This window comes from Electrona antarctica (genome assembly GCF_951216825.1).
Source record: "Electrona antarctica genome assembly, chromosome: 1".
Lineage (NCBI taxonomy): Eukaryota > Metazoa > Chordata > Actinopteri > Myctophiformes > Myctophidae > Electrona > Electrona antarctica.
The window spans coordinates 51,219,932-51,322,731 of NC_136806.1; the positions used below are offsets into that span (position 1 = coordinate 51,219,932).

Consider the following 102,800-nt stretch of genomic DNA (forward strand, 5'->3'; position numbering starts at 1 on the left):
CAGGGAGTGTACTTGTTAGGCTCCTGCCCTATGGGCCACATGGCTTGGCTTGAGCTATAGAGCTATTTGAATTGTGAGTCTTCAGTGAAACAGTGGTGGGAGCAGATGACAAACTAATTTCTAAATCTAAAGTTGACCTGGCTCGTCTTCCTCCATGCTACTCTGCTCTGAAGAGAACCATCGTGTCTTATACAAGCGAGCTGATGAAGCTTTTTTGGAAAAAACAAAACCCTATGATGAAGGGCAGGGGGGGTTGAAACTAAAGAGTTTTTTAATCCAGTGTGTCCTGCGGTGCAGTCCTACCAACCTCACTGGTTGATCTCCTTGACACTGTCTGGAGAGCATGGACAAGAAGCCGACGAGATAGAGGAATTGATTTAATCGGCATTGATTTGTACACCAGCATGCCACGGGCACATGTGGTCACTTTAGGAATAGTTTCACTGAGATCCTCGACCCTCAAAACATAGGTCTAGACACCTTATTTGTTCATTTAAGTGCAATATTGGCTGAGATATAGTGAAAATCGATTAATTTGATAATGGAGGCACTCATTTGCATAAAAATGGTAGATGGGACACTTTGCAAACTTTTTAACATAGCTTATTCAAGTAAGAAATATTCCATGATGTGGAGTGAGTTAAAACTCAGTCATTCATTCATTTATTCCAAATGTATAGCTGATACTGACTGAATATACAATTTTCACCGATTTGAGGTATAGTTCATAATTTTGGCGACAGAAAGAGTAATTTACAAGATAGAAAGGTTATCTTGGGCTCAAATTGAAGCTTAGGGATATGAGAAGTTTTCTATATACAAGTGAGGCAGTGATACTCACCATAATGTGTTGGAAAATAACCATCTTTGTTGTTATTAGTCAAGCGGACACCATATTTTTGTGTGTTTCTGAGGATGATGTGGGTCATTTTGACAACTTTTTATCATAGCTCATCATTTTCAGCACATTTTTTCCAATAAGAAAACACTGATTAGAAGTATAATTCCGGGGGGTGCATGATACCCCCTTCCAGTGACTGTACTAAATACCTTTACTTCAGAGTCAAAAAGTACAAATTGCAAGTACTTTTCAGCCACTGCAAATTAGTTATGAATTGTAATGTCTGTTGTCAACAAACAATAGTGCTTGCTTTCTCACTGTTCTCAAAGGAAGACGGAATGGAAGATAGTCTATATATTTAATAAAAATAAGAATCAGAAACATGATGAGAAATGAGCTAAGTCAAATTATATGGAAATACAATTAATAATGAATAATATTTACTTATATTGAATGCTTAAATACAGAAATAGACTAAATATACATGTATTATTGATCAACATGTATTAATAGGCCAAGCAGAGATGGACATGAAAACATAGGTAGCCTATACATAAACATGTTGTTTTTTGCCTACTTTGGCTACTTATACCAAAAATATGCATATTATCATGGGTGTTGTATTGCATATTTCTGTATTCTTGGTTTGTCTCATGCTAAAATATGCTGATGTATATTATTAATTTTGTCGAACTAAGCTCTGGAAATATGATTTTGTTTTGTTTTGTCTTCAAATAGGGTGGCATAAATAAAGCCTCTGCTTCAGCGGCAGCCTACACCTTTTCGGTGTTGCCTACTGTGAAAAAGGACAGTACGTTTTTAAAAGTAAGAGTTTTAAAAGTGATTTAAGTGTCATGAATGACGGATTAATCTTCAAAGTACTGTCCCATTCCTTTCATTGGAGCCCTTGCAGCCTCTCACCCTCAAGCACTTACAGCTGAGGGCAGCAATTGGAATTGGGCCAATCTGTATATCTGGATATTAATAAAACCTGGGAATACATTTCTTACCGAGAATTTTCTTCACCAATGTGTTTGTAAAGGTGTCTACTAACACATCCCACATTGGTTTAAATATTCAACCACCCTAGGGGAATTTTTGACAGCTGCTGAAAGTTGGGGTACAACCATTATAAGGCAAAATGTTCTAAATTTCATTATGCTTTAAGTAGCATGTGACTTCTCGAACTAGGGGGTTTTCATCATTCTGAATCCATTCCAAACATTAGTTTTGCACGAAAAACACTCCTTGGGCTAAAAATGGCCATAGCCGTCATCACAAATGTGATGAAGTCAGCACATTTGGGCATATTTGGTCAAGTGGCTATGGCCAAACTAGGGGGTCTATGGCCAAACTAAGGGTCAAACTAGCGGGTTTTCATGATTCTGAATCCATTCCAAACATTGGTTTTGCACGAAAAACACTCCTTGGGCTTAAAAAGGTCATAGACGTCATCACAAATGTGATGAGGTCAGCACATTTGGGCACATTATTTTGGGCAAGTGTCTATGGCCGTTTTTAGCCCAAGGAGTGTTTTTCGTGCAAAACAAATGCTTGGAATGGATTCAGAATGATGAAAACCCCCTAGTTTGACACGTCACATGCTATTTTAAGCATAATGAAATTTAGAACATTTTGCCATATTGGCTGCTGATGGTACCCCAACATTCAGCAACTGTCAAAAATTCCCCTATGGGTGGTTGAATTTAAACCAATGTGGGATATGTTAGTAGACACCTTTACAAACACATTGGTGAAGAAACTTCTTGGTAAGAAATGTATTCCCAGATTTGTCTGGTAATACTGATAATATTCCCTGACTACTGGGACGTAAATCGGGATTTGATCAACCCCGGCTGGGTCGCCTGAGTGAGGGGTATGATGTTGGTTGACCTCAGGATACATCACTGAGGATACGTCCCAGGTGCATCCATGCGATGTATTTTAGTTATAGATATTCTAGTTACTCATAGGAATAGACTATGTGACAACCGGGTATAGTCTTGTGACCACCGGAGAGACGGGTGACAGCCGGAATGTAGACGGCACCCGGGTGAGCAGTATGGGTTAGCGCCCCAGCCTGTGTCCTCCGTGAGGAGGAAGCCCAACAAACCTCAGTGAGGCCTTTAGGAGGGCCATTATAATCCACCACTCCTGAATGAAGTGCCTGGTGCTGGGAGTCTGGTGCAACGCACAGGTCCTGGGCCTGGTGAGAGCAGGAGTGGACCTGGTGAGACGTAGGAAGGGCCCGGACAGGAGTCAACCCACAGAGCCTAGTCCTTCCACGCGCCAAGAAGAATTTGGTTCTCCCAGTCCCGGCAGAGTAGTTCTGGGGCAACAGATTGTGTGGCCTTGCTCATTCCCTGATGGACTGATCAAGGGTAGCTACTGGGACGTAAATCGGGATTTGATCAACCCCGGCTGGGTCGCCTGAGTGAGGGGTATGATGTTGGTAGACCCGAAACCCCGTTGACCTCAGGATACATCACTGAGGATACGTCCCAGGTGCATCCATGCTATGTATTTTTGAGTGGTGTAAACCACTCCTACAACTGGCTTTTTTGTGCAGAAAAAATGAGCATGGTTGCTATGTTCACCCTGTTGTAATGACGTAATGAAATCACACCCGGGTGAACAGGGTGAACATAGCAACCATGCTAATTTTTTCTGCACAAACAAAGCCAGGTAATGAAATCACACCCGGGTGTGATTTCATTACGTCAGACATGATTTCATTACACCACTCAGTTCACACAGGTGTGATTTTTTTTAGTTATACATAGATTGTGCATTAAATTGAGTCATTCACATACATATTAAAGCTGCTATAAGCAATAATGTTTTAGTTTTTTTTTGGTATTCAGACAGCCAGCAATGGGTAGAACGCTCCCAAAAAAATGGTGTCTCTGTGACACATCTAGGGGCCGTTATTAGTGCAGCTGCGTCCGGCAGCCGGCGAAAACTAGAGTTCTCAACAGGGCCGAAAATTAAGTGCCGGCCCTACCTAGGCACTCATCAAATCCTGTACACTCAAGACAATGCCCCCACTGCCACCATACCCTTATCTCTATATGGAGCTGACCTCTGACCTGTTCTAACATTCCATATGTTGATCTGACCTCATCAAACCAATCAAGTTTAAGCTTAGGCATTGTTTTACTGAGGTTAAGTTTAGGAATAGGTTTAGGCACCTTTTCATAGAGGCTAGGTTAGGATTACAGTTGAGGTTACGTTTAGGAATACCAGGTAGAGACCATTGTGAGGCAAGCGATCTGGTATTCCTAATTTCCTATTAAGTTGTGTGTAATAAAAAAAAATAAAAACTGTTCAGGTATTTAATAACCATTATTTTAAAGTGCAAATATAAATACAGTTCATTATTTGTAAATGTTAAATTGGAGATGTGGATGCTTTATTAAGTGCCTAAAACCACCTGTTAAACATGTTAAACCGTGTAGACTGTAATTGATATGATCCTATGAAAGATGCAAAGAGCATTGTTAATTTCAGTGTTTCTCTCCCGACATGGATACATTTGTATGAATGTATATGAACTGCATGTTGTATGGCGTTGTTTTTGAAATGTTGCCATCGTCCCACAGTAGCCATTAACTACCTCGTTTGAATAATTAAAGTCAAGTTGATCGTTTCACCGATAAAATATATTGCAATATTTCTTGGGTGGAATCAGGAAGTTGATCTAAAAAAAATATATATATAGAAGATGGTAAAAATGGATTAAGTGGTTAAGATGAATGTGATAGAGACACAAGGGGACTACAAATTTCACGCCCCCAAATGAGACAGCGGCCCCACTTCTGGTCCGTTTCAACTGTGTACTGCAGCTGCCAATGCAATCCCTATGAGAGGCATCATGAAATACCCTAATTTCACTGGTTCATTACTGAGGCTATAGCGATTATTTTTGTGTTCTAATAAAGTGTCCCATATGTTTGATTTGTCCTTTTCAATGTCACATACCTGCCATCTCAATATACATCCTACAATGTACTATAATATACTCGTTTGTGAAAAGTGCTAGCATTGTAAATCTCAAGTCAAAGTGGTCGCATGGTATATACGTCACGGTTGCATCCCTTGAGGTTTTCAATACCCAGATATATTTGTTGTATTTCGTTTTATATGATATGTATTTGTTGAAAATGATCTAAACAGCTTCTTGCAAGACTATTATTAATACTCATCTGGAGAATTCACTAGGTAGTTGAAAATGTCAGGATGTCACTCCTCCATTTAGCTGGGTTATTTTCCCATGCAACTATTCAGCAAAGTTAATTATACAACGTATAAGTTGACACACTGTCGGAGCTCCGTGGTAGGTAGAACATATATAGTAAGCCCGTGACATGTTCAAAATATAGACATGAATAACAAAGTCAGTCGGGATGTATATTGAGAATTCCACTCTTCAAAGTCGGTGCTCGTAGCCTCGTAAAGGCAGTGACATCAGGTTCTCTGTCTGCCGTCTCCCCTTTGCTCCGTTAACATTATGGGTAACTCATTTAAGTGGTAAATTAAATGTGAAATACATCCTATTGAAAAAACAATATATGTTGACAAAGACACTTCATACATTTGGAAACATATTTTTATTAAAATCAATATAGTCTTCAGTTCATTTTATTTTAAAAGTAGGCTAACTACAGTTGAATTTCAATGGACTTCTATGGGCTGGCCTGCAGTATCCATGCCAACGGACCAGAAGTGGGGACGCCGTCTCATTTGGGGGGCGTGAAATTTGTAGTCCCCGTGTGTCTCTATACTACTTGTCGCTGGGGGCTGGGCCCCCCTGGAAACTGGTAGACAAAACATTTTCTAGTCCCCATTTGCAGCATCACTGACTGCCATAGTGCATGTTTAAATCTTATGTAGCTACTTGTACACGTTAACAAATGAAACATACAATGGATGCCCTCTGCTGGAATGTGTCACAATGACCACACTATAAGGTAAATAAGACAACCTGGTAAGATGTAGTGGTTTCAATAAGGACAAATATCCATGTTTCTTCAAATAAAAGCTTTATTAAAACAAATTCAAAATTAAGACTTTAAAACTCAATAGAAACCTTTTTAAAAGTATTAACACATATATAAACACAACAGAGCTTTGATAGCTACAATAACATTAAAACTCACAGTACACAAGGTCATACTTGACAGTCCACATTTTGGTGGAAATGCCTTTGGTGGTATTGACTGGAGTTAATTTGGGAGACTTTGAGAAGTGATGGTGAGCGGCTCGAGATCAGATGGAGAGCGATCAGATCGAGTGCACAGGTATGGATGCAGTACTCTACCATTAAATGTCAGGCCAGAGAACACGTAGATCAGATCTTTTGCAGCCACGTTGTGAAAAGAGACCTGTCCCGCATCATGGTCTACAAAGACCCCCACTGCCTGTGGTTTCTCCTTCACAAACAGATTGAACCCAGAAGACACTGAGCCATATGCACGATACTGGCCAGCATCCAGCACAATGACCCAGCATTCATTCCTAACAGACATGCTGATAGGATACTTTCTGTTAAGAGATGCACTCGCCACTCCTACAGCCCAACTAGTCTTCCCCTTTACCTGGACCTCAAAGTAAAACTTCCCTGATCTGAAACCTTCCTTTGACAACACTGCGTGATGTTTAAATCGCTTTCTAGCATCAGGGACATCTTGAGGTGTTGCTCCAAGCATCACTGCTTTCCCATCGGGGGACACGATGAGGTCACGGTGTGCAGTGTCTGGGTCAAGGGTCACATCCACAGCACAAGCCTTCAGCTGCTGCAGAGTGACTTCCTGATCCAGAAGAGCTGCACATCTCCTAACGCAGTTGGTATCAGGGAGTTTGAAGTCAACCACGGTGTTCTTCAGGTCCTTGTTCAGCAGAGCAGGCAGGCTTGACAGCAACAGGACAAGGCGATCGTGATCGACAAGGCGATGGTGTTCATCAAGGCAATGGTGATGCTCCAGGTCATCACGTTTCTTGTCGAGCTCAGCGATATCCATGTTCAGTTCTATAATGAAACCTTCCGCTTGCTGCTCTGCCGCTCTACACCGGTCCCCAATCACCGCAACTAGATCTGGCCGGGAGCGGATCAGCTGCTGATTGAAGACTCGTGCCCTCTTAGTGAAGAGTTTGAGCTCACCGAGCCTCTGTGACCGTGCATTTATCGCACTCTGGACTTCTACACGCTTGGAGTCGTATTCCGTCTCAAGTAGTACAACGTGGTGATTGTTGTGGTCCGTTGTCATGCAACCGCCACAAATAAATGCCTGGTCAGTCTTACAATAGAGGTTAATGAGCCTGTGATGGTTCTTGCACAACCCGTCTTCAAGACCTGATAGAGGCGCAGATAAAGTGTGGCCCCTGAGGCCTGCAACTCTCAGGTGAGGCTCCAGGTGCGTCTCACAGAAAGAAGCTAGGCATACTAGACAAGACGCAACAGCCATGTCCTTCCTCGCAGAACAGATGTCACAAAGAATGTCATGAGCAGATTGGTTTTCTAGAACCTGAGCCCACTTCTTATGTCCTATAGCCAACTCGGACATGACAGTATTGACTTGCATTTGAGGTCTGGTTGGAAACGTTGCATTACACAGAGGACACTGGTAAATGACCCTGGTGTTCCAGTAGTGTTGAATACACGCCTTGCAGAAGTTGTGGCCACATGGTGTGGTGACTGGTTTGGTGACCACATCCAGACAGATCGCACAGACCAAGTGCTCACCGGAAAGAAGTAACCTGGCAGCTGCCATATCTGGATAGAAAAAAGAAAAAAAGACAAACTATATGAATCTTAAAGCCATTTCAGTTCAAGATACATTTAGCATCCCCATTCCAGGGCTAAGGGTAAGTGAAAATCTACAAACAAGAGTTACAACAGCAACAACATTTAGTGTATAGCAAAAGCAGAAAGCCAACTCAATACTGTACTTAAGTGTAAAGTTATTTTTCCCTCTTCTTAACTTTACTGGGCATTTCCAAATTTCAGTACCAACAGTTTACTTCTACTCCACTACACCTCAGAGGCAAATATTGTAGTTTTACTCTACTACAAATTGAAAACATAAATTAAACAACCAGGTGCTCAGAGATGTACAAGTCAATAAAGATAATAGTAAAAAAAAAAAAAAAAAAGTGCTCCTTGATCAAAGGGGATGAAACTGATACAAATCGATGGACCGTTAGATCAAATCATGTTGGTTTAATAGTATTTTCCCTTTTTTAACTCCAGAGTGCCCGGAGACCCCTTTTTCTCTGGCATAACCAATTCAGCCCTATACATTTTGACCATTTGAAAATGGCAGATAGCTCACTGTGAGCTTGTAGATTTGCCATTTTCAAAAGATTGTTATACATTTGAAAACTTGTGAAATGGGAGTTTCTGCATAAGTAGTTAAAGTGCATTTTGATATCATACCAATAGGCCTACTTTAATTTTTAACCAGTTTGTTCTTGAAATATTTCTACATTGCAGTATTGATATTTTTAAGTACTTCCCCCCCCCCCCCCTCCCCCGGCATGGAAAGCTGGGTGATGATGTGCACTAAACAAACATCTTTGTTGAAAATGGCAGTTGTGATCTTGCCCCCAGAAGAGACTATAAGCTTAAGTGGTAAATCTAAATGAGTGTTTTCCCATATAGCACAGTTTGAAAATACTTATATATTGGGTTAACAAGAATCTGACATTTGATTGAATTAATATAAGTTTTCTTCTTACCTTGACTATGGTGCAATTAAGTTTAAAAATAAAGAAATCAGTCGTGTGGTGGCTGTTGACACGTACCAAACCTGTGCAAAGCTAGCGTTTTTGACTAGTGAACGCAGCTGAAAGGAATCAAGTTAATTGCGGGTGTGTTTCATTTAGGTTTCATCATCATCAGTGGTGGAAAGTAACTAAGTACATAATACTCAAGTAGGCTACTGTAGTTAAATACAATTTTAGGCATTTGTAGTTTACTTGAGTATTTCCAATACCTTTACTTCAGAGTCAAAAAGTACAAATTGCAAGTACTTTTCAGCCACTGCAAATTAGTTATGAATTGTAATGTCTGTTGTCAACAAACAATAGTGCTTGCTTTCTCACTGTTCTCAAAGGAAGACGGAATGGAAGATAGTCTATATATTTAATAAAAATAAGAATCAGAAACATGATGAGAAATGAGCTAAGTCAAATTATATGGAAATACAATTAATAATGAATAATATTTACTTATATTGAATGCTTAAATACAAAAATAGACTAAATATACATGTATTATTGATCAACATGTATTAATAGGCCAAGCAGAGATGGACATGAAAACATAGGTAGCCTATACATAAACATGTTGTTTTTTGCCTACTTTGGCTACTTATACCAAAAATATGCATATTATCGTGGGTGTTGTATTGCATATTTCTGTATTCTTGGTTTGTCTCATGCTAAAATATGCTGATGTATATTATTAATTTTGTCGAACTAAGCTCTGGAAATATGATTTTGTTTTGTTTTGTCTTCAAATAGGGTGGCATAAATAAAGCCTCTGCTTCAGTGGCAGCCTACACCTTTTCGGTGTTGCCTACTGTGAAAAAGGACAGTACGTTTTTAAAAGTAAGAGTTTTAAAAGTGATTTAAGTGTCATGAATGACGGATTAATCTTCAAAGTACTGTCCCATTCCTTTCATTGGAGCCCTTGCAGCCTCTCACCCTCAAGCACTTACAGCTGAGGGCAGCAATTGGAATTGGGCCAATCTGTATATCTGGATATTAATAAAACCTGGGAATACATTTCTTACCGAGAATTTTCTTCACCAATGTGTTTGTAAAGGTGTCTACTAACACATCCCACATTGGTTTAAATATTCAACCACCCTAGGGGAATTTTTGACAGCTGCTGAAAGTTGGGGTACAACCATTATAAGGCAAAATGTTCTAAATTTCATTATGCTTTAAGTAGCATGTGACTTCTCGAACTAGGGGGTTTTCATCATTCTGAATCCATTCCAAACATTAGTTTTGCACGAAAAACACTCCTTGGGCTAAAAATGGCCATAGCCGTCATCACAAATGTGATGAAGTCAGCACATTTGGGCATATTTGGTCAAGTGGCTATGGCCAAACTAGGGGGTCTATGGCCAAACTAAGGGTCAAACTAGCGGGTTTTCATGATTCTGAATCCATTCCAAACATTGGTTTTGCACGAAAAACACTCCTTGGGCTTAAAAAGGTCATAGACGTCATCACAAATGTGATGGGGTCAGCACATTTGGGCACATTATTTTGGGCAAGTGTCTATGGGCGTTTTTAGCCCAAGGAGTGTTTTTCGTGCAAAACAAATGCTTGGAATGGATTCAGAATGATGAAAACCCCCTAGTTTGACACGTCACATGCTATTTAAAGCATAATGAAATTTAGAACATTTTGCCATATTGGCTGCTGATGGTACCCCAACATTCAGCAACTGTCAAAAATTCCCCTATGGGTGGTTGAATATAAACCAATGTGGGATATGTTAGTAGACACCTTTACAAACACATTGGTGAAGAAACTTCTTGGTAAGAAATGTATTCCCAGATTTGTCTGGTAATACTGATAATATTACCTGACTACTGGGACGTAAATCAGGATTTGATCAACCCCGGCTGGGTCGCCTGAGTGAGGGGTATGATGTTGGTTGACCTCAGGATACATCACTGAGGATACGTCCCAGGTGCATCCATGCGATGTATTTTAGTTATAGATATTCTAGTGACTCATAGGAATAGACTATGTGACAACCGGGTATAGTCTGGTGACCACCAGAGAGACGGGTGACAGCCGGAATGTAGACGGCACCCGGGTGAGCAGTATGGGTTAGCGCCCCAGCCTGTGTCCTCCGTGAGGAGGAAGCCCAACAAACCTCAGTGAGGCCTTTAGGAGGGCCATTATAATCCACCACTCCTGAATGAAGTGCCTGGTGCTGGGAGTCTGGTGCAACGCACAGGTCCTGGGCCTGGTGAGAGCAGGAGTGGACCTGGTGAGACGTAGGAGGGGCCCGGACAGGAGTCAACCCACAGAGCCTAGTCCTTCCACACGCCAAGAAGAATTTGGTTCTCCCAGTCCCGGCAGAGTAGTTCTGGGGCAACGGATTGTGTGGCCTTGCTCATTCCCTGATGGACTGATCAAGGGTAGCTACTGCGACGTAAATCGGGATTTGATCAACCCCGGCTGGGTCGCCTGAGGGGTATGATGTTGGTAGACCCGAAACCCCGTTGACCTCAGGATACATCACTGAGGATACGTCCCAGGTGCATCCATGCTATGTATTTTTTTTAGTTATACATAGATTGTGCATTAAATTGAGTCATTCACATACATATTAAAGCTGCTATAAGCAATAATGTTTTAGTTCTTTTTTGGTATTCAGACAGCCAGCAATGGGTAGAACGCTCCCAAAAAAATGGTGTCTCTGTGACACATCTAGGGGCCGTTATTAGTGCAGCTGCGTCCGGCAGCCGGCGAAAACTAGAGTTCTCAACAGGGCCGAAAATTAAGTGCCGGCCCTACCTAGGCACTCATCAAATCCTGTACACTCAAGACAATGCCCCCACTGCCACCATACCCTTATTGTCTCCACCAGGCCGAAGGCATGGGGAGAGAGTATGTTTTGCACTCCGTCCGTCCGTCCGTCCGTCCGTGTGTGTGTGTGTGTGTCCGTCCGTCCGTCCTTCTGTCTGTGAACAGCTAATCTCCGGCACCGTTAACCCGGTCGATGCCAAATTTTGCACACACACTCCCTGGATGCCAACGATGAACCTCTGCCCCTAAATTTCCAGAACGGCCTGTTATAGCACCACCAGGAGGCTGCTTTGTGCAAAACAAGTTTTTGGACAGTACACCTACAGATTTTGTCCAAACATCACACAAATTGGTACACAGTCTCTCTAGAGCCATTCAACGAAACAGGTCTTTCAGATTTCTCAGACTCCCTCCTGATTGGCTAAGATTGGCTTCCAAAGTCCGCAGGAGTGCTCAGTTTCAAACAAAATGCTGCAAATCATGAACACATCGTGTGATTTCCGTGAAATTGTGCACGCACATTCCCACTAGGCCGAGGAAGAAATGCCACATGAACATTTTCAACTCAGCCTCATGGTGGCGCTATAACTGGCCGAAAAGTGTTTTTACCTCTAACTGCACGGATCTGTGGATAACTTTGTATGCCAACTCCCTAGAGGCCAAGGAAAAACCTTTGCCTGGAATCTTTCACATCTGCTCTTTATAGCGCCACCAGGAGGCCGACATATGTAAAACACATTTGTGACCAGGTCTAGCAAAATGGTCCTCATCTCGCCTATAATGAAAAGGCAGAAAATCTAAAATAAACTTGATTTTTTTTTTTGGACTTTGGTGGTTTCTTCCAGACAGCAGAGATATTTGCAGAGATGTTCGGTTTGGACATACAGCGGTTACACCACAACAGACATTATTATTAGGTTCTATACAAGAAGAAGAAGAAGTACTTGCTGGTAAACGTCATTCAGGACAGAGTAGCAGCAGCACTGTACTATCTCCATAATTAGAATCAGCTGTGTGTGGAGGAACAAACTGCTTGCTTGTCTAATCATGCACAACATTTTTGTTTGACGGGAAGTGATTGGTATTGGACCTTTTGGGACAAAAACCACCAAAAAGAGTTACTGTTATCTTCATGTGACCATACTGATATGTAGATATGTGCTAGGAGCTTGAAAAACATGTTTTCTTCCATTTCATGCTCAAAAGAAGTTTTTTCCTACATCAACTCATCCCTATTATTGCTGTTCTGCTTGTTTAGGTAGGATCTGGCGGCAACCACATCGAGAGAGGACGAAGTTAACCATGCACAGGTGAGCATTCAAATTAAATACGTTTTTAGGTTTGCCCTATAGCTCATCTTATATAGTTGTCTCCACCAGGCCGAAGGCATGGGGAGAGAGTATGTTTTGCACTCCGTCCGTGTGTCCGTCCTTCCGTCCTTCCGTCCTTCCGTCCTTCCGTCCGTCTGTGAACAGCTAATCTCCGGCACCGTTAACCCGGTCGATGCCAAACTTTGCACACACACTCCCTGGATGCCAACGATGAACCTCTGCCCCGCATTTTCCAGAACGGCCTGTTATAGCGCCACCATGAGGCAGCTTTTCACATTTGTTACCTAAAACTGCACCGATCTGCGTGAAACGTTGCATGCACACTCCCCAGAGGCCGAGGACAAACCTTTGACCTGCATTTTCCGCATCTGCCTTTTATAGCGCCACCAGGAGGCCGACTCTTGTAAAACACATTTTTTGATATTACTCCTCCAGATTCTGTTCAAAAATCTCACAAATCGTTACACAGTATCTCTATGGTCATGTGCTCAAGTTGGATCTGTCCCATATTTCATATTCCATCCTAATTGGTTATAATTGGCTTTCACAGTTTGCAAGATTGCCCCGTTTTGAACAAAAGCCTCAAATCATGAACGCAGCATGCAATTTACGTGAAATCTTTCACACATTTTCTTACTAGGCTGAGGAATATATCCCACCCTTTTCACATTGGCCTGTTATAGCGCCACCAACAGGTTGATTTTTGCAAAACACATTTTTGGAACAAAATGCCTCAAATCATCCAATTGCCATCAAAGGCGTATGAAGAAATGGCAAACGGTACACATGATCTCTGTAGTCATGTGATCAAGACGAGTCTGTTGGATTTCTCAGATTGTACACTGATTGGCTAAGATTGCCTTCCAAAGTTTTCAGGAGTGGCCCGTTTTGTACAAAATGCTGCACATGTCCTGCTCATCCAGAATTCTATCCTTAGAGATGCTATGAGTGATCTGGCTCTGCATTTCCTCAACAAAATTAAGAAAATTGTTGCAAAAACAAATAAAAAAAAACATCCTCCTAAACATTTTGCCAAACATCACACACACTCCTATCCTCCTGGTGGAGACCTGTGCCCGGAAGGGCACTTTTTCTAGTCTCTATATGGAGCTGACCTCTGACCTGTTCTAACATTCCATATGTTGATCTGACCTCATCAAACCAATCAAGTTTAAGCTTAGGCATTGTTTTACTGAGGTTAAGTTTAGGAATAGGTTTAGGCACCTTTTCATAGAGGCTAGGTTAGGATTACAGTTGAGGTTACGTTTAGGAATACCAGGTAGAGACCATTGTGAGGCAAGCGATCTGGTATTCCTAATTTCCTATTAAGTTGTGTGTAATAAAAAAAATAAAACACTGTTCAGGTATTTAATAACCATTATTTTAAAGTGCAAATATAAATACAGTTCATTATTTGTAAATGTTAAATTGGAGATGTGGATGCTTTATTAAGTGCCTAAAACCACCTGTTAAACATGTTAAACCGTGTAGACTGTAATTGATATGATCCTATGAAAGATGCAAAGAGCATTGTTAATTTCAGTGTTTCTCTCCCGACATGGATACATTTGTATGAATGTATATGAACTGCATGTTGTATGGCGTTGTTTTTGAAATGTTGCCATCGTCCCACAGTAGCCATTAACTACCTCGTTTGAATAATTAAAGTCAAGTTGATCGTTTCACCGATTAAATATATTGCAATATTTCTTGGGTGGAATCAGGAAGTTGATCTAAAAGAAATATATATATATAGAAGATGGTAAAAATGGATTAAGTGGTTAAGATGAATGTGATAGACACACGGGGACTACAAATTTCACGCCCCCAAATGAGACAGCGGCCCCACTTCTGGTCCGTTTCAACTGTGTACTGCAGCTGCCAATGCAATCCCTATGAGAGGCATCATGAAATACCCTAATTTCACTGGTTCATTACTGAGGCTATAGCGATTATTTTTGTGTTCTAATAAAGTGTCCCATATGTTTGATTTGTCCTTTTCAATGTCACATACCTGCCATCTCAATATACATCCTACAATGTACTATAATATACTCCAGTTTGTGAAAAGTGCTAGCATTGTAAATCTCAAGTCAAAGTGGTCGCATGGTATATACGTCACGGTTGCATCCCTTGAGGTTTTCAATACCCAGATATATTTGTTGTATTTCGTTTTATATGATATGTAATTGTTGAAAATGATCTAAACAGCTTCTTGCAAGACTATTATTAATACTCATCTGGAGAATTCACTAGGTAGTTGAAAATGTCAGGATGTCACTCCTCCATTTAGCTGGGTTATTTTCCCATGCAACTATTCAGCAAAGTTAATTATACAACAAGTTGACAGCGGTAAAACACACCGTCGGAGCTCCGTGGTAGGTAGAACATATATAGTAAGCCCGTGACAAAATATAGACATGAATAACAGTCAGTCGGGATCGGGATGTATATTGAGAATTCCACTCTTCAAAGTCGGTGCTCGTAGCCTCGTAAAGGCAGTGACATCCCTTAAAAGCGACAGGTTCTCTGTCTGCCGTCTCCCCTTTGCTCCGTTAACATTATGGGTATTGGGTAACTCATTCAAGTGGTAAATTAAATGTGAAATACATCCTCTATTGAGAAAACAATATATGTTGACAAAGACACTTCATACATTTGGAAACATATTTTTATTAAAATCAATATAGTCTTCAGTTAATTTTATAAGTAGGCTAACTACAGTTGAATTTCAATGGACTTCTATGGGCTGGCCTGCAGTATCCGTGCCAACGGACCAGAAGTGGGGACGCCGTCTCATTTGGGGGCGTGAAATTTGTAGTCCCCGTGTGTCTCTATACTACTTGTCGCTGGGGGCTGGGCCCCCCTGGAAACTGGTAGACAAAACATTTTCTAGGCCCCATTTGCAGCATCACTGACTGCCATAGTGCATGTTTGTAGTGTGAGGTTTAAATCTTATGTAGCTACTTGTACACGTTAACAAATGAAACATACAATGGATGCCCTCTGCTGGAATGTGTCACAATGACCACACTATAAGGTAAATAAGACAACCTGGTAAGATGTAGTGGTTTCAATAAGGACAAATATCCATGTTTCTTCAAATAAAAGCTTTATTAAAACAAATTCAAAATTAAGACTTTAAAACTCAATAGAAACCTTTTTAAAAGTATTAACACGTATATAAACACAACAGAGCTTTGATAGCTACAATAACATTAAAACTAACAGTACACAAGGTCATACTTGACAGTCCGCATTTTGGTGGAAATACCTTTGGCGGTATTGACTGGAGTTAATTTGGGAGACTTTGAGAAGTGATGGTGAGCGGCTCGAGATCAGATGGAGAGCGATCAGATCGAGTGCACAGGTATGGATGCAGTACTCTACCATTAAATGTCAGGCCAGAGAACACGTAGATCAGATCTTTTGCAGCCACGTTGTGAAAAGAGACCTGTCCCGCATCATGGTCTACAAAGACCCCCACTGCCTGTGGTTTCTCCTTCACAAACAGATTTAACCCAGAAGACACTGAGCCATATGCACGATACTGGCCAGCATCCAGCACAATGACCCAGCATTCATTCCTAACAGACATGCTGATAGGATACTTTCTGTTAAGAGATGCACTCGCCACTCCTACAGCCCAACTAGTCTTCCCCTTTACCTGGACCTCAAAGTAAAACTTCCCTGATCTGAAACCTTCCTTTGACAACACTGCGTGATGTTTAAATCGCTTTCTAGCATCAGGGACATCTTGAGGTGTTGCTCCAAGCATCACTGCTTTCCCCATCGGGGGACACGATGAGGTCACGGTGTGCAGTGTCTGGGTCAAGGGTCACATCCACAGCACAAGCCTTCAGCTGCTGCAGAGTGACTTCCTGATCCAGAAGAGCTGCACATCTCCTAACGCAGTTGGTATCAGGGAGTTTGAAGTCAACCACGGTGTTCTTCAGGTCCTTGTACAGCAGAGCAGGCAGGCTTGACAGCAACAGGACAAGGCGATCGTGATCGACAAGGCGATGGTGTTCATCAAGGCAATGGTGATGCTCCAGGTCATCACGTTTCTTGTCGAGCTCAGTGATATCCATGTTCAGTTCTATAATGAAACCTTCCGCTTGCTGCTCTGCCGCTCTACACCGGTCCCCAATCACCGCAACTAGATCTGGCCGGGAGCGGATCAGCTGCTGATTGAAGACTCGTGCCCTCTTAGTGAAGAGTTTGAGCTCACCGAGCCTCTGTGACCGTGCATTTATCGCACTCTGGACTTCTACACGCTTGGAGTCGTATTCCGTCTCAAGTAGTACAACGTGGTGATTTTTGTGATCCGTTGTCATGCAACCGCCACAAATAAATGCCTGGTCAGTCTTACAATAGAGGTCAATGAGCATGTGATGGTTCTTGCACAACCCGTCTTCAAGACCTGATAGAGGCGCAGATAAAGTGTGGCCCCTGAGGCCTGCAACTCTCAGGTGAGGCTCCAGGTGCGTCTCACAGAAAGAAGCTAGGCATACTAGACAAGACGCAACAGCCATGTCCTTCCTCGCAGAACAGATGTCACAAAGAATGTCATGAGCAGATTGGTTTTCTAGAACTTGAGCCCACTTCTTATGTCCTATAGCCAACTCGGACATGACAGTATTGACTTGCATTTGAGGTCTGGTTGGAAACGTTGCATTACACAGAGGACACTGGTAAATGACCCTGGTGTTCCAGTAGTGTTGAATACACGCCTTGCAGAAGTTGTGGCCACATGGTGTGGTGACTGGTTCGGTGACCACATCCAGACAGATCGCACAGACCAAGTGCTCACCGGAAAGAAGTAACCTGGCAGCTGCCATATCTGGATAGAAAAAAAAACGATATGAATCTTAAAGCCATTTCAGTTCAAGATACATTTAGCATCCCCAGTCCAGGGCTAATGGTAAGTGAAAATCAACAAACCGAGTTACAACAGCAACAACATTTAGTGTATAGCAAAAGCAGGCAGCCAACTCAATACTGTACTTAAGTACAAAGTTATTTCCCCCCCCCCCCCCCCCCCCCCCCCCCCCCCTCTTCTTTTTTTAACTTTACTGGGCATTTCCAATACCAACAGTTTACTTCTACTCCACTACACCTCAGAGGCAAATAGTGTAGTTTTACTCTACTACAAATTGAAAACATTAAACATAAAAGAAACAACCTTTGATCAAAGGGGATGAAACTGATACAAATCGATGGACCGTTATAGAGCAAATCATGTTGGTTTAATAGTATTTTCCCCTTTTTTAACTCCAGAGTGCTCTGACATAACCACTTCAGCCCTATAGGCCTACATTTTGGCCATTTGAAAATGGCAGATAGCTCACGATGAGCTTGTAGATTTGCCATTTTCAAAAGATTGTTATACTATTTTGAAAACTTGTGAAATGGGGGTTTCTGCATAAGTACTTCAAGTGCATTTTGATACCAATATGCCTACTTTAATGTAACTTTAATGTAGTTTTCCTCAAGTAAATTTTTAACCAGTTTGTTCTTGAAATATTTCTACATTGCAATATTGATATTTTTACTTAAGTACTTTATCCACCACACCCCCCTGGCCTGGAAAGCCTGGTGATGCGAGGTTAGGCCTATAGTTAGTATTTTCATACTCCTATTTTACCGCTGTAGTGCCGAAATGATTATTTCGGCATACAGGCCTATCTTATGTAGTTATGTGCACTAACAAACATCTTTGTTGAAAATGGCAGCTAGTTGTGATCTTGCCCCCAGAAGAGACTATAAGTAAGTGGTAAATCTAAACGAGTGTTTTCCTTTCCCATGATAGCACACTGCAGTTTGAAGATACAAGTTATATATGGGGTTAACAAGAATCTGACATTTGATTGAATTAATACGTTTTCTTCTTACCTCGACTATGGTGCAATTAAGTTTCAAAATAAAGAAATCAGTCGTGTGGGTTCATGCAGGGTGGCTGTTGACACGTACCAAACCTGTGCAAAGCTAGCGTTTTTGACTAGTGAACGCAGCTGAAAGGAATCACGTTAATTGCGGGTTTGTTTCATTTAGGTTTCATCATCATCAGTGGTGGAAAGTAACTAAGTACATAATACTCAAGTAGGCTACTGTACTTAAATACAAATTTTAGGTATTTGTAGTTTACTTGAGTATTTCCAATACCTTTACTTCAGAGTCAAATATTGTACTTTTAACAATTTAATAATAATAATAAAACCTTAAATGGGACATTTTGCATAATGAGTACTTTTTTAATTCTGGACTTTTACTTGTGAGTATAGTTCTATATTGCAGTATTGATACTTTTTCTTAAGTACAAATTGCAAGTACTTTTCAGCCACTGCAAATTAGTTATGAATTGTAATGTCTGTTGTCAACAAACAATAGTGCTTGCTTTCTCACATGATGAGAAATTAGCTAAGTCAAATTATATGGAAATACAATCTGCTTAAATACTAAAATAGACTAAATAGACATTTATTATTAATCAACAATGAATGTATTAATAGGCCAAGCAGAGATGGACATGAAAACATAGGTAGCCTATACATAAACATTGTTGTTTGTTTTGCCTACTTTGGCTATACCAAAAATATGCATATCATGGGTGTTGTAATGCATATTTCTGTATTCTTGGTTTGTCCCATGCTAAAATCTGCTGATGTATATTATTAATTTTGTCGAACTAAGCTATGGAAATATGATTTTGTTTTGTTTTGTCTTCAAATAGGGTGGCATAAATAAAGCCTCTGCTTCAGTGGCAGCCTATACACCTTTTCGGTGTTGCCTACTGTGAATAAGGACTGGATTGCGTGGCCTTGCTCATTCCCTGATGGACTGATCGAGGGTAGCTACTGGGACGTAAGTCGGGATTTGATCAACCCTGGCTGGGTGGCCTGAGTGAGGGGTATGATGTTGGTTGACCTCAGGATACATCACTGAGAATACGTCCCAGGTGCATCCATGCGATGTATTTTTTTTCCCCTAGTGACTCATAGGAATATAGACTATGTGACAACCGGGTATAGTCTGGTGACCACCGGAGAGACGGGTGACAGCCGGAATGTAGACGGCACCCGGGTGAGCAGTATGGGTTAGCCCCCCAGCCTGTGCCCTCCGTGAGGAGGAAGCCCAACAAACCTCGGTGAGGCATTTAGGAGGGCCATTATAATCCACCACTCCTGAATGAAGTGCCTGGTGCTGGGAGTCTGGTGCAACGCACGGGTCCTGGGCCTGGTGAGAGCAGGAGTGGACCTGGTGAGACGTAGGAGGGGCCCGGACAGGAGACAACCCACAGAGCCTAGTCCTTCCCCCGGCTGGGTCGCCTGAGTGAGGGGTATGATGTTGGTAGACCCGAAACCCCGTTGACCTCAGGATACATCACTGAGGATACGTCCCAGGTGCATCCATGCAATGTATTTTTTTTGTTATACATAGATTGTGCATTACATTGAGTCATTCACATACATATTAAAGCTGCTATAAGCAATAATGTTTTTATATTTGGTATTCAGACAGCCAGCAATGGGTAGAACGCTCCCCAAAAAAATGGTGTCTCTGTGACACATCTAGGGGCCGCAATCTGTATTCAAAGATGTTCCTAGAAGCTTTGTCATTGGTCGAAAAAATAACCCAGTCGCAATGACTAACCAATCAGGAAGTAGACAGGCAAATCGAAGCTTCTAGGAAAATCTTTGAATGCAGATTGCGGCCCCTAGATCATTTGTGCAATTACATGAAGTATGTTGGTTACGTGTGTGTTCTTGTTGTATTAGTTTCTATAGTTTTTATATTCTTAGTTTTATGATGCACTGATCGGTTGACACTTTTAATTTCGTTGTACTTGTTCGAATGGCAATAAAGATCCTGCATTTCCTGTCATTTTGCTGGTCGGTCATGCCTCCATATGGTCACACCTCGTGACATCACGCCTCCATATATGGTCACCCCTCGTGACATCGCGCCTCGTAGATTTGCATATATGGAGCCCGGCTAGCAACTCTACAGCTGACCTCACACCCTTAGATCTCCATATATGGAGCTGACCTGTTCTAACATTCCATATTAAGGTTGCCAAATCTTCAAAAATGGACAGACTTCCATGTTATTGCAATACATTTCCTAGCCACCCCGAGTGCAACCTCTATATAATTTAAAATATATAAGTTTGCACTGATTGCAGGCAAGTTTCCTAAGAGGCAAAGTTCAGGGTCCAACGGGAAGGGAGCATCTATAATTTTAGCCAGTGTATCACAGATATCATGCCAGAATGTTTTAACTTTTGTTCATTGCCATGTATGTACAGTTATTAGTGCAGCCGCGTCCGGCAGCCGGCGAAAACTAGAGTTCTCGACAGGGCCGAAAATCAAGTGCCGGCCCTACCTAGACACTCATCAAATCCTGTACACTAAAGACACTGCCCCCACTGTCCTGTACACTCAAGACAATGCCCCCACTGCCACCATACCCTTAGATATCTATATGGAGCTGACCTCAGTGACCTGTTCTAACATTCCATATGTTGATCTGACCTCATCAAACCAATCAAGACACGCTCCATATATGGCCAGTAGGGGTGTAAAAAAAATCGATTCGAATTAGAATCGCGATTCCCGTTGTGAACGATTCAAAATCGATTCATAATTTCCAAAAATCGTTAGTGTGGCTGTGTCTCTATAGTCTCTGTGCCTAACACAAGTGATTATCAACCTGTGCGTTTCTGCATACTTTGCATGTGCTAGCCGAAGCCTACCAATTATATTCATAATTGGGAAAAAAAGCTTTTGAATTTGAATAAAATCGTTTTTCGATTGAGAATCGAGTTGAATCGAATTGTGACCCCAAGAATCGGAATCGAATCGAATCGTGGGACACCCAAAGATTCACAGCCCTAATGGCCAGTGTGGACTAGCCAACACCAACTCGGGATTAGTGGATCGCTGCCCTCCACAATTTCCTATCCAACATCAGGTTCTTGAGCTCTGCAGTGTTGTCAGTCAAGCTGTCGTGCCGCAGCACGTCTACATAGGCTTCTTTCCCCTCCTGGCTGTGCCCTGGGTTGGCTCCCATAGGGTCAATTTACTTGCCTTTATATGGCCAGTACATAATTCATTCCATATGGACCATGCCAAAGCGCCAGCGCTCGTCCAGCAGCAATTTCAAACTCTATTTTAACCATGTTAGATTAATCGAAAACACCCGTGCTTGGTTCTGGTGACTGATATTGTCCTGACCTAATACGTGAGGGAGCAGTGCTTTTTCAATTGCTTTTTTCATTTATTTTTCATATTTTTGGGGGAGAAATGGAAAAGAGAAAAAAAAAGTTCCAATCACACTAAGATTTGGAGACCCCCCCTGTGTTAACTCTGAGGACTCCTTGTTGAAGACTCCTTGCAGTAGTAAGAATGCAAATGGAATTGGAATGGATGTAAACTAGACATCTTGACAAGCAATACCAGCTTTATTTATACCTTCGTCTTCAACCCCCCCCTCCCGTACAGAAAATACAGCAGTGTGTTAATTAATTAACAAAATTGATCAAATGTCTATGTCTATTAAGGGTAACCAACTACCGTAAGGCTCACCTTACAACACGCTCGCCCTAATTATTTTTATTCTTTTCCGCCGGCTGCCCAGTGGGGCGTTTCTTGTATTAGTTTTACATAAGTTTAAGGTTAGACATATAGTTTTACTGATGTTAAGTTTAGGAATATCGATCTGGTATATATTTTAAAGTGCAAATATAAATACAGAGTTCATTACATCTATATAGGTTGCTCAGTCACATTGTCAAACAAAACTTCCAGCTCCCCAAACAACAACCGGACAGAACTTATTTATAACACAAAATTACATTAGCTTTTAGCACTCACAAAGTGAACTTCCACTTCTATTCTAATGATATTCAGCTACCGGTATAATCTTTCTGTAGCACCTGATGACCCCTGTGCCCTTGTTGTTGACTTGTCTGTCCAGCATTAAAGGCTGAATGAGTGAGAACTTTCTTAAGTTAAATGAGGATAAATAATGAGTAGACTCGGAAACCTGACTGTAGAAAGTAACACTACAGTAAAGAACCTAGCTGGGGTTATTGTCACCACCAGGCCGAAGGCATGGGGAGAGAGTATGTCTGTCTGTCCGTCCGTCCGTCTGCGTATAGCTAATGTCCAGCACCGTTGGCCCGTTCTGCATGTGTACCGAAAATCGGTACCCCCATTTTGAACAAAATCCCTTAAATCATGAACGTAGCATGCAAGTACATGACATTTTTCCACGCACTTTCCTACTAGGCAGAGGAATAATCCCACGTTGATCCACACTTTTGTTTTCTCTCGACTTGATTTCTGTAATGCAGTTTTTGGCATGCCAAAGAAAACGACTGACAGACTACAACTTGTTCAAAATGCGGCAGCCAGAGTTTAAACTAAAACTAAGATGAGAGAACATATTACTCCAGTTTTAGCATCACTACATTGGCTCCCGGTTGTTTTTAGGATTGATAAAAAAATATATATATACTTGTTTTTTATATACTTGTTTATAAAGCTCTCAATGGTCTTGCACCTTCCTACCTCTGACTGCCTGACTAGATAATATGTCCCGAACCTCCCCCTCAGGTCCTCCACTGCTGTCCTGCTCGATGTGCCTAAGATGGCATATAATAAACAGTGAAGCTTTCTGCTTCTACAGGCCGACCGCATGGAATAAACTCCCACTACACCTTAGAGGCTCCCTAGCCTCCGTAGACATCTTTAAAGCACAAAACAAGACCTATTAATTCACTCTTGCTTTTTGTTGAGTTTTATTTTATTTTATACATCTTTGTGTTGTTATTCATGTACTCACTGTTTTTGCCTGATTCGTTGCCTTTTCTTTTATTAAATGAGTGTTGTTTTATATTCATTGCTATTATGTTAATGCTATGTTGTGTCTTTGTTTTGCCTTTTTATTGACCTGTAAAACACATTACGCTGCATTTACAGTATGTCATGAAAGGTGCTATATAAATAAAATGTATTATTATTAATAAAAACTCTTTCTTAAAAAGTAAATGTATAAAGCTGTACAATATATTAAAATAGCCTTGGATCAAGACGGTCATGAATCTTGATGACAAGGCCAGGATTAAAACAAATTCTGATATACCGCCACCCAGTGGCATAATGTGGATATGTGATTTAACATCATCTTGTGCTTCGAAATTCATTGGGGTACAGCAGCTGTAATCAACTTCTTTTCTTCATGGTCCATGGTTAAACCATTTTTTGGATTGGTTTTAAGAAGAGGGATGTTGCTGTCTCTCGGAGACGGGCCTGTCTCCTCCTGCATGTCTTCTCCATTCCTATTGGGAGAGCAACAACAGAACATGAACGCAAGTTGTGTTTCACCCGCAACACTGGTCAAATATTTCAACAATACGGGTGAATGAGGTGGTAACCGTCACTTTTTATCTTCTTTTCTTTCTGTAGTTGCTACTTGCTATATCAAAATTGGAATGTCTCCTATATTTACTACCAATTGTCCCAAATGTTTTGCCGAAGATCATGGGTGAATGGCAGTTATGCCTGTTTTTGTAACACATTTCACTATCGCAATAATGTAATTCGCAACCTTATTTTCCCATCTTAATTCAAAATAAGTTCTCTCTCTTATGTTGCTGCTACGTGGCAGATGTTCTAATGTAATGTGAGTGAGGAAGTATTTGATTGTTAAAAAATGTAAGAATTATAGTGTGAAACTCATATAGCCTCAAACAGACAAATACATTGAGAGCGTTTACATGCACAACATGGATGGTAATACGAATATGATGTAATATATTTATGTTAGACTTCTGATTGCCATATAAAGATGCATTGAACAGTGCATCCTGAAATCAAATAGGTTATGAAATCTTATTAAATACTTAAAGAAGTGGATGAATCATTGCCTATTCACAGGTCGGGTCATATAACAAAACAATGAAAAGAGTTACAATGAACCATCTAACAAACCACTGTTCAGCTCACCTCAGGAAGATGAAGAGTGCAAACATTATGAGGAATGACACTATGTCCACTGAAATCCATATCATCCTGTATTTTGCAGGTGCCTGAATCATATAGCAGAGATACAGTCAAAGCATGTCACACCCCCCCTAACCCTAACCCTAAATACAAATACAAAATAAAAAAATAAAACTTTATATTTGCCCTATCTGAGTTGAGTGCTAAAAAGGACAAAGGACAAAGCGATGAGCTTGTACTGATTGGGCTACAACATGCATGTAGGCCTACTATTTGCTACAGCTTCAAAACAATTACTAGCATTACAGACACAGATGGTTTTCTCCAATCTTTCTCAATGAATAGACATCTTCATTAGAAGATTAAATATAATTCAATTTAAAGCTAAATACGTTCAATTATCACAGTATGAACGCGTCGCTCAGTGGAAATAACTGAAAAATGTGACATCACATTTTTATTTGAAAATCAGTTATTCCCGTCAAGCGATGTCTGGCCACTCAGTGCTCACAGTGCACACATACAAGTATAGTGTCCCTCACCAGAGTCCAGTGAGGATGGCTCATATCTTTTAGGAGGTGGCAGGAGTTGGTGGTCACAGAGCTGGCGCCTGAGCACCACAACAGAGAGAAGAGCCAGGGCTCATTCACCACCCAAAGGTTCACGGTCACATTCCTGTGTCGAAGACTCCTGGGGGCGAACATAAATGTACATGTGTTAGTGCATGCACTCGGAACAACCCACTCCTATATAATGCAGCATATATTTACGTTCAGATGAAACCCTGTGCATGTCACTGCAGGTGGAAATGTTGTCTCTTGCTAATTTCTCTCCCCCGACATGGTCGAGGCAGATGGCCACCCAACCTAGAGCTTTTTTGTTACTACTGTCGCAAAATTGCTTGCTCAGGGTGGGATTTCTGTCGGTCCTTTTCTCTACATGTAAAGTGTCTTGAGACAACTTGTCGTGATTTGACACTTTAATCAAATTTAATTGAACTGAATTGAAGTGAAGACCAGCGTAGCGCTAACAGTGTGTGTGAGATTCATGCAGCGGTACAATGAATCACCTTAATCTCTTAATCTCTTAACTTTGTAATTGCAGGATGACAGTTCCCATTCACACATCATTAAATTGTTTGTTACAACAGATCAGCAATGTCTTAAGGAGGCTTCATTCTTTAAGGTGCCCCCGCGGGTGAGAACATTATTTGAGTCTCGATCATGTGTCTCTATATTCGTTGCCAACGCTGTGTCTCAGCACGCCACAAACGCCCTTAACACTGTGCGTGCCCCGGTTACACACCGGCAGTCTGAAGCCCCCTATTCCGACCAGCGGCGTCAACTTTGGGAGTGCCTGAGGGCTTGGGCACCCACTGAAAAAATAAGGGAGGCCAGGGAGGCGGGGCGGGGGGCACCCACTGCCGTTATAGGAACCTGCCGCCCCTGATTCCGACGCATCGCCATTCCAACTCGCCGCATTACTAACCCTGTCCCTAAGCACGCGTGGAAGCCGCGTAGTCGGAATGGCGGTGTGTCGGAATGCCACTCTGTCCGCGCCGCCGCGCCTGCCCCGTGATGATGCAACCATGTTATTCCAGATGTATCTTGGATGCCGTTTCTGCTTCACCTGATTTCTTCGGCACTCAAATTGCTGTATTTCAGATTCAGGTGGTTTCCGCCACTTTCGTCCATTTTGGACACTTTGTCATAGACCTGAATGAACTCCGGAGCAGCCTCCCTGACGTACTCTCTGTCAGCGTTGGGAAGCCAGAGAACCTGCCCAAAAAGAAAAAGACATTACCTTTATGTGTATGATGCAACGCATTGTGAGCTTGTAGAGCTGATATTTTCAAATGATTTTGATAACATGAAATGGAAGATTTCAGCATAAAACTTAAAGTACATTTTGACACCAAGTCAGTCAATTCTGAATACCAGACTTGCACTTCTACATTGCAGTATTGATACTTTTACTTAACCCATTTTGGGCGGGAACCCCTTTTGGTGTTAGCATTATGTTATGCTTTAGCTATTGAAAAATAGCAGATCTACAAGCTCATGGCGCGCCACCGAGTGGCGCACTACAAGCTTGTAGATCTGCTATTTTTTGAAAAATCGAAGAACGACTGACATAGAAACATAGCTTTTTCAGAAAACTGTCAGGATGTTTTTTAGAATCTGATCTCAGGTCAAAATGGGTAAAACATTTGGCTACTTCTTTCCACCACTGACAGTACAGTATGTAAGTTAGTGTTGCTCTCACCAGTTGTGGAGGAATGCCAGACTCCAGGATGACTCTGACTACATCGGCAGTATCGTTGTTGTCATGGCGGTAGCCATAGAGGTCAAAAAGCACTTTGACGTTGTGCTGCTTGGCCAGCTCAAGGAGCTGAAGTAACGATGGAATAGTCTGATTCTTGGACATCTCTTTCTCCTCCACAGAGAGCTCTGAGGCCGAGCGGAATGGATCTCTCTGGAGGGCACAGATTTAGGATTCAATTATGGTTGTGGTTTGGTCATAATTAATACAAAAAAATTGAAATGACATACGATGATATTCTGAGAAATAATAATAAATATGAAGACAAATAAATAACATGCAGTGGTCAGTGCTTGCAACTCTTTTGCACACAATTATATATTGGAAAAAGTGCTTTTTGTTGTCGTTTTGGCCAATTCATTGTTCAAATTTGTCCAAGTTATTACCGGTATGCCAATTCCAAATTTCCAGTGTAGTCTAGTCGCTGATTGCCACTGTTACCTCCTACAGTTGGTCCTATAGGGAGAGCACAGACAATCATGTGTCTCCTCCGATATGCATGACACGAAGGCATGAAAGAGATGTCTTTTCACCTGAAAGCCATGGATTCTCATCAGGAGGACGTGATGCATGCGAAGCAACATGCTGCTACTCCTCCTACTTACACAAACCACTAAGCAGGCCAATCTCGCTAATGCAACCTCGCCCTCCTTGCCTGGCTTCCCTCTTTAGATTGGCCTTCTCCGTCCTCCCTTTAGCACTTTATAGAAGGTTCCCCAGTACCGTGCTTATTCCCTCAAATGTCTTAAAGTAATACATGTTATTTTCATCTTTTTAACTCTATGCCTGACCTTTTATTCCCCTTTATGTTCATGAATCTATGCATACTCTGTGTATTGTGTCTGATATGTTATGACCTGTGTTGTGTCTGATATGTTATGACCTGTGTTGTGTCTGATATGTTATGACCCAACTGTAAAGTACCTGTTTTCTGTCCTGCCTGTGAAGCACTTTGAACTGCAACTCTGTATGAAAGGTGCTATATAAATAAAGTTTATTATTATTATTATTCCCTCCCACATACACCACGCCAATAGCGTTTGTATGAACCCCCGGCCAAGCTGGAGGCATCACATTATCACAACCCCAATAGTCTCTGCAGTATTGGGCAGGATATTGTTGGTGTTGTGATTAGTTAGATACACAGTCCTCACCTTTGTGAACCAGTCCCCGGCATTGAGGCTTTGTAACTCTTCCCAGGTGAGGTCAGTGCTGTGGTTGAAGTGCTCCTCGTGAAATTTCTTCTTTACATCCGTTGTTCTCCGTAGGAATTCGGAGCCGTTGTCATGCATCAGGAAAGGAACTCTGTCTTTGCTATAGAAACGCCAAATGAAATATCTTTTGTAATTAAATATAGCCACTTCATTCTGGGCATGTCATAATAGAAGAATATTCGACGGAAATAGGCAAACATTCAGTGAAAACAGTAACACACAGCACAAGCTCACAGTGTGTCACAACGCGATGTAAGCTTGTAGATCTGCCCAGGTACGATGCGTAAATTACGTCAGACTTCAGTCATCTATTGTGAATCCATATTGAAAGTTATTTTAACGAAAACTAACAAAATAACGAAAACTAATAAAAAACTATAATAGAAAAACAGAAACGATAACTAATTGAAACTGTATTTGTGTTTTCAAAAGTTTTAGTTTTTCACATTAACAATAACTGAATATATATATTTTTAAATGGTATCCTTTGTTGAGTTTTAATTACACAATAGGCCTACTTACTCTGACCTTTTTGAATCCTGCACCTGACAAATAACGAACTAAAACTAACACTAAAACCAAATTAAAACGAAACTAAAACTAATCAAATCTAGCAAACCCGCTCTAAAAACGAATTGAATCAAACTGAATTCGATTTTTTTTAAATGTCAAAACTAACTAAAACTAAACTATAATGAAAAATCCCAAACTATTATATCCTTGGGTATACCTGATCTGCACGTCAGTCTCGAAGGCCGTCACGTTGCACGTCACACTTCTCCTGAATGACATCATGGTGTTCTCCGGGGCCAGCTGAGCACAGTGACGAGGACAGATGGGTTAGACCAGTGGCCCGGGGACCCCTAGGGGTCTCCCCAGCTAAATGATAGTTACAGTAGGAACCAAATGGGCCCTTATGGGTCTGTAACTCAGAGAGTACACTCTCAGAGTTAAATTAACATTGATTTTACGATATAAATTGGGGTCTCAAGAGATAGAAATGCCATTAAATGGGGGTCCGTAGACTAATGCATGTCAAACTGGGGGTCCTCGAAATTAAAATGGTTGAGAATCACTGCTAGAGCTGTGAAAATCTTCTCTTATGGGGGTCCCTGGCATATATTTTCTAATGGGGGTCCGCGGGATACTTAGTGTCAATTTTGGGGTCCTTGATATGAAAAAGTTTGGGAACCACTGGGTTAGACACCAGTGGAGTAAAAGTGGAGTAAAAGTACCAATATTGCAGTGTAAATGTACTGTGTTACAATTACAAGTCTAGAATAAAAAATTACTTGAGTAAAAGTACAAAGGTATTGGATTCAAAATGTTCTTAAAGTACCGTATAAAGTATAAAGTACTCATTGTGCAGAATGTCCCATTTCACATGTTCTCAAAATGTGTAAAATGTATGTATGTACATAGGGCTGAAGTGGTTCATGTATGTTTTGTAATAATGTAAAAAAAAAATGAAAAAGATATTTGGATCCGAGATGTGGTGGAGTAGAAGTAAAAGTATTGGAAATTGGAAATTCTCAAGTAAAGTACAAATACTTCAAAGTTGTATACTTAAGCACAATACTTAAGTAAATGTACTTAGTTACTTTACACCACTGAGAATCACTCATGCGTAAAACACACACATCCTAAAGGCATGTGAGCACGCAGACAACTCCATACATGTGTGACAGATGGCACATGGGACCCTACTCACATGGCTGGACATAATTTCGTTCACACCTGAGCCAGGGATGGCAAATTATCAGTGCATGTTAAATTGGTCTACTTACTCAAAATAATTATGACCATGGGTGCTTTTTTTTCTCTCCTGTAGACCCTTTTTTCTTTTTTGTCGGATGCCAAACCAACCAACCAAACAAACAAACAATGTTATCACTGCTCATCTACAACCTTCATTTCTAAATGGTGTGTTCCTGCCTTGGTAGATTTTTCAAGATGTTCTACCAATGACATAATACAGTAAATGCACACATAAGTCCTTGGAGGAACAGGACATTCACCATTGGTGCTCCTCTGTGGCCAATGAGGTCGGGCTTCTTAGGGAGCTGATGCCTTTCAATCAGACACGGCGAGTCGAAGAAGAGGGGACACAGGAAGAGCACTATCGACAACACAGCAAACACGCCCAGGATGAGGACCTTGGAGCCTGTACGGAATGCAAATCAAAGCATCTGTTGCTCCTATTGTCATTGTGGTTAAGCTTGTTTAGTTAGTAGAGCCACTCCTAAAATTGATGTTGCTTCCGTCGACTAAATCTATAAAGAAAAATGTTCGCCGACTACCTTTTTTCACTGACGAAAACGGGAAAAATAAAAACAAAGCTATACGATGACGAAAACTAAGACTCATATTGGCAATTTCGGTCAACAGATAAAAACGAGATAAAACAATATTAGGTATAGGGACTAATGGAGAAGAGATCCAGTAGAACTAAAAGACAAGTCATTAACATAAAACATAAATTTTTTATGTTTGGTTGCGCTCTGAAAATACGATCACAGATATTCTAGGGCTATTAACCCATTTAGGCCTGACCTCAAAATTAAAAAAAAATCTTCGAAATCTTTTTCTGAAATAAATATTTTCACGATTTTTCAAAAATAGCAGACCTACAAGCTCGTAGCGCGCCACTCGGTGGCGCGCTATGAGCTTGTAGATCTGCTATTTTTCAATAGCTAAATTACAACATAATGTTTAAAACACCAAAAGGGGTTCCCGCCCAAAATGGGTTTTTAACTTGTAAACTGAGAATATTCATCTAATATTCACCAAAACCAATTTACAGTTATTTGTGAAAAGTAAATCGGAACAAGTGTCAAATCTGCCATTAGGATGCCATCAAGGACCGCCAAAACACATTTTAGTCGACTTAACTAAATCAACTGTAGATTTGAGTCGACTAAAACTATACTAACACTAAAACATTCCGAATGACTAAAATATGACTCAAACTAACTGAAGTTTTACTCAAAAGACTACGACTAAACTGAATGAAAATTCAAATCAACACTAGTTAGTAAAGTCACTCCTAAAAGTGATGCCATGCAAGAAACGCAGCATAGCAGAATTCGCCTTTTCAGGCAGTATAAGCTTGAATAAAACAATTCAACCTCACGTTACACAAACCTGCTCTGCGGGCCTTGTGGAAGCTCTTGATCACAAGCCAGCTAAACAGGGTTAACGCTCCAACGCCACCCATCTGTAAGAAAGGTGCCGTTGCCTGCCAAGAAAAGACACATAAAACATTGATGCCCACAGACAGCTAACACATCCAGTGCCAACTACCAAAACCAAGGCAAACATCATTCATACTCTAATATTCTCATTATACTTGTTTTGTGTTAAAAGAAAGTGACATGTTCATATACTGTACTGACGCCGGCTGACAAACATCACTTGAGCAGATATTAATTCCATACAAAATCTCAGCAACAGACAAGCATCTAAAGTATTCTGTAAATAAGACACTAAACCAAGGCAATCATTCATACTATACAATATTCTCACCAACATCCGACATTTTCACACACACACAACCTCTGTCACGTTTGAGATTATTTTGGCCCTAACGCACCTGGAATGAGAGAAGAACAGTCTTCCATTCATTTCCCCACTGATGGCTTATTCCAACGACTCCCAGCATGACGAACAGGACACCCAAAAACAAGAGGATCTAGACGAAGCATTGTGTAAACATGACATCTGGGTAAGCGGGCCCAACACGCACTCTGAGTAACCTGAGGCCAAACCAGTGGGAATGAATGTTGATTAACCAAAACAAAAATCTGAATTGCACAATATGAAAACAATAAAGATACCTTGTGTAAGCAATGTAGGTCGATGGGTTCCTTCAAGGCAACTTGGAACAGTGCAAAGAACTGTAAGGAATATTAACATATAATATGTTAATATAATCTAAATCGGAATCGCTTTAATTCAATTCAAATTCAAAAAGTACTATTACCAAGTACCATCAAAAAGGCAATTGTGACATTTTACAAGACAGTGCAAGTTATATTACAACCCAAACACTGAGCACAGTGAGTAAATGGCTATTTTTATAATGAATAACAAGGGTTTATTTTATATCATGACAAAATACTAAATACATAATTTTGCCTGACGAACGCCTATAAGCTCAAAAGGTTGCCCCATTAAATAAAATACGCTTTAAACCAGTCGCTTAACCAACTTAACCCTGGTGCACTGGTCTAAAGTAACTAAGTGTATTTATACTTAACCAACTTAACCCTGGTGCACTGGTCTAAAGTAACTAAGTGTATTTATACTTTACCAACTTAACCCTGGTGCACTGGTCTAAAGTAACTAAGTGTATTTATACTTAACCAACTTAACCCTGGTGCACTGGTCTAAAGTAACTAAGTGTATTTATACTTTACTTTACTAACTTAACCCTGGTGCACTGGTCTAAAAGTAAGTATTATTTATACTCAAGTACTGTACTTAAGTACAGTATCTTGAGGTATGTTTTACTTTACTGGAATATTTCCAAATTTCTGTACTTTTACTTCTAGTCCACTACATCTCAGAGGCAAATGTTGGACTTTTACTCTGCTACAATGATTTGAAAATACTAGTTACTTTATAGATTTTGATACTTTATAGATTTTGATTAATATTACAAAACATACATTCTCACTTGATATCGTTTTATAGACAATACAATCAGGACTGATACACCAAATGAAAGTAGACACAAATAGACACAGATTATTAACAATTTTAAATTATAACAATTGCTTCAGAATTGACAGAGTATGGCAGAGTCAAACCGCCTGTGTTGTATAATTTTTAAGTGGTGCAACCACTTCATTAAGGAGCTATGTGTGTCTGTCCCTGTCTGGGTCCCTGGCTGGGTCTGTCCGAGCACGAAAATAGCGTTTGGTTTGTTTTCACAACCAAGTGTCACTGTTGCGCAGCCTAACACACACACACACACACACACACACACACACACAAACTAGGGCATTAAGCAACTAGTCGACTAGTTTACTAGTCGACTAGTAAATCCACTAGTCGACCTTGTTGGTACTAGTTGACGATTTTGTAGGCCTCAAGATCAGGTAGATTATAGTTATAGTCACCAATGTACACCGTTTTTAAATGTACAAATATTTATTTAAAATATTTTTCTTTTTTTACATTAGGTAGTTAAACAACTAGTCGACTAGTAAACTAGGCAACTAGTCAACTAGTGAAAATGACTAGAAGTGAATGCCATAACACACACACACACACACACACACACACACACACACACACACACACACACACACACACACACACACACACACACACACACACACACACACACACACACACACACACACACACTATATGATGATTTCGGGTGTGACAGTACAGTACAGTACAGTACAGTACAGTACAGTACAGTACAGTACAGTACAGTACAGTACAGTACAGGGACCCCCCCGGGGACCCCCACACGGTAACTCTGTCATTTCTCGACCGTTTCGGACGTGGGGCGGCTTGCCGGACCCGGGCCGGCACCCTGGGCGCCTGTGGGCCTGGAAGTTCCGGGGACCCCCCGGGGACCGCCACACGGAGTTGCACCACTTACTTCACACGGGTGCCGCGCTACGAGCGTGTAGATCTGCTATTTCGAACATTTTTTACTTAAATCTTTGCTTCTGGGGGGTTCCCTGGAGCAACATATTTTGAGATGGGGGTCGGAGGCCAATTACATATAATTTTTGGCGGTCCTTGACATGAAAATGTTTGAAAACGAAACATGGGTTAAAAAAAAACTGTCTTAGAAGGCATTTGTAGAATCGTCCTCAGGTCTAAATGGGTTAAATACTAAATCTGAATTTGCTGTCAAAATGTCCACTTCTCACCAGCAGCAGAATGCAGTAGCTGGTCACCACGGCAGAGGTGATGGTGACCACCATGAACCAGTTCACCCACTGTCTCCATAGAGTGAAGCACTTCCTGATGATAACAGAAAAAAAGAGTAGAGATTCACAAGCAAACAACAATGAATTCTGGGCTTTTGTACTAGACACAAATTGTGTGTGTGTGTGTGCGTGTGTGCGTGCGTGCGTGTAGTGGTGGAAAAATAACTTAAGTAAAAGTATCAATACTCCAATGTAGAAATACTCAAGTGAAGTCCAAAATTTGAAATGGACAAAAGTACTGGCATCAAAATGTAACTAAAGTAAAGGAGTAATAAGTGACATTTGACTCTGAGATGTAGTGAAGTAAAAGTAAAAGTATTTAAAAAAAAAAAAAAATACCCCAGTGAAGAAAAAGTACCTAACAATTACAGTAGTTAAGTATGTATTTAGTTACTTTCCACCACTGTGTGCGTAGCGTAGCGTTGCGTTGCGTGCGTGCGTACGTGCGTGCGTGCGTGCGTGCGTGCGTGATAATCATAGGGGTCCTTTTCGGGGGCTGGCTGTTCTTTTGATTACAGCTTAGAGGAAGCCTTTCTAACCAAAGTGCTAAACTATCAAAAGCTGTTCCTCTTTACTTGCCAGACGCCTGATACTATTTAGTTGGAAAAAGGCAGCGCCGCCATCTCACAAACGCTGGGTGGAGGATGTTATGTCACATCTCAAACTCGAAGAACTTAAATATACAATCAGGGGCTCCACTCAGAAATATATCAGTTTGGCAACCATTTCTAACCTACTTTGGCCATCTCCCCCCAATGTCAGTTAGTTGATTTCATTAATGTACAATTTGTGTTTTTTTACATTGTATTTCAGACTTTTTTATTTCATACATGAATGTTGAGTACTGGTGTTTTGTTTTGTTTTGTCCTGTATCTGTTTTGTAATTGTTATGTATCTGTTGTTTGTCCTGTCTCAAACTTCAATAAAAATACTTGAATAACTATCAACAGCTGGAGCAGACTATCTCGCAGCTAGGCTACACATTTGGTAGCACGTGGGGCACGTGCACGCCACACGTTGGTTGTGAGGGGCTTTCAAATGGCTGGCCTCTCCAAAAGGAGAACCAAACCATTAGCAAATTTGGTACTCAGTGCTCAGGTATCAGGGTGCTCAGTATCAGCTGAGCTGATATATTGAGCTACTATAAGTACTATTATGATATATTGAGCTATATTGAGCTATTGGGCTAATAGCTGAGCTATTGAGCTAATAGCTGAACTATTGTAGGAAGCCGCTCAATTTTGAGGATGCATTGTTTCCTTTACCCATAAATGATGGCAAATATGTCACACAATAGAGGGTATGCACATGCATACACTGAGTGGTAAAGTGAGCTTAACGTTGTTTAATGCAATCAGATAGGACTTTTCTGTTTGGATGTATGGACTGTCATGGTAAGAAAGTAATTTTTTGCCACTCAGTATAGTTAAAGAAAATGCTTACCACTAGCTTTCTTCACAAATGTGTATACTATCATCTCTCAATTTGTTCCAACTAGACCAGGGGTGCCCACACATTTATGACGTGAGATCTACTTTCAAAATGACCAGCTCAACAAGATCTACCCACTGAAAAAATAAGTGTACCATTGCTGAAAATAGTTTAAATATATAATGTACCTGGGGGGGCTTTGGAAATTATGATTTTATGAATCAAAATATGTCCCCCCCGCATTTAACTTAAACGCCCAATGCATTCTCAATGGCAATAGCACAAACTTTGGCATGCTACTAGTCCTACATACTTACACCTAGAAACCCCATTCAAACCTATTTAGGTTCATCTTACGGTGGAAATGTTTAATAGTTTTGGAAATATAGTGCTTTAAAATTTGAGAAATTCACAATGGGGCTCAATGGCAGATATTGGCACGTCAAAAAAGACACATGCTGGAATTTTTTACTTTGAAATGATTTGTAGTTTCGGAGTTATTTAACTTAAACGCCCAATGCATTCTCAATGGCAGGGGTGCCCACACTTTTTTGACTATGATGCAACAAGATCTACCCACCAAAGAAATTATCAGATCGCATTGCTGAAATTTGTTTACACATGCATACCTCGACGCACCCAAGGTTTCCTGTCTTGCTGTTTCCTTACTCCACAGTATATAACTTTGTAATGCTACTGACGTTTGTGCACAACAATCTTGAAAACAAAGTAATACATTGTGGGTTTGAGCTGACAGGCCCTTCTAAATGTCAATCAAGTCACCTTAATTCAAGTGGCAAAATTTAAATTAAATATATATTTTTAGGGGCATGTAATGTGATCTACCTGCACAGCCCTTGTGATCTACTGGTAGATCGCGATCTACCTTTTGGGCACCCCTGAACTAGACTAACTCCTTTTATGTAGCATGTGACATGTCAAACTAGGGCGTTTTCATGCTTCTGAATAATATAATAATGTTTATTTTTACAGATTTGCCTTATACAGTATAGGCTGTTAATGGTATGGTCCACCATTTTCAATTCATCAGAACATTTAGAGACGTACAAATATACACTTCTATATAAGAAAAACGTCCGGCCTGGGATGTCACTCGCATATCCTGTATACAAATACACCACAATTGTGTTCTGCCATCTAGTCAATTTGTAACTGGCTGTTTCCTTATTGTATGACTGCAACTGGCCGTCAGTGTTAATTTCCTTTGTACGAGGTGCTCATGAATACATATTTAAAGTGTGTGCGAGTGAGTGTGGTGTACGTGTCATCGTTTACCAGTTGACTTCCTCTCGGTCGTTGAAAGTAATCAGACAGATATACATCCAGCAGAGCGTAACGAGGGACACCACCGCAACGACTGACGACCAGCAGCATGTGCTCTGAAATGAAAAGATCAGGGTTTCTGTGTGGTTAGTGTTATATTATGAGTTGCCCATGTACATCTTAGTCTGTGTACTTGAACTTGAGAGTTGAGATACAGTGTACTTGATGTGTATTGTGTACTGCCTGTACTGTAGCATACTTTATGGATAGGCTACGAGAGACATCTCAGCACCAGCAAGGTCAGCCTTGCTGCATTTGTCATTATCATGTCACGTTTCTATGTCTCATATCTTATTGTCACGTCATTATGATCCAGCACTATATATGTTTCCTGTTGTGTAATAAACTTTGTGAACCTTTAGCGTGATACTGTCTCGTGTCGCGTTATTGTTCTCCAGGGCCCGACGCCTCAGTCGCCGTACCGAAGGAATACTTCAGTTAGTACGGTATGTTTGTGTAAAAGCTTTGTTAAAATGGAGTCCCGGGCCCGGACGGTTAGCTCAACTGTCTGGGCACCTAGGCTGCCAAGCCAGCCTGACGGCGTGCCGCGGGTTCGACTCCCGAGCCCGACGGCCTTTGCCGCGTGTCACTCCCCGTCCCCCCCAAAAATGGAGTCCCGGTGTCAGATTAAATATTTGATGATGTGTGTGTGTGTGTGCGTGTGCGTGTGCGTGCGTGTGCGTGTGCGTGTGCGTGTGCATGGCACTGCATGTATACCAGACAGTGGCCTTGTGGTTAGAGTGCCCGCCCTGAAACTGGGAGGTTGGGGATTCGATCCACGGCCGGGTCATACCAAAGACTGTAAAAATGGGACCCAATTCCTCCCTGCTTGGCACTCAGCATCAATGGATTGGATTGGGGGTCAAATCAACTAATGATTCCCGAGCGCGGCTCACCCAAGAGATGGGTCAAATGCAGAGAACAAATTTCACTGCGGTAATGTCTGTGACTAATCATATGACTTTGATTTTGTGTGCGTGTGTGCGCGCGTCTAATATGACTGACTAATATAGTATGCCTCTGGGAACTTCCATGGAGAAATTCCATTGCGGTTTAGTTTTGCTTTCTGATGCCATTATCAGTAGCTACAGTAAGTGCTTTCCAACTGGATGCTGAAGGATGCATTGAGCATGAATGACATGACAAAGAATCTATTGACAGATTGACTCAGTGATAGGTTAGCATGATGCGGGCTTGCAAACAGGTTGAGGCCATGCACTGCGATCGGCATTGATAAAACGATGATTAAGGTTGGGACTTTTTGGGGATTTTTTTTTTATTATTATTATATTTAGTTTTGTTTTTGTTTTGTTTTCTGTCTATTGTCTGGCTGCTTCTGTTAGCCTGTTCTGTACTTATCGTTGAATGTATTGAATGTAGGTGGTTGTGACTGCGCTGCGACGTGCTTGCGGTTATGTTTAGGTGAGGGTATGAGGAGGCTTGTCGTTCTCAGTAGTCTCCCGGCATGTGCAATAGACCGATAAGATCGGCTTGATAAGTAACCTATTTGGAATTATCGATTCATTTTCACTCAAATTCCCTGTTGAGGCATACAATCTGAAACACTTGCCAAGTTTGTGTCCGTCTACTGCACCGTTCCCCAATTAAGTTTCCTCAAGGGCCATATTTTGACTAGGGTACCAGGCTGGGGGCCGAGTCCGCACACACGAGGTCGAGGTCTTGCCCTGAAAATTCATTTTCAGGGCAAGACCCCATTTGAAAAGGATGCCCAGTTTGACATGCATAGGCTACTGACCCCCATTTAATGCCATTTATATCTGGGACCCAGAATCTTTTTGGAAATTCTTCCAGGGGCCACAAGGGGGCGCTCCGCGGGCCCTATTGGGGAACCCTGGTCTACTGGAACAGGGAAAAACTAAACTAAATGATGTTGGTAACCAAATGGACCCTTATAAATCTTGTGAAATGAAACCCAGTCCATTTGGTTTCAGTCTATCTATGACCTGCAAGACACTGGATATGTAGGATTTAGGATTTACTATGTACCTCCTTTCACAGTTCACCCCATCAAACGCCCACCCCTTTGTGAGTCTGTTCCAGATGAGTCCACTACAAGCCTGTTAAGACCTGTATAGGGTTATAAATCGTTCTTGGCAGCAACATGTATTCCTAAACACTGCTTATCACGCTATCCCTCCTTCAGGTTATGTTGCTTGTCTTTTGCCCAACAGGTTTGGACTACAAAAACATCTTTACTTGGTTTCTCCTCTGCACTATAGCAGGGGTTCTCAACGTTTTTGGCCGGGGACCCCCGGAAATGCTTTGGCAATGTCTCGGGACCCCCGCCCCGCCCCCTCCCGACCCCCAATATAAATTGACTGCTACAATAACCTTAAACCATTTTGGGCGGGAACCCCTTTTGATGTTTTAAGCATTGTTATAATTTAGCTATTGAAAAATAGCAGATCTACAAGCTCATAGCGCGCCACCGAGTGGCGCGCTATGAACTTGTAGGTCTGCTATTTTTGAAAAATCGTGAAAATAAAATTTAAAAAATAATCTTTTTTTTTTTTTTTTTTTTTGAAAATATTTTGGGGACCCCCCAAAATAATTTGGCCACCCCCCGAGGGGTCGCGACCCACGGGTTGAGAACCCCTGCACTATAGGGCAGTTTTCATTCCTGGGGGGGGAGAAAAACGTAATTGAGCTGGGAAAAATGTTTTACATTAACAACTGCATTTAGTCCGGTGGAATGTTAATTCCCAATTACAGGGGCTTTGTAAGGTTTCTAGGGCATGGAAAAGTGAAAACCCTGAAGCCGCCCCTATTCAGCGTTAAAAGGCCTTCAGATCTATTGTCTGGGTTGTGAACCATTTGGAATAGGTTGCAGAACAAGCGTTTATTCTACACAGAGCAGCAGCAGATAGAATAGAATGAACATTTCATCCCAGATATACATTCAGATATACTGTACATTCAAGGTTGGGTAGTAAGTGACAGCACATCAACGGGATCATCTTTTTTCATACACAAGGAAAAATAAATGTACTCTGAATATCAATGACTATATCACGGCGTAACCTATTTAGAAAAAATAAATATGTGATTTGTGATAGTGTTCATAGAAATATAAAGATTTCAAGGTTAAATATCCCAGCGGTGAAGTCGAACATATTTAGACTTTCCATTCCAAGTGAGCTGATAAAAGAGGAATGACCAAATTATTCTCTCTTGAATTACCGGTATGTTGTAATAATTGCTTGTTTTTATTGTTTATTTAATTTTTTTTTTCCCCGAAGTCTCCTGAACTTGAACACAGTATTTTGCGTTGATCAAATTTGTTTAGAAATCCATGTGGTTACGCCGCATCTCCACGAGCTAAAGAGTGCTGGGTTGTGCCCCGGAAATAGCTGATCTACAAGCTCTCAACGCGTCGCGATGCGACGCATTGTGAGCTTGTAGATCAGCTATTTGCCCAAGATTTTGTACCCATTTTGAACTTGTGAAATGGGACATTCTGCTTACTTGAGTACTTTCACTTTTAGTACTTTAAGTAAATTTTTGTGCCAATACTTTTTGACTTTTACTCGAGTACATTTTTAATACAGGACTTTTACTTGTACATCTACATTGCAGTATTTATACTTTTACTTAAGTAAAACATTTGAGTACTTTTTCCACCACTGATAAAATCACAGTCTTCCTCTCTAGGTCGTCCTCAGATGAGTCCTCCATCGTCGCCCTGACTAGCTCGTCTGTACTTAGCGCATCTTTCTTCCATGCATGTTAATGTGGGACGTCCTCGTGACTGGTGCCCATGTGTTGGTTCCCACAGCAACAACTTGCTGGCCGGCCAGTTCTTGGTGCCTTTGGCAGTGTCCTAGCTGCTAGTCTCATTCTCCTGGCTGCTATTTTCTCGCTCACCCTTAGTGTTCCCTCATACAGATTCTTCTTGGTAACATGCATGCTCTTGCTGATGTTTAAGTACCGCACACAACATTCTGGTGTAGCAGCCAGAGGCGTATCTACAATAAGGCGAGGGCAGGCGTCCGCCTGTCCAGCTCCATTTCTGGCCTGGCCAAAATCCATACAATGAGAAAAAAAGAAGACAAAAACAAGACCTGAGAACTATTAACGGACAGCTGATTGGCCGTAGCGGTAGAGCGCGACCCTCAATCACCCATTGGAATGTAAATGCATGCCTTTCAGCCTTTGTATCCTACTCGTCTGGCAGGTATATCTCTTTGAAAACCTTTAGTGCTACGATTGTGCGTGGGACGACGACAATTAACACTTATCTTGCCTGCCCAAAACGTAATTCCTGGATACCCCACTGGTAGCAGCACCCGCCTAGAGACTTTAATTTACCACAGAAGCAGTACCTGTAATGGACGCATTTCGGCTACTCAGGCCTTCATCAGCAAAATGCCTGTGCTCTCTCGTCGACCTCCTAAAGTCCTCCACCAGCATCTTGGTCTTGTTGACATTGAGAGCGAGGTTGTTCTCCTGGCACCAGTGTCAGTGATTTAATTGACCTCTTCCCTTGTAGGCTTGTCTCGTTGTCGTTGGACGTAATATTGTGATCTGCCCTTTTACCCGTCTGTAAAACAACTGCCCTCTCCAGGCCACGAATGCAGCATTTGCTATGGTGAAAGAAATGCAAATGCCACTCCTTTCCATGCCAGCATTCAGGAGAATTGGGGTTTTTTTTCTCCGAAGTCTCCTGAACTTGAACACAGTATTTTGCGTTGAACAAATTTGTTTAGAAATCCATATCGTTACGCCGCATCTCCACGAGCTAAAGAGTGCTGGGTTGCGACGCGATGAGAGCTTGTAGATCAGCTATTTTCGCTATTTTTGTCCAAAAGTGCCCTCTTTATATGGGGTTTCAGCCCCTGGTCCCTCTAACACTCTCTGCACGTCTCTGATGCATGGCAATAAACACATACATACCCTTCTCTTCTTCTCAGCCTCCGTTTCAGACTCTGTCTTCTTCCTGTCACTCGGATGCCTCCAGCTGCAGCTATACAGGCCCCTGTATAGACCCCCGCAGCAGTCCATGCGACAGCTGCTGTCCGTTGACATCGCCTCCTCTCTCCTCGGTCACTGTTAAGGAAGAGCAGGTCCTGCACAGTGGATCCTCAGTGTTAATTTAACTCTGATAGTGGACACACAAAAAAGGGCTCCGTTTGTACACGCTCAGAGCAGGATTTCCACAGTGTGTGTCTTGTGTAGCCTGGATACCTGAGAGGCTCAGGTTGCCGGTGGATGAGGTGAAAATACCTGTGTGAGAGACTGAGAGTGGAGAATGCACTGCTCTGATGTTCAATTATGGTCATTCTATCTCTCTCTCTCTCTCTCTCTCTCTCTCTCTCTCTCTCTCTCTCTCATAGTCTCTCGAGACTATGAAAAGAGGGTTGACAAAAGAGGGTGCTGTTTTTCCTTTGTTTTGACGACGGGTACCCAGATTGAATTAATTTACTTTTCTTTTTTTTTATCGGCTCCTTTTGTCGTTTTTTTGTTGGTTTGTTGGTTTGTTTGTTTTCTATTATTATGGATGTATACTATTGAGAATTGGTATTTCTTTAAAGATTTTTATTTAAATATATGTACTGCCATTTGTGTGTATGGGGGGGGGGGGGACATTTGTTTGTATGAATATTTTTTGTCAAATAATAAAATTAATAAACATGTTTTTTTTTAATAGCATGTTGAATTGTGTATGCACTGTGCTATACAAATAACCTTGTCTTGCCTTGCCTGAGCGGATACCGGAGAACTCGCCAGTTTACCAAGTCGCTGTGGCGAAAATTCGTCATCAATGTCTTCATCGTTATGCTAACATGCTGTCTTCATCAGTGTAGTATGTCAAACTCACAGATGTTATAGTCCAAAGTGATCAAATTATTTTGTGCAATTAAATGGTCAGCTAGATGATGATAAATAGGTGAGTATGTGAATACCAATGATAAGTAGGCCTACCATTTCAGGATATGTTTACTAATGAATTACATTGTTTCGGTACTTTGGTGTTTAAACAATTTGCATTCCTACTTTCTCCAGTGTTAACTCTAAACAACTATCCTCTCTCTCTCTCAATTCAATGCAATTTAAATGAAGGTGAAGTAAAACTAAAATGCACTAAATCGCGGCGAGTTGGTAAACTGGCAACTGTTCTCTGGATTCCGCCTGAGCAGGGCAGTCCGTGCTCAATAGAAGTCCATCTGTAGTCTCTGTGCGGGTGAGGTTTAGCCACTGGCACATGTTACAATGGCTGTCACTGACCAAAGGGTCTTTGAGAGGAAAGTGTAGACAGGCCAGAGTGTTAAGTCACACCACTGGTGTAAAGTAACTACAAACTTAAGTACTGTATTTAAGTAAAAATGTTGAGGTCTTATTTTGTAGTTTACTTGAGTATTTCCAATTTTCAATACTTTTACTTCTAGACTACTCCACTGCATCTTGGATCCAAATATTGTACTTTTACTCCACTACATTTATTTGAAAACTTTAGTTACTAGTTACTTTGTAGATTTTGATTATTATTACAAAACATACATTAACCACTTCAGCCCGATGCTTGTATATCCGCTATTTTCTAAAGATGAAAACTTGAACATTCTGCATAATGAGTACTTTCTACTTTTGGTACTTTAAGTACATTTTACAACCCTTTTGTACTTTAAGTACATTTTGAATTCCGGAATTTTCCTTGGCTCGCTACTCATTTTGTAATGCTCCAGGATTCATTGTATTCACGAACACAGCAGGCAGGAACAGACCAGATTATAGGTCTTTCTCAAGTTTTTCTACTTTTTTTTCCTACTTTTCCTACCACACCAACAGAGCCTTGTCATCACAGCAGGATGGTCACAGACAGTGACAGGCACGAGAAGCAAGTGGGGGTAATGAGGAGGGGTACCTCGTCGGGGGGGGTGGGGGCTGGGGGTATGGGGCGTGTTGTCATTACACATACACAATAACATCTCTCAGTGGAAGTACATTGACGCACAAGGATCCATTTTAGGTTCCATTTGTACACTCAGAGTTACAAAGGGACAGTTATCGTGTTACTATAGCTGCAGAAAGTTAATGAAAAATAATCTATTGACAGTGAAGCCCAGTGATAGGCTAGCATGAAGGCTTAACAATGAGGATGAGGCTTACAATTTTCCAGGATAGTTTATATTACTCAATTTACAGGAACAGGGAAGCTACACCAAGAAAGTACAATATACTTGTCTTGAAGCCTCATTGAATATCTTCAATGAGACACTAACGTCTTGAAGAAGAAAGCAAAAGCAAGCACTCGGTTGAGTAATTCCACGTCATAACGTAACGGGTGCACGGTTCTGGAAGATACAGACTGTAGAAATGAATACCAGCACTCACGTTGTATATCCTATAGGATTCTTGTTTAATTTTGTTCCCCCCCCCCCCAGCAGCAAACAACAACAGTGTGGACGTTTGGGCCCAAGGGCCTTCACACTCTACACTCCAACGTCTAACATATTATGTAAGAGTGTAAACACCCTCATTGAAGACTGATGTTGAAATATTGAATGAAATGTTGAATGTTGAAAACTGCAACTCCTTGTTTAACTTGATATGATGTGGCCTTCAGCCAACATTACATTGTGACACACCTAAGCCTAAGGATAAGTGAGTTTGTTTAAGAGTCTACCAAGCCTGCAGGTATACAAAGTTATCTTCAAAGCTAAGTAGTTGTAGTTGTTTGATTAGATTGAAAAAGTAACTTATAGGTCAAATGCTTTTGTCTAGCATTACTGACATCTGTACAGGCATCTACTGTGACGTCAATTGTCATGATTTAGGACCTTTATCCGATTGACTTTTTGAGTGATTGGTGAATCACAAATCTACATAGGCATATTTATATCCGTGTTACGATGACCCTCAACTGTCAGAGACTGATGTCGTGCACAATGATATGAGATGCATGTTCTAGGCTATTCCTATCCATTCTGTTCTTGCCCTCGTTTCATTTTCACTTATTCTGTCCAATACTGTATATATTTCTCTAGTTAGATGGAGAGACTCTTAAGGGACCACTCGGGTGGTTAACCGAGATCATAACATCATCATCATCTACCCTGTACAGCACTTTGGTCAACAAAGTTTAATTTGATTTGATCTGTACAAGTGTATGTCTCTCTGTGTGTGCGTGAGTGTATGCGTGTGATGGTGTGTGTAATAATCTATGGGGATTCTGAAAATAATTACATTACGATTAGGTGACTATAGTGACTAGTGACCAAACTCAGTGCATGTTTGAACAAGACTTAACATGTAGTCTAGTCTGTAGGAGTGGAAGAACGTGGATATTACTGATTGACGCTTGGCTCACTGCAGGAGTTTAGTTGCCAGCAGGACATTTTAAATCCAAGAACACATTGAGTCATCATTACTGTATTACATGTCATTACAAACATTACGCCTGAATCTGGGGTTGTGTTGACAAAGTGAAAATGTCCCCATTTCTTGGAAATGGTTTTTGCACAGATACAGTAGCTTCACTAAAAGTCTCCCATGTAAGCTTAAGATGTAACTTATAGGGTTCAACATAGGGCTAGAAACCTATTTCCTTTTAACCTTGTACTGATTTTGTACTTGTTTTTTTTTCTTGAAAAAGGTATTTTCCTAATGTATTTATGTAAAGCGCTTTGGGTACTTAGAAAAGCGCTATATAAATTTGAGCTATTGTACGCGAGGTAGACTCGGGCAAATACTGCGGCATGGTCATGCTGGACCTTCAAAAAGCGTTTGATACCGTAAATCATTCAATACTACTAGACAAACTGGAGGCGATAGGTTTCGATAGTACATCAGTAAGTTGGATGAAATCCTACTTGGAGGAAAGAGAACAAATAGTAGACGTAAACGGAACTATGTCTTCCCCCCTTCCAGTGAACTGTGGGGTTCCCCAAGGAAGCATACTCGGGCCATTACTATTCTTACTATACATTAATCATATGAGTGCCGCCTGTAATTGCAAATTGTTCCTGTTTGCAGACGACTCAGCTCTCCTGATATCGGGAGAAGACAAAACTCAGGTTGAGGAGATGCTCAGTTCGGAACTCACCACAATCAGAACTTGGCTTACTGATAACAAACTCTCATTGCATCTTGGTAAAACAGAATCCATTCTTTTTGGGTCTAACCACTCCCTTAGTAGGGTAAATGATTTCAATGCCAGAATTGACGACATTGTAATCGCTAGCAAAGTAGAGATTACATATCTGGGCTGTATCCTGGACAACAAGCTGACAGGTGAAGGCATGGCAACAAGGGAGATCAAAAAAGTAAATCAAAGGACAAGATTCTTGGGGAGGATCTCCTCCTTTGTTAACAAGAGGGCTCTCAGGACACTAGCTGGAGCTTTTATTCAGCCCATATTTGACTACGCCTGTACCTCCTGGTTCTCTAACATCTCAATGTCACAAAAAACTAAGCTTCAAACCTCCCAGAACAAACTAATCCGACTCCTTCTAGGCCTAGGGCCCATGACGCACCTTTATGCAACGCATTTTGATGGCATAGGATGGCAGTTGAAAATGGGGCTGACATTAAAAATTGTAAATTCAGCCCTGCCCTCTGTGCCCTCGGTCCCCATTTACTTAACTGATTACCTCACAAAGGTGAGCAACTCTCACAGCCACAACACTAGAGGGAGTATAAATAATGATCTGGTGCCACCCACATATAGAACAAATATGGGTCAATTCACTTTCCACAGCACTGCCACTCAGGTGTGGAATGCCCCGCCCCCTTCCCTCAAAACAAACAAATCACTGGCTTCCGTTTAAAACCGGTCTGAAAAATCACCTATCAATGTCAGCGGGTCAAAAGGAGAGAAGATGACTGCCCAACCTCCTCCGAGTGATTTATTTGTATTTTGATTTTTTTGTACTTCCACCTGTACATAGTTATCATGTTTTTGAGATATCTCGATTATTGTCATTATTGTGTTGTGAATGAATGCATGGGACCCGAATGGAAACAAGACCGCAAAGTATTTTTTTCCGTGCTATCCTTTTGGATCAATGTGCTTTGACTGTACCATGTACTGTTTTGCATTTGTTATTGTCTAATAAAATAATCAATCAATCAATACTGTACTATAAGTTCAATTTTGAAGCACTTTTACTTTATTTAGTATTTCCATTTTTGACAGGATACTTTACTGCACTAGAGCAGGGTTTCTCAAAGTGGGTGCCGTGACGCAAGTCCAAAGGTTCCTCAGAATACTTTGATAATATTTTGAACTTATCAATATCACTTCAGTTTAAGCACTTCAATCCTCTATACTTAGTAATACGGACCACCAAACCTGATGCTATTTTGGTGAATGTTCCCTAGAATAGGGAGGCTGAAGTTCAAGTGGTTAAATGTCAATTATGAAGTTAATTTCAATCTGTCGTGATTGAAACTACTATTCTCTCCACTTGTCCTCGTGACACAAAAATTACATTCAGGGGTGCCAGGATATTTATGACAGCTTTAGATGCTGCTATAGTTACTTTGCAGATATAGGAAGGGTTACCGATTATTAATACAAATTATAAATCAACTGATAAAGTAGACCTACAATATTTGTATAGGTTATAGGCTATTCATTAAATTTAGTTCCAACTACAGCTTCAACATTAAAGTCATGAACAACATAATGATATTAATATCAATAATATATTCTGAAATGCATAATTAATACTTACCAGACCAGTATATTTTGATTTTCACATTGACTTAAGTAAGACTTCGTAAGCCAAATTGACTTGCAGGAAAACACTGTTGTAATTGCTATACATAATAAAGTCCAAGTATAAATCTTCCACCACTGCACAACAGAAATAAATGCAGACATTCTGCATTCTGAATTATTGGCAAATGTAGCCAACTCTAGTTGCCGTTTGACTTAAGGCACACTGATCGATGATATGTAGAAACAGGCGGTTATAATAGCCATTTTACTCCCAAAATCCATATTTTGGTCAAAAGGTTTCCTACATTATGAATTTATGAATGTGCAAGGCTGCAAGCAGATAGGCTTGCAAATAAATGAATATTTTGTTGCTGCCTAGAGGAAGTTCGTTGCAAAGTGGTCTGTATACAATGTTTGACAGCCATAATCCAAAGCTTTAAGAAATTATCATTGTTCCTTTTTATTAAATTAATGTGTATCTTTTACTTTGACCCAAGATTTGTGTGTTATCCATTCCTTTTAGCCTGTCTTACTGCAGCACGTGCTGTTTACATTTATTCTGACTAAATAAAGTAGTCAATCAATCAATCAATCAATCAATCAATCAAAAGTGTGCTATCATTGTATGCCAGCATTGTGATCCTATGCAGCACTGCTCTCATCCATGATGACTTTTCCCTCAATGGCAAAAAGAACAAAAAAAACAATCATAATTTTTCCCCTGAATGGAAAACAACATGCATGCTTTTTCTAGATTCATATTTTAAAATAAATTACAGTGAAACAGTCAGATTATCTTCAGTTGAATTGCTTTGCTCTCTCTACACCCCCCCCCCCCCCCCTCTGTGCGTGTGTGTGTGTGTGTGTGTGTGTGTGTGTGTGTGTGTGTGTGTGTGTGTGTGTGTGTGTGTGTGTGTGTGTGTGTGTGTGTTGTCTGTCTGTCTGTCTGTCTTGTGACTCTCCATCTGTTTCTGACAGTTTCTTAAATATAATGCCTGGTAGAAACGGCTTATCAATTTACCTGAAAACGCCGCGTCGCTTTGGTGGTCTTCAGCTGCAGCTCTATCCAACCACAGATATGTCTTCTTTTCGCCTTGAGCCTGTTCTGGTGTGGAATGGATCCGGTCGGAACGGTCTTTTGCTTCACTCTCTATCCATTCCACTCTTTGAAAAGTAAATCCGTGCATGGCATGTGAATGGCTCTAATGAATGGGTGTGTGCGTTCGCGAGGTGCATGCAGTCCACGGCCCCACGGGGGAGGGGCGGAGGCAAAAATCTACTTTAGCAAGAAAGGGGAAGTGACAGTCTGATTTAATCAATCGGATTAAATTGCTGAAATGTTGCGATTGAATCTTGAGCGATCGCTTGCTTGATTGAACACTTTGTTAACAAGTCAACAAGATCAAGATTGCTATAACAGCCTATAAACTTATAAACTAAACACTTAGGCTAGGAACAATTCTGTTGACTTTTTTATTCAATTGAACTGTCACATCTTTGTCAGCAGCGTGCAACGAACTGTGCCAGTCTGTGCGTAATAATCCACTGTTTGGATTGGAACTAAATAGCTTAAAAAGCACCATGGGCTTGAATTCCGCTGTGTCCAGTGGTCCACAAATCATCTGACCTATGACATACAAATAGCCCCTGGGAGAAGTTAGAACGGGGAAAGATGAGCCACTTTCCAACTAAGCAAGATCTACACCTGAATTCTTTAGATGTTTTTTGAATTCCCTAGATGCTTCACTTAAATCCTCATTATCCTTGTCAATATTCAAAAAACATCTAAAGAAATATCTTATTTCTTCCTCTCTGTAGATTACATGATTTACTTTGATGTGTTATATTTTCTTTTGTGTGTTTGTATTGTTTATTTCCCTTTTTTGTGCAGTCTGTGTTTTTTTATTTCTTTTGTTTCTTTATTGCACAGCTGCCCCCCTTTGCCAAACTTGTAGACCTTTGTATTGTTTATTTAACTTTTAACCTGTTTTAAATCAATGACCTCTTCCATACAGGAAAGGATGTCAGTGGGTGGGTTTCCATCAAAACATTTCGAAAATAGGAAGCGAATAAGTAAGTAATTCGAAAAAAGAAAAGCGTATTTTTCTTGTTTCCATCCACTGACAAAATGCGCTTCTTTGGAGATATTAAATAAGCAGTAGGCCTAGATGGTGCTATTTTGCCAGTCAAGTGAGACGCGCAGAGAGGCGCATATTATCTGAAATATATTGATGTATTGAATATTGATGTCTGAAATCTGATAGCATCTGCATCACACACACTACAGGATAATCTTACACGATTATTTGATCATGTCACACACACACACACACACACACACACACACACACACACACACACACACACACACACACACACACACACACACACACACACACACACACACACACACACACACACACACACACACACACACACACACACACACACACACACACACACACACACACACACACACACACACACACACACACCTCTGATTTGTTCTTCACCACGGTGCATTTGATGTTCTTTTAGGCTATTCAAGTTGGTCTGCATGAAGTCCGCTGTCCAGATTGGCCACTGGGACAGGCTGTCTTTCAAACAGGCTGTCTGTTAAATAAATAGGCGTGTGTTTTTGTCTAGACAGGGGCTGGTATAGTTTCGTTTTCAAAGTACAGGGACGATCGGAACCCCTGCCCTGCGACTTGACAGTACATTTCCATTTTGACTAGTCTCCTCTCGTCCGTTTCGTTGCATCTTGCCTTCACCCAGGAAGCCTTGGAGGTGTCGGCTGGTGTTGTGCCGAGCAGTTCCTGGGCCTGTGTGGCAAAGGGCCGCCGGGACTTGAGACGCGTACGCTGTGGTGTCTCCGCGACGACCTTGTGGAGGAGGTGAGATTTGCTCAACTGTGCCTTCCGAGTAAGAGGGCCAGTGTGGCTGCTTCTCACCTGACCTCTGCTGGGGCGATTCCAGCAAGGACTGGCAGTTGGTTGGCTGGCGTGGCTCGTAGGCATCCAGAGACCATGTCCAGCTTTTGGACATGGGGGCTACAGCTCCAGGCTGAGGCACAGTATTCAGCGGCAGGGAAAACTAGGACATCGGTGGAGATGCGCAATGTCTTTGTGGTGACTCCCCACGTGGTGCCAGCTAGATGCCGTATCAGTGCGGCACGGGCGGTGGTCTTTCCCTTAACACTGTTGTTTAAAGGACTGTGTTCTGTCGAGCTTCACTCCAAGGTATGTCGGTGAGGACTGTAGCCGGGCACCGTCGACCATGATGTTGATTTGGCGAGTTGCTTCCCTTTTGTAGAGGTGGAACATTGTTGCTACAGTCTTCTCAACACTGAGCTTGAGGCGGCAGTCCTTCAGGTATGAAGAAAGGGTGTTCATGTCCTCCGAGAGGCCTTCCCCTATACTGCTTCCCAGGATGGCTTGCTGAGCAGAATTGCCAGGTTTTGTAGGAGAAGCCGGACGGATAAACATATTGGTTTGCTCCCCCTTTCCATTATAGTACAAGGATATTGTAAGTATTGTAAGTCGCTCTGGATTAAGAGCGTCTGCTAAATGCCTAAATTGTAAATTGTAAGGATATGCATCATAGTGTGAAACATGTTATAGAGCTGTGCTTTCTGCCTAGCTGTCACAATTGCATTTGCAAAGTGGGGAACAGTCCAAATTTGCATTACTGCATTTTCAGGTACTACACTACAGTCACCTTTACAGGTGCATCTGATCAGCTCTCTGCAAGCTCTGGAAACCTCTGGAATGGTCAGCCAAACTGGCACCAAACCTTCTTCCTTAACCCACCCATAGTTCTGTGGAGAAGGAATCACTTGGTGGCTTCGTGTGCTGGTGGCCCAGATGCCCGCTTGGTAGACTGCAATAGCCTAGGGGAACCCAAATCTCGAGCCCTGCCTATGTTTCACGCATATTCCGGTTGTGACACAACATATGCCTTAATAGCCGGGGAGCCAGTCACCCAAAATTTGAGAGGACCTGTGATGTCATGACATACTTTTTATTTGTGTTTTTTTTCTATTCATTTGGTCAGAGCAGACCTCTCATTCTGTGTTCCTTAATGACCAAGTGAATAGAAAAAACACAAATAAAAAGTATGTCATGAAATCACAGGCTCTATTCCCGCTCCCCGGCTATTAATGGAAAGGGTAAGAAGTCAGCTTGGCGGACCTGGCAAGCCTATGATGCTGCGACAGAAACATTCATCAATCTGGCAAAGCATCCCTTCCAGCAACTAGATGTTGACTGCCAGCACTTCCGGGAGCTTGAAAGACTGACGGTAATTTTGTACGACAAATCCAGTCCTTTGAGCTCCATCAACGAAAAAAGAAAATAACTCTTCTGTGAACAAAATCGAACGATAGAGAAATTACCTCCCACCCAGGGTGCACTCACATGTGCAGTCTACCAAGCAGGCATCTGGGCCACCAGCACACAAAGCCATCAAATGATTCCTTCTCCACAAAACAATGGGTGGGCCAAGGAAGAAGGGTCATGGGTGCTAGTTTGACTGACCATTCCAAAGGTTTCCAGAGCTTGCAGAGAGCTGATCAGATGCACCTGTAAAGGTGATGTATACCTGCAAATGCAGCAATGCAAATTTGGCCTGTTCCCCTTATTGCAAATGCAATTGTGACAGCTAGGCAGAATGCGCACATCTCTATAACATGTTTCGCACTATGATGCATATTAACTTGTATTCTTCATTGCAATAAAGGTGTTATATTTCATGTTCTGTGACTTTAATAATGTCAAAATAAGTCAACTTTATCACATTTGGAAGCAATCTGATCATTTTATGATGTATATAGTCTGACAAATACTAGGCGGATTTTCACATATTTCATTGATATTGATAGTCTTGCAATTTGATATTTAAAATAGATATTTGACAAGGGCTCCTAGGCTAAAATCCTTTAGCATGACATGAAGAAGCCTCATACAAAATGTGGCGCTTTTATCCGCAAGTGCACTATTCTCCTAAAAAAGTGCACTAAGCCTCTGGACTATTAGGAGAAATATCACCGATCTAACTTCATGATCAACGGCGAACGCCCTCACCGGGGAGAGCAAAAGAGCCTCAGCCTGCAGACAGAGGCTTCGAGACTTGAGTGTGGAAATTTAATAATTTATGTATCCACATCCCACCCACCCTCCCGTTCGATCACTCCACAAGTCGTTTTTTTTCTTTTCCAACTGTTAAAAGCGATATAATGAGAGTTCCACCTTCTAGCGAAAAAGTGTTTTTGCGATAAATGCAGACTTATGCGCATTTTGAGGTGTTTCCATCCAGGAGATTTTGCGAAAGAACCTTAATGCGCAAAAAAAAGGCTTTATGGAAACGCACCTACAGTCTGTGACTCCACACTGGTCACTCCCATATCCCATTCCAGCACACCCAGTTCCATTTACACACCTGTCTTCAACTACCTCATCAGCCCAGCAGTGAACACTTCTCCAATCAACCTGCTCCCTATAAAACTGGACTCAGTGCAAACACTCATTGTCAGTTCATAACCTGTTGTCATAGATGTCCTGCCTGTTCCTGTGTTGACTTTTACTGTCACGGATGCAGACAGAGAGTTGAACCCAAGTGCAAAGTCACAACAAACAAGAGTAGATTATAAAGTATTTAATAAAGAATCAGGAGATATCTTACACAGGAGATGCAGGTATGAATCAGGCAATCGAGAATGACATCAAAGTCAACACAGGAACAGGCAGGACATCTATGACAACAGGTTATGAACTGACAATGAGTGTTTGCACTGAGTCCAGTTTTATAGGGAGCAGGTTGATTGGAGAAGTGTTCACTGCTGGGCTGATGAGGTAGTTGAAGTGTGTAAATGGAACTGGGTGTGCTGGAATGGGATATGGGAGTGGCCAGTGTGGAGTCACAGACTGAGGGAGAGACAGACTGTGACAAAGGATTCCAAATAAGCCAGCTGGCTTCTTCCTTTCCTTGCATTGTATTTTTGTTTTTTGATATGTATTGTCTATATTTTGTACTACGTGCTAAATAAATAAACCTAAACCTAAACCTACACCCTTATTTCAGAACGTCTTTATATCTGTTGACCATACATAATACAAATATTATGTATTCATATTAAAAAATCAGACCTGTCTGAACTGAGGTGCTGTGCTGTGCTGTGTGTGTGCGTGTGTGTGTGTGTGTGTGTGTGTGTGTGTGTGTGTGTGTGTGTGTGTGTGTGTGTGTGTGTGTGTGTGTGTGTGTGTGTGTGTGTGTGTGTGTGTGTGTTAGACCATATACTGTACATACTCGGTCAATAGATTACAAAAGATCCGTATAGGGAACAGACAAAACGGAGGGGGAGAGAAATTCCACACATTTTGTCTGTGCATCTTTTGAGTGGTGCAACCACTCCCTTACGGAGCTATGTGTGTGGGTGCAGGTGGCTGGCTGGCTGGGTATGAGCACAAAAACAGCATGGTTGTTTTTCACCACCTGTGCGCAACCTAACACACACACAAACACACACGCACATATTAACTGTATATATGATGATTTCGGGTGTGACAGTACAGTACAGTACAGTACAGGGACCCCCACACGGTAAGTCTGTCATTTCTCAATGACAGACATACCGTCCCGGCCCCCTGGGCGTGTTCCTGGGGGTCTGGATGTTCCGGGGACCCACCGGGGACCCCCGGGGACCCCCACATGGTAACTCTGTCATTTATCTACCATTTTGGATGTGGGGCGGCCCCTCCGGGTACCCCTACATGGAGTTGCACCACTCACTTCACACAGGTGTGATTTTATATCTCCGTTCGGTTGGTGACTGTTCCCAATCCAACGTTATGATGTACGTTACTGTTATGGTGACTACAGTACTCCCTGGCGACATTTCACACCAAGCATACACAAGAACGTTACTGTAACATATGAAAGTATGCATGCAGACGTTAAAAGCGCACGTGCACTCCTCACCCCAAACACACAAGAAAGTACTATGTCTCCCGCCTGTGTTGATGAAATTGTCAGTATATTTAGTCTTAGTTTTACTCATCATGGCTTAGTTTTCATTTAATTTAGATTTAGTTTTCGTCAGCGAAAAAGTCGACGAACATTTTTCGTCTTAGTTTTAGTCGACGAAATCAACACTGGTTATAGGGCTGTACTAGCCTCGTTCCCAGCCTTTATACCCACCTGCGAGGATGGGGCTGTAGCCGCTAACAACAAAGACTCTTTAATGTTTACAAAATGAACACGTCCTGGAAAGAATCCATTTCTACACAAGTTATCAAAAATCACTGTGTGAACTGAGCGGTGCAACTATACATTTATTGGTATAGTTAACTGTACTGTGCTCTGTACTGTATTGTAGTGTACTGCATGTGCTCTGATTATGTTTTGAAAAAGTCTTCGAGAAATGACAGTTACTGTGTGGGGGACGGGGGTCCCCGGAACATCCAGACCCTGCGTATTTGGAGCGGAGGCACCGCTCAAAAAGGTGTTTCTATTAATGATATGAAACTCGCACTGTGGCGCATTGTGGGTAATGTATATGCTTTGTAATAATAATAATAATCAAAATAAGTAGTAACAAAAGTTGTGAAATAATTGTAGTGGATTAAATTAAACATATTTTACTCTGAGATGTAGTGGAGTGTGGAGTAGAAGCAAAAAGTACTGACATTTGGAAATACTCCAGTACTTGAGTAAATACAGTACTGTACTCATTACCTTCCACCACTGCTGTGTCTTCAATAGAACTACAACTTCCATTACGCTGTGTCGAAAGACTGGTGGATTTAGGGCCCACACGTCGTGCAGGAACTCAAGACTCAGACAAACGCAGGAAACAAAGTAGGACATTAAACAATCATTTTAACGTCCTACCTTTTGATGTAAAGCGTCCTTGGGTTCATGAAAGTCGCTATACAAATTCATTATTATTATTACTAGGCTACTTGGTTTCCTTTCTTGTGTTGAAAGTCTTTAAAGACTTGAAACACATGACAAAACACAACACAACAAACACAACAAAGGACTGTGGGGATACTTAAAACCCAAACATCACTCTGAATTTACGCAAGAAACACTGAACGGCAAACATGACAGGCAACAAACGACAATGAACCGGGCCCGGCACGATCAGTGTTGATTTTGACAGAAATTTTTGATTTAGTTTCAGTCATAGTCTTTTGACTAAAATGGAATTTAGTTTTGGTCACATTTTAGTCATCTGAAATGTTTTAGTGTTAAGTTTCATACATAGTCTGGATTTTCGGTGGTGAGGTGACCACCGAACTACAACATTACGTCACGAGCCGTGGTGAAGAGCAAACCACCGCCACCGCCCCAGCCCTTCTATCTGTTTTTACTCACCACCGCTCAACGTTATTTCAGCTCCGGTGGTCAGCTCACCACCGGAGCGGTGGTCACCTCACCACCGAAAATCCAGACTATGAATGAGCCTTAAGTCTACGGTAGTGTTAAGGCCTATTCATAGTCTGGGTTTTAGGTGGTGAGGTGACCACCGCTCCGGTGGTGAGCTGACCACCGGAGCTGAAATAACGTTGAGCGGTGGTGAGTAAAAACAGAGAAGGGCTGGAGCGGTGGTGGTGGTTTGCTCTTCACCGCGGCTCGTGACGTCATGTTGTAGTTCGGTGGTCACCTAACCACCGAAAATCCAGACTATGTATGAGCCTTTAGTCTACTTTTACGGTATTTAGTGACTCTACTAAAACGTAGAGTTACTAAATACCATAAAAGTTTAGTCGACTGAATCTACAGTTGATTTGCCTGATTTTACACATGGTTGCATGCTGAAAATAGCCGGTCACAACGCGTCGCAGGGTGAGCTTGTAGATCTGCAATTTTCTGATCGCAACACTCGAGCGCAACCAAAATGACTATGTTGGTGTATAGCATTTAAAGGACCACTTCACCACTCACTAATAATCATGATAAAATGGCACAATTTTTTTCTACTCTGTTCGTGTCTCATAGGAGGGCTGTGGGCAGTTCAGAAACCCGTCCACCAGTGACATCATCTATGGGGAATCCAAGCTAATAGAAACTGCAGGCTTTCTAGTCCTGAAAAGTTGCAATGCGAAAATGGAAGCCATCGTTCTCACGAAAATAAAATCTAAAACATTTTTGTAAAAAACATCTGCCTAACGAGGATGTCACTGGTGGACGGGTTTCTGAATTGCCCACAGCCCTCCTATGAGACACAGACTGAGTAGAAAAATATTGTGCCATTTTTTCATGATCCCTAACCCTATGACCTATTATATGAAGAAAGGTTGAGAAGTGGTCATTTAAGCTGCCCTGAGAGCAGCATTCAAAAGCTGCCCTCAGAGCAGAAATGTAACGGTTGTATGTGGAGCATTTAAGCTGCCCTGAGAGCAGCATTCAAAAGCCACTTGAATTAAGGTGACTCTGATTGATTGACAAAAAAAGTCATCTCAAACCCACAGTGCAATACTTTTGTTTTCAAGAGTGTGAGTGTTGCGCACAAACATCAGTAGTATTACAAAGTTATATAACAAAAAACAAAAAACAACGATCTATTTCCCCAATACTTGCTTAGTTATGTAACGCCAGCGCCGCTATACCAAAACTTATTTCGGTGGGTATAGATCTTGTCTAGCTGGTCATTTAGAAAGCTCTCAAGTCAAAAAAGTGTGGGCACCCCTGTAGTTGGCTAATTGCAACATGAAGAAACCACTTGAGTAGTATGGCAAGCCATGAGTAGCCTATTTCAGCACCATGGCCAGCGGCTTTAAGGATGGGGGGGTGGTTGGCCGTTTGAGAAAGGTCCTCTCAGATGTTTCTGCTGCTAGGATTATGGGCATGCTGCGGCAGTATGCAGAGGAGTCAGGAAATGTGACAGATGTGGGGAAGTGAAATGCAATGAGGCGAGAGAGAGAGGAGTGAACCAACGTGCATTCCCTGCCCATTATGAGATATCGTTGCCACTAAAAGGGACAAGACATATGTGGTATAATTTTGTTCGTCTGACATCCAGGAGTGATACAATGTGTGATAGCAGTTTCAGAAGGGCAGCTGAATACGGTTTTAGGGGTATAATCTGATTATGCAAAAGCATATAATTAATTGTTGTCTAAACTCCAATTATTCACTTTTATGCACATTTATGATGTTTGTACCACGGATTGACATGACCATGCTGAATTATTACTTCTCGTAGCCATACCGGGCAAATCCACAATAGCTGCCTCTCTGAAACACGGTACATCTTAAACTTCTGAATTAAACATCATAGAATCATGAGTGATACGTCTTTTTATGGGTTTATGAGGATGTCGAAACCATTTCGACATTACTTTGAAGAGTCAGGAACTCTCAAACTCAAGGTTGTACCCCAGCACACAACGCAACTCAGGAAAACATGTAATAAACGAGTAAATGAGGACCACACAACTAGACCTTAGAGATAGCATACCGCACGCACGCACGCACGCACGCACGCACGCACACACACACACACACACACACACACACACACACACACACACACACACACACACACACACACACACACACACACACACACACACACACACACACACACACACACACACACACACACACACACACACACACACATCTGGAGATACTGATGTAATGGTTCTGTGTTTAGCATTCCAAAAACACATCCCTTGTCCTATCTATCAGAAGCATGGTACACAAAACCGCACACGGTTTGTGGCCTTGGTTTGGGAGAAAACCTCTGTGAGAGTCTGGTTGAGCTACACACATTTACAGGATGTGACACTGTGAGTGCCTTTGCTGGTCATGGAAATCTAAAATCTGAATGCACTGAGGTTACTGAAGAAAAACCCAGATTTTCAGGAGACATTCAAACAACTTGGCCAGAGTTGGGATGTTTCAACAGAGCTCTTTGGCCAAGTGCAGCAGCTCACTTGTCTGGGACCACTTCCCGTGACGTGAACGAGATCCGCTATCAGCATTTTTGTGCCAGGAGAAGGGAGGCTGATTCCAGTCAACTCCAACCATGTGGAGAATGTCTATTTCTCCATGCTCAATGTGCCAATACCAAACTCGAATATGGAGATGCTCTCTGCAGACTCGCCCATCTGCACCAGATCCCATACAGAGTGGATGGACAACTGTTGATGGTGGACAGTTAGCAATTCAGTGGATGCACACAGCCCCTGCACCAGATGTACTGTAGTTCTTTTTTTGGCCTGTAAATGTGCACGAGTATGCAAGCTTCCTAACTGCAGTTGTCTCAGCAATGGGTTGAGATGTACAGACCTCTGCAAACTCCATAACTGTACAAACCAAGCACCTGAGGAAGATTCAATGCCTACAGTTGAACAGGACAGTTCTGATGAGGAAGAGGTTGCATAGTTCACGATAGAGGGCGCTCTTCCGCAACCTGTGAGTTAATCTACGGCTTCAGGATCAGAGGACAACAGGTGAAAACATGATCGAAATAAGTCCAAGACGGTTTAGTGTAGTATTATAGGACATTTTGGATCCAAAATGACCTTGAGATTGACCTTTGACACATGACACTGCACTTGAATTGCTCCTCCAGTCAGCTCATAAATCAACTATAGGCACCACAGAAAACCTATACTTTGATGGCAGAATCATCCAAACAGCCCATTATTTGCTTAGTTATTATGCCATTCACTACATTTTTATATCAGATAAAAGGGCCGAAAACAAGTATACAGCTGCCATTTTGACATTGCTATCACATCATTTTATAAACTACAGACACGTAGCAATACAACAATCACATTGTCCCTTTGTCCCTTTTTACGGCAACGATATCCGATAATGAGGCATCTGGCCTATATGGACTATTACTGAGGATCAGCACAGTGTCCGAAAAGAAAGAGGGAAGAATGTGTGAATCGGGTTAGAGTAGAAAACGGTATTACCTACTACGCGGAGGCAGTAAAGAGAATGGAGGGAGGAGGAAATGAAAGGGTGGCTGAAAAAAGTGAAACTGAGGAAAAAACGAAGAGAGAGGACTCGAGCAAACCATTTGCATGGACAAGACTCAAGAGACAGTTTTTGGCGTTTATCACGATGATTTTGGATGCAGCCAGGAGATTCCTGAAGGATATTAGTCGAGAGAACATTGATAAACTCTTGAGGGAAGGATTTGAGCCAACTCGAACTCGGGCCGCTGGGCCTGGCTGGGTCATAGGGAGAGGGACTGTACTGTATTGAGAACGGGTCGGGATCACTGGGTGGGCATAGCCCAGATTTTTATTTATCGATTCTGACATAATGTCAGAATCAAATCGATCTATGAGAGTTAAACATTTTGGGCTAGGGTGGGCACCATAGAGTATATATATAATAGAGACTGAACTGGCGCGAAGCTCCGCCCCCCCAGCTATTCATGTCAGTGGAAGTTGCTCAGTGGCGTTTTGAAGCACCCGGAAGACTGCCGGACGTACCGTCTGAGAACGTCTACTTCCGCATTTGACCACCAAATTTTGGTGGTCAAATGCGGAAGTGCAACCGAGCGCTCAATGTTAAAGCCCAGCTGCACGGGGTTTCCCGGTCATGAATCCACGGGTCCGCCTGTAGTCCCTCCTCCTACCACTAGGGAGGAGAGCTTCAACGTTGGAAAGCCTGCCTGCCCCCTTGGTGGGCACTATACATGGCACCAAACTGAGAAACTGAGACTGAGTTATAGTCCAAATCTGTGGAGGGCAGCAATGTGCCGATAAGGCTTCGAGACTGCTGGAAATGTACAAGAAGAAGAAGACGACGTTGTCATTGGTCCTTATTTACGCATGCGCAGGTCGTGGCGTATTTTGCGCTATGAGCGTACCATAGAGTAGGGTAGGGGAGCGGGCTACGTCTGAGCTGAAGCATTTCATAACATTGGTGAAGTTGTTGTTCTATCCTTTGTATTTATTGTATCACTATATGATCGCAGTGGAGAAATGATAAAAATCTGCTGCTCTGTTGCAAAAACAATTAGGCTTCAAGCAGATAATAGCGACCGACTGCTACCTCATAATAACATTCTAGTATATCCTACTACTACGACATCCATCCACTGCTACAGCAGAGCTAGCAAGCTAACAGACTGCACCTAGCTCGCAGCCAGCTTTTTCTTCCAGGTGTTTCTGTAGTGAGAAAATAACCAACGACGTAGAGTTGGTTATTAACATTTGCATGAATTGTCTGCACGATTTGTTCTTTGTATGGAGTTGTCACTGGTTTATTTTAGCTAGCAATCGAGATTCGAGAGAGACCATCTCGCAGTCATAAGGCAACTAATGGCGTTGTTGTAAATGTCACTGTGCTAAATGCCATTGTGCTGTTTGTTTTGTTGAATAATTTAGAGAGCCTGGCCTCGGCATGGACCAGAAGATTCCATATGATGATTACCAGCTCCCGGTTGTGTTCCTGCCTTCGTACGAGAGCCCACCAGCATGGATATCCCCGCAGGAGGTCTGCATTTCAACCTTATTTCAATTGTCACTGGTGTCACTTCTCACATTTTACTCTTAATACTGTAATTCAGTGGTGGAAAAAAAAGGACTTGCATGTTTTACTAAATGTACATAAAAGTATCAATACTGCAATGTAGAAATACTAAGTTAAGCTGTATGTCTTTCTTTTTAACCAACCTTGTGTTGAAATCATGTTGTCTCCAGTTTATCATATCACAGGGCTAAATAATAAATAATTATCCAAAGTAATCACACACATTTACATAATTATAATGAATTTAAAGTGCACAATGCATGTAACTAGGTGCAATAATTGTCTAAAAATGATGCTTGTGCAAACCTTAAACGATTAGAATAAAATAAGGCAAAAATAATGCATAATTTAGAATGTCTCAACTGAAAAAAACAAAGCAAACACTGAACTGTTTTTTTTATTCCTGTGATGGCTAGTATTAGGTTCAGCCCTAGAATGTCTGTGATCGTTCATATACTATCGTAAATTCTGTATACACAGGCATAGATCGGTTGCACCCGCTCCTGGTTGCAATGAAACATGCGTGGCATAAATGTGATCGCCACTCACCCAATAAAATAATTCCAAAGACGTGGAGTGAGATAAAAAAATAAATCATGACAATTCCAAGCCATTCAATTTGTCATTCAACTGTTTGTGTGATCTGCGCAAAAGGACAGTTAACCCATTTTGGGCGGGAACCCCTTTTGGTGTTTTAAACATTATGTTATAATTTAGCTATTGAAAAATAGCAGATCTACAAGCTCATAGCGCGCCACCGAGTGGCGCGCTATGAGCTTGTAGGTCTGCTATTTTTGAAAAATCGTGAAAATATTTATTTATACTCAGCAATGTTTTCTGTGTGCTTTCTGTGGGCAGCGAGTGCAGCACCCTGACTACAACAATGAGCTCACCCAGTTCCTGCCACGTACCGTCGTACTGAAGAAACCTCCGGGGGCTCAGCTGGGCTTCAACATCCGTGGAGGCAAGGCCTCCCAGCTGGGAATCTTCATATCTAAGGTGTGTATGTAGGACTGTCAACGATCATGACATGTTAGTATGAGGGGGCACGGTAAAGCAGTCGGTAGCACTGTTTAGCCTCACAGCTAGAAGGTCCTGGGTTTGATTCCCGCTGGACACTGGGCGCTGGGGGAGTGTTCTCTCCTCCACGTCATCAGTGCCCATATTGGCAAAAGGTCCTTTTTGTGTGGAGTTGGCGTGTTCTCCCCGTGTCCCCTAGGGTAGGTACCCTCACAAAAAACATGCAGTAATCATGGTCTCTATACTGCCTCCCCCTGGCCAGTCGGGGTGCCTGATGGAGGGGAAAGGAACTGGTTGGTTCCTTCCACGTGCTACGTACAACCAGGGAATCTCCCCCTGTCAGGTGAAAAGAAGCAGCTTGGACTCCTCATGCAGTGAAAGAAGCATGAGGTCAGTCCGTTGCTCTCCCCAGGTTGGCAGAGGGAGTGTAGCGCCCAGGATTACATTAGATAATTGACACTGGGTGAAAAAATGGGTTACAAAAATCGTGTGATTTAAAAAAAGAAAAGAAAATCTATTAATTGTGACAGGCTAGGTCAGGTGTATGTTAACGTGGAATCAACCATTGGTTTGAACTTTGTAGATTGAGTAAGTATTCTGTTGTCTTGTTTTGTTTTGAGTGTGTGTAGTAGGTAGATTCAGTATGTGTTGTACTTGTTTTGTGTGTGTTGGTAGGTGGTTCCAGACTCGGACGCTCACAGGGCAGGGCTGCAAGAGGGAGACCAGGTGCTTTCTGTCAATGAGGTGGACTTCCAGGACATAGAACACTCGAGGGTAAGGAAAAAGTGTTATGAATAGGATGTGTTAAGATGCCACTTGGTGAATTTAAGTGACACAGAACTCTTTGCCAGAACAGTGTTGTTTTCTGTAGATTGGGTCCCCATTGAAATTGATGTCTTGCCTTCATCAAGCATGTTATCGCAAGCATGCAAACATGTCACATTTCATCAAAGTGATCCATTATGAATCATAATAGATCACCAACTCGAATGATGACAAATCATGACAATAAACACATTTTCTTTTGGGCAGAACAAATAATTAGAAGAAAAAAGGGCAGGGTACACTTTTTTTTCTTCTTCTTTCTAATTATTTGTCCAGCCCGATTTATTTGTCATGATTTCTCATCATCCGAGTTGGCTTTGTCCAAGGCTTTTAAGGTCTTTAAATTAATACTTTTTGAAAAGTCTATGGAAAAATGAATGGGAAATTCTCTTCTGGTGGTCAGCCATTATAAAATACAAGGTAAATTATGACCCCCTAGTGGCTTATTGCTTTATTAGTGCTGGCCAATCCCATAAATATTACCATTCAGCAGGTGGGTGTTCAAATTTCAATATGCTTACATTTTATATACTGTACATATACATTCATATCTTATTCTTTTTATGCCTTGGCACGGAATTTTTATTCCATGGCACGCCATTTGTGAGTTAAGTGGAGATGACAGATGAGGTGTATATGCTTTCATTATTATCAAAATCTGTTGCTGGCCACTTGGTCAGGTGTTTAGGCTAGTATGTGTCTAATCTGGGGTTATTGTATTGGTAACCGGAACGCTCGCCCCCATTCCACCCAGTGGTTCTTGTGTTCGTTTGACTGAGGATAAGGTTAGCAATAATTTTAGGGTTTGGCATAGTTCTACTGAGGTCACACGTTTAGGAATAGGTTAGGTTTTGGCATAGTTTTACTGAGGTTATGATTAAGAATAACTCTGAGGTTAGGTTTTGGCATAGTTTTTATGAGGTTAAGTTTACGAATAAGGTTAGGTTTAGACATAGTTTTATTGAGGTAGGTGACTCACGTTTCTGTGTGTGTGTGTGTGTGCGTGCGTGCGTGCGTGCGTGCGCAACAATGTTTTTGCTACACCACCTATCCCAGGACATAGGATCACGCTGCAGCACGTTGTGAGCTTGTAGATCTGTTCTTTTTGTCACATCGTCCGGTACAAATTAGGCTGCAATCACGTAGCCTGTTTGACAAAAACTACATATTTCGTGTAATGTTATATATGTTTTTTTTTTTAATTCAATCAATAAGCAAAAACCTTGCATGCATAACCAATGCATGCAAGGTGCATGCATCCAATATTCTTTCCAGGATCTTTTGATGAATTCCAGAACCCTTGATAAATTCCAAACCTTTTCCACATTTATTTCAACATATTTCCAGAAATGTCATGACCGTGGGAACCCTGTCAACACACACAAACACAAATTATTCATGTAATTATGCATCTAAATTTCTGCTGGACGGCTTTTCTTAGGCTGTAGAGATTTTGAAGACGGCTCGAGAAATTCTGATGAGAGTTCGCTTCTTTCCTTATAGTAAGTATACTGCATTGCTCTCACCTGCTCCACTTGAACAGAATTAATTCAGAGATAATAATAATAATTATAATACAAGCTAGCTACTACTGTACCTATACAGCCCGGCTTGCTGATCCATGTCATATGTATGTACTCGTGAATTATTTCTATGGATTCTAATGCACATTTGGCAATGTGTTCTTCCATCAGACTACCAGAGACAGAAAGAGAGGACGGTGCACTAGATGGCAGCAGATCATCAAGGGGAAGAGAGCAGCGTGTGGAAGGGAATTGAGAGCCTGCCTCCTTGTGTCTGATGTTCTGTTCTTCAGCCGGTCATGTTCCCTTTGACCCTTTCACAGACTTTATATCTCATTCTGTTTCGACTTAAGGATGACTGATCTATGACTAAACGGTTCCATTCACAGCTTACATACTTGGGACCACCACCACGCACACTTTAGCTTTCTCCTTGACGGAGATGCTAAAGCATGCTCTCCACCACTTTGATATGGATGACTCACAAGAGGAGCCATAGAGATTTCACAAGCTCTTTTTGGACCACAACAACCAATGATTATTTTCATAATCAAATACTTTGATTAGTCTATGTGACACATTTAGACCACATTATTAAGAACAAAATGTACAATATGGAACACTTTGTTCCCGGGGGAATTATCACTGCAGAGAGCAGATTCATTTGTTGGTGATGTTTTAAATGGCACATATTTTAAATATTCACACATCACTAAATCTATCGATTCAACACCAATGTATTTTAATCAAAGACAAGGGTGTAGCATCAAAACACCCTTGTCAAGCTGGAAGATAGAATTAGTCACTGTTTATACCCAACCTACTTTATCGTCCATTGTGCATACAATATGAATATGCCTGTGTAAATATGAAGCTATGAACTGATATAAGGGATTTTTAAATAGTGTTGTGCTGTAAGCCCTAGTATTGCCTTAATACTAAATATTTAGAAAATGTTTTATACTACTACGACTACTGATACTCACACTATTTGTTGTATGAACTGAAAATGTTTGTGCCAAACGGTTAGCGTAATAACTTAAACTCGCAATGGTCAACAGGAAGATTCTAATGCAAATTGAGACACTACACTTTGCTGTGTATCAACTATCATACAGTGTTTTCATTTGAAGTGTTTGAACAGTATCTTTCATGACGTGTAATTAATTGTAAAGTATTTTGAATCCACGGTTAAATGCATGCATACTATATAGTGCATTGAAACACTATCGTCTTATGCATCTACAGTACTTGGATGGCACTAAAGACGGCATGAGAGAAAACTTTTGACTTGTCATTTATGGTGTACGTAAGATATGATTTAGTGGGAGCTTGCTTGTGCAAAACTGTCCATGACGTTTCTCGCTGCATACAATGAGTCCTAAAAAACAAATCAGTTTCTGTGACAGCTTGGCTTAAGACCTACAGTAAGAGTACTGTAGATGGTTTGCTGCAGTAATGACAGTTCAACTTGTTGTTCCACTTTAAACCTGGGTTTCTGTTTAGTGTTGGTCACACTTACAAAAGTACAGTGACGACTGAAGCACATGTCAGTGAGGTTTATTAAAAAATAAAAATACAAAACAAAGACTTCAGAAAACAATTTAAACTCCACTTGATGCCAGGGTCACCATTTACTCTCTGGCTTGACTAACACTCAAAATGAATAAACCAATGGATATCTTCAATCGGTATAATGAAAAATGTTCTAAACTTTTGATATGTTCCTTCATTGAGTTCAACAGATCATGTAGCGGCTTACTACACTGAAGTTAAATAATTTCCATACACTACTACTTAAAGGCAGCACACCTTAATAAATACAAACATTGTTGTAAGAACCTTCAGTGACAATCCTGTGTCAAAGACCAAACTAAGAGTTGGTTATTAATCATGAAATATTAACAAGTTGACATTATCTTGTATATAAATATATGTTGATAGTAAGATACAACATTAAAACTTAAAACTGAAAAAGCAATACAAATTTAAATCAAAAAAAAAAAAAAAAAAGATATAACAGTATACGGTCAGTGGCAAAACATTGTTTTTGTGACTTACACAATGTTGGCAAGTAATGATAATTGTGTTCAACAAAAATTCAAGAAGCTAGCAAAAGCAGCTTATACTTTCAAACACGCAAATAAATTGAAATAACCCTATGACAGCCTGTTGAATTTCCCTGCTTTGCATCTTTTGAGTATAGAAATACAAATGGCAAAACAAAAAGGAAAAGGTTATTTCAATTCACTCTCACCATACTAAATTACTGACTGACCGATGTTCTTGCGTGATAGACATGCTTACTTTCCCTTCCCTGCAAGCCTCATGTATTTACATAGCTACAAAACATTACATTTCGTGAGTCTTCTATACTTGCACAGTGTATAAAGAAAGCGTAGTTATATGGCTAAACACTGGAGAGTTTTAGCTTTGTTCTAGGTTGATTGACCAGAATGGCAACTTGCACTATGCTCAGTTCCATCTGGAACAGAACCTGCTGTAAACACTTTATTCCCTTGAGCATCCAAAATAATGAAAGAAAAAAAAAAAATATATATATATATATATATATGGGATAGGTTAGATACAGCTGATCACCAGTCAATTCTGTATAGATATAGGACATAAGATTTAGCTTTCTGGTGTGAGTCAGTGCACTGCGCATACGCGTTCGCTCTCTCACACAGGGGAGGAGGGGGGGGTAGGACCCATGCCCACAGCAGCTGAACAATTGCATTCTTTTTTTTTTAAGTGCTATTTTTACTGCCATTTTGTTCTAGTTGCTGCAATGTTGACCCAAAAATCTTAGTCTCTACGTATCTATAATGGAATTTAACAAAGAATTATGAATCCTAAAGATTGAGTAATAGTGCATCCACTAGCCTTCATCCCCCTTATTGAGCTGCTCAGTTACTGTCCTCGTTCTCCTCCTGAGCGTCCATCTTTGAAGTCTCGTCCACATTTTCGAGTGAATCTGCTCTCTGCAGTGATAGTTCCCCCGGGTCCATCATGGGCAAGGTGCTCTGTTCTGGGAACAGCCAGGGCTTTTGGTCGGGAAAGTTCTGTTCCTTCCACGCAGCGTAGTCCTTGCCCGCTGTGTGCACACACCTCATCACCTGGAAAGAGAAGGCCCAAGACAGAAAGGGAGGGTCAGAGAGGTCACAGGTTAACAAGTAGAATCTCACCACGCCTTCATGGTCGGTCAACAAAAGCCAAAGATAAAACCGCACACGAGTGCCGTGTTATCAAATTATGTGTCTTAACCGATTAAATCAAGTGACTGATTAACACAAACCGAGTTTAAAACCAGTACATATAATGTCTTTAGCATTGTGGTTTTTTTTTATGTCCATGGTTTGTTGGGGGAGGGGATGGAAGCTGTTAATTTATAAATAAGTCACTATTCCTGCTCAAAGGAGGAATGGGAGTCACACAATCTCGGTTTCGCACATGTCGATACAATTGCATCTAAATAGTTGCAAGCAATGGAATGGTATGAAACCAGAAGAACAGGTTCTACCAGGGCAGAGAGCGACAGCTCTGTGACACTCCTTTGTCAAGAACCTACCCAGAAGGACAGGCCCCCACGCTGGGTTCCTATGGTAACCATTGTTATTTAAGACACTTGAAACCCTTGCTCTCTCTCTCTCTCTCTCTCTCTCACACACACACACACACACACAGTCACACACACAGTCACACACACACACACACACACACACACACACACACACACACACACACACACACACACACACACACACACACACACACACACACAACTATGCCATGAAGCACCAGGAAATCAATCATGCTTGTTGAAGAAGAGAGTGGAACAATACTATCAGTGATTAGTAAATGTTACTTACCTTTGGAGCTAAAACTTGAGATGCTTTGTTCACCACCCAGGTGGGGAGAGAACCTGAAGTCAGAAGGTGGGATAAAATTAAAATGCTGCTCTACTTTACTTCCCCAAATGCTCTTTATATATACTTTGGTGAAGTGAATGAATGAGGTCAGTGCATATTTATTACTGGTTTTGGCATCACCTTTGGGGTCGGCCTGCGAAAGGTACAGGAAGGAACAGCTGTTAGGTCCTATGGGTTTGATCACGTAGCCGGTTAGAATGGAGATGGCTCTCACGAGGTTCGTACGAGGAGCGTATTTCTGGAATTTGAGACAAAGCAGCTTGTTGGTTACTTTATTTTATACACAAACAGTAGTTGTTTTACACCCATTAACCCATTTAGACATTACATTACAGTCATTTAGCAGACGCTTTTATCCAAAGCGACTTACAATAAGTGTATTCAACATAGGTAGGGAACAAAAACTACTAATCACCAGAAGTCTTTAGTGCATTTTCTGCAAGAACAAGCAACCAAGAGTATACCTAGCGCTAAGGTAAAAGTGCAATATATCAGCTACCTATTTCCTTAAACAGATGAGACAAAATAGCTAAATCAAATGAGCATGAGCTAAAACAATTAAGTGTATCGACTAAACAAGATCCAATAAACAATATTCCCTTGACCCTAGACCTGAGGACGCTTCTACAAATGTCTTCTTAATCCTGACAGTTTTCTGAAAAACCTAAGCAAAGCAAAGCAAAGTTCTTTGTTTACCCAGGGAAGTGGACTAAGCTCGAGATGCTTGTTTACAGCCACACCCTGCTCATAGAACATTTCATGGTAGGGGTACAATGCCTTGCTCAAGGGCACTTCAGCGGTGGTAATTTTAACGTGCCGGTCCGGGGATTCGAACTGGCGACCTTCCGGTATCAAGACCGCTCCGCAAACCGTTCGGCCACCGCTACATGTTTCTATGTCAGTGGTTCTCAAACTATTTCATGTCAAGGAGCCCCTAGAATGATATGTAATTGGCCGCCGACCCCCATCTGACAACGTTGGCTCTGAAAGAATATATATTCAAAGATTTGCACTACATTTTCACGATTTTTCAAAAATAGCAGACCTACAAGCTTGTAGCGCGGCACTCTGTGCCGCCACCGCACTCTGTGCCGCCACCGCACTATGAGCTTGTAGATCTGCTCTTTTTCAATAGCTAAAGTATACCATAATGCTTGAAACACCAAAAGGGGTTCCTGTTTAGAATGAGGCCGATTCTACACATTTGTCCGTAATCAGTACTAGTTCTCACACTTTCAAGATATTCAAAAATAACACATCTTCTATAAATATACACAAGCTAGATTAAATATGCCACATATTTCAGGCATGCAACATGAAGATAAAAATGAACCGTTTGTACTTTGTTAGACAATATAAAACACCTAAGATCGTCCTAAGATCATAGGACGGTGTTCCGTGACGTGAACCATAGGAATGGTATGTTGTTTGAGATAGAGAGAGAGGTTGCTGTGTGCCAGTTCTGTGGACAGGGTGTGACCGACTTACCGGGTGTTTGACAGAGTAGTTAATAATAATGTACTCATCATCCGTCACCTGCCACGAACGCAGCGTAACCACGTCTCTGTTCTTCAGAGGCTTTGGACAAATCCCTATAAAGAAATACAATACAAACAAGTTTAGCACTTTGCTGATGAGGACAGAAATACACCGTCCTGCATACAGGTGCATTTTGTTCCAGTATGTACAAATATATACTTTAAACTTAAAGGTATATTCAGTGATTTCACTTAATTCAAATATCACTTATTTTTTTGTTTTGTTGTGATAATCCTCCCTACTATAGAGTGTGCTGACCATATAAGGAGTTCCTTCCTGTCCCCAGTTAATCCCTGGGGTAAAATAAAATAAAACTTAGGTTTCGTTTTTAGCTAGGTGGCCCAGCCGTCATCCAATCAGGATAGAGATGGGCCTTCCGCCAATCATGATCGTTGCACTGTAGTGCGTGCATGTGCACATCTTGTTACCGGGGCGGACTGTTTTTTTCCCCTTCCAAATCACTGAATGCTCCTTTAACGCATGTGTTATAATGTGTGTGTTACAGTACAGTAGCCTACATCTGTACCGTTTATTTTTTTATGATTACATTTTTATAAATATCATACATTATATTCAGTGCATATGCAGTTATTGGGTCATTATTAGCTTTGTCTCAAGTCGGTCATGACATCACTCCTCGTCGGTCATAATGTCATATAATATAGGCCTATGACAGTCTTGTATCAATGCTATAGGTATTAGCCAGTATTCCTACATCAGGAGAAACACAACAGTGGAATGTGCAGTGACAGGTTGCATCAAATAATAAGGGCATGCTCACATGAGTAGTAGCCCACATCAGTGCGGGCATTGACACGGGCGATATCAAAACTCTCCAACATGGTAGGATCCCATTTCTTACGGTACTGGCCATCGTGAAGGACGTCGTACATGGTGGCAGCTGACACGTCCTTTATTGTCATCTTGCACTGGAAAAGGAGAAGAAAACAAAATAGAACAAATATTATAATAAAATAAAAACACAACACACACTGTGTCACACACACACATACACACACACACACACACACACACACACACACACACACACACCTTTAATGCATTTACTTATTCGTCCACATGAGTGTACAAGGAGTGTACAAACAAAAGGACACACATATTTAGGTGCTGTAACAATGTAGGCCTATAGTCAGCAAATCTTGGACATCCCCCCCCCCCCAAACACAAACACACACACACGCGCTGTGGAACTTCAATGATTGTTTCAAAGGTTATAAGACAACGACAACGTGTTCTTTTAAAAAACGACGTGTACAACAAAGTACCCCGGTAGACGTTTACCTTGATCTTGTGAATTTTAGACGCTCCTTTGATCACTTGTTTTTTGGGTAGGCCCACTTCGACCCACACTTGCATGTCGTTCTTGTCATACTTCTTGTGCCAGTTTTCCGTGGCGAAGCACTGTCTCCTGAAGTCAGCGAACAGATCATCATCAGGCAGAACAGTCTCGCGTCGCTTGGTCGACATCCTTTTTTCCAAAGTGGGTCAGTGACTGAGTGAGTCCCTGTCCTGTCCCCGTGAAATAAAATGTCCCCTGTGAAATAAAATAGCTTAATTTAAAAACACTCCCGAGTCCCAATGTGCAACAACAACCACAGTTGTTGGATCAGTCCTGCTGTCAGTCTGTGTGGTTATATAGGTCTACTACTGGGTTGAAGACATTCTCAAGACTAAACTTATATAGCAACAAATCACCACCAATCGAGTTGAGCAGGATTTTTGTGCTGGATTCCTGACCTGTTGCCTCCCTCCCTACTCCCCCTGTTCGGCAAGTATGTATCCTCTATGATCCCATCCTCTGGCAGTACGCACCTGTAACGTGTTCCGGAAGTGTTTGCGCGCAGGTGCTTGTTTCCCATAGCCCGGGCAACTGTCAGTCGCAGTCGCACTGTGATTGGGTGGGAGGGTCGTTGGTTGGTGACTTGTTGTCACCCACGGCAACCGAATAAAGAAGGTGTTCTGTATTTATTTTGCTGTTTATCCTACTATAAACCTCCCTCCCTCCCCCTTTCTCTCTATCTCTCTCTGAGAGACTCATTTTAATAGTTTATTTTCTGACTTGACTGCTGTTCAAGTTCACCCTTCAGCAACAAAGTGCGTGATATGAAGCCCAAGGTCACAATTCGCCGTTAATTTATTCATTGTAGGGTTCACTTGACTTGTGGTGATTTTACTTGTAATAATTTCTATTATATTTCACAAGGTTCAAGGTTGTACTTTGTTACATCCTGGCAGTGGTGGAAAAAGTACTCAGTTGTTTTACTTAAGTAAAAGTACCAATACTGCAATTTAGAACTACTTCTTCTGTACTAGAACTACTATTCTAGTACAGAATTGAAAATATACTTGAGTAAAAGTACAAACGTATCAGCATCAAAATGTACTTAAAGTACTAAAAGTAAAAGTACTCATTGTGCAGAATGTCCCATTTCACAAGTTCAAAATGTGTACAAAATCTATTGAAAATAGCAGATCATGCACAAAGCAAAGCAAAGTAAAGTTCTTTGTTTACCCAGGGAAGTGGACAAGCTCGAGATGCTTGTTTACAGGCTGTAAACAAGCATCTCGAGCTGTAAACAAGCAACAAACAATAGCCAATCTACAGCATTGGGTGTGGCTGTAAATTACAGCCACACCCAATGCTGTAGATTGGCTATTTTCAAATGGCCGAAATGTATAAGGTTGAAGTGGTTAATGTATGTTTTCTAATCAAAATTAAAATCTCCAAAGTAACTAAAGTTTTCAAATAATTGTAGTGGAGTAAATTTTGGCTCTGAGATGTAGTGGAGTGGAAGTAAAAGTAAAGTACAAATACCTAAAAATTGTACTTAAAAGTACTTAGTTACTTTCCACCACTGCATCCTGGTACAGGTACATAAGAGTAACAAATAAAAGAGTTGTCTTGTTCAGTCAGGAGACTTCTGCTGCAAGACAGAGCAGCACTAAATAGAGAAAGTAACAATCATAAGCATGAATAATTCCTGAGCACAAGACTACATCATGCATGCATGGCATGCATATATACTTTTGTGCCAGAAGTTTACATGTAAACATCGTCACACCTTCCATTGAAATTGTAGTTATAGGAAATTGCATAACTTGCTTAACTGTCACACCCCCATTAGATTGCGCCACCATCACCTTCAACCGACATGCTTATTTATTGCTTAATGACATGTAGTATTTAGTGCGTTATAGTATAGGTAATCAAGAAAAGTAGCCTAATTCAACATTCTCATGCACTATAGTGGTTCTAAAGTAAAGGGAATGCAAAAACAAAACTAAAGTATTGGTGAAATATGTTTATTTTATTCCATGTGATAGGCTACACTTCTGTGTTTCTTTAACTCTCCTTTTTATACAGCAGATAGTAATAGTACATTATTCACATAAACGTTGCTAAACACGAGTAGACAGCATTTTTTTTCTCAAATGGACAGACACAATTCAGAATAGCACAGAGCTGAGTATTCAGTCAGTGACAAGTATTAGAAGAGCTGCTAAGGTTAAGACGGTTGTTCGGTGTACTTTTTTTGTTTTTAAATTCTTTTTAAAATGTTTACATTTCAAAACAAGCTACAGCAAATGCACAATTGTATTGTGGTGTGATATGGCTAGTTAGTTGGCTTTGTGTGTGAGACTGCGTTGTGCGCGTTAAGAGTAACTGGGGTGCAAGGCAGGGTCTTCTCTCCCCGCTGTGGCTGTAAACTGATAAAGCGACTAAACACTGCACAACAGCGTCTCCAGCAGTGTGACGAGAAAAAACACTTTTGCCATTAAATGTTGCTTTTAGTTACAGTGTCCAAATGGACATGCAAACAATAAATAGAATAACTGAATGTCCTGTATACACGCGTGCCGGCCCGGTATCTGCAATTTTGTTCCAAGCGTACAATGTTATTCACTTGTGTCGAGTTACAAAATAAATAAAAACATATTAAACCAAACAGTCCTACACAGGCGATATAGCAATATAGGCTACTGTAACTTATCTGCACTTTTTACAGCAAGGGTGTTAGTAAGCGGCAGCTGTATCCGAGGACAAACTCCTATCTACCAGCTTTACAAAACAACGAGTGAAGCCGTGAGCCAGTCTTGCAGGCTTCTGTACTCTTTACAATATTGTGGCTTGATTCAGTGCACAACGTTGGTGAACAAAACAAGCAAGGCATCTGTGTTCTTAACCTTGTAGAAATCCTGCATGATGAGCATGCTGCATGTTCCTGCAATACTGTGATCAACACAACACAAAACATTGATGGGTAGGGATGGAAAAGGAGATGTCCTATGCTATGGACCCAAGTGACATGTTACGATTAGTGTGGATAAAAGTGTCAGAACTGGCTTACGCCTCTTATACACTTTCAAACACAACACCACCTCTACCTCAGACGTGTTAGTTTGCGTGCAGATAAATTGAGCAAATTTGCAAAGACAGTTGCTATAGTTTTAAAGTGGGCATAAATAGTTTCGGGTTAGAAGCTGTTAAAATTGATTTTTGGGATGGGTTCCCTTTGATGAACATGTATATCCATCTCATTACTGGGTGGGTTACACTGTACATCCCTTTGCAGCACCCTCCAGGGTACACCTGCTTTAAGAAAAATAATAATAATGTTGCAAGTTATGTATATTGGTCTAACTCACTACAGTAGTCTTTGGCTCTTTGTGCCTTGAGATGTCTTTGAAATAATGTCTAACTTGTGGTCCCATAAACCATCAACAAGCTTAGATTTGAGCCTAATGTTCTTGCAACATAGCAAATTCTCTAATAAGAACCCTTTACCTGATCTAGGCATATCAAAAAGGGGAAATATTCAGTAACAGTTTATCCTGAAGGTACATAATTTGAATTATCATAGTCCAAACTCTCCATTGGAAGTAAAAAGCAAAACATCAAGGAACTTAGACCTCAACCTTGCAGTCATTTAAATATTCCCAAGCAGTATTACTTTACAACAATAACATGTGTGACAGCACAAGAGGCTCCAAAACGGTGCAATAACTCAAGAGCAGTTAGCTATGTCAGTCTGCAATCCTATATACTGTAATGCCATGCAGTTGGATGAAAATCTGAACATATCTTTTAACCTATTTCCTTTTTTTTTACTTTTAAAACCGTCTAATTATTTATGTTATCCATTCCAGATAACCGGGTTTCCATACAGAATAGCACATCCACACGGTTATACTCCGAAAAGTCACTGAGTCGAAAAGGGAAAAAAAGACAGGTCCTCCGCTCCAGTGGCAGTGTGCCATGGGTGGAGAGTGGCCACTGAGAGACAAGCTGTTGGTGCGGTAGGAGGCAGGTCAGGTGGTCGGGGTGTGTGTGGAGTACTAGCATGAGCAGCTGCTCTCGGTCACGGTCATCTCTGGCTGCTTCTCCAGCTTGATGTCTATCACTGGTAGAAAGTTAAGAAAAATCCCCACAAATGATCACATTTAAAAGATGGTTTCAATGGTCTACTCCAGTTGATTCTCAACCTATGGTACGCATACCAGGTCCGGTACTTAACGTCCCCTCTGGTGGTACATGAAATCTTCCCGAAGGGGGGGGGTATAAGTTTTGCGTTGTCAACTTGTCAATGAGTGCCGTGTTTATGTTGGCTTTGTGCCGAGCAGCGAGCACTGCCGACGATGCGTTCACGCCACGGATCACAACAAACTAAAGGGTGGTAACAAAGATACTAATAAACACGCCTAAAATGGTGCAATCGTGCCACCGAACTACAAAAGTGCGGAAGACAAGAATACTCTGACCAGCAGCAGCTGCACGTACACTGAAGTGGATGTCTCGGTGTCAGAGCGACCTATACAGCACTATTGCTCCAGGAGCGCCAGTGAATTGAAATGACACACAGACTGGTGTTGTGGTCCCAGCACAAATTGGTGCCGTTCAAATGGAAAAACCCTACCAGTTAATGTGACGCAGAAACCGGGGTTCAACATAACTGGAGTGGGTGGGCACAGGGCAGACTGCAGAGGAGTGAAAATAAGACGCGTGCGGACAGACAGTGTGCTACACTGCTACAGTAATGAATGAAACCCATTTCAAACGGCACATCTTACAACACGTAGCGTAGCCAACTGAAAATAGTTGATTACTTGATTCAATAACAGCCGTAACTAATTAAAACCAACGGCATTGCGCATCGCAAAAGTGAAACTTCTCATAGCGTGTGTGTGTGTCTGTCGTGTGAGAACTGAGTCCCAGTTTTATTGTTATCATTATGTTTGTTGGCTGTGTTACTGTGGAAAAATATATTATTCTTATACATTTGTATAATAATTAGAATTAATTTGCCTCCTCTGTGAATAGGATGGGATAAGTTAGGTGTAGGCTACTGTATTTTAACCAAAGTCATAATGGTGGTACATTACGTGGAGAGCCAAATATTTTCTGAGGTGGTACTCTATTGTTAGAGATTTTTACTTATGAATAGAAATTACAATTTTGTTTGCCTTTTAGGCTTTGTAAACAAAAGTCAGGGCATATATTATGACAAATAACTAAAATATATAAATAAATGACTGATATTTAATAATTTTGTATACTTTCAAAATGCCGATATCCCCGTTATTAAAATGTTTGGATAGATTTTGACGATAATGACGATGTAAAATAAATCAAATTAATCTATTGTTGCCAGGTAGTATACATCCCAGGCAGACGTTTACGTCACTGGGAAGAGGTGGACCCAGAGCAGGTAATACATCATCATACAGTTGTGTTCTCTATACAACACAGAACCGTCTATAGTCTATAATACAGAGATGGAACTTCAGTTGTGGGACCAATTGATTGCCACCTTATCTTCAATAGAAACAATTACATTTGTGCCACAAGTTCACCTGGCCCAACTAAATAAATCCATATGATAATAAGGCCACTGGAATAATCACTGATCGTATAGTATACCCAGCCATAGTAGCATTGAAAAAGGATACTGTCCTCTTTGCTTTTCTCTGGTGTGCTATCCATTCCAGGCAAGGCAGCGGCTACACGACGGAACAGCTAGCAAACAAAAAGCAAAGATCAGACAAACTAGCTAGTTCAACATGCTTACAAGTCTCAGTGGAACATTATTATTGTCAAACAGATTAAAAGCTAAAACGACGTAGCTATACAGCATTCTATTACTATTCATTTGTTTAACATTAGCAAAAAAACAAACAAAACATAAAAACTGTTCAGGCAGTGAAATCATAATTAAAATCTAATACCAGATTAATGCCAGGATCAGTCCACACAATATTTTGTCTTTCATGATTGTCACCATGTCAGATTATCCCATTCTGGGCGGGAACCCCCTTTGGTGTTTTAAACATTATGTTATAATTTAGCTATTGAAAAATAGCAGATCTACAAGCTCATAGCGCGCCACTCGGTGGCGCGCTATGAGCTTGTAGATCTGCTATTTTTGAAAATTGGAGGATTTAGAAGAATTCTCTTAAATTTTGAGGTCAGGCCTAAATGGGTTATGCAATCATAGTGTCATCTTCTTGCCTGGGCAACATGACGCCGTCCATTGATTGTTCGCAAGTTTGGGGAAGCAGGTCAATCGTGGCTACAGAAGCACCGTCTGATGCCAGAGCCAACTAAATAAATTGTTTCATTTTATTGTATTTTAGCGCTCTCTACTTACACTGTAGCTACCCAACACAGGCAGGACTCGGGAAAGATGGAAACAAAGCCACCAAAATTAAACGTCACTGAAATTAAGCGGGCCGCAAAATAAACAGAGTGTGTGTGTGGGTGCTGTACCCAAGGAGCATAGGAGAGATAGGTAGAAGACGTCACTTTGGTTCAGCAACTTCAGCGAATCAGCTTTCTTGCATTTCGTGGTTGTAAATAGGGGGTCGGCGCATAATTCCAGCATCCCGTTATTCCACATACCATTAGGTTAGTGTGAGGATAGGGTTAGTTATAATGGGACCAGTCAGACCAACGGAATAATGGGATGTCGCAATAATGCTAAATAGAACTTAGTCGACAATCGACATGCACGCACATATTGTCCAATCAATGTCAAACTCAAGTCTGCACGTCTACACTTTTTCAATCCAAACAAAATCCACATGGGCTGAATTTGTGTAGTCTGATCCCAGCATAATGTCATTATGAAAGTGAAGGCTGCACTGTAAATCTTCAAGATTGCATACATCCAAAATAGCATGCAAAAGAGATTTTAGGTTTAGGTGAACGTAGGCAAAATCCAACATGTATGGAAAAAACAAACAATAGCAGTTAATCTTTGCCTAACAACATGTGAACCTGATGCTGAAACATCTAAAAGAAAGGAAGTCGTGTCAATCGGTATGAAGTGTGAGTTCCAGCACAAAGACAAAGTGTGAGAGAAAGAGAGCCAAAAGAAAACGGACAAGCGTGGACTTGGGTGGGTGGGTGGGCAGACTCGACTAAACTACCCTGAGAGAGAGCAGAATCTCTACCTGTTTGACATTGTAGCCAGTCTTTGCGCTGGTTTCAATGAACATGACATTCAGTTCCTTAGCTCTCTGCTCGCCCTCCTCCGTGGTGATCTGTCTGCTCAGGTCAAAGCAGGAAGGTGGGAGGGAGGGATGGACGAACAGACAGGTATGGGAAGAAACATCGCAGAGGAGTGGCCAAAAATAAAAACCAAAAACCAATGGAAGAGGAGATGGGGGGGGGGGGGGGGGGGGACAGAAACAAAGAGATAGCTCAACACAGATTTCACTGGTATTGGTAAAATCGAGAAAGAGAGGTTAGTTTAATTATACCACGGACAGGAAGACAGACGAGGGGACGGGGACGGGGGGACGAGGGGGGTCCACTGCACCGAGAAAAGATGAAAGGGCAGGAAAACAGCTGGGGAGAGTTCCCAGTTGCACTTGCACACCACAGCCACACTCTGATCCACAGAAATGAAAAACTAAAAAAAGAAACGAAGGACACAACAGTCCAGATATGACAGGTTTTTGCCTTTGCTAACCTAGCTGACATGACCTATGGCTGACATGAGCTTTGGTGAAAGCTTTAGGGGGGCCCAGTAATAAGCCCATGGACATCTGACCATCGCTGACCACCAACCTGTTTGACGTTATAACCAGCCTTGGCGCTGGTCTCTATGTACATCACATTCAGTTCACGAGCTTTCCTCTCTGCAGCTTCAACAGAAACTTGCCTGCCATGGTCCCAGGTGGGAAGGGGTAGGGTGGTGGCATGGGGTTGGGGGAGAACACACACAAATAATAATAATAATTTAAAAGTGACGTGGATAGACAGGACCAGGAAAGAAAACATAAAAAACAAACAAAATCTAAAACATGGCATGCCGAAAAGAAATCTGGTTAAATCATCCCAATGGAAAACTCTGAATTAAACAAAAGAAAGATAATGTGCTATATAAGCATATATGCATTATATCAAGAGGTGATGAGTCAAAACCAGATGAAATACCAAAAAACACAGAGGGAAGAAACGGGGAACCAGGCGTTGGCAGAGCTAATACAGATAATACAATGTTTTTGTGTAATTCCCAATATATCTTCGAAAAGCAACATCATTCACGGTGGCAATAATCATCAATACCATTCACACATTGAACACACAACCAGGTTACTGTGTACCTTTTGTCGGCCAAGTCTGTTTTGTTTCCGACAAGCATGATGATGACGTCACTTCCTCTCTCTGTTCTGACATCATCAATCCACTTTGAAGTTTGCTGGAACGAATTAAGATCTGAGGGAAGGCAGAAAACAAGAGAAATCGGTGTATGCATCAACAACCTGTTGACCTCAAGACACAAATATCCATTATTGTTCTGTCTACAAATAAAGCTGCCACAAGACACCATTAGTCTTTGTTAAGAGGTACTCAGAAGAGTACATAATGAGCCCTGTGTTAGTAAGCAAAAATACTGTGTCGCAGAGGCTTGAAGGAGGAAAAAAAGAAGCATCGCAAAGTATTTCAACATCCCTAGTTCCTACTAGTATATGATGTTTGTGACAAATGGCAATGAGTGCCACACTATGCTAACAGAGTCCTAGATCTCAACAGATCAGTTAAGAGGATGGCCCTGACTCACTGGTGATGTCATAAACCACCACAGCGATGGTAGAGTCGCGGATGTAGCTGGGAATAAGGCTACGGAAACGCTCCTGTCCGGCAGTGTCCCAAAGCTGGAGCCGGACCTGAGGATTGGAGACGGAGAAGAGAGAGACAAGGAGGTGGAGAAAAAGAAAGGAAAGGCAGAACGAGAAGACAGAGAACAGGATAGACATGAAGGAATTGCAAGCCAGGCAGCAGCAGAGAAAATTCACTTTCAGGGAGGAAAGGGGAAAGTTGCTCGAATGCAAACAGGGCCAGAGGAGATCAGTTTGAGTTTGATGATAAGACATGCAAAAGGAATCTGTGCTGAAAGGTTATGAAGATGATTAGGAATAATTATTTTCCCATAAGGTGACACCTTTTCCTATATTGCCTGCACCAGCCCCACTCTTAACAGCATTTCTGAAACCCTGCATGTGACATCTTAGAAGGGAACAAACTGATTCAATATCTAAAAGATATATATAGATATATACAAAAAGCCCGAAACACTGTGTTCATTGTACTGTCCAGCAGGGTTGTCAATGCCAGGTTAGTAAAATGCTGTTTGTTTGCCCTTCCACACACCAAAAGGAAGAAGGGCAAGGAGGCAAAGCAAGGCCATGATACCTACTAGCTATGTCATAAACCACCACAGCAGCAGCAGAATCCCGGATGTAACTGGGGATGAGGCTGCGGAATCGTTCCTGCCCGGCTGTGTCCCAGAGCTGCAGCCGAATCTGTAGCCCCGACCAAGCAATGAACGTAGGAACGGGTAGATGTCATGACCCAGCAAAATGGATGGAAGGAAAAACCAAACTTAAAATGAGGATGAAATGGAACCAAAAGATCACAGGTCTAATGCAATCAATGGTAAAATAAAGAGCAACAACACAACATGGAATGGAGAAATGAAAGCAATTGGAGGCCCCCACGTAGAAGGCATACTAAAAGCATGCTCTAAGTACTAGACTACTCTAATGAATCAACACAGAGGCAATGGAAATATGAAATGACCAAATTGCACAGTAAAACAAAAGACAAAGCTTACCGTACGATCTTCTAGGTACATGGTTTTCGACAAAAAGTCAATGCCAATTGTTGCCTGCAAGACAATCATTGTTTTTAAGCATTGTTTGCTTTATTATAACCACATGACTTTAAATATATATTTGGAGGACATGCGATAAGTGTATGTGTCACTGCCATAATAATATTAAAATTCTCTCTCACACACACACACACACACACACACACACACACACACACACACACACACACACACACACACACACACACACACACACACACACACACACACACACACACACACACACACACACACACACACACACACACACACACACACACACTTTTGTTTTTACCTGATACGTGTTGTCAAAACTGTCATACATAAACCTGGTGATGAGAGATGTCTTCCCAACTGTGTACACAAGAAAGAATACAAATATAAACCTTATTTCTTTTGGCCTTTGGCCATGCACCCATTATGACAGATGATGACTTTGACAATGGTTTAAGATAATTAAAATGGCACAGTGTTTTTACATAGAGCAGTGATTCTCAGGTTGAGAACCACTGACATTTCCAGAAAACCTGAAGGTTTTTTTTCTACTGATACTTATCTTCCTGTGACATTAATCCTTCACTAAAAAAATATGTTAAAAACGAGAACCACTGATGACATTGTAAGCCAAGGAGTTTAGTATTCACATCACAGCATTGATGCAATGTGGAGCTGGACTGCTGAACCCTAGCTAGCCACACGCTGAGCTGGCAGATATAGGGTGGAGCCAAAACCTTGGTGGTTGATGATGGAAGTGGTTTGGCTTTTAAATGTCGTTACACACACAAAACAACAGTATTTCGCTGCTAAATTAACCACGCCAGGTACACATAACAACAACACGTCCATGCTTGGAGACGGTTGTTGTTGTTGTATAAGTGCTTTGGCTGAAAACACAAATGGCACTGGATCATTCATCATAGGGGCCTGATGATCCGAACTGGGCGACGTGGCTTTTTTTTGCAGCCAGGATGCAGCTGAAAGGCTGTGGCCATGAAACAAGCTAACTAGCTAGTAAATGCAAATGAAGTCTGCTACTTCTGCTTGTGCAGTGTAGCCTCTATCTATGGTGCTTTAGTTTCCGTTAACACCACATGGATCACACTGGAGGGATTTTAATACTGGCTCACATTGACTTAACATTAGTTTTAAATGTTGGGTGTGTGTATCAGAGCTGATGATGCTGATGCATGGTACAGACAGCATCAAGGCAGGCCAGGGCAGGGGTCTCCATAGGAGAAGAAACCAGTCAGCTTATGAAACGCAACATTATTATTGAGTGGCTTTTAATTGACGGGAGAGAGCAAACAGGGGGGACAGACTTGATGCAAATGTCAGCGTTTTATTTTTTTTATTTTTTTAAACGCCGGGCGAGGTGTTCCTTTCTCTGTAGCTTCTTTAGCAACAATACGACGTTAGCCTACTGGGGCTGGCTAGCTCAATGACATCATCACGAGAGACACATTTGTAATTAAGGCTTTTTAGTTGTTTTAACACGTCCCGTAGCCATTTTATTCCCACTGACACAAACAACGACGTGTTGTTTTCCTCTGGAATCTATAAAAGTGTCTGTGTGTCAATTGTTCGATTTCACTTGAACACAGACGTCATTCATGTCGAGGATCGAGACAGGGATCGTGTGGTGGGTTGAGGTTTTATCAAGGAAGCCTCTTCTTAATTCAGAACCAGAACATTAAGCTCTATAATAGGTCGGCATGCTCATCATAATATACATGAATACATAATATGTACATAACATGAACTACAGCCAACAACACCATCCCAAACCATGCGAGCTAACGATACAAGCTAAACCCAAAATGCAAAAAAAGAGCCCCAGAACAAAACAACATCGTACCACTCTGCTCGCCCAAGAAGACGAGTTTGAATTTCCGTAGAGGGTTTCCAAACTCTCCGCCGCCGGTCGTAGTTGACATGTTTTCTGTCTAGGAATATAAACAAACAGCCCAGCTAAGCTAATGGTGTCTAGACTGTAGTGTAGAGCAGCGAATAACACTGGACGTTCTTCTCCCCGCTGTAGTAGTAGCTATAGCGCTATTGTTGGGGTGTTGCTGCGCATGGAAGTGAAACAGCGCCGCCAAGTGGACGGTACCGTGTACCGCAGCAGCAAGACTGGGGCAGCAGAAGAGAAACTTCCCTTGAATCCTGTCTATCTCTGCCAAACAACGAGGAGGTTGTTGTTATACATGATGCAGGGTACGTATGATTGCAAATAGAAATATGACTTGACTTGCAAATAAGCACAGTAATATAATACCAAGGTTAGGTCAGTACATGGCCAGTTTATGATGAATTGAAAACGGTGGACCCTCTTGTAAACAAGTGTAATGCTTTATGGCGTCGTCCACTCACAGTTTTTGTATTTTGTATTGAGTTGTGCTTGGAATGTACTGTAATTCTGCAAACTGTTAATAAATACGTCAATCAATTCAATCAATCAAAAACACCAATTAACCTACTGGTAGTTTTGGCACTGTGGGCAGACCTGTGCGCCAAATCGAGCTGGAAAGGAAAATCAGCATCCCCATAAAGCTTGTCAACATACTGAAGCACAAAGTGCTCTAAAATATCCTGGTAGATGGCTGTGTTGACTCCAGTGTGAAGTTTTCACTGTCAGTGGACCAACACCATTCACATAACATGGTCCCAAATCATCACTGTGTTTTATCAATTCCAGAGTCAACACAACCATCTATTAGGATATTTTACAGGACTGTGTGCTTCCATATGTTGACAAGCTTTATGAATACACTGATTTCCTTTTCTAGCAGCACTTGGCACCTGCCCATAAAGCCAAAACTACTAGTCATTGGTGTACTGACCATGGTATCACTGTGCTTAACTGACCAGCCAACTCAATCTATGTTTGATTGTCAAGAGGAAGGTGTGAGACACTAGATTCAACAATACAAATGAGTTTAAAGCTGCTGTCAAAGCAAATTTGGGCTTCCATAACACCTCAACAGTGCCACAGGCTTATCACCTCCATGCCATGCCCCGTTGATGAAATAATTTGTTTAAAAGTAGCCCAGACCACGCATTGAGTGCATAAATAAATTAACATACTTTTCAGATGGTCGACATTTCTGTATATATAAACATGTCATGTCTCATGAGAGAGAGAGAGAGATCAAAATAATCAGAGATAAGGGAGTAGATTGGGGGAAACAAAGTGTTTATTTTGTTGTTGTGTTCAGATTGCTCTGCATTTGCTCATCATTTTTCCAAGTCCTAATGATGCAGCAGTACAGAGATGGTGAACAGTATAGAGATGGTGAATAAATGCATCTCTTCACATGTATAACATGTAAAAAGACGAAGAAGAAGAAAAAAACAAAAACACTACATTGTAAACTATGACACATTTCCACAACTGTAGAACATTTTAGACCACACATTTATCTGTAGGTTAATCTATGGAGGCCGGCAGGAGGATATAGAGCTGCTTCATCAGTGACATATAGCTCTGACAATAATGTTTGAGAATGCTTGAGTATCCACTTCTGTCTTCATATGAGGTAGCTGTCTCCACCAGTCGTTTTCCTTCCGGTGGTGCGTCTACTGAAGATTAATGTCTGATCTGTGAGAATATGAAACAAACCAAGAGCACTTACAGCCATTCTATAGCCTTTGAGTTCAACGTCAACCCGTTATTTCATACAGAAGGATGGTCTTCCTGCTCTCTTTGTCGCACCTTCACCGGTGCCATGGCGGACTATGCATGGCAGGGGCGTCCTCTTCCCTGAGCCAAGCCTAAGCAGCAGGCTTGGCTCAGGGAATATGATGCAATATTACACTTGCACTGTAATAGTATTGATTAGCAGTGATTGCCAAAGTCCAGGAGTTTCTCAAATGCAAATGGCGGCTTCTACCACTTTTGTTTTTCAGTAGCCTATACAAGATGCATATACATCTCTAGAACAAACTCAGCATGCACCCAGTTACGCAACGTATAGGACTATACCGGCATGACAACAATTTCTGTTTACCAAAACATTCCAAAGACATGTTTGTGCAGATGCTACCCTTAAATAAGGCAAATATTACTTTGCTAATTAAGTGCATTGCTATATCAGACAGAAGAGGCAATTGGCCTGAAACACATGCCACTTTATACAAGGGAGCTCACCTGATCTACGGAGCCTTTAGTCCAATTTGCTACAGTGTATAAAATAAAAAACACGGGGGGGGGGGGGCAGACAGACATCAACTGTGTGTCACATACATACGTAATGAAGTAGCTAGAATAAATCAGGCTTCAGTTCACAGTTCAAAATGTTATGTTTGTCACATTATAGTGTTTTACTTACACTTCTGCTCCGTGGAGGCATTGGACAAAACAAAGAGGAGAATTAAGGGACAAATCTTCAATTAGGTTTTGCTTAAATTCGTTTTTGTAACGCTCTCTTTCCTTATATGTCTGACTGCTACTCTGTAGGTTCCTGCTAAACATTGCACGCACCTGCAGGCTTGGGTGACATCAGAATCAGGGGGACCTCGCAGGTGACATCACTGTAAGTGAAAATAATAATTAATAAACATTATTCTTTAACCACTTTAACCCTGGCGCTTGTATTTTGGCATTATAGGCTAAATGTTTTGAAAATGCTATTATTTATTATTATTAATTTTTAAATGGATTATCTACAAGCTCACATCACATCTCAATCAGCTATTTTTGTTTTGAAACTTTGTAAAAAATGAGGATCAAGGGGTTAAACCGAAGTACTACGTTTGTTGCATAAAGACAGCTTATGGCTAAATGGTGGTGTGAATGTTTACATGGAATAAATACATAAATTCTCTCACCTTGCTGTTAGGCCACCCAGAAGGCTGTGTTTAGATGAAAAAAAGAAAACAAAATCAAAACATGCTCGAATAGAGATTGAAGATACAGAGTAGATATCATAGGATGTATTGTTTATTGATACAGGACCAGGACTTACCCTCCACCTCCGACCATCAAGTTGACCTTTACTTTGTAGGCGATGAGGATTCCCTGCATTTCCTTATTCCCTTGGCTCCTGTGAAAGTACAGGAATAGTTTAACCGTGGCTGTTGGAAACTTACTTATATCAGCTCTCAACCAGGTGGTCTCCAGCTAAGTTAAAAATCTGCATTACTTAATTCACATTAGAGAATATAGAATAATTGTTATTTTGATCAACGTTTGCCTGTTATCTCTCCTATATGGTACCACATCAATACAGCATGGAATTGTGGACAAAAAATGGTGGTCCGTGGCTCAAATGCCGAATAAATAATTGGCCTTGATATGAAAAGACTGACTTATAGACTTATATCACAGACTGTCAGAGAAGAGAGCCCAATTTATGCTTTGTCACACGACGGTGTAACTCACTGAAAATAATAGATTTTCCAGCCATAAATGTGACTTGTCGCATAAATTGAGCTTAATGAAAGAGTGTCCTTGGCTTATGACTCGGCTTCAGTGTTGCCAGATTTAGCAAGAGAAATAAGCGAGCAGGTCTATGAAACAAGCAGGAGCACTTTAAACCTAGATATTTAAACCTAAAATAGCCGATTTACAAGCTCATGATGCGTTGTGAGCTTGTAGATATGCTTTTTTATTATTATTTCTTTTCAGATGGGGGTCAGCAGACAAATGCATATTAATTTGCAACAAGCGACCTTATAGATTAGAACACATCTTCTCAAAGTGGGTGCCGCAAGGCACCCTTGCATCAAGGGTCTGGAGTTCCAGACACACAGGAACGCACACAGGGTGCCGGCCCGATTCCGGCGAGCCGCCCCGCGTCCGGAACGGTTGAGAAATTACAGAGTTACCGTGTGGGGGTCCCTCTATTGTACCCTCTACTGTACTGTCACTGTACTGTACTGTACTGGCACACCCAAAATCACCATATATACAGTTAATATGTGCGTGTGTTTGTGTGTGTGTGTGTGTTAGGTTGCGCACAGGTGGTGAAAAACAACCATGCTGTTTTCGTGCTCAGACGCACCCACACACCCACCCACACACATAGTCACTTAAGGAAGTGGTTGCACCACTTAAAAATGTAATTCAGTTGTGCCGTGGATGGAAAAAGTTATTTACAGGGGTGACCATCATGAGCCAAAAATGTTTGAGAACCACTGTTGTTGAAAAAGCCGCCAGTCATGGCCACCCTGCTTGGCTTACACTTACAGGGTGGTGGACGCCAGGTTGGTGTCATCATTCTTTAACTGTCCGTCCACGGCGAGACCGCGCTTCTCTTTGTTGTTGGCCAGAATGGGAACAAATTTGTAGTCCTTCTCGAATGTAGCGCCGGCATTTATTGTCTCCCTGCATGTGACAATGATGAGAGGGTTATTATTATGACTGGCAATTAAAATCACACTGCTAATATATAATATGTGGTTAATAATAATACAAGTTCTGGAGTCGTCTCACTTCACGCATTGATTTCATTTCACGTTCACTGGATATATTTTTTATTTTTTTTATCTTAAATGCAATTCATATAATACTACTAATAAACAGCGTCTTTATTCTCAAATGTTTCTCTCTATAGTTATAAACCAACTCCTATATTCATAAATTACACAAATTAGGAGACTTACGCATACTCCTCAGTGTGGACAGGTTTGACGTAAGTGTCAGATGAGTAAAGGCATACGGAGGTTTGCTGCTCCACTAAACGGAAAGAAGAAAAATATCAGTTAAAATCATGAGCCGCTTGAACACACACACACACACACACACACACACACACACACACACACACACACACACACACACACACACACACACACGCACACGCACGCACACGTTTTCCGTTTTCTTCTTACTACTCACCCCAGACTTTGATTTTACTTATAACTTTGGTGGTCTCATTGGTGACTTTTACTTTCACACCGATTGGATCTCCGTGGTAGTATAGCTATAAGAGTGACGACAAGAAGTTGAACGTCATTAAATCTAGTATGTACAATAACATGTAACGTTCACAACATGGGGATACATTTATTTTACAGCACAATGTATGGACAATGCGGTGTGAATGTAGTTTATGCAAAGTCATTCTATAGGCCATGGTTTCTCAAAGTGGGTGCCTAGGGTGCCGTGATGCAAGTCCAGGGGTGCCGCAGAAATACTTTGATATAATATTTTATTTGAAATTTGTCAATATCACTTCAGTTTTAACCACTTAGACCCCTCATATAGTTTATTACTTGCACGGTACTTGATCTTCTTTTTCAATCTACACCAAATCACTAGTTCTACAAGCCCACAACATGTCTCAACGGAGCAGGTTGTGAGCTTGTAGATTTGCTATTTTTGGTGAATGTTCCCACCAGAACAGGGATACCTGGCCTGGGTTCATGTGGTTAAACGTATCTGTCATAATGGAAACAGACATTCTCTATAGTTTTCATGCTGTGTTTTAGGGGCAAATATTTGCATATTTACGTACCGTAATATGAAATAAATGTAAGGTAATGGTGCTGTAAAGTATAACAATGTAATTCAGGTTTGCCATTGGATGAAAACATAAGTTACAGGGGTGCCCTGAGCCAAACACGTTTGAGAACCACTGTTCTTCTAATCCAGGCCATGGTATACCTCCTTTTCCAGGGCGATCTCCAGGTGAACTGGTTTGTCAGTCATCATAAATTGTTTTGTCACTTCAGCCTTGGGTCCAGCTTTGGTGTTTGGCGGCGCAAACTGGACTTTACGGATCATCAGGCGGGCAGTGTCCCTGACAGCATGCAGGGAGAAAGACGGGTAGAGTAGAGAGAATCAGACAGCTACTAATTTCATGAAAGAGCACAGGGATAATTGTCGATGTTTGCGAGGTCATACAGAATATTATAGTTTGACAGTGAGTGAGCGTACATACTTCTTCGAAATCGCCTCATCTGGGTTGTCTCTCTCTTTGGCGATGTAGGCTTTCACCTCAAAGTCAACACCGCAAGCCTATACCAAGAAAACAAAACAAAAAGTGTTTGTATATTGGAAAAAGTTTAAAAGTAGTTAAGTATTATAGGTAAATAAGTGCTAAATATAATTGCAGTCTACCTTGCCGGAATCACCTGGCCCAGGCTGCAAGGACACTGAGCACGGAAGATCTGTTGGCATCTGGAACGGACAGGAAAACCACACATACTGTAAGCTCACGAATGGATTTACACAGTATATGAGCACAGTATGAGGTGCAGTGTTGTTTTTGGCTGCACATTTTGATTTTAGTTTTAGTCATAGTCTCTCGAACAGTTTTAATTTAGTTTTAGTCACATTTTAGTCACCTGTAATGTTTTGGTGTTAGTCTAGTTTTAGTTGACTAAATATCACAAGGTTTTAGTTGACTAAATCTACAGTTAATTTAGTCGACTAAAATGTATTTCGGCGGGCCTTGATGCCGTCGTAAATAATGACCTAATTTTACACTTGCTGAAAATAGCAGATTGCGACGTGTTGTGAGCTTGTAGATCGGCTATTTTCAGCTTGCAAACCAAGTGTAAAATGACTTATACTGGATCTCTTGTCCACTAGTCCCTTCCTAACATTTTAGTCTAGTTTTTATTTGTTGACGAAATTGTCGATAAATTAGACTTAGTCATCATGGCTTAGTTTTCATTTAGTTTAGTTTTAGTTTTCGTCAGTGAAAAAAGGTAACCAATGAACATTATTCGTCATCGTTTTAGTCGACCAGATCAACGCTGTAAGGTTGTCAATGGTTTAACACAGTCGTTCTCAACCATTTCAGGCCGTGACTCCCCACTTGGAATTGTAGGAGTTTAGGCATTACATTTTGTTTGACACAGTTCCCACAAATAAATATTGTGAAAACTATCTACAAGCTCTGCACAATGACTCGCGTTGTGTGACAACCTGCGAGGTGGCGTGAGCTTACTTGGTTACTAGTAGCTTGTAGATCGGCTATTTGCATAATCTTTCCTCTTATTTTATTTGAACATTTTGCCAATGTTTGAGCAGTTTTTATTATAATATAGTTTGTTGACCTTTGATGTCTTTTTTTATTTTGTTGGTATTCAAAGGGTCTTAAAAATCCATAAACTGTCACTTTACTGTAATCCCCCCCCCCCCCCACACACACACTGGTTTAACATGCCAGTACAGTCGAGAGTATCTTCAAACACCTGGAATGAAAAGGGTATCGCTTGCTCCCCGACTTTCTTCATCAGGGAGTCTATCATGGGACTTTTGGGTGGCGATCCGTTCTCTGTTGGATACAGCTGCTTGCGCAGTATCCAGATGTCCCTTCTGAAGGACATTCCGATCACGTCCAAGTCGTCACTGCCGTAGCGGAAGGCACATGCCAAGTACAGCCATACTGTAGAGGCAGAAGATGGACACGGGGATCACGTTAGCCTTGGCTTGGAGTTGGAGTTCAGAGTGTGTGTGTGTGTGTGTGTGTGTGTGTGTGTGTGTGTGTGTGTGTGTGTGTGTGTGTGTGTGTGTGTGTGTGTGTGTGTGTGTGTGTGTGTGTGTGTGTGTGTGTGTGTGTGTGTGTGTGTGTGTGTGTGTGTGTGTGTGTGTGTGTGTGTGTGTGTGTGTGTGTGTCTTAAATCAGCGGGTGGGATATAAGCCGTGGTGGGAAGTCACTAAGGCCTCTTTGACCATCTCCAGATAAAACGGCAAAGTCCCATTGCGTTCTAATTTTTTATTGACCCTTTACGAGAACGCACACTTTATGAAAACGCTATAATATCGCTAGGTGGCGGTAACGGGCTGCCAAATAGACCAGTCACCCACGTACAAGAAGAAGAACCAGGTAGCTCCGCGTCCCTGTTGCCGGCTGGCATTTTATTTACATCATGGTTTTACATTCACCATCGCTGATGAGCAGCACTTTGTAGGCGAGGAGGGAGGCTTGTTCAGGAACTCCATTATATCATAGGCTATATGGCTCTGCATCAATGTAATAAACATATGCGTTGTGAGCCAACGTGAGCCATGATGTCATACGTTTTGCGGATTCACTGTTTTGCCTGTTTACACGGAGAAGGGAGAAAACGGCGTTCTCAAAGATTTCCAATCTGGAAGGTGTTTTCACTTTGTTGCGTTTTCATCTCCTGAAAACACCGTTCTCGTCTAATTCTATTTAGCCGTTTTCTATGAACACCGTTCTCGTGTAAAGACCACCTAAGTATGCATACTCCAACTACTATACTTCAGTACAACTTTACGGTATTGTTACTTTACTTAGAGGCAATTATTGTAATTATTGTTTTTACAATTATTTGAAAACTTGTAGCATCCATGTTGTGAGCTTGTAGATCTGCTATTTTCTAACGAATTAATTATGTATTTTGAAAACGTAACTTAAATGGGACATTCTGCAGTACTTTTCTGTTGGTACTTTAAACAGTGGCACTATGTAAACCCTTTTCAATGAATAGAATGCCTTAATTTTCAAATGTCAGCACTTCTGTTGGAAACCGAGTTCAAAGCTGGGGTAGAAGAGGGAAGTTACATAGTGTAGCTTGGAGTATATTTTGATGCCAATATACTGAATATACTACAGGACCTATACTTGTAACAGAGCATTTCTAGAGTGTGATATTGATACCTTTTACTTGAGTGAAACTTGATGTGAGAATGTCTTCCATCACTGGATATAATTACCTTTTCTGCCGTTGAGATTAGCAGGATCAACTTTAACAACCCCATCTGCCAATAGGAGGAAAAAAAAGAGAATTAAACTGTAACACACACACATGCACGCACGCACGCACGCACGCACGCACGCACGCACGCACACACACGCACGCACGCACACACACACACACACACAAGAGGGCTACATACCGACTACTTCAACACTGTCGACATTGTCACAGAAATCTCTCTTCCCCAAGTACAAGGAAATCTAAAAGAAAACAAAGCCATAGAGAGGAAAAGATGATGCCTTCATCAACATTTCAGGCTGCAGAGCTATAAATTGCACCCCGGCCTTCCCCAAGGCAGAGAAACTCCCTCAAGTGATCACAGTTAGAATGCCACTCACGTCGCCATTGTGACTGGTCTTCTTGAAAACCCTGAGAGGAGAGGTAAAAATGTACTGTCAATTTAGGAATTAAAACATCATCGCAGGGACACCTGTTGCTCTGCTGCAGTGTTGTTTTTGGCAGCACATTTAGATTTTTAGTTTTAGTCATAGTCTCTTGAATAGTTTTCATTTAGTTTCAGTCACATTTTAGTCACCCGGAATGGTTTAGTGTTAGTCTGGTTTTAGTCGACTAAATATCGTAAATGTTTTTGTCGACTAAATCTACAGTTGATTTTGTGGAACAAAATGTATTTTGGATGGCCTTGATGCCGTCGTAATGACTGTTTTTTTTTCACTTACTGAAAATAGCCGATCTACCAGCCCACAACGCGATACATTGTGAGCTTGTAGATCTGCTATTTTCAGCATGCAACCAAGTGTAAAATTACTTATACTGGATCTCTGGTCCACTAGTCTAGTTTTTATTTGTTGACGAAATCAGTCAGTATATTTAGTCTCAGTTTTAGTCATCATAGCTTAGTTGTTATTTAGTTTCCATTTAGTTTTCGTCAGTGGAAAAAGGTAGACGACGAACATTTTTCGTCTTAGTTTTAGCCGACGGAATCAACACTAATCAACTCTGCTGGCTAGTCTTCAATTCCAATTAGGACTATAGGTCAGGATGACACTGACCCCTCACTCCAATCCATTTCTGTGAACATGGATTAGTGGCTGTAAGGCCTGCAAGCTCTTTGTCTAATCTAATACAGCATTTACTGTACGTAACATTTCAAGGAGAAATGTCCCCCGTGTTTTGATCAGCATGATGTCAAGCCTGATGAATATAAACTACGCTTCCATGCTCGATTCCATGCTGCTGGTATCGGAAGTTTGGTTGGTTCAACAGTGAATTATATTAGCTGATTGTGTTGCCATTCGTAATCTGCCTCAGCCTTGTGTATTGTAATCCGTTTATTTTGCGGATGATCTGACAAAACGAAGCCTGTAATCCCTTGTAGAGGTTGTTGCTTCCTGCACTTTTAATCCCAAGTGTTAAAAAAGGAGAGGAAAAGGAAAGGTGGCAGAGCGAGAGGTCTTTTTGTGTGTTTCTGAATGAATTTATTCTTTGATGCCAGGATACAAGTACAACTGTTTTATACCACAAATAATTCCTCCATATGTGATAACAGTAGCATGCAATTAACATAGGCACTCCAGTATCTAATTCTGTTGCTATTCAGTAAATGTTTCGATGTTTTCTAGAGCTGAAGGGCAAATGTTACATCATTACTGAATAGTATCCAGTGCTAGAGCTAATGTCCATTAGCAAGGTTCTAGATAACTGAATATTATGGATACCTCAACAATGACACAGAAGCTTCTGAATATGCTTGAGGAGTTGAAAGAATAATTAGTTCAAATTCAATACTCACTTCGACATGGCTGTGACTAATTTGACGAGGGTGGCTGTGAATGAAAGACAAAAAACAACATGCTTATCAAAACTTAATTGAGACATTACTGAACATCATGGGAATTGTCAACAAACAACAGCATTACGACTGCACTGGTCTGGTGCATAATTTGTATTGAAATCTGAATTTGTTTGTTAGCAATTTTTCAAGGGAGACACATTAAGGACAGAATTGGATACATTAAGCTACAAATTGGTTATACAAATCAGTTCACGTCAGCTTTGGTTAGACAGGATTTTATGTTTTTCCATTAACTGAATTATAATCAATCAATGCACCAGTTTATCTGATATCTATCCTAAATGTATTGGTACGGTAACCATCAGAGTGTTGGACCATCCTCAGGAAGAACCATTATCTCAGTAGTGAAATAATATCCCCACGACTATAGTACCGGTAGTACACCTAATTAGTAATCATTGTACCATTCAAAAAGTATCACACCTGTGCCACAGCTTATGATCATAATAAGATTATTAAATATTGACCCTGTAGGAGACTTTTTCCAGGTCGAAACGTTGGTATTCCTTGAATGAATTATCCTGCATCGTGGCTAGGAGTGCAACCTTTTCTTCACTTTTAGACGTATTTATTTAACGATACTGGTGTGGCGCGTCCTTATCTCCTGTTTGTTTGCCATGAATATGAAATATGCAGTAACACGATTTATACATTTTTTTTTTTTAAAGGTTAATTTGAGATACCCATGTTGTGAGAGCCGGCATAAGGTTCAGCCCTATACTCACGTTTCTTCCTCAGTTCCTTTGCGGTGTAATCCGTCAAGTGTCACTCCGGTATGGCAGTACAGTAAAGTAATGTGTGAGCGCTAGTAGTAACTGCTGCCCTCTGTGAATTAATACAGTGACCTTTCAACCCTGTATAAGCCCCTAGCTGCCTTCAGCTTACACAGCCTGTCAGAGGAGGAGTCTTTTAGAGACAATCTCATTAATCTCATTAGCCCACTGCTTTTTTGGGTCCACAACAAGTTTAAAAATAATCAACAGCATGGGGACTCGAAGGGATTAAAGCCCAAAGAAGAAGAAGGATTGCTTTTGTTTGGGTTACATAATTTACATGTGACGTGTGAAATGAACGCACAGATTTTACTGTGTTTAACTGTTTATAATATAATACAGTGTGTTTCAGCAAAGTATATCTATCAATGACCATTGGCCAGTGGTTGACCTGGTCTACATAGGAGATTATTATTATGATTATTATGGAAATGTTATTAAAAATCATTACAGGATGCACAGTGGATGACAAATTAAACTTTTACCCTCTAGACAATCTAAGCTTTCAGCCTTATTTTTTGGTTGAAATGACAGATCTAGTAGCCTAATTGAATAGTTGTGGAATGTGGACATGAATGTGGATGAAATTGACTGGTCCCTGAGGTTATTGTAAAATATTATCTTGTTCATGCCTGTATAAACCATTAAAACTGGGAAAGCATCTGTGTCATTTTAGATTTTAACCACTTATTCTATACATTAGCTATTCAAAAATAACAGATATACAAGATAATATATATCGCGTCACTTGTACGTACGTGTCGTGTGTACGTCTGTAATCCACGTATCTCGAGAACTGTCAAATTCGACATGAGCGTTCCACACCACCACAGTGAGTGCTGCCTGGTGTTGAGTCGGTCGATACACCATTGTCCAGAATCAGCACAAAAGCCTCCAATCTCCATATATGTTATCAGTGGTATATATGAAGTTATTAATGTGTAACAAAGTATGTAGTAAGTTAAAGCGTGTATCACTATCAAGTAATATGCCATTAGCAGATTACAGCATTAGTCTGTTCAATTGTTGAAGTGAATAATAGCAGGTGTAGAGAGAAACTGACAAATACTTACTAAAACACGTTAAACAAGAAGAAGAAAAATAAATTGTGGCTATACTTTACTAAGTAAGGATTATACAACAGGTCGTTTCGAGAAAGCAATCTGATTGGTTGAAACAGCCTTCTAGCCATGCTTCAAACCAGCATCATGGAACGGCTAATCAAAACAAAGAATTCAGCTGCTCTGTTTTCCCATACTCGGTGGCTAGGCTAGCTAGTTTCTTGGGACATTTGTGGTCGTAGTGGCTACATCTGTCAGTAATTTTCTTAGTTTTAAGGTTAACTGTTTGTTGCAAGGTAACTTCTGTGTTGCTTTCGGAACTCACCCTGTGGGCGAATTCCTGCAGCATCGCAGGCGTGCATTTATGACGTTAAACCACCCCCTCTCGTGTAATATTGCTTAAGTATGCCGTGAGCTGGGGTGCTTTCATTGAAACATTGTCACCATGGCTTGAATTAGGATATTGCGGACCAGCTACTGTAGGTACCCTCAGTGACTGAGCGTGTTCCTCAGATGTACTGTATTTAAATCTGACTAGACCTGTGCCCGTCAGCCACCGGCCTACTTGGGAACAATGCAAGTTGGGAACCTAGTATGCAATACCCGTTGTCATAGCACTCGTTTTAACAGTCTGTCTGTCTGTGTCCCTTTTATGCCCATATAAGATCTCTGTTTCTGTCTGTCTGCCTGTGTCCGAAGAGTGCAAACTTACTGTGAAGAGTGGACTGGTTAAGTAATCAAATTGCAGGTGTGGGGTTGCCCTAGCAATCAATTGGCTGAGGCAGAGGCTGGGGATTCTACGGCCACATACACATGTACAGAACGATGTTCTGTGGTCTGTCTGTGTTTGATGGCCGGCTCAATGCTTTTCCAATGGAAGTCACTGCATGCAGGTTTGACCAAACATTTGTGTTTGATGGCTGTGTTCTGCCCATGTTCAAACCTTGTGACTTCCATTGGAAAAGCATTGAGGTGGCCATCAAACACAGACAGAACACAGAACATGCGTTTGATATGTGTGTATGAGGCCTACAGGTGACGGGACTTGGGCTCATTGGAGAACCTCGTCACCTCTGGAGTGTTAAGATGTAACAGACACCCTGAGCGCACAGGACAGAGTTCTCCGCCCTATCAATTAGTAACGCCCAGCGCTCAAGACGGAGATTGATCAAAAGGACGGAGATTATTGATATCAAAACCGATCGCATCGCTCCACAGGCTGGGAGTGTCTGTTGCACAACACTCAATGTTATTTTCCGGTGGGACATCATCGAAAATGTTCCCCCCCCCCATTTTAGGCGACGAGATCGAAAATCTTAAAACGTTAATAACTCGATCTAAATCATTCCGTCCAATTATAAGAAAAGATTATGTGTTAGACAGCCCACCGCGGTCCCGTCGCTAGTCGCGTTAGAATGAATCATACCTCCCGTTGTTGTCGATCGGCTCGGGAGTGTTTTGGCTACATCTAGCTACTTCAGCCACATCCAGGATAACATCCGGTCCGTCGCTAAATGTGCTCCGCTGCTATAAATCGCTGGGCGCTATGATTTAATGTATTAAATAACCCCGGGTGTTCGGTGTGTTAAAGGGGTGACCTGACTGCCCTCCGCCTGTCAGTCAGAGGCTTGCGGAAGGTCTCGACACCTCTGCAGCCACCTACTATAATGAATGGTTAGACTGATGACCCAGGGTCTGGGATCTCTTTAAAGCTGCCCAGGCAGGGCACCAGGGCTGCTGATTAGATGGTCTGTTCATCAGCTGGGGGATGACCCAAAGTTCACAGGGAAATCCCTGCAAGGTTATCCTGTGTAATACCCTTAACTATAGCACTTCTTTCTTGGAAACTAGCTGCTATACATTAAGCTACAAATTGGATATACTGTACGTTATTTAAATCAGTTCACGGCAGCTTAGGTTATTTTTTTGACAGGAATTTATGTTTTTCCTTTAACGGAATTATAACGTATCATTACACATGTGACCCTCTGATTGGTTCTTATCTTAGAGTGGAAATCAATGCACCAGTTGGTGATCTGATAACTATCCTAAATGTATACTGGTACTGGTACTGTATGCACCATTATCTCAGTAGTGATATGTCATATCACTGTACACATAATTAGTAATCATTGTACCATTGTACCAATCATTGTACCATTCAAAACGTAGCACACCTGTGCCACAGCTCATGATCATATGATTATTAAATATTGACCCTGCAAAAAGGCCTTTTCAGGTCCAAACATTGGTATTCCTTGAATAAATTATCCTGCAACGAGTGTGCAACCTTTTCTTCACTTTTAGACTTATTTTAAGTCAGCAGCACATCTGCGCCCTTCTCCTGTTTGTTTGCAATGACTATAAAATATGCAGTTTACTATTTAATATTAATATAATCAAATTCACGATTTTAAATTAAAAAAAAAAAAGTTACGTTATTTGAGATACCCATGTTGTGAGAGCCAGCATATAAGGTTCAGCCCTACTCACCTTTTTCCTCAGTTCCTTTGCTGTGTAATCCGTTAAATGTCACTCCGGTGTGGCAGTACAGTAATGTGTGAGAGCTACTACTGTGTGCATTTATACAGTCAACCTTGTTGTATAAGCCCCTGCCTTCAGCTTAAGCAGGGGACATACTATAGTTTTCACGTGTGTTTGGGGTGAGGAGCCCGCCCCATGCAGCACATCATGCACAGCCTGTCAGAGGACGCTTATTTTAGAGACAATCTCATTCATTCATTAGCCCACTGCTTTTTTGGGGTCCACAACAAGTTTAAAAATAATCAACAGTATGGGGACTCGAAGGGATTAAAGCTAAAAGAAGAGTGCTTAAAATATGGGAATTCGCAGCATGCACACAGCCTAGAGTCAGAGGACGCTTATTTTAGAGACAATCTCATTAATTCATTAGCCCACTGCTTTTTTCGGTCCACAACAAGTTTAAAAATAATCAACAGTATAGGGACTCGAAGGGATTAAAGCCAAAAGAAGAGTGTTTTCAAATACAGGAATAGCTTTTGTTTGGTTGACCTGTACGTGCCCGTCGGCCACCGGCCTACTTGAGAACAATGCAACTTGGGAACCTAATAATACCTGTTGTCAACTTGTCATAACACCCGTTTTAACTGTCTGTCTGTGTCCCACATGGAGATCTCTGTTGTATCTGCTTGTCTGCCTGTGTCTGAAGAGGGCGAACTGTGAAAAGTGGACTGGTTAAGTAATCAATTGTCAGGTGTGGGGTTGCCATGGCAATCAATAGGTTGAGGCAGCTGGAAATTGCACAGGTGTAGCACAGGCAGAGCCTTTTGTGGTGATTCTGGAGAACCGTGGGTCCGAACGACTCGATTCCGGGCACTGCACTCCCTGGGGGGGGGTGTGGAACGCGTGTGTCGAATGTGAAGTCGGTGGGTCAAATGGTTCTCGAGTTACGTGCACCTCTGCAGCCACCTATAATGAATGGTTAAACTGATTGGAGACCAGGTGTCTGGGATCTCCTTAAAGCTGCCCAGGCAGGGCACCAGGACTGCTGATTAGATGGCCTGCTCATCAGCTTTGGGATGACCCAACGTTCACAGGGAAATACCTGCAGGTTTATCCTGTGTAATACCTTTAATTATACCACAGGTCGTTTCGAGGAAGCAATCTGATTGGTTGAAACAGCCTTCTAGCCGTGGGTTAAACCAGCACCATTCACCACCTAATCAAAACAAAGAATTCACCTGCTCTGTTCTCCCAGAGCGCTAGCAAACTCGGTGGCTAGGCTAGCTAGTTTCTTGGGACATTTGTGGTCGTAGTGACTACATCTGTCATTAAAAAAATATATTCTTTCAGCGATTTTCTTAGTTTTAAGGGTAACTGTTGTATAATTGCAATATTACACTCGAGGGTGTGGGTTAACGTGATTATTGCCACTTCAGTGATGCTTGCGGAACTCGACTTCGTCTCGTTCCTCACCGCATCCCTGTCGTGGCAATAATCACGTTAACCCACACCCTCTCGTGTAATATTGCTTAACTATAGCACTTCTTCTTGGAAACCGGCTGATGTTACAGTTCAGAAAACCTCCTTACAGTCTACAGTACCAGTGTACGTCATCAATGGGGATTCCAAGCAAATAGAAATGACAGGCTTTCTCTTCCTGGAAAGTTAGCATGCTGAAATATAAGCCATTTAATTAGTGTGCTTAATTGCCCTAATAGGGCAACCAGACTATAGTAATTGTAAATGAGCGATACTTTGGCGCGCTACTCCTCCCACAGTTTTTGCCGCACGCACTCGAGCCAATTATGTCAAATCGACCAGCTTCATCGGGAATCGTGTGATTGCTCATTGTTAAGAGAAATGTTGTATAGTTTAATTGATATTAATTAATTAGTTCTCCATAGACTGGGAAGATCGAATTTCCCTTGGAGACCATATTGTGCCCTATTTACAAGACTTGGGGGGGAGGTTCATAATAATTATGAAAATTAATTGAAAAGGAATTACATCAGTCGGACTATGTTTTTCCCTATAACTCTTGAACCGTAAGTCGTAAAATCAAAATGTCCTTTTCCAAAGATTCCTTGGGTCCCCGATAGACTACGCCCATTTCCGTTAGGAAAGAATTTCCACCAAATTTGAATTTTCTTCAAAACACACTCTTTGCTCCTCCTGCTACAGATGTTGTCCAAATCACTCAAAAATTGCTACAGGTGATCTCTGGACCTATCCGATTAAAACACCACAGGCAGTATTTTGAAGTTAGTGGGAGAGGCCTATTTTACAAAAAAAACCATGAACCAAACGTCCAATCCACCCCAAATTTGAATCAGATGTCACGGGTGGTTTAATCAACCAAGAGCCAAAAGCAATTCCATTTTCATCCATAGGGGGCGCCGCAAATACAAAAAGTGTAACCGTTTGTTGCAGAAAAAAGATTTTTGGGGGGATAAATACCCTCCAAATTACTTACACATGATCACAGGGGTGACTTGACATTGTAATTGTCTCGCACAATTAGTGGGAGGGGCCTGTAAGCGATTGCAGCAACCACACCGATGATGATGATGACTGATGGTAGGTAGGTTTCTGAACTGTCCACAGCCCTCCTCTGACATAGTGTAGACAGAAATTATAGCATCGTATAATGAGCATAACGACGGCTATCAAATATAAAGATATGGTGCATGGTCCTTTAGTTTAATAGATATCTAGGCCTTTAAAATGTTTTTACTACGTATTTATTTGTCTCGTGAACAAGTTCCAGTGCTGTAGGCCAGGAGTTCTCAACGTTTTTGGCTGGGGACCCCCGGGAATGCTTTGGCCATGTCTCGTCACCTCACCCCCCCCCCCCCCCACCCCCCAAAATGATTTGGCGACCACCCGAGGGGTCTTGACCCCCAGGTTGAGAACCCCTGCTGTAGGCTATAGTAATAATAATTATAGTACAGCTACCCTGCCCACGGCTAAATGGCCGTCTAAAAAAAATGGGGTAAAGATAGTCTAGTCTTAGATTAGACTATTTATAGACGGTCTAAAAATAGACTGGCTAATCAAGATCTAAATATAGACCGTCTATAAATAGAGGTTGAAACGACGTTGTTTGAACGTCTAATCTAAGCCTAGACTATCTTTACCCCATTTTTTTAGACGGCCATTTAGACGTCTAACTAACAGAATGCTTAGTGGGTGCCTGCATTCAAGAACAAATAAATATGCTTTCGTTGTAAAACAGGCTGCCTTTTCACTTGACTTATATTACTGTACATTCATAGGAGCAGGGACGAATAGTTTTTATAATCCTCATGGGGGCCCGTGCCGCCCCGCCAGGTGCCAGACTTGGATGGTTAGAGCGGCGCGATTGTATACACAGTCAATGCAAGACGAGAATTGCGCGAACGGGCGCGACCCGATGCGGCACAAACGGGACGAACCGAGGCGAATATATATTCAGGTCCAATTCCTCATGGGGGCCCTGGCCCCCCGGCCCCCACAGACTCTATGTCACTGCGTAGGAGGACTGGAGGAGGCTGTTTATCATAAATGTATACGTCATTACAGGAATAGCTCTTCTTGTGATGAAGTAATTCATTGGCTTGTGGCATTGCGGGGAGAATGTCATTTGTTTGTTTATTCATTCACTGACCTCTGTCCTTAAGGGTTAGGTAAGGGTCATTATAGTTTTTCCAACTTGAGTGCATTATGTTTGGCCTCCGCTGCGTCTTACGAATAAGCCTCTTAAGGTCTTTGCGCTTCTTGAATTGTCAACTCTGACGGTCTGAGCTGCTGTAAGAGCAACTCAGACATGTTATATGACACACATACATATCATATAACGTGAAAAATACAAATTTTTCAGGAAATTAAGAAAACCTTGTATTTTGCACAGCAAAGCAATACAGCCTCATCAAAGTTGGTGTTGTAACTTTATATATTGTCAATTACTTCCATGAGAGGGGGAGAGGTGGTGGAATTAGTTGCTTAAGCAGACATTTTGAGGGTCCAATGGAGTTAAGAGGTTTTGTCCAAAGCACTTTTTTACTACTTTCCATTGGTTCAATATTTTCGAAACAACACACAGACGTAAAGGGTGTTTAGTTATGAGGTTTCCTTAAAACCAATAACATCAATATACAAACAGGCTATATAAATCATGGGTCAAAAACCGATGAGATGGCACCTTTGTGGTATCTTAAAAAAACATAACCTTTTTACGTTTTTTTCTACTATCAAATTGGTTTTTAAATGTTTACATGGTCATGTGTCCCTGGGTGTCTTTAAATCTCTTCTAAAGACCCACTTTTTCTCTCTGGCTTTTAATGTTGTCTGATTACGCATAATACCCTTCTTATACCATGTATGTATATACTTCTGCTTTCACTTTTTTTTTTAGTGGTGCAACCACTCCCTTACGGAGTTATGTGTGTGGGTGGCTGGCTTGGTATGAGCACGAAAACAGCATGGTTGTTTTTCACCACCTGTGCGCAACCTAACACACACACAAACACACATGCACATATTAACTGTATATGATTTCAGGTGTGCCAGTACAGTACAGTAGAGGGTACAGTAGAGGTAACGCTGTCATTTCTCAACCGTTTCGGACGCGGGGCGGCTCGCCGGAACCGGGCCGGTACCCTGTGTGCGTTCATGTGGGTCTGGAACCCCCCCCCCCCCCCCCCCAGGAACCCCCACACGGAGTTGCACCACTCATTTCACACGGTGTGATTTCTTTACTTTTTTCTTTTATGTGACTTATTGTTTTTTACATG

The 102,800-nt window shown here is 41.4% G+C and overlaps 7 protein-coding genes across 8 annotated transcripts; 1 reads left to right on the forward strand and 6 right to left on the reverse strand.

Moving 5' to 3' along the window:
* Positions 1-5,866: 5,866 nt before the first annotated feature.
* Positions 5,867-8,719, reverse strand: LOC306924049 (tripartite motif-containing protein 75-like). Its single transcript, XM_079502390.1, has 2 exons — positions 8,579-8,719; positions 5,867-7,613 (listed from the first exon to the last, which is right to left on the reverse strand). The coding sequence occupies exon 2, from the start codon at positions 7,609-7,611 to the stop codon at positions 6,067-6,069; it is 1,545 nt and encodes a 514-aa protein (XP_079358516.1). The 5' UTR covers positions 7,612-7,613; positions 8,579-8,719; the 3' UTR covers positions 5,867-6,066.
* A 7,101-nt stretch (positions 8,720-15,820) lies between these two features.
* On the reverse strand, positions 15,821-18,749 carry LOC306922487 (E3 ubiquitin-protein ligase TRIM47-like). The gene is made up of 2 exons (XM_079500129.1): positions 18,625-18,749; positions 15,821-17,572 (listed from the first exon to the last, which is right to left on the reverse strand). The coding sequence occupies exon 2, from the start codon at positions 17,568-17,570 to the stop codon at positions 16,476-16,478; it is 1,095 nt and encodes a 364-aa protein (XP_079356255.1). The 5' UTR covers positions 17,571-17,572; positions 18,625-18,749; the 3' UTR covers positions 15,821-16,475.
* A 4,754-nt stretch (positions 18,750-23,503) lies between these two features.
* Positions 23,504-42,065, reverse strand: gdpd2 (glycerophosphodiester phosphodiesterase domain containing 2). The gene is made up of 14 exons (XM_079524807.1): positions 41,920-42,065; positions 36,958-37,061; positions 34,171-34,264; positions 32,110-32,169; positions 31,866-31,964; positions 31,418-31,511; positions 30,292-30,437; positions 29,004-29,086; positions 28,214-28,373; positions 27,003-27,212; positions 26,367-26,515; positions 25,280-25,427; positions 24,741-24,823; positions 23,504-24,073 (listed from the first exon to the last, which is right to left on the reverse strand). Exons 1-14 carry the CDS (start codon positions 42,049-42,051, stop codon positions 23,935-23,937), a joined length of 1,701 nt encoding a protein of 566 aa, XP_079380933.1. The 5' UTR covers positions 42,052-42,065; the 3' UTR covers positions 23,504-23,934.
* An 18,414-nt stretch (positions 42,066-60,479) lies between these two features.
* Positions 60,480-65,847, forward strand: pdzd11 (PDZ domain containing 11). Its single transcript, XM_079525058.1, has 6 exons — positions 60,480-60,589; positions 61,054-61,162; positions 62,057-62,197; positions 62,894-62,992; positions 64,485-64,545; positions 64,738-65,847. The coding sequence occupies exons 2-6, from the start codon at positions 61,070-61,072 to the stop codon at positions 64,770-64,772; spliced, it is 429 nt and encodes a 142-aa protein (XP_079381184.1). The 5' UTR covers positions 60,480-60,589; positions 61,054-61,069; the 3' UTR covers positions 64,773-65,847.
* Positions 65,848-66,110: 263 nt separating this feature from the next.
* Positions 66,111-71,820, reverse strand: stard14 (START domain containing 14). The gene is made up of 7 exons (XM_079524930.1): positions 71,340-71,820; positions 70,819-70,966; positions 69,987-70,090; positions 68,619-68,736; positions 68,439-68,491; positions 66,595-67,685; positions 66,111-66,528 (listed from the first exon to the last, which is right to left on the reverse strand). The coding sequence occupies exons 1-6, from the start codon at positions 71,523-71,525 to the stop codon at positions 67,476-67,478; spliced, it is 819 nt and encodes a 272-aa protein (XP_079381056.1). The 5' UTR covers positions 71,526-71,820; the 3' UTR covers positions 66,111-66,528; positions 66,595-67,475.
* A 1,520-nt stretch (positions 71,821-73,340) lies between these two features.
* Positions 73,341-83,348, reverse strand: rab41 (RAB41, member RAS oncogene family). 2 transcript variants are annotated; one of them, XM_079503727.1, is made up of 8 exons: positions 83,073-83,348; positions 81,513-81,571; positions 81,179-81,232; positions 80,762-80,867; positions 79,668-79,779; positions 79,129-79,222; positions 77,007-77,073; positions 73,341-75,454 (listed from the first exon to the last, which is right to left on the reverse strand). In XM_079503727.1, the coding sequence occupies exons 1-8, from the start codon at positions 83,149-83,151 to the stop codon at positions 75,396-75,398; spliced, it is 630 nt and encodes a 209-aa protein (XP_079359853.1). In that variant the 5' UTR covers positions 83,152-83,348; the 3' UTR covers positions 73,341-75,395. The 2 variants fall into 2 exon arrangements, with proteins under 2 accessions (XP_079359853.1, XP_079359852.1); XM_079503726.1 differs by having other exon boundaries at positions 73,341-75,460; positions 83,073-83,336.
* Positions 83,349-84,744: 1,396 nt separating this feature from the next.
* LOC306920489 (arrestin-C-like) lies at positions 84,745-93,655 on the reverse strand (the record flags this gene model as incomplete). The annotated part of the gene is made up of 15 exons (XM_079497279.1): positions 84,745-84,815; positions 85,698-85,747; positions 86,045-86,068; positions 86,182-86,259; positions 87,405-87,542; positions 87,821-87,893; positions 88,056-88,140; positions 88,824-88,959; positions 89,101-89,177; positions 89,280-89,339; positions 90,362-90,555; positions 91,851-91,895; positions 92,034-92,094; positions 92,233-92,263; positions 93,648-93,655. 15 exons carry the CDS (start codon positions 93,653-93,655, stop codon positions 84,745-84,747), a joined length of 1,131 nt encoding a protein of 376 aa, XP_079353405.1.
* Positions 93,656-102,800: the final 9,145 nt, after the last annotated feature.

Bases quoted from the DNA above. Each gene is read 5' to 3' on its own strand.
- LOC306924049 (XM_079502390.1), bottom strand. From the start codon at position 7,611: ATGGCAGCTGCCAGGTTACTTCTTTCCGGTGAGCACTTGGTCTGTGCG.
- LOC306922487 (XM_079500129.1), bottom strand. From the start codon at position 17,570: ATGGCAGCTGCCAGGTTACTTCTTTCCGGTGAGCACTTGGTCTGTGCG.
- gdpd2 (XM_079524807.1), bottom strand. From the start codon at position 42,051: ATGTCAACGGACAGCAGCTGTCGCATGGACTGCTGCGGGGGTCTATAC. The intron at 32,170-34,170 runs GTGAGAAGTGGA...TATTCCTTACAG, and splicing joins GCTACTGCATTCTGCTGCTG to TTCTTTGCACTGTTCCAAGT. The intron at 27,213-28,213 runs GTGAGGACTGTG...TGTGCCCTCCAG, and splicing joins CCGGGGACTGGTTCACAAAG to AGAGATCCATTCCGCTCGGC.
- pdzd11 (XM_079525058.1), top strand. From the start codon at position 61,070: ATGGACCAGAAGATTCCATATGATGATTACCAGCTCCCGGTTGTGTTC. The intron at 61,163-62,056 runs GTCTGCATTTCA...TTCTGTGGGCAG, and splicing joins CATGGATATCCCCGCAGGAG to CGAGTGCAGCACCCTGACTA. The intron at 62,198-62,893 runs GTGTGTATGTAG...GTGTGTTGGTAG, and splicing joins TGGGAATCTTCATATCTAAG to GTGGTTCCAGACTCGGACGC.
- stard14 (XM_079524930.1), bottom strand. From the start codon at position 71,525: ATGTCGACCAAGCGACGCGAGACTGTTCTGCCTGATGATGATCTGTTC. The intron at 68,737-69,986 runs GTAAGTCGGTCA...CTCAAATTCCAG, and splicing joins ACTACTCTGTCAAACACCCG to AAATACGCTCCTCGTACGAA. The intron at 68,492-68,618 runs GTGATGCCAAAA...TTCTGACTTCAG, and splicing joins TTCGCAGGCCGACCCCAAAG to GTTCTCTCCCCACCTGGGTG.
- rab41 (XM_079503726.1), bottom strand. From the start codon at position 83,151: ATGTCAACTACGACCGGCGGCGGAGAGTTTGGAAACCCTCTACGGAAA. The intron at 81,572-83,072 runs GTACGATGTTGT...TTGTGTACACAG, and splicing joins CTTCTTGGGCGAGCAGAGTG to TTGGGAAGACATCTCTCATC. The intron at 79,780-80,761 runs GTAGGTATCATG...GCCTTCCCTCAG, and splicing joins GGTGGTTTATGACATAGCTA to ATCTTAATTCGTTCCAGCAA.